Source organism: Paroedura picta, chromosome 12 (assembly GCF_049243985.1).
Source record: "Paroedura picta isolate Pp20150507F chromosome 12, Ppicta_v3.0, whole genome shotgun sequence".
In the NCBI taxonomy this organism is placed as follows: domain Eukaryota; kingdom Metazoa; phylum Chordata; class Lepidosauria; order Squamata; family Gekkonidae; genus Paroedura; species Paroedura picta.
The window spans coordinates 27576162-27693789 of NC_135380.1; the positions used below are offsets into that span (position 1 = coordinate 27576162).

The 117628-nt window shown below is 44.2% G+C and overlaps 3 protein-coding genes across 15 annotated transcripts; all 3 read left to right on the plus strand.

The window, feature by feature from the left end:
• The first annotated feature begins 778 nt into the window (after positions 1–778).
• On the plus strand, positions 779–15611 carry DGUOK (deoxyguanosine kinase). 5 transcript variants are annotated; one of them, XR_013225810.1, is made up of 8 exons: positions 840–997; positions 1506–1618; positions 2127–2311; positions 5763–5910; positions 7352–7467; positions 9154–9253; positions 9399–9565; positions 15203–15611. XR_013225810.1 is itself a non-coding variant. In XM_077305478.1 (7 exons), exons 1-7 carry the CDS (start codon positions 934–936, stop codon positions 9462–9464), a joined length of 792 nt encoding a protein of 263 aa, XP_077161593.1. In that variant the 5' UTR covers positions 779–933; the 3' UTR covers positions 9465–12177. The 5 variants fall into 5 exon arrangements, 2 of the variants coding, with proteins under 2 accessions (XP_077161593.1, XP_077161592.1); XR_013225809.1 differs by lacking the exon at positions 15203–15611 and adding an exon at positions 10103–12177; XR_013225811.1 differs by lacking the exon at positions 15203–15611 and adding an exon at positions 11767–12177.
• A 1353-nt stretch (positions 15612–16964) lies between these two features.
• TET3 (tet methylcytosine dioxygenase 3) lies at positions 16965–110443 on the plus strand. Of its 9 annotated transcripts, none has more exons than XM_077305467.1 (11): positions 16965–18122; positions 36195–36251; positions 71627–74309; positions 86794–86884; positions 91272–91365; positions 91679–91887; positions 93304–93454; positions 94958–95047; positions 95736–95873; positions 98461–98797; positions 99962–110443. In XM_077305467.1, the coding sequence occupies exons 1-11, from the start codon at positions 17817–17819 to the stop codon at positions 101815–101817; spliced, it is 6012 nt and encodes a 2003-aa protein (XP_077161582.1). In that variant the 5' UTR covers positions 16965–17816; the 3' UTR covers positions 101818–110443. The 9 variants fall into 9 exon arrangements, with proteins under 9 accessions (XP_077161582.1, XP_077161583.1, XP_077161585.1 ...); XM_077305470.1 differs by lacking the exon at positions 16965–18122 and adding an exon at positions 34198–34626; XM_077305474.1 differs by lacking the exon at positions 16965–18122 and adding an exon at positions 35743–35819.
• A 1672-nt stretch (positions 110444–112115) lies between these two features.
• On the plus strand, positions 112116–117313 carry BOLA3 (bolA family member 3). The gene is made up of 4 exons (XM_077306013.1): positions 112116–112255; positions 112613–112739; positions 115484–115572; positions 117084–117313. Exons 1-4 carry the CDS (start codon positions 112211–112213, stop codon positions 117153–117155), a joined length of 333 nt encoding a protein of 110 aa, XP_077162128.1. The 5' UTR covers positions 112116–112210; the 3' UTR covers positions 117156–117313.
• Positions 117314–117628: the final 315 nt, after the last annotated feature.

The following is a 117628-nucleotide window of genomic DNA, read 5'->3' on the forward strand; positions in this document are numbered from 1 at the left end:
ATGGAAACTGTAGAAGGTGCTAAGAAAGATACCTCAAGTCTTTCTTCAAATTTTATGTCCTATGGTTTTGGGGGTTGGGAACTGAGTAGTTTAAGCAGCCGTCAAGCTGGACAGACTTCTTGGGTGCCTAAAATTACGGGGATGTGACTCATAAACAGCATCACATATTTCATACGTTTTAGGAGACACCTGAACTTTCTGAAGTGTTCATCTAAAATACAAAAGCAGAGGTCCCAGCAGCACAATATGTATCCTGTGAGGTGACCACCGGGGCCAAGACTAGAGATTGGCTGCACCTGCAGAATCCGTGTTCCTACCTAAGTAATGTGTGAAACTTGCTCAAGCAATCGGGACACGGTGACTTTTCCTGTACCTGAACGAACTTGGGAGTCCGGCGGCACTTTTAAGATCAATGACGTTTAATTCTGGGTACAACAAACTTGTACCCAGTTCAGTGGCCCCCTTTAAGGTCACCAAAGATTTATTCGAGGCGTGAGCTTCCGTGTGCATGCACACTTCCCCAGACTTGCACACAACCTGCATGCACACGAAGGCTCACGCCATGAATAAACCTTTGGTGGTCTTAAAGGTGCCATTGGACTCATATTTTGCTGTGCTACTTCAGACCACCACGGCTACCCACTTGGAGAATTCTGGGTCCAAGCTTTCGTGTGCATGCACGCCTCCTCAGGTACCTGTACGCGTCCTGTGCCATAACGTGGTTTAAATGCCGTTGCCAGCAGCTACAGCTCAGCCTCCCGCTCCCTGAAAGGCCGCCATTTCCGCGTGGCCTGCGGCGGCCGAACTCAGAGGGCGGAGCAGGCGAACAGCAGCCTTCGTCGAAGCTGCTCCGGAAGGAGACGAGCGGGTTCGGCTACGCCTGCGCACTGGACTCCGGGCAACTGTCTCGAGTGGCGTGTTTTGCGTTCGGACATGGGTGGGGTGCGGGGCTTGTGCACGATGCTTGGCAAGAGACTGTCCATCGAAGGCAATATCGGTAAGGGCTGGGGAGAGGCTCAGCGCTTCTTGCCCCGGTTCCCTGGGAAATGCAAAATGCATGGAGAGGATTGGCTGGCTGCGCTGGGGAGAGTGGGAGCGTTGCCGGTTTGAAGGGACCTTCAGCCAGTCCCTCTCCGGGTGCCCTGCGGTTATTCCGATTAATTCCTTTAGGCAATCAAAAGCCCCTTTAAGCACGTCATATCTGGAAGATGCACAGATTGGGGTGTGGGTGTCACTGGGGGAGAGAAGAATTTCTGATGATACATCAATAATACGGTGTAGTTACTTCTTGTGTATACCAAACGACTTACATGATTTCAGTGGTTCTTGCGTCAAGTTTATATGGCTATCCCCATATGAGAAAACAGTGGCTTACTGAGGTGAGATTTGACACTGGAGCTTGCCTTGCTGCACCTCTTAACTATCCTTTTGCTTATCTTCTGTTGGCTGTTGGCATTTCTTTCTAAAGAAGAGCTACAGGATGTGCATGTTTCTTTGTTTTATAGCTGTAGGGAAGTCCACGTTTGTAAGGCTGCTTAAAAAGGCATTTCCAGAATGGCACATGACTGCGGAACCCGTCTCCAAATGGCAAAAGGTTCAAGCTGCTCAGTCCAAACAGGTGAGCATCAAGGAGCAAAACTTCCAGAACTTGTGAACATTCTGGTTCAGTATTTTTGCATTCCATTGGTTGGTGTTAGTAGCACAGATGTCTTCTTTCTTGTTGATAATCTAATCCTGAGCATCCGAAAAGCTTGCTACTGTGCCAGAACAATGGTTCCGGTAAAAGTGACCAACGCAATTCGGAATCTTAAGCTCTTTTCTATTTAATCAATAGAGCAGTTATCCTCAAAGAGCTGAGGGCCACCTGGTTCACAAGACCAGTGCTGGAGTAATATGTTCAGTGTTAACTCTTGTGACAGAACTGCCAGTAGTTGTCAAGCTAGTTGTATTTGGGCTGGCATGACTGTCAGCTGACTTGCAAGATATTGTCAGCAGACTGCCTGCCACTTGACCATGGTCAAATATTGTCATATATGGTGATATCTTGACGTACTACTATGCAGATATCATCATATTAATCTGGAGAAGCTTGTTCATAAATGTATGTATTTGTAATTCCCTATCAGGAATCTTCTCAGAGTTTTGGAAACTTGCTTCAAATGGTCTATCAGGAGCCTTTTCGATGGTCCTATACGTTCCAGACTTACTCATGTTTGAGTCGGCTGAAAGCGCAGCTGCAGCCTCTGCCAGTAAACCCCCTGAAGACCCAGGAATGTGTGCAGATTTTTGAGAGATCTGTGTACAGTGACAGGTATGGTACCAGAACTCTGTTCCTTATTCCCGTTAGCTGCAGTGCAGCACATGTTTTTAATCGAATTCACCCTTTTTCAGCCCGTTGACCATGGAAGAGCCCCTGAAATAATTATTTAGGTTTCGAGGATCCCTGGAAGTGACGTCAGCTGGCCACGCCTCCCTGCCATGCCTTCGGAAGTGACATCACCCCCTGCATTAACAGGCAGGCTCAAGAATAACTGAGTGAGGAAAGAGACAGAAGATGGTTTAAGGCAGGAGTAGGCATGCCGGCACATAAACTATGAAATAACTCACATTTGGGAGGGGGAACAATGGAAGTGGTTGATTCCTTAGCTTGTGGCTGCATCCATTAAGGTAGAAGAAAGTCACAGTTGGGAATCCCTGATCTAATTAACTATAAACTATTAGCTTTATATAAACCATGCTGTCAACCTAGAGAAAGAAAACTCTGTACAAGTGGAGAACCATCTTATTCCATTATTGGAGTGGATGGTTCTGCCTTTTGACAAATATAGTCGTTTCTGTTGGCTGGTCTTTTAGATTCAGTCATTTTCCTGAAAGAGCTGCAGCCTATATTTTCTTATATTGTCCTGACAATGGTCATACGATAACGATAACGATAACATTTATTGTATGTAGCCAAAGGCCATTACAAAACACAATTAAAACAATATGGCACAAATATAAACAAATAAAACAATATTTCTCCAATATTGTGTACCTAAAAATGTAAACATGGACTACTAAGTTACAATAAAAGAGATAAAATGGTGTATCAAGGTGGAGGCTCCTGTAAAAATGCATTAGCTCGAATCTTCCTGGCAGCCAGAGCAAAAAGTGCCACCCTATAAGAGATATAGGGGTCGACATCTGATAACAGATAGGTGACTTTGTTAAAATCAGAAATAGGGTGAGAGTTTGGTAATAGCTTGGCAAGGAATTTGCCCCTGGGTTCGGAGTACAGGGGACAAGCCAAGACATAGTGGGGCAGGTCCTCCACAGATGGATTTCCACATATGCACAGGCGTTGGGCTGTGGGTATTCGGAGATATCGCCCAGAGAGCATGGCTGATGGCATCATTTCAAACCGCAAAGATGTTAGGGCCATTCTAAGATTACGTGTCATTATATTTACTAAATATGATGCTCTGGAATGGTCTTTTTTAATTGTTTTGTACCATGGGGCTGCTTGTGATAGCTGTATTGAAGAGTGGTCGATCAGAGAGTCAGCTTTGTTATTGTCCTGACAATGGTCATACAGAAGTTAATTCCCACATTCTTGCTGCAAATATAAGCTTCATGTTATTCCTAGGAACAATGCCCTGATTCATGATCGAGTGGGATGTCATATTCCATCATGTATCTGATAATGTTCCAATTCCCGCGCCCCCCAAAGTGCCCTGTTAATCAGCAGTTTCAAAATAAATAAGATCTGTGATTAATGCTTCACAATGCCAGGAACCCACATGAGTCAGTTTATATGGGTGCTTCAAACAGAGGGAGGCAAGCATCAAATAATATACTTTTTAAAGAAAGACTCTTGTTCACATTGTTTATGAATTTCCTTGACACATTAATTCTTCCTTGTCTGACAAAACAAGGGAAACAATGCTATTCTTCCCTTGTTCTTTAATTTTGTTTTTCTACACTCATCCTTTCAAACTTTACAATACTGTAAACAGTTCCAGTTCACACTTACTGTGTATCGATATATCATTATGTAGCAATAAATGGATTGGATTTCTCAAGTGTTAAATCAAAGGGAGACATTGGCCCATTATGCACGGGGGGGAATAGCGCACATTCGGGGTGGAATGGCGGTGACTAAAATCACTGATAACGCATGGTGCCGGCTGCAGACGGCTGCAGATTCGGTGCATGCCGCCGAAAAAGCTGCGTTAGTGAAATGTGGAAGAAAGCGCAGCTTCCAGGTGACCGGGGCGCAACCCAAAGCGGTGCCGGGGTCGCCGCATGCATAATCGGTTACTCTTGGTTTTGCCGCCATTGCGTCTAGTCCCGTGAATAAGCGGTTTGCTTCGCTTCTTCCCCCTCTGCATTTTCCATGTGACCCAAAATCACCGTTTCGGCGGCCGTGCATAATGGGCCATTGGCATTACAATGTGTTAACAGTTTGTTAAATATAACTATCATAAGCAACCTAATCAGTGAGAATACAAAGATTATATGAATATTAAAGATGAACGTTTCAAGTAAAAAAATACTACATAGCTGCTTGCATTGTTCTCTTTGCATATTAATACCCCACCGTAATGTGCAGAGAGCAGTAAACAAATTTTTAATGTCATAATTCATTATTTTAATTACATGCAATTTAGCATCAAGGCAAATAAGGCTAATGAACCCGTAGCAAGCAAATGTTTGCTAAAGGGCCTTTCCCAAGATCTGCATATAAACCCAGCTAGCGGGCAGTTTCTGAATTTCCTTCCCCCATAATAACTCGTCCCACCTGTTTTATGTGAACCGCCCTGAACCTCAGGGGAGGGTGGTATGTAAATATAAATAAATAAGTAAAAAAATAAGCTGCTGTACAGTGCACTCTCAGTAATGCCAGGCAGTGGAGAGAATCAGGAGGCATGGCTTGCATCCTAGACGCTGCCACTGAATCTTCTGATACCATGGGGGTTCTTCAGTACGCATTGAAAAGCATTCCTTCAGATAAAAAGTTTCAAAATTGCCACCTTAGTTTTCACTGTGTAGGGCAGGACTTAAGAGGGGGGAAATTACCTGCACAAAGCTATACTGTACTGAAGCAGCACCTTTCCCCCTCTCCTCTCTTGTATATTTTTTTGAGGGGGAACTGTTGAAGATGGGAAGAGAAAAGGGCGGGTTTATAACAAAAGATGTGAATTACATTTTTCATCGTGTGAGTGGAGATGGCTCTTGGGTCTGAAAATATGTTTGAAAGTTCCTTCTTAAGTAACACAGGAAAGAAGGTGTGTGTGTGGGGTGGGGCTGAATTTTACATTGTACAGATTAGAGAAATTTGGTACTAAGAATGTAAATGCCGTTTGATTACTAATCTCTTTGTTCTGCCAAAGGCCCATTATGCACGGAGTGGAGGATCCACATTCGGGGTGGAATGGCGGCAGCTAAAATCACCAATTATGCACACTGCAGGTGGCAACCGGACGCACAGTCAACGTATTCCGCCAAAAAAGCCGCGTTAGCAAGATGCGGAAGAAAGTGGAGCTTCCCGGGACCAGGGCGCAACCAGAAGTGGCTCCAGAGTAGCCGCATGCATAATCGGATACTCTGGGTTTTGCTGCCATTGTGTTCCGTCCTGTGCGTAAGCGGTTTGCTTCGCTTCTTCCTCGTCCGCATTCTCCATGCCGCCGTTTCAGCGGCCATGCATAATAGGCCATAGTGGCAAGATATTATTTTGGGGACACTGAAATGGATTGTCTGTCTCTTCTCCCCACCCACCCTAGATATGTATTTGCAAAGAATTTGTATGAGATTGGCCATTTAGCAGAGATTGAGTGGATAATTTACCAAGACTGGCACACCTTCCTCCTTCAAGCCTTTGGGAATCAAGTTGCGCTTCAAGGCTTCCTTTATCTCCAGGCGCCTCCTGAGGTAACCATGAAAAAGCACCCCAAGACTTGTCCCCATGTATATTGCCTGCATTTGAGGGTAACTCTTTTTCTTGAGGGAGGTAATAAAAGTAATACAATACTCTGTGTTTGGGGAACGTCAAAAGGGAACCCCTTTCTTTTGACATTCCCCGATACCTGCGAGCCGGTGACCTATGAATATTATTAAATATACAGCATAAGTGTAGGAACTATTTTCCACATTATCAGGTGTGACTGTTAGGAATACTATTATAACAGGACACAACCACTGAGGAAAGGAACTTGAAAATGGCAAAATATCTAGAAAACATTTTGGGTTGGTCTTTTTGTATAAAAATAAATCTTAAGGCTACTTCAGACATTCTTTATCCCATTCTCTATGTATCTCCGATATCCTGGTTCACAGTTGCATAGAGGGTAAGGAAACAAGAATACACTGAAAGTCCCTATTCTGTTTCTGTGGCAAAAGGCTGGACTATTGTGCAGCACTGAGCTGCCTGGGCTGAGCTGAAAATATTAGAGGCAATCTATCCCCTCCTCTCTCTGCCACACGGCGGGCTTGCCTATTGCGCATCATTTCCCAAATGGTCTAATTTGACTGGCACTGGAGATGCTAATCTGTCTGGATCAGGCTTTGGGGCCTCTTGGCTGAGATGTTAGGCTTTGCTGAGAGGTCATGTTTTGGGACCAGCAAGGTCATGTTTCATCTGTATCACTGACAGGTTTATCTAGTTTGTGACCACTTAGTTTAGGCATGTTGAACCAGCCTTGTCCTTTCCCCTGCCACTTCAAATACAATTCCCCAACTGTGTTCTACAAGAAACATATTATATGAAGGTTCTGGTTAACTCGCTTCATCCATGTACAAAACAGCCTGCCAGCTGCATGGTTTGTTCTGGCTTTGTCTCTATCTGATCACCTCTTCCAAGGAATTGATAACATTATGATGTGTCTGCATCAACTGTAAGCTTGTCATTCAGTTACTTTCCCCCAGGGTTGAAGACCGTTTGATTTAGGAGTGCATTTGACTAATTTGGCAATCCTAATTGAGATTTTAAATTGTGGTCTCTTAAGTGTTTTGTTTTTTTTAAAAAATTGAACTGGACATTGTATCTCAGGAAGCATGTTTGCTCACAAAAGCTCATACCTTGAATAGAACTTGGTTGGTCTTGAAGGGGCCACTGGACTCTGAATTTGTTCTGCTGCTTTAGACCAACAGGGCTACCCACTTGAATCTGTTTTACAATAATTGTTGCTTTATTTACACTGTAAGCTGCCTTCAGTTCTGCAGGATATAAAGGCAGCTAATAAATGTCTTGGGTTAAATAAAATTATGTTTATTTTTAGCTTCCCAAGTGAAATGTCCCTCTGTTCTTGGTGAGGACTGCAGACTTTAAGGCACCACAGGGCTGGTCATCATGCGCTCCTTTTTCTCTTCTCAGGTATGTCTGGAGAGGCTGCGCCAAAGAGCGAGGCCTGAAGAGAAAGAGATCCAGCTGTGCTATCTAGAGCAGCTTCACTCTCAGCATGAAAACTGGCTCGAGACAAGAAGCACAGAGTGAGTAGCAGATTGAGCGCACCAACTGCTCCGCTTGTACAAAAAGGCATATATATGCCTTATCCTCATCGACTATTGCACTTTTTGTGGGCCTAAGTTGCAGCTTTGTGCTTCCACTCTGCCCGCTCTGGGTCACATATGGCCTTTCCAGTCATGAAGTTTCACAACACACACGGGCAGAGTTTTCTGCAAAGTGACAGTCACTGAAACTGCTATCATTTGTCAGCATCTGCTGGTACACCTGCTATGCAAAACTGAATCTTAGACAGGCTGCAAAAATGCGATATTTGCAGATAGCATTGGCTTTGAGAAGCTTGCTTCTGTTCCATGCAAATGCCTCTCTGCTCCCTCCTTTGCCAACATCCAGAAATCAGGAAACCACCATGATCTAGTAATTAGTGTCAGGTTATGAATGGAGTGGGGGGAGACCTGGATTCAAATATCTGGCCAGATCACTGGGTGACCTTGGGCTTCTGGCACGCTTTCTCAGCCTCTCCTGCTACACAGTGTTGCTGCAAGAGGACATACATGTAGGAACCACGAATATTGCTCAGACTAGAAGTATACAGGTGGATCTCTTTTTAAATTGTTTAACTTCATTCATAGCCCACCTTCCTTGCTGCGACTTGAGACAGAATTTAAAAGCAATTTGTCCAGACTGCCAAGATCTCCAATAAACAATGCATCAGGAGGCAAACAACATCAACAAAACCCAAACTGTCTAAGGCATGACAATGCCAAAATGTAGAAAAGTAGGTTGCAAAGTGTGCCATAAGTGTGCAATAAAAGACAGGCAATACATGCAGCAGGCTTCACAATAGGCTGCAATCCATTTCCCTAATAAAAACACCCTCATGATATGTTCCATGGTACTACGTTTCTAATCTCTTTGTAAAAATGCCCTCCTGAACCTTGTGTACATTCTGCAAAATTATGCAAGTGAGGGGGATGCTTTTTGACCTCCCCAGGCAGACTGTACCACAAGATGGGAGCTACCTCAGAGAATGTTATTCATCAGCCACTGTTGGTGCACTCTGAATGATTTCAGCATTGAGTCATCCTACCTGCACTTGTTTGTTGGAGCTGGCCATTGTCTGCTCTCATTTCCTATGCTTCAGGGTTTTTCCAACTGCTGGGGATTGTATGGGTGATAGGAAGAGACCAATGAAGGTGCTATTGGCAGGAAGGTGCTATTGGTCATGGGATGGTGACAGGAGGGCAAGGTGGAGGAAGAAGTGCTGAATTGCGGCAGCTGCACATTTTTGACCTTCAGCAGAAAAAGTCTGTGTTGCAGTGAGGATTATCATCTTTTTAAAAACTGAATGCTGAGGTTCATAGTCATCCCTGTCATATGCTGGATTCTAAGTGAATTTTAAATGCACACATAACTTTAGTGTCTGTGCTGATATGGAAACTTGGGTTGAGAATAGCAATTTGTCCGAGTCCCCCATACTAGAAGAATTAAGTCCCTCCAGGTATCTTCTGTCAGTCTTCATGGCACTTCAAAGCAAGAGAAGACTCTGGAGGATCATCAAATTCAACCCACCTTCTTGGGGTCCCATCCTGCCCCTGTGGGATAGCACTGTGGGTTTATTTCATTGTTGAGTATGTCATACATATTGCTGAAATTTCATATCCAGTTTGCTTCTATTGGATGCTCAAGATTTTAATTTGTTGTCATCTCAGGATCCATTTTGAAAATCTAAGAAACGCCCCTGTCTTAATTCTTGATGTTGGCAAGGATTTTGAGAATGACACAAATGAGCAGAGGAGACTTGTGAGACAGGTAAGTTCATTTCAATTTCTGCTACAGAAGTCTGCCTGTTCTTGAGTCCAGCAAGTTTTCAACTTGCCTGACTTTTATTCCGTGGTACAAATATGGTATGAGCTATCTGAACTCAAATCGCTGAATTCCTTTCCCTTTTTCACAGGTGGGGACTTTTGTAAAGAATCTCTCTTCTGAAGCCTTGCCTTCTGCTTCTGCCGCCATTTCCTAGCTCTGGTTTTTGTTCTATGAGCCCTGAGCTGCCACCCATCAAGAGGCCAAGAGAAAACCTTTCTGAACCCTAGAGGGTCAAAACCAGCTGGATACCAACAGGTCAGTTATACTCCCAAGATGCTTGGAATTAAGACATTACTGACAAAACCTTCGTGCACAAAAATTTGCTCAAAGGAACAGGTCATTTTTAAAAATAATATTTTTTTTAAAAAAGGAAAAACAGAAAAGCTAATAGAAATAGAATATACAGAGATAAAAGATAAGAAAAACATAAAGAAGAGGCTTCTAATTTTCTCCACAACAAATATAGGTAAAATTGCAAACTTACCATTATAATTACAAACAAAAAAGGCTCTCCTCTCTCCCCACACTTAATATACAAAACCACAAATCATAAGTTCATTTCCCCCCATTAAATCAAAAAGTCTGTTCACAGGACCAGTTCCATTGGAATGTGTGGAGATACATTTTGTGATGGTCAGAGGGAGGCAGGGTGCATTTCTGTGTGGATCCACCCAGTCCTCCATTCTGACTTGGGTTGGTGGCATATGGGTCTGTTTCATGAACTTCACTTTTCTGTAACTTCTGTTTTTACCTTCCATGGCATTCCCATCTTGCTGTGTCCTACCCCTGAAGATGCCAGCCACAGTTCCTGGCAAAACCTCAGAGATGAAAACTTCTGCTTGTTTGTTTGCCTCTTTAGTTACCCTTTATATCTTTATTTATTTTTGGATTTTTGGACCACCACTTTCGGCCCGGCTGGCTCGTGGCAGTTTACATAAAATATAATATAATATATATATATATATATATATATAAAAATATATATAACCCCCCAACATAATCAATGGTGGCAAAATCAACATTCTAGATCCCCTTGTAGATCCTCAACTCACCTGTTCACAGTCGTTATTATTCCAGCAGATGATCCTCACGATGTTTGGCCTAATCTTTGCATTTCAAAGACTTCTGTAGTAGGGCTCAGTATACTTAGCAACTCAGTAATATGATAAAGTGACTTCTATTGCTCTTCTTGCCATAAGCAAAGCATTTTGTTACTCGATTTGCACTTAAAGGGCTTGTAAGGGTCCATCTAGGAATTTACTTAGAGCTGGGGGGAAAAAGTTAAATAAAGCAAGGTTACTGGACCCTACATGTTGGAGAGGTAACAAGCAGCTGAACAGAAACTCAAGAAGAACACCTGTAGATGGTTCTTGTTCAGCCTCTCACCATGCTACCCTAAGCAGTGTTGCACCTTTCTAATCTCATTTACTTCAATAGACTTAGAAGGGTGTAATGTAAGCTATATGCTCCTCTAGGCTATTGGTGATACTAGTATCTACTGCTGCAGCAGGGGGGGTTGCCCAAAAGTACCACTGTTGACCCTCCTGGTTGAGAGGAAGACCTGCTTTTGTAGACCATTTCAAACACTGTCTTGTAATATGCAAACTGACTTTTTAAAAGGATTGGTACATTATAAATCCTTTGTAGATACTGGCTTTCTTCTAAGATATTATATGTTGTATTTAAATTAATAAAATTAATCTTTGGAAAAAAACTTGTATATGAAATATTGGTAGGGTTAAAAAGCATAATTCATTGTGGGAACCAAATTTCTGGGGGGGGGGAGGCTCTGCTGCTGCAAGAGCTCCCGCCTTTACATTTATGGCATAAGTGGTTATGTTGCAGGAACTCTAGCTAATTGACTGGTTCATTGCTTGTAATATCCAGTAAGCACAGGCTGACAAGGGCTCATGGGAATTGTAGTCCATGGACATCTGGAGAGCCACCATTTGCCCACCCATGGCTTAGGCAATGACAGCGTTGATGATATTGCTATAGTTACTATGAGCTATGTAAAAGTAATCATAACAAATACTTTAAAATATGCTGTCTTTTAGCAATGCAATCTACTTGAGAACAGATAATCAGATATTGCTTCAAATCCAGCCCCCTGCCAGTGCACACACTCATTGTCATTTGTAACATGTGAGCTATTGAGATCAACCTTTCATTTCTAACTCATTGGGAGGCTTTGTTGTCTCACATTGGTCATATCACTGAAACAATACCATACACTTCTCTTAGTATTTAAGAGGATAACTGACCTTCTTTGCTATTTTTAGTTGTATAGTTTATGTTTTGCAAGCTACCTCGAGTGGGTCTCTGGAAAGGTGGTTTGTACATTCTCTTAATAATCCTATTGTGATGTTGGCTGTCATGTTCATCTAGCACCACCTGTGATGTGCAAGTCTGCCTGACATTCTGCACATCAGGGCCTGAAACATCTTTCTTCCCAGCACTGCCCTCACTTTTTACATTTAATATCAACCCTGGTGAAGAATTCTACAAAGCTCTACATCAGTGATGTCCAATGGTGTGGGATCCGTGTGTGATTCTGAGGTCTCTTGCATCTTTTCTGAGCACCATTTCCCAAGTGGCACCTGCCCCCTATGTTCAGATAAGTGGGCAAAGCCCTTGCATGGTGGCCTTGTGATTGACTGTTGGTTCCCAATTTGAATCTGCTGGTGCTGAAGGAACAGCTAAGCTGCAAGCCTACCTGTGAAGGACGCCTTATGCCAGAGATGAAAGTAAATTTGGTTGTTTTGGATGTCAGTAATTGCAAATGTGGTCCTTTGTGACCCCAATGGCTTACACATGTTTGTGTGTGTGTTTGGTTGGCTTCAATAAAAGGCATGACGTCGCCTTTAGGTTTGGAATCTTTCTTGGAACCAACAAGACTATCTTTGGTTTATCCACTATAACCTCTATTTTCCCCTCTGAAGTGCTGATTTCAGCCTACCTCTTTCCTTCCCATTGCTTCTTTCCAATATTTGTAAAATATTTACATCCTGCCACTTCCCCTATACAAGGAGGCTCAAAACATGCTCACCTGCAACATGTTTATCCTGGCGGACTTCCATTTTGTTATCATCTTGTTAACTAAAATTGACTTTTTTGCTTATTCTCTAAACTGGGGTTCTTCAGTTGATGTGTTGGGACCCATAGATGGGATATGGAGCCCCAATTGCCGGTTTGCAAGCATTTATGCAGCCTTTGTTTTTTTTCTGGGAAGGACCTGCTTCTGTTTTACATGCACAAACAAGGTGCCTCCTGTTCTCCTTCCATGCATCTATAGAGGCACAACAAGCTCTAGGGAGATAAGGTTGCTTGCTGGTGAAGCATGTACCACTGCAGCTCTGGTCCTTGGCCTGTTCCTCACAAACTATCTGGTCTGTATCTTGCATTCCCTGCTTAAGGTTCTCTTGTTGTGCTGAATGTGGACCTGGTCTTGATTCCCATGGGCTCATACCTTTGACATCATTCTCTCTGCCATATTACTCTGACATGTGCTTGCAGCTCAGTAGATCTTGTACTCAGTGGTTCTTGGGTCTGGAAAGGAAGAAGCACACAGCACTCAATTATTTGTAATCCCTTCCAGTTTAGATTCAGGTGGGTAGCCGCGTGGGTCTGAAGCAGCAGAACTAAGTTGAATCCAGTGACACAATTAAGACTTATAAGGTTTTATTCAAGATATGAGCTTTGATGTGCAAGCACACTTCTCCCAATGTTGTCATAGATGATGGTGGTAATCCACCGGAGCCTTATAACGTTTGGAGGACAAGTCCAACATGTTATTGTCGCCTGAAAAAAATCAGTGAATGAAAAGTGACTAGTTAAAGCAAACCATAGCTAATGGCAGCTTGGCTTAAAATATTTTCTCTTTTAAAAGAAGGCCCAACGAGGTCAGTAGAAAGCATACCTTGCTGTCAAGTATATTTGGGTTTAAGGCTTTAGTTGTACGGTAGGTGGCACTTTAGTTCAGAGTCGCTTTCCTGAAATTAGATACCTTGCCCGAGGCAGAGGTTGAAAGAATGTAGTGCCTGACCCAGAGCAATATCAGGGAGGCATTCATTACTTTGACTTCTTGGGTGGAAGATCAGGCTATAGGCCATTAATATCTTTGTGATTTAGGGTGGTGAGCTGGAAAAATGTGTGGTTCAGGGAGAACTGATGTTCCAGCGAAGCAAAGCAAGCAGCCCTTTGATTCTGAGGTTTAACAAGTGTGCATGGGGTGTGTGGGCCAGTGGTAGAGAGCCCTAGTCAATCTCAGCTTTCTAGGAAAGCTCAGATCAAGACATTTTGGTGCTCAAGGCAGAAAAATCCAACAGTGCAATCCAAGACGGAGTCATCTCTAAGTCGATTTATGTCAGTGGGCTTACAGGAACATAACTGTTTAGGACTGAATTGTAAATGGACAGCTCCTAGCTTTACTAAACAGCACAGAGATCTATCAAAGGAAGAAACGATCAAACTACAATTACTTCTGGAGGGCTCGATCCAGTCCTTAATTTCTAACATGATGCATACTGAGGCTTGTCAGGCCTTCAGACTGTCAGAACCCCAAGGTGAAGTTTTTATTTCAAGTCTGTCATTCTGACACAGACCTGGGAGCTCTTTTGTCCAGATGTTGGGGGAAGGGGGGAGTGGTTCTGGGCCTTGGAAATAGCCTTCTGTGTAAGCCCAAAAGCTGTTCTGTTGACTGGGGCAAAAAGTCCTTTAAGCAGTTCTGTGGAAGTTGCAAATTCCAGGAAATGTTTTCCTTTGCCTGAAATCTTGGTGCCCTGCTAGGCAGAGGGGATCATTGTTGTTTAAGTACCCCAGGCTAGCCTGGCCTCATGTGGATCTTATAAGCTAAGTAGGGTTGGCCTTGGTTAGTATGTAGATAGGTAGCCACCAAGGAACTCCAAAGTTACTACACAGAGGCAGACAATGACAAACAATTTCTGTAAGTCTTCTGCCTTGAGAAACCCCATGAGAGCTCACCATAAGTTGGCTGCAACTAGGCAGCAAATAAATAAAATAGACTCACTATCAGGCAGCTTCATTTTGCATTGCCTGGCAAAAAGAGAAGCTGGCATGGATAAACCTGTTTATATCTAAGCCAGTCATCTGTCTGTCTTCTTCTAGTCAAGCAATGGGTTGATTTCAAAAGTGTGGTACGTTACTCTGCCTTGGAAGGTGGGGGCCAAACACTGCAAACGCATCCCGGATAAGTCTGGTTATCCTAGCAAGTACATTGTGTCACTCTAGCCTGGGCCCCACAATAGAAGCTTTAAATGCTGCCCAATGCATAGACACTTTAGATCATTATGTAGTAATAATAAAGAACAGATGGCTCCCTTGGTTAACTGTACAGGTGTTGTTACAGGGGGATGACAGCTGGCAATCAGCCATTCTGTGGGATGACTTGGAAGATGCGTTGAAAAATCAAATGCAGCATGTGTGGTGGTTGTATTGTGCTAGAATATGGCCGATCACAAGGGACTTTCCCTACTGATGGAACGATAGCCTACTTCTGCCTCCCACCACGGCAGATGTGATTGTGCTTTTTGCCTGCTGTAGACATGATTGCTTTTATGCTGGGGGTGGGTGGGTGGATATGAGTTGTGTAATTTTTTTCTGAGTATGAGCAATTTAGGAGTGGCTTTTGGCACCAAGAAAACAGCAAAGGAGGAAATGGATACCATTTCCCTCTTTTTCCCATGTCATTTACTTCCTTGATAAAGTAATCCCATGGGCTGTATATGCAAACGGAGAAAATGGTCATTGAAAATAAATATGAAAGGAGCCATGGGTAGATCTCAACAAATTGAGATCTGCAGACTTTGTTCATTGTCATCACAAGGACATTTGTACAGTATTTTTATAATTTTGAATCTGACTTGGTAACAGGGTTACAAAAGAGTCGGGAAACAACAGAACATGGCCAATTCCACAAGGAGGATCTTTGGCTGCCATGAAGATGGATTAAGTTCTTGCCTATCATTATGACTGTAATATCTGCAGTACAATAAATTGTCGCAGCATTAGATTTTGTTTATCACTGGATGTCTCCAGTCTATACTGGACAAAAGGAAATAGGGGATGTGACAAAAATTGTGAACCTGACCGCACTGAGACACTGGGAACTCTGCTGGTATCCAGCATAGAGAATGAGGTGACTTGGGTAACTTTCCTTAATTCAGCTTATGGAAATGTATTTTAATGTATGGATTCATTTACTCTTTTTCTAGATCATGTAATACAACTGAACTATCTTTTTTAAAGCTTGATCATTTTACGGATTCTACATTTGATAATAAAAACACATATTCTAAGAAATTTGATGTAGAATTGGATTCTCTGCATTTTTCTATTTTTGCTCATCTTATCCATTTGGTGCCTCTTAATAATTGTGAAACAACCTTAGGGGACAAACAGTATGGCCTCTTCAGGGCCAAACAGGGCGCAGCCAGCTGCCGTGATGCTCACAGAGAAGATCCTTTCAAAGCCTGTTCTTATGAATGGGCTTTGAAGCCAGTGTCTATTATAATTATTCCTCAGATTTTATTACACCAGCATGCAACGTTATCACCCTATACCCTGTTCAGCCTGGTATCACTGGAAGTTTGGTTGCTACCTGTGACAATGAGTTCCCTATTCATTCGAACAGTCAATTCAGTTTTTATGGCAGGTGTATGGTCTTAATGAGTGGAAGTGGGTGGTAGAAAAGGAACATCCATTCAGACTTTTTGGTTGCCAGGCTGCATTTTTCCGTATCTCTGCAACAAACAGAGCCATCAAGCTGCAGATAAGTTATAGTGACCCTGGAGAGTTAAGTCAAGGGGAGGATAGTAGTGGTTTGTCATCACCTGCCTCTGTGTAGCGGCTGTGAACCTCCCTGGTGGACCCCCATCCAAGTACTCCCTGGGCATCTTCTGAGAGCTGGCAGGATTGTGCTAGTCTGGGCCATCCAAGTTAGAAATGTGCTACAGAGTTGACTATTTTTGCTAGTTTCAGAAGGCAATTTTCTTGATCTACATAGATTCCAGTCCTGTAGTCATACATGACAAATGGAATGTTGACTCCGGAAAGTTTATACCCAGAAATGCTTGTCGGCCTCTAATGAGCTAATGAACTCAAATCTAATTATTTCTGCTAGGAATTCACAGCTGGTCGACAGTAGCATTACACCGTTATGACGTTATAGTGCTGTAAGCGTCTAGCAATTTACGGTTCCGGAAAACCAACCCCCAACAGCTAGCAAAAGGTGAGGGGGGGGGGGAGAGGACGACTGCAGCCGCATGAATACCCAGGGACGGAGACTTGACGCCGTGTTGCAAAGAGCCTTTTACCGGAACACTCAGCGTTGACTGACTCCCCGCTCGCACTCCGTCCCACCACCTCACCCTCCTGCACGTGTGAACGGAGCCCCGGAAGCGCCCCTATGTCGCGCCAGTCGCCCGCTCACAGGTCCCCACGCGCCGCAAGCCATTCTCACGGCCTCGCCACGGGAGCGGCCGCTTGGCTCGCGCCTCCCCACCCCACCCGAGCGCGTGGAGGCCCGGACCGCGCCCCAGGCCCTCGTGCGCGCTCGCCAGCCCCCGCCCCGTCGGCGAGTGGGAGGGCGCCGGAGCCGGCTGGCTGGGGCTGCAGGCGGAACCTCCAGAACAAAGAGGCGGCGGCCAGAGCAGCGCGCTCCTCAGGGCCCTGCCGCCGCCCGCTGACTCCCCAACTCGCCTCGCCTCGCCTTTCTTCTCGGCCTCTCCTCCGCCCACCCAGCCCACAGCCTCGCCGCGCGCGCTCGGGACGCCTCTCCCGCGGCCCCTGCCCGGCAGCCAGCCGTCAAGGGCTCTTTGTGTCTTGGGGCGGGGGCGCTGAGCTGGGGAAGTTCGGGGGGAGGCGCGAGCGCGTGTCTGCAAAGTGGTCCGGGGCGCTCCGAGCAGCGACGCCCGATGCTTGGGCTGGGAGCGGCGAGGGACTCGTCTCCTGCGCGAGAGTCGCGCTGCAAAGTTTGCCGCCGGGGTGGGGAGAGGCCGCCGGGCTCGTGGGCGAGTCGCGCGCTGCTCGGCGAGGTCTGACGGGCTGCGGCTGGAGGAGCCCGCGCCGGGTCCTGCTGGCCAGGCTGCCCTTCCTGGTGCGGCCCCTGGTCCGGAGAGGAGACGCGCGCTGACCCGCCTGCTCCACACTCGCCCTGCCCGGAGTTGGTTTTGTACCCGGGATGGTTGCTTCTGGAGGCGACCTCTCGGGCCTCGGTTGTCCCCTCGACCCAGCGGGCTGAGAGGGCGGCGCCCTGAGAGGAGGGCAAATACTAGCAGGGGAAGCCCGATGAAATTCAGCAAAAAGAGCGTGAGGGAGAAGTGGCGTGGCTTTGAAATCTCAGAGCAAGCTGGACGCTTGAAGTGACCAAAAGTTTTTTTAAAGCTGTTTATCATTCCCCTTTCCTTCTAAAGAGGCTGCAAAGCCTCACGTTGAATCTGACAGTGCAAGATTTAAAGACCTCTATGTGCTTTGCCAAGGCGGAGTCATGGAAAAGATCCCGTTTTTGACACCGCTGAAGGACTCCTGCCACTGCCCTGACTACAGTGAACTGTTGAGCAAGTCCAATGGTGACTTCCCCACAGGGCTGCGGATTGACGGGGGTGGCAATGAGTCCGACGCTTCCAACCAGCCCCGGAAGAAACGGAAGCCCTGCGGGCTCTGTGTCCCATGCCTGAGGAAGGACAATTGTGGGACTTGCACCCATTGTGTGAACCGAAGGACCAGCCACCAGGTCTGCAAGATGAGAAAGTGTGAGGTCTTGAAGAAGAAGAAGTCTCGGGGCCTGAGCCAGGTAAATGTTCCTCTGTTCTGAATGTAAGATGCTCCTGTGAAGAGATAAGTGTTTGTTTACACCCAACGGTTGCTATTGCAGGACTATATAGCATCTGTCGACTCGCTTAATCGGAGAGTTGCATCCAGGATCCTGTGCTGTGTCTGAGAGGATTCTTTGACACTGCTCTTAGTTTGCGCACAGCCTGAGAACTGAGTTCTCTGCTTTCTCTTTGACTGTGGTGAAAGATGTGAGGAACATAGCAGAAGAAAATGCTGACCAGCCAGAGTTCCTTAGGAATTTCCACAACACCCCCAAGTGTCAACTTCAGAGTTTAAAGAGCAAACAAAGCTGTTCACAGGAGAATGGAGCTTGAGAGATTCTCCTTTCTGCCATTGCCTGTGGCCCTGTGGGTGTGCCTCTCAGATTGTGCTCTGCCTCATCAGTCTTTATAACAAAATGTTGTTATCTAATCAGATGTGCAGGTTGCTCATGCAATAGGAGTGCCAAAAGGGCAGCTGTTGAAGAAAAGTTTGGCTGTGTGTCTTACTGCCATAGTAATCAATGCAGATATCTAGAAACCGCTTTTAGGAGGGGTGCTGAAGTACACAAGTTTATGTGCTTTGAAAGATTCCTAGGATAAGGCAGGCATTGATCTGCAATGGTATGTTCTTGCTGCAGAGTTTTTCATCCATATGAACTGGTGTGGGAGTGTGCTTGATACAACTGTACCTACATCGGGTGTGGGTTGTATCCATTGCAGCCATATGTCAGGTGCTCTGGTCATACATGCTCATACCCAGTATCTCCTTGCTTAATGACTCAGTCCTGAGCTGTGAGTCATCAAATGATTTGTTCGCTTCCAGGACGCTGCAGCTATAGACTTCAGGTGGGGGCTTGCATGAAGGGGAAATAAATCACTGTGTGGAGAGGGCTGTCTCAGCAGGGGTTAATGTAGGCATAGTCAAACTGCGGCCCTCCAGATATCCATGGACTATAATTCCCATGAGCCCCTGCCAGTGTTTGCTGGCAGGGGCTCATGGGAATTATAGTCCATGGGCATCTGGAGGGCTGCAGTTTGACTACCCCTGGGTTAACGTAAGTGGGCACAGGCCAGTACAGTGTATTGGTAAGGAAGCGGCCAAAATGGTCTCACTGATCATACTTTGAGCCCCCTAGAGAAAAATGCCATTAAAAAAAATCAGCCCTACTCCCCGCCCAATGATGTGTTTGTTAAAGTGAAGTCTTCTGATACTTTTTTTCTCCATGGGTCATGAAGGTTTGCTGTGAAGGAGAATTTAGATGCATGATCTTGTATCTTTATTCAGGACTGCATTTGAAAGGGCTGAACGGTGTGTTTTTACTGAACAGATTACCCCTGAATGTGTGGATGTGCCACTGAGAAACTTTGTTTGAGGTGATCCAAGAAGATATGCAAGTTACTTTTAGCACGGGTTGACTTATGATGGTGAATTCTCACACATCATCATTTGATGCTTCAGTCATGGCATGATGAACATGCTCTTGTGAATTAACCACCAGAGTCATGCCTGCCAAAGTTTTCTCAACAGGCAGAATGGATAATTATGAGCACAACCCCTGCCATTGGTGTTGAAAGGATTTTGTAGAGTAGTCTGTGTCCTGTGGATTGTGTGTGATTGACTTGCACATCCCCCATGATGCTTGGGGGAAAGGCTGCAATGAAAAGGGCTGGAATCCAGGCAACCAGCAAGCGTACACTGAAGGGATCACCTCTCTTTATACAGTACATTTACCAGCATAGCAGCTGATGCTGCTCAGACAACTGCCTCCTTGCCAGTAAGAAAGGTCAGAAGTATTCCGTCCACGTGGACTGATGTTTTGTTGTGGTTAACAGCCAGACAGGCAGTGTCTGGCCCTCTGGGAGGTGTGCCACGTGCATGACATAACAAGAACCAGTATGGGTAAGAAAGACTTTGAGACTTTCTTTCATTAGTACTGGAGCAACTGCAGGAAAAGCCATAACCACATGGCTGATAAACTTCATGTTTAAAGGGATCTCCAAAAAGGACAAGCTCATATCTCTGAGCTAGACCAGGTAGCCCTACTAATTGCATATGCCTTTTTCTAGTAGCCAGTTTTTTGTGCTACTGGGAAATGTACTGTCCTCCCTCAAGGGGTGGCTATTGATTGCATTTCATTAAAACAGTGGTTCTCCACCTTCTTAATGCCACAGCCCTTTAATGCAGTCCCTCATGTTGTGGTGACCCCCAACCATAAAATCATGCAAGTGTTCTTTCACAGAAATTAAACCGAAACTGACCAATGGCATGAAGATCCATTCTTCATAACTGTATATAAATTGTTTTTCCCACCCGGGGTTTCTCAGTTTAGTTCTGCCTCTTGTCCCACCATGCCGAACTCGCTGTTTTCCGCTGCTCCAGACAGACAAACACTTTATTTCCATCTACCCCACAAGGCTGTTGTTTGGATGGCACCCCCCCCCTGGCCAAGCTGGTTGCCCTGCTGCAACCCCTCTGAAAGGGTTGTTTGACCCCCAAAGGGGTCCCAACTAGGGTTGCACGTGGTGGCGTCCAAATCGGCCATTCCAGGCCAGCGCCGCACCATGGGGAGGAGTGAAAGTGCGAGTGTCAGGGGGTGTGTGTGCGCCAAGTTATGCACTGGTGCCTGCACCTCCCCTCCTCCCCCCCCCGCGGCACAGCGCTGGCAGCGTAGGCCTGGAACGTCCAATTCGGATGCTGCCGCGCACAACCCTAGTCTCGATCCCCAGGTTGCATTAAAAGGTAGTGCAAGATCTGAGGAAATGGATTGTCAATTCTTCTAGGAGCTGGCAATTAAGTAGAAGGAAGTCACTTGGTGGATGTGCCAGAGGCCGATGGACATATGTATGGGAGTGGACACATTGGACAACTTGCCTTTTAGCTCTATCTGGAAGATACATTCTTTGCTCTTTTCCAGGGAAAGAAAAATGTACTGTGGTTATAGTGCCTGGACAGAGAGGTGGCAGATGAGGGTTAGTCCAGGCGATCAGCACGCTGGCTGGATTCTTTTGCCATTGTTGCAGTCATGAATGCATTCTCAGCCTTCTTTTAAGGTGCAGAGGTTCTGTAAAGAGGCTTTGAGTGACTTCTCAGTGAAAGCTCTCCATAGCATGATCTTAAGATTTAATATACTTGAAACATATATACTGTAGGGTGGTAGATTGCGAGTGTTGCCCCTTTTGAAAAACTGAGGATGGTGTTTACATTCCTTTAGCATATGCAGGAAGCTGGTAGGCAGACGGGGAGTTATTCACATGGTGGCAGTGTGCGCCACAGTGCATTCGCTAAAGCTAAGGAAATCTTCCTTTGAAAGTGGAGTTAGTTTGATTGTGCGGAAGGTTCCTTGGCTTTGCAGCAATCATGCTTCACTTATAGTTTGTTTGGGTCCTTTGCCCTGCAAGTCACCTGTGGCGGTTTCCATTCTTCCTTTGGGGCAACATTTCACAGAATTCTGAAAGGTTCGACCACCCCTTTATTTTAAAAATCTGCATTAGAATTAGTCATGCTTCACTTTTACCACCAGAGAGATTTGCTTTAAGTATTGTCTTACAAACTACCTGTCTGCATAGGAGACCAGCTCTGGTGTTTCTGGGTCAGTCACTCTTTTGGAGCAAGCCAGAAGAGGGGTTAGTGCAGAGATGCAAACTCATTCTTCTCTGCATCTATGTCTTCACCTAAAGGGTTGAATCCCATGATCCGCCTGCAGAAAGCATTTCCCTCTCCCCTCAACAGTCCTTTTTGACTCCAGGGGAATTTGTCCCTGGGAGGGAACCTGTGATGAGGAACAAGAAGATGGGGGAATCTCCCTTTCTGCTTCTTTTGCCAGTGCAGAATCCTTGAAGGGAGTGTCCAACCCCTTCACCCAACACCTCACTGCTTGTCTCACCCTCACAGGTTTTTTCCCTTTCCTCCACCTCACTGGTTCCCTTCCCCTCACCTTCCGGCTCCCATGGTATTTCTTCCCCTCCCCTGTTCTCTTCTTGTTATATCTTCCCTCTGATAACCCAAAATACTGTCTGAAGCTGTCCTCCACTACCATCTATACTTGTGTACATGACACTTGTTACCAGGTTTTTGTAAAGCCCTGCCTCCTAAAAACAAGGTTTTTCTGCAAACCTGGACTCTCTCCTGGGTTTTCAGGAACATATATCTTAGCCTAGAGTGCCCTCTAACATAGATCTAAGGTGGGGATAGTTATGGCTATTAAATGTATATATACTGAAAATATACATGGAGATGGAGTAAACCTAATGAGTTTATTGTGTAAATGAACAGCCTGCTGGAAATAATAGATAACTGGTCTGCATAGTTGCCTCATGCAGTTATCTGGAAAGGCAGTATGTTAGTTAGCTAGTTAGTTAGTTAGCTAGTTAGTTAGTTAGCTAGTTAGTTAGCTAGTTAGTTAGCTAGTTAGTTTAGATAGTAGCCCAGTTCTGGCTATTTTGACTTGGGGTAGCTCTCCATGGTCCCAGGATAAGGCCTTTTCCAGCCTTGTTTCATTTAACTGGAAATGTCAGATGCCTTCTAGATGCCCAGCTGATAGATGTAGATGTAGATGTAGATGTAGATATAGATATAGATATAGATATATATGTTATATACCACCCTTTGAGCAATGGGCCCTTGAGTGGTTACAGTCAACACATTTATGAAAAGTATTATAATATAATAAGACACAAGATTGTAGACAGTTTTGTACCTTATGGCATATCATTGTGGAAATGTGTATACCTGCTGTGCTAAATTACTTGACCCTTTGCTTGTGCAGAGAATCTTGCATGCATAGCCATCCACATATATTATAAGGACTGTGTATTTTCATGCTTGAAGTGAAAATAAAAACAAGCGGAATAATTCAACAAAAACATAATGTTTAAAAGTTAAAAAAAAAAAACACTTGTAACTCACTAGGATTTTGTGGCCCTTTTCAAAGATAGAGACTCCTCTGTTTGTAGTTTCTGTCATGTAAGCCACAGTTGCTGGTCTTCCTGTCAGTTAGTGACTAATTTTCCAGTTTCTGCATGTTTGTGTAGCTGGGGGAAAGCAGTTGCCAGGAGGAATCTTTGACTCATGCTGTTCACCTTGGAAGGAGGGTAGGAGGAAGGAACCTCGTTTCTCAGGGTTTCTTCATGTGTCGTGGTTGCAATGGGTGCACATTGCAGACCCACATTGTGTTGGTGAGCCACTTTTGTGAACAAGTATCCTGCAAGTTGAGTCGTGTGGGGGAAATGGTGCTCTAGTGCTCACTACAGCATGTATGCTGCCTAGCATGGCTTTGCCTCTGTTTATTTATTGTGGAAATATATTGACCACCTCTACAGAGATCTTCTTGGAGTGACCAGCAAAATCTAAACAATAAAATTGGAACATAAAAACCACCAAGCAGATTTCTCCCCTGCAGATTATTCCCATTGGATGGATGCACCTGTTTGAAGCAAACTCACTTGTGTTTCCCAAATCTTTGGGTAGTTCTTTTCCTTCCTTAACTAGAACCAGAGACACGCCTTATTCCCAAGAAGGTTCATTTTAGAGCCGAAAGCATTTTCTCCTCTTAGTCCTGAGAAAGTTTGCTTTTGGACTTGGAAAACTATTCCTCCTTTTGTGTCCCATTGTAAAATGAAGCTGCTTGGACCTCCAGGAGTGTATCTTGCACTGTGTGGTTAGTTTGCCAATTGTATTTCTATCCATCCTTGGCGGGAAGGGGGTGGGTGGAGAAATGCCCTGTGATGTTTGTTTAGCAGGGTATATGTGAAATGATGCACATAATTTCAGAGCACTGCCAACATATCATCCTATACTTACTAAGCAAACCAGCTCACTCATCAAAAATATGCTTAAATCACCACCTACGTTGTCGATTTCTAAATCCACCCATGGGGCAGCGGCAGCAAGTCTGTGAGCAGGTCAGCACTTGCCTTTACAAGCTCACTCACGAGGGGACGGCACCAGAAACTTTTTTTTCCGTGTTCTTATTTTCTTTTTCTCACTTTTCACTTTCCTTTTGACTTCCGTTTTTTATCTCTCTGCAGTCAGACATTTGGAGCCTGAGACAGAGCCTCCACACCCCATCCTGTACTAAGGGGGGGAAAACATAATAATGAACTAATTTTCTTTTCTTCTCTATTGTTTCCTTGTCTGTTTGTTTTCTTTGATTTTGTGTGGCTCGTCCTGTTTTTTATTAACCCTGGCTTTTGAAATCCTTTTCTACAAATGATTGCTTTTATAAAAAACAGAATTAAAAGTTTGAGATTTTTGCTAGATGATGATGGTCAGGATGCTGATGACTGGTGCTATATGTGTCAGTGTTGGTATTGTTTTTATGCATCATTGTCCTGCTTTTATGTTGATTCTTCCATAAGACAGCTTGGAAATCAGTTTGAGTTGATGGCAGGCAAGACAGATATATTAAGCACTCTGTCTCCTGTCACTTTCCCTACCCATTAGAGCAACCAGGCTTCTGTCTCCTCCTCCTCCTCCCTTAAGCAATTCAGACCTGTCTGTGCTTCCGTATAGGTTTTCATCCCTCCCCCATAGCCTGGAGGTAAAGAAAGCTTATGTGCTTCCCAGTCAGAGTTTTTCACCAGTATCTCATGAGGTGGTAGAGGAGCTGTCTCAGTGGCTCAGAGGTGTGGAATGGCTGAGAAGTAGATAAGGCCTCCAGTTCCCCCTGAAATTTGCCTACAAACTATAGTGGGACTTTAGTTGCCAAAGCATGACCCTGTAGTGGATCTTGAGCTGGTAGTCTAAACAAGGGCAGATGGGGATTCTCCTATATATGTATAAAGGATTTGGCTCTTATAAACATATTGGCTCTTATGAACATACAAACTACAGTAAAATGAAACATGTTTTTTAGGGAATGATACACTTAGGGCCCTCAAATACATATTTCTGGTGGATGACTCTGGTCATCCTCTACTTGAAAAGCCTGCCTGCTCTGTTAACTGTTTGTCCTTCCAGAGTTAAACTTCTTTACGTGTATATTGAAAACGCCACATGAGAGTTCTAATAAGTGATGTTGCCTTTGCCAGTCTCCATTTCTGGCTGCATGCCATGATCTAAATTGGCATTTCTCCAGATGGAAGCGTCATCATAGTTGGCAGAAACCCTGTTCAGATGCTTCCTGCTATGCCTGTTTTTGTTGTTTTAAATCAACCCCTCTGGAGGTAGTGGGGCACTTTTTCTCTTTATTTGGCTAGCATGTACCTGGCAGGTTGGCTCTACTTTCCTATCATTCAATTCTGTGGTTGAATCTTTCCCCTTCCTCCCCACCCCGTGTGCAGATTGTTACAGTAAAGCAGGGGTAGTCAAACTGCGGCCCCCCAGATGTCCATGGACTACAATTCCCATGAGCCCCTGCCAAAATTCGCTGGCAGGGGCTCATGGGAATTGTAGTCCATGGACATCTGGAGGGCCGCAGTTTGACTACTCCTGCAGTAAAAGGTACCCACTATTGTCTCTTCCTGCTGCTCAGCATACAAAGGGGCTGCATGAGAAGAAACATGCCTTGGTCAAGAAGAAAAAATGAAATAGGAGGGGTAGGACCCAGTGAAGGACCAGACACAAAGCAAGTAATAGGGCACTGGGATACCAGTATGGTGTATCAAATGTTATAGTATAGAGTTACTGTCTCTTTTGAACAATGTTTCTGTTGAAATATTCTAGTTGATACGTTATATGTTATGATTGTTGTATTTGTTATGATGTTTCATGTAATTACCATATGATGTTTTATGTATATTGCGCAGAGCCGTATGGAAGAGTGGTATTAAAATATAAATACATGCATATATGCATGCATACATAGTATAATAAACAGACTTCTAAGGAGTCTTCAAACTTCAGTTGGTTCTTTAATGTCTAGTATATTAAACAGATCCCAACGCGTTTCGTAGTGTGGCTTTTTCACAGGACATCAGTTTCAATGTTTTAAACAGGAAACTCCAATTTAGAGAAACAGTCTCTTAACAGAGAGTTCAATGTTTTCAACAGGAAACTAGTTTAAGGCATTCTAGGAGTAGCAGTTGTTATAACAGTTTTTCAGTTTAATACTCTGGACATTAAAGAAACAACTGAAATTTGAAGACTCCTTAGAAGTCTGTTTATTATACTATAACATTTGATACACCATACTGGCATTCCAGTGCCCTATTACTTGCTTTGTTTTTGGTTAAGAAGAAACACACCTTGGTCAATTTTGCTAAAATACTGATTAATTTAGTGCCAGAACGGCTGTCTGTTGTGCACAGAGATATGAAAGCAGGTGGGGGGGGGGAGAGAGATAATTCAAGGAGGGGGGAATGCTTTGCTCCCCCCCCCCGTTTTTCCCCCCTGAGGTCCTTGTTTTCAGTTTTCCTGGTGGAAATTTGTGGGAGTATTGAAATAAGCGCCTATGAAATATTTTCTCTTTTCAAATGAGTAAAATGCTTTTAAAGAGAAGGTGTAGACCAGGGGTAGTCAAACTGCTGCCCTCCAGATGTCCATGGACTACAATTCCCACAAGCCCCTGCCAGCGTTCATGGACATGTAGTCCATGGACATCTGGAGGGCCACAGTTTGACTACCTCTGGTGTAGACTAATTCGCTAAGGCCTTGGCGCCGGGCCGCAGCTCCCTCTTCCCGCCCCCCCCCCCGAAGCGAGAAGCTCGCCAGGCCGTGAGCAAATTGGCCGCCGAAGCGGCCTATTAGCTCACAGCCCGGCAAGCTTCTTGTTTTGGGAGGGGGGGGGGAAGAGAAGCTTGCTGAGCAGCAAGCTAATCGGCCACTTTGGCGGCCGATTTGCTCGCGGCCCAGAGGGGCCGGGAGAGGGAGCCGCGGCCGCCTGCATGGCGGCGGCGCAAACGCGCGTGCACGGACTGCCGCGCACACGCGTTTGCGTGGCAGTCCGCACACGTGCATTTGCACTGGGGCTGCTGCGCGTGTGCGGGGCCCCGGGCTGCCCTCTCCCGCCACTCCGGAGCAGCGGTCTGCGGCAACCGGAAGGTTGCGGACCACTGGACTAATACATATGTCTGCATATACCAAAATGGATTTTTGCACCTCAGAGGGTACCATGAAGGATGCATGCAGGGCTTTCAATGCTTCTCAGCAGTTGCATGCCTTGTGTTGCCCTTTTGACCTGATATGGTTGACCTTTCACCTCTCCCTGAAACCGCAGTGACACATTTACCCACAGACTGGGGGGAAAGTAGCTCATTGGACTACCTTGAAGGAGGGGAAAAAGTGATCAGAAGGAGAAGGGGCAGAAATTGCTCCGGAGCCTTAGAGGAAAACTGAAAGTTTCATCAAGACTTTAGTTCTTTATAACCAGAAAGCAAAAATTAAGGTATGTGTGCTAAGATGGCATGGGGTGCGTCAGCTTACAGTTTTCTTTCTATTATTTACGTATGTTTGCAATTTTGCTTGTATAACACAAAGGCAGTTATAAATTTCATAAATATGTCAACTATTGCAACTTTATATGCTAACTAAATGTCAAATTATGGATTTTGTTAAAGCAGTAAAATTGGTTTATGGTTGATAGGACAGTAAGCATTGCATGTATTTCATTTCCACCCATTTTTTCATTTTTCCCTGAAAAAAATGTCCTTGTCCCCCTGCTTCAAAATTCCTGAAATTTTTGCTTTTCTAGTTGTACAAAGCACAAGTGACAGGTGCTTGTGTTCCCTAAATGTCAAATGAGATAAGTTGGATGTGTTTGTGCTTTTCAGCATCAGTGAACCTATTGATCTTGTGACTAAAACTTGTTAATTCTTGAGGAACTGATTTGCTTGTTACGTCTCTTCTTTTATTGTGGTTTGTTTGGATCCATTTCCCATGTGCCAAGGGGAAGTTGGGCCCACAGACCTACCAAAAATCTATTGTTAGCTGAAGCTGGTTATTTATTTCAGACAAACTTCCAAATCATCTGGTTAGCCTCTGAGAGCCGGCTTGGTGTAATGGTTAGGAGTGCGGACCTCTAATCTGGCAAGCCGGGTTTGATTTGTTCTCAAAGAGCATCTCTTCAGCTGGTCCAGGATCCTTGCTGTCCACGTCTCTCTCCCTGTAGTCAACAGATAAAGAACCATCACTCACTTCTCCCCACCCACTATGCCATTGACATTCATGACTGCTTGTGAGTGATGCTCAGCTCAAGAAAGTGCGAATGTAGTTTCCATGCCGACAGTGATGGTATTTTCAAATGGGCTAAAATTGCTCTCTGGTAAAATCATATTGGTACAGAGCATGGTTGTTTCATGAAATCCATCACCCCAGTTAGTTTATAGGGACTGAGTGTAAGTAAAGAAAAAACTTCTAGCACATGTTTTACTCTATGCTTAATAACACATATGACTGTTATTTTATGATTACTACTATATTGATGCATAGGGCACTTTACAGAGCAGCTTAAGCAAAAGGACAGATCCCTCCCCTAGAAAGTTTCAGTCCACCTTTTGACAGTGGGAGGGTAGGAAAGGTAGACCCAAGGATGAAAAGGAATGGATGCTAACAAATATTCATGGATATATAAATATAATAAGCCTTACTTCTGTTGTGGACTAAGTGATGTAGTCCTAAAGGTAAAGGTATCCCCTGTGCAAGCACCGAGTCATGTCTGACCCTTGGGGTGACGCCCTCTAGCGTTTTCATGGCAGACTCAATACGGGGTGGTTTGCCAGTGCCTTCCCCAGTCATTACCGTTTACCCCCCAGCAAGCTGGGTACTCATTTTACCAACCTCAGAAGGATGGAAGGCTGAGTCAACCTTGAGCCGGCTGCTGGGATTGAACTCCCAGCCTCATGGTCGGAGCTTCAGACAGCAAGTCAACTGCCTTACCACCCTGCGCCATCATTGTAGTCCGAGAGGAGTGTAATTTGGATGTGGACAGAAATGTTTCATAGATGCACAGGGAGGGAAATTTCTCAGTGAGTCCCTTAGAGCGGTGGTCCCCAAACACCGGGCTCCGGCCCGGTGCCGGGCCGCGAAGGCCCTGGCACTCGGCTATGGCTCCCTCTCCCCGCCCCCCCCCCCACAATAAGAAACTTCCCAGGCCGCAAGCTTGCGGCCCGGCAAGCTTCTTACTGTGGGAGGGGGGGGAAGCAGGGCCACGCATGTGCGCATGTGGCATGTGCAGCCAAAAACGTGCATGCGCTGCACTTTCGGCTGCGCATCCCCGCATGAGTGTTTTCGGCCACGCATGCATCCCCGCATGAGTGTTTTCGGCCACGCATGCATGGCATGCGTGGCCCCACAATCGCCCTCCTGCTGCTGCCGGTCCCCAGACCGAAAAAGGTTGGGGACCACTACCTTAAAGGGCCACTGGTGGCCAGGAGCAGTAGCCCTAGGGGCCACTTGGATTGCACCCTTCAGCAATTGCATTGCTTGATGCCAGTTCAAGCATCACTTCCGCACCACTGACACTGGGGGTGGTGTGGGGAGGGAAATGGGTAAGCCGGTGCACATCATTGGTGCCCCTGGTTAGAGCTGAGTGGACCCTGAGTTGCTGCCTTATAGATTCCTGGGCCATTTTAACTTTCCAGTTCATCACTGTTCATAAGTCCAGAGTCTTAGGGACAGTAGTGTTCCAATATGGAGGGAGATGTGAAATCCTGTATTTCTAGATTGTCTAGCAAACATCGGGATATATTTGAAGTGTGTGTGTAAGTGGGGTGTCATAAGCACAGTCCAGCAAAGGTTTCCTGTTTTATCCATAAATATATGTTCAGTTAAAGAAGTGGAATATATCCTTTTCTGATGTGCAGTTACATTTATTGCATGGCTTTCTTAGGTAGCTTCTTTTCTAGCACGGTCTCATAGCTGCTATGTGTTTATCTATGGAAAGTCAAAATTGCTTCCAGATGCAGCACACTTTAATTGTGCAATATCCATGGATCATTGGAATTGAGCTATCTTAGTGCTATAGCAACTATTTTCAACTGGATTTTCTTTGTGTGGGCAATATAATTCTATATCAAATGGCTACTGTAGCACAATAATAGACCAATATCAAGTGATGTGCAGATGGGCCCCTTAAATCCAGAAACTAATGTAAGTACTGCTTAAAAGGCCAATGCTTTTCCACCAGGAAGGTGAGACCAAGCTGCAATTGTAGTGCAGTCCATGGGCCTAGAAGAATGTAACTCAGTTCAAGATTGCACTGTTCTTTAAAAGTTTTACTACTTAATTTGTCAGACATTGTATGCCTTGAGCAAAATCAGCCATTTAACATAATTCATGTTTTTCTATCCCTTTGCTTTAGAACTCTATTAGTTTAACATCCTCTTTAAAACATATGGCTTTAAAAATATTTTCCCCCTTTGGTTGCTTGAGTCTACAAAAGAGTTTTGTATAACTCAAAAATGTGCTTCTAGCAATTTGTCTGCTAAAGGTCCACTTGCCCTGCATCTTTTGTTCAGTTGGACAACAAGGCTATAAAAGACGAGGGCTTGTGATTTGATTTTTGGATCACGTGGCTCTTTCAGCACTGTCTTGGGTGTTGTTTAAATACAAGGTGGGGGAGATTGTTAAATGCAAAATGTTTCTGTGGCTAATGGGTAAGATTTTTCAGTTGTGGGTGTGTTTGAGGCAGGCAGCGGCTGAAGACCTCTGCAATAGAAAAGAGGAATGGATTTTTGTTCTGGAGGTCACTATTGATTAGAGGGGAAAAGGTGAATGGTCACTGCTTTATTTTTTCACCAAAGGTTCACAGCAGGGGTGGGGGATCTCCAATGTGGGACACTAGTATTCCCTGACCCATGAAAAACAATGCCCCTCCCCCTTTACTCTTTTCCAGTGAGACTTTCTCATTTGCTGGCCAGTAAATAACAAATCAGTTGCTTAGCTTCAAGATGCCTTCTTTGCTTAGTGGTAGGTGGTGGTTATTGGCCAGTTGGATCTGTGCATACAGTTATTGTATTTTGCTGCTTTTATGCAGCTTTTGTGTGTGCCTGTTAAAAACCTAACCAGCTCTGCTAGAAGGTCATTCGTGAGAGAGATGGTAATAGTCAAATATTGTTGATTCGGTTATTCAAATACCAATGGGGCAAAGAGATTTGTGTGGTAATGCCAGATAGTAACTGTGTTAGTCAATAGCAGCAAAATAAAATAGGAGTCCAGTGCTGATTTGGAGACTAATAATTTATTCCTGCAAAATAAAAAGTGGTCTGGATTATGCTAGAAAAATCCTATTAGTTTCCAAGATAACACAGAAATCTTGTTTTATTAAGGTTCTGATGAGAGCTTGTCCCTAGCGAAATTGGATCTATTTTTTATGGCCAAATAAAATTTATACTAACTGGTTGTATAAATGATTTTGCTGTATTTATCCTTAGATTCCAGTCAAACAGAGGAGTTAACTACATCAGTGGCTTTTCAGCAATGACAGGAACTTCATTTTTCAGCGCAATGGTAGTAGTATAAATAAATAATTGCAACATCTCATCATTTATATAGCACTTTTGAGAATTTAGAGCAGCCTTTCTCAACCTTTTTACTGTTGAGAAACCCAAGAAACTTTCTTCAGGTTTAGAACAACTTCAAAAGTGGCACATTCATGCATAATATGGTTTGGAAACACAGCTGTGTACATGCCCACTCCGGCCCCTCCCCTTCCCACCCCCCCCCAAGCCCATCATTAGCCATTTTGGGAAATGGGAACAGGTCAACATGGCTATGTATAGTCATATCACCCAATACAGTGGTCCCCAACCTTTTTCCGGCTGGGGACCGGCGGGGCAACTGCCCCACCCGCGCAGCGCGCATGTGCGGCCACAGCCACGCATGCACGCATGTGCAACCACAGCCGCGCAGCGCGCATGCGCAGCCAGGCCGCGCATGCACACATGCGAGATGCGCGGCCGAAATCGCACATGCGCGGCACTTTCACATGATCAGACATGATCAGAAAAGCAGGACATGATCAGAAAATTACTGGACCTCTTGAAATCCTTGTGTAATATGTTGCCTGTAGCGAATGCTGGACAACTGTCCTGCTTGTGGCATTCAGGACTAGCTGAAATTCCCACCTATCTTCAAGGGAAATGCAATGAAGACAGCATTTCAGTTATCTGATCTGGAAGTGATAAAAGCATGGTTCACTGTGGCTAGGTCTTGCTTCTTGGGAAAGGTCTGCCACTGGCAATCCAGCTAAACCTCGTAAAAATCTTAGCAGTCCACCATAGATTTGGATATAATCGCATCCCTGAGCTGTAAGTCTGTTCTTGTAAGGGGAGTATAACCACATGCAGGACCAGCATGATATAGTAGTTAACAGCGGTGGACTCTAATCTGGAGAGCCGGGTTTGATTCCCCGCTCCTCCACATGGAGCCAGCTGGGTGACTTTGGGCTCTTAGGGCTGTTCTCTGAGAGCAATTCTCTTAGAGGTCTTTCGACCCCACCTACCTCACAGGGTGTCTGTTGTGAGGAGAGGAAGGGAAAAGTGTTTGCAAGCAGCTTTGGGGCTCCTGAAGGCAGCTTCCCTGGACATCCCCTGCCTCACCTGATGGAGATGGAAAGGAGAGAAAATTGAATAACTTCTACAAACTGATGGCATTTAATCCTACAAGTCAGGATGACCTGTCTGAGTGACTCTGTGTAGATGTTAAACAATATGGAGGAGCAAACTGAACTTCTTAGAACCCTACATCATAAATGCCCTGGGGCAAAACAATGCTGTCCCAACACCAGCCAGCGAGGTCATTAGAGCGTGGTGCCCCAACACCTAATGAAGGTAACCAATCCAGAAAGATATTTGTTAATTGTATGGAAGGCCATTGAAAGGCCCCCCAAAACCCAAAGGACTTCTCTTTCACTTTCCCAGCAGAGGTCCTCCATCAGGGCTAAGGAGGCATTTTCTGTCCACCCCCCCCCCATGGGTCTAAAACACAATTGAAACAGGTTTTGGAAATGTTTCATCCAAAAGTGCTTGGAGCTGGACTGCCACCACCTGTTCAGGAAGCTTCTGCAGAAGGAGTTATTGGCGAGTGATCTGCACAGATTTAAATAACAGGCCTCCCAGCAAAGCCCATATCACCCCTCTTTCAGTATTGTTGGCATAGCCCCCTTTTAAAGAGGCGTTAGCAGATTCCTGAACAAACCAAGCAGAGTGAAGTTCATATGTAGTGCTCAACTAGTTTAAGTCTAGGCGGGGTAGATAAAAGAAAGGCTGGTTGTTGAATGGGAATAAGAGAAGGAAGCAGAGAAAGCAGAGAGAGTGGGGAGCTGCCCGGAAGAAAGGCAAAATAGGTTGGGGAAGGGAATAAGAGGGAATTTAAGTGCCCACCTACAAAAAAGCCCTTTGCTTATTATCCTACAATATGAACTAGATATATGGGTATGGTTACTGTGTAGAGAGGGGAAAGCAGTCTGAACACATGCAAAGTGTTTGTAGTCTCTTGAAATAATTTATTTACATCCTCCTCAGAACCTATTTTCCTGTTAAGGGGCTTCAGACTGCAAGAATATTATGACCCTTCAGCTCTATGGCCTTCTGTAGTAAAATGCTCCTTGCTGTCAGCAGTTGTTCTGAAGTTTAAACTTGCCTGAGTGCTGTGGTAGGCAGGAAAGTGGGAATTCCAAAGTGGAGAATGACACATAAAGAAGGGAGATCAAAATTCTCCTTCAAGAAAAGTAGAGCTTTGCATCTTATCTAAATCACAAGATCTGTCCATTGATCTGCATGTTTACTGTCACCGAGCATCCCTAAAGGCAGGGGTAGTCAAACTGTGGCCCTCCAGATGTCCATGGACTACAATTCCCGTGAGCCCCTGCCAGCATTCACATGCTGGCAGGGGCTCATGGGAATTGTAGTCCATGGACATCTGGAAGGCCGCAGTTTGACTACCCCTGCCTAAAGGCAAAGACTGATTCAGGCCATTTAAGACTATTTTCAGGGACAGTGAGAAAAATCCTACTGATTTCTTCCCAGGCTTCAGAGATGTTACCAGACATTCCCCACTCGCTTATTTTTGTAGTCTGACTTATCAACCACTAGAACTAGAAATTTGGTTTTTTAAAACGGAAACCTGAGAGCTTCAGAATGCCCATTTCTGTGGTCAGCACCAGGGTGTGACATAGTAGCTTAGGAATACTGAACTATGACCCTAGCACAGCCTTTCTGTTTTTCAGACCACTATGTATGCCTTATACATTGATGGCTGCTGCTCCTGAGTTTCCTGTAAAATTTTCTCATCTGTATCCATGAGCTGAATTCAGCCTCTGGCGTGCACAAACAGGTTCCACAACCAGTTGACCTGCATCTACTGAGCCTAGCAATGTGCCACGTTATGAGACGGTGAATTCTTTTAGAGCAGGCAGCTGATTTCAATCTGGGAGGGAGTTCTACAGATGATGGGACAAGTCTGAGCAAATTTCGCAGGGTAGAATGTGCCTGGGTGCAGAGCTCTCTCTTTAAGAACACAGTGCAATGTAATTTCTCATGCCTGTCTGAATGTCCATGACAGACTGAGAGGATCCCTTGAATATGCTGAGCAAATGTATTTGGAAGGTAGGTGCCACCCTTCATTTCTGCTCTGTTCCTGTAGAGGTTTTGTGCAAAGAAAGGGCATATATTTTGGGATAAGACAGTAGCTGTCTTTCATTGCCTACAAAAATATGCTCTGTCATGCTGTATAATGAAAAGTAGAATAAGTAGCAATGAGAATATTTTGTAGCGTTCTAATTAATAGCTCTGTCTGGAAGTGATTGGATTGCATGGATTGCATCCATGGACTGCAAAAGTGTGAGAGGTCTCTAAGGAACTGCAGGCACTTGTCAGATTCCTGCCCGCTCCCTAACCCCACTCTGATTTTCATCTGTTTGCAAATTGGGGCAAGCAATGGGGTTCTGCGACCCCCTCCTCCCAGCCAGCCTTCTCAGAGCACCAATTTACATGTTTATCTGTTTGTTTTATTTAGATATTTATATGCTAAGTATTAATGTGGACCCAAAGCAGCGCACAACATCTCCCTTCCTTTAGTTTTTCTTCACAGTATCCCTGTGAGGTTGGTTAGGGTTAAGCCGAGAGACGGGAGTAACTGTCCCAAAGTCATCCAGCAAACTTCCATGGCAGTGGGGATTCAAACCTGGGTGTGCCAGATCCCTATCCTGGACATGTGCTGGAGGACCTCCATGGCCTGAGCACCCCGGCGCATGCTTCTTGCAGAGATGAGACACACATCTCTCTTTTCTCACTTGACTCATGTAACACTGACATAACCAAGACTGAACACAGTCACTGCAATAAATGAAGTCACTCCCCTGGGTCCTGAAAGATGGCTCCTTTCTTGCAATATAGCTAACATTGGCCACAGAGTGTGTACATTCAGGAGGAGAACTAAAGTCTTTTCCCCGTCCATAGTGCAAGATCCTTGGCTCCAGCTGGCGCGAGGGGTTGGTAGATCAGCCTGTCTTTGGCTGCGCTCTCCGGCAGGTGAGAGCTCCGGAGAGAGGAGGCTGCAGCAGCCAGTCTTCAGCCTTCCCTCTCTGCCCTCCTCCTCCTGTGTGCTGTTAAGCCTGCAAGGATTGGCTTAGGCTGGGCATGCATGTCACGTCCACCCTGTTTGTTTCTTGGGGAGGGGAGGCGTGGGGGGAGGGAGAAGGGCTGGGAGCTCAGCAGTATGATAATGACTCTAGCGTCTGGCAGAAGAAAAGCCCCTGAATGCACCAGGGTGTCTGTAACGCGGCTTCAAGGAGAATGAGGCAAGATGGCTGCTTGGTAGCGACGATGGATTTGTGCTGGGGCTGAGGAGGGCTGGGGCGGATCTTCTGGGGAGGGGGGCGCGAGGGCAGCAAAGGAAGCTGGCCAGTGGAGTGGGAAGGTGCGGACTAAAGGCTCAGCCAGGTAAGAAATGGATTCCTTTGATGTCCAAAGAGCTTTTAAAATGCAAGTGTTTCCCCCTCCCCTTCCGAAAGGATTATTCTAAATGGAGGACGAACATTTAAATAACCCACCGAGGGCCTTGTGAATAAAGCTTCTCTCTTCTGTACTGCTGGACAGCCGGGGTCTGCAAAGTGAGTTTTGGACTCCAGGTGCTTTTTAAAACAAAAATATGTTGATAGGTTCCTTCTTTGCAGGTGGAAATAAAGGACAATAAAGAAACCAGGGAGCAGGGACCGGTGCCAGCAGCAGAGGTACCGTTCCTTCTCATTCTTCTTCTTTTTTTTGAAAGACAAAAGTATTGAAGGGGATTTGGGGGAGGGGGGAACTGGACCACCCCGGAGCGGAGGGCATGGCAATTGAGTATTACATCTCTGAATGTCTGAGCCTTGCCCCCCTCCTCTGCACTTGTTCATGTGTTTGGGTTTTCTGCTGACTTGTGAGGGGTTTCTCGGGGTACAGTTCCTCTTGCAACAAGGAGAATGTTTCATTAAAAGATTTTTTTTTTAATTTCTGGGTTTATGACAGAAAAAACAGTGATGTGGGCTTCCTCCCCCCCCCCCATGTCCCAAAAATGGCTAGCAAAATTAGCAAAGATGAGCCTTGCATGCTTTGAAGCAGGCATGACGACATCTTGACGTAACCATGGCAATTGTCTTAACCTTTCTGTAAGGTAGCTGGAGATGATAGATGTGCGGAGGAGGTACAAAATGGCAACTTTGGCTGACTTAATTTCCTTTTTTTCCGGGGTGTGTGGGGGAGAGTACGTGCATAGAAAGGATGTCCCAAGGGAAGGTTCACTTAGTTTCATCATTATGCTTATTCAAGTCTCAACCATCCACCCACCCTTGCTACCTTGTGTATTGCTGCTCCAAGCTGAGAGTAACTTGACAACCAAAGGTCCCGCTTTCCCCATGCACCCAACAATCTGAGAGTAGCTGCCTCCGTGGGAAAATCCTCTGGAGTAGGCAATGATGATGAAATTCTGAGCACAACATTACAGCTTATATTAGTGGGAGTTCTCACTGAATAGAAAATGAAGGTGGGGGAATGAGTCCACGGCTGGCTTTTGTGAGCAGTTTGTTAAAAGGCAATGCGGAAATCATAACTTAAGGGCAAAAGGTTTGCACCCCTATAAACAGCGTGAGAAGCATCCCTATTGTCAAGCTGGACTGTGTTCTCACAGGCTTTGTCTTCGGCCAGATTGCCGCTGTAGCATGCAATAAGACCTCCATTAATGAATTAGTAAGTAAAGACCACTCCATACTTTTAGCCACTGGAAGATTCTCCTGCTCCTGGGACAGTGGGCAGGGGGAGAGACATTCCTTTGGGGATGGAAGTTGTCGCATCTCCCTTGAGATCTCAGAGTATCTGAATATTTCCTTTGTCACTGTTTGAGTTCACAGTGGTGATTGCCTCTCCATGTTTTCAAAGTACTCAGTTATATCTGTATGCCTAAACACCAGTTTCAGGGGAATTTGGAAATGATGCTTTGACATTTTGAAAAAATGGCTAATAAATCTTGTCAATGAATAAATAATAAAATATGTACCTAGCATTTCAGGAAAACTAGCTAAGAGAAGGGGGGATATGGAGATTCCTTTTAATGCCATGCAGTAGAATGGAGGACTTTTTGCTTTTGGCTCCAGCCTCAAGCAAAGTGCTTTCCCGTTCTCCTCCGCCTCATACTGGGCAATTGTTGCTGCAGCTATTTGAAGAATTTGGAAATCCATCGGGGTATAATGAGTACTCTTTTGTGAGTTCTAAATTTGTCTGTGTAAAAAAAAAAGAAAAGTCGTTGAACATGGGGAAAAGATTTTGCTTCTTTTTAAATTGTCCCATATTATTGTTCAGCAAGTTTGAAATCAAATGTATTGATAATAATAAAATGGTATTTAAATCATGGATTTAAAGTGACTAAAGTTCTTTATGAATATGTTCTTAAAGCCCAATTCGAAGCCCTTCTAAATCCATTGAAGTCAACAGGCTTAGAAGGATTCCACTGTTGGTATGATTAGCAATAACTGAGTGGGAATTATTGTCCCATGTTACATGTTTCAGGAGTGGGGAAGGCCAGGCTTGCTAGAAGACCTTCTAGTGAGTTTGTGTGTGAGTTGAGGCCAGCTCTTATGTTGTCCTGCTGGAGCAACAGTTTGCTGGGTCCGGTTCTGACACTTACATCTTGATTTTCCTACTGGAAGATAAGGCACCAAAAACTTTTAACCAATGGGAATGATATTTTCGCAGCAAAAACCTGCAGTGTTTTAGGCTGGCCAGTCCTGGACTTAAAGGTTGAGAGCTGGAGAGGTTTTGAGCTGACCCAGCGGCTGATCTGAATCCACAACTGTGGTGTTACATTTTACAATGACAAAAAGTCCGAATAAGGAGTCTCATTGTGCAAATGTTCCAGTCAGAAGGACACAACATTTCTGGAAGAACTGGGGACAGCCCAGGATGCTTTTTTGCCCAGTGGCGCTGCCCTGCTTGATGAAAGAGCACAGCCTTCTGGGAGACTGATACAGTATTCCTAGGTGTCTAATGGCTTTGAATGTGCCCTAAAAAACATTGCTGCTCCAAGAAGCTGATTAGGTTCCTTGAGTAGCTCCGGCTCCAGTAAGAATGCTTTAAACCTACGTGTACTTCTTTACTGTATTACAGCTGTCTGATGGCAGAACAACACACACACCCTGCAAGAGAAAGACAAGGAAGATGTAGGAATGTCATATTAAATTGCCTCATTCTGTAAACAGGAGTTTGTTTGTATAGCTCCTCTTCTTCACTGCTGTCATGCACCGCAGATTTGGCTATGTTGAAAAAGCCTGCACTGTTCTAGTGTCAGAGAAGGACAGGGCAGGCTGGAGGGGTTTTAGCTTCTATTGGCTAAACTCCCTTTATGTGGAGGGGGAAGAATTGATAGAAGGCTAGGCAGTGGCAGAAAGGTTAACAAGCATTCAGTTTGAAAAATTACCATTTGTATGTGTGACGGTCCATTCTAGAACACTCAGACTGCAGAATCTGTCAGTATCTGAAGGCAAGGGGTAACAAAACAAACCAAATTTCTCACAAGATGTAGCATTGTAATGATTCCGACGATGCCTTGGTGGGAGTAAAAATAGGCTGGAGACTGCATCATGTGGTCATACTGTGAATAAGGGCAACCATGAGTCACAAATCTGTGAATGGTGAAGGTCTGCCGTTCCCTTCTGCAGGTATGGGGGAGATGATTTTACATGAATTTGGTGCCCCTTGGGTTGACTGAGCCACCCAAAGATGGTGGTGAGAAGTTGGTTCAGCTTTGACTTCAAGAGTATAGTCCTCTGCACAAAAGATAGAACTCAAACCTCCAGAACCAAACTTTTAGTTACATGGAAGTTATTTTTTTTAAATAATATTTTATGAAACAAATTACTGCCAATATTTTTATTGCACATTTTCATTACACATGCTATGATTGTGATGAACAATAAACCATTTCTGTTGATCAAGTTGTGGTATCTGGTCTGATTTGTTCCTGCCCATCAATGTCTACAATAGATATATTTATTAAATTCTATAAATTGTCAAATTCTGGACAACCACTGAAAATAACAGATTCTTTTTCTAATACATTACTAAAACTGTATTCATTCGTATCAACAAATTGTCCTCGAGAGCTCTGTTCAGTTTCAATTCAAGTAGTGGAGAATATTGTACCCACTTACATGTTTCTTCTTTATCTGATACAAGCCTACCCAATGCACAAGACAGGAAAGAGCCTTCCCAAATTGCTGTGGCCCCCTCTTGCCTTTTTCTCAGCTTGGGAATCTGGGAAATAATCTACGTTTAGTAACATTGTAGTAGAAGACACTTTACAAAAGAGAAATGGACCAGTCTTTTTGACTAAACAAATAGCCATCCCTGGATCTCCCGAATGATCCCTTTTGAATACCTTTCAGGAAGACTTCTGAAAGCAGGAAGCGGAAACAAAGCAGCCAGCTTTTATCTCTGAAACATCCCTCCCCTCTACAGCCATAGCAGACCAGGCAACCAATTTGGTATTAAAATCTGCAGCTTGATCACTCTTGGTATTTTGGGTTTCAAAACCCTGTTGAGTTTTAGGAGCTTAGTTTTCCCATGATGTGGATTGCAGAACCTACATGGGAGTCTTGGGGCAGATTGCTGAGGAGACACAAGACAAGGGCAGCATCCCATGCCCCAAGGGAGGTACTTTGCTATGAATGCATGGAAGAGTGGAACTGGGGCAGCCTAAGCCCATCCAATGTCTTTCCCTCTCATTGATTTAGCTCCTGTTAATCCAATGGGTTCTGTATTCTGACAAGGCCATGGTTTATGTTGTTGGTGTAATCCTATGAAGATATGAAATTGCCTTTGATAGAGTCAGACCATTGATCTGGCAGGGGCTCTCCCATGTCCCGGGTAGTATTTCCCAATCTTTGTTTCCTTTAAATTGGATGGGATGCCAGGAATTGTACCCTGGGACCTTGTGTATGCACTAGCTACTGAGCTAAAGCTTCTGAGTACAGAGTGGCAGGAAGGAGGGAGCCAGCGAGGGATGGAGCCAAACCATTGGATGTAGACTGAAGATTCAAAATTCCTGCATGTCTAAGTGAGGGCATGTGTTGCTAAAATTGCAAGTGGTTCTTTAATTCTTCAGTTCAGTGAGCTTCCCTTTTTGCAGTCCCTCACAATGCAAGTTTACATGCATGACAAGGACACATGTAAGAAAACGCGTAAGAACCAGATATCCTATTTCTGTTTAAAGAGCAAGTAGGAACTCAGTGAGCATGCACATAAGATTCAGCTTCCTGCCTCTGGAGCCAGACTGTCCCACACCCAAGACTTCATCACTTTATTTATGCATGTACTTTGATGTAGTCAGGGCTGTGTGTGTGCTGCCATACTGTGCACATAAATTGGTTCCTTGAAGAGCTTTGGTTTCAACTTTTAAAATCTATGTTTCTAGTCCATATGGTTGAGAAGCTCTATTTAAAGCATGGGCAGTGCTTCTTGAATTCTTGAAAGCCAGAAGCATTACTGAATTGGCTTTCCAGTAGCTGGGGATGAAGCTTTGGCGCCCTTTCCTATGATTACTAGCACATTATCATGTAAATTTCTGTAATTTGCATAAGCAATGTAGGTCAAGGCACCCAATTAGACAACATTTTTTTTTAAATGCAGCCCTGTCAATGAAGGATGTCACAACATTTCTATCTTTAAAACTCCCTGTGTTTAGTAAACGAGTGCAATAGAGAACAATGGAGGCTTAGCGTCACTCCTTGTGTTTGCTGCATGCAGGAAGTTTGTAGGTTTGTTTTTAAGGCATTCAACAATACAGCAACCATCACCTGCAGTCTGAAATGGGACACTGCAAAATCCTACAAGCTCACTGTACCATTCCAGCTGTCATTGCATGTAATTGCAGCTAGTCTTAGAAAGTATGGAATGTTCCTGAGCCATAAGGATCTATTTTTAAAAAAGCAATTGGAAAGTATTTACCTTACGCTTTTAACGCAAGTAATTTTACAGTATATTTATCTTCTTCCGGAACCTGCACCTACCTTTGGAAGCTGCAGATGCATACATGTGAAGGAAGGTGGGGTAGAATCATGTTCCAGAAGAGTCTCCCAATCAGCTTCAGCAAGGTGTCCTTTAATGTTCATTTAGGAGATTCCCTTTCCAGGTGTACATCTTGATTCAGAAATGATACATGCAACGGTATAATTTCTTGTTGCAACACTGTAAAATGTTAAAAAGCTGCAACTTGTATTCAGCTCGCTGAATCACCCAGCTTCCAACCATTTTATTAAAAGGAAAAGAGTGGGAACGGTTCATTTAGGGCGTCATATCTACAGTGAATCAGCTTGGATGAATCCAGGGAATGGGTTCCTGCTGCTGCCGTCTTGCGCACGCTTCCTAAGGCCGTGCTGCTGATCAAATACACAGAAGGACATTGGAAGTGGCTGTACCTAATTTTAGACCACTGAACAGCACCTTTTCCTCCCCTACTCCCTTCCGGAGACGTGGCCTCCGTGTGCGGTTGGCAGCCCGTGCTCACAACTGGATGGCATCGCCTCCTCGCACGTGGCTTTTTAGGTTTACAAACATTGCAGGCTGTGCGTACGCATCTCCATGAGTCAGCAAACCCTGGCACAGTAGTGGGGATTGCAGATTATGGACGGGAAGCGGGAAGGTAAGGCGGAAGCAGCATTTTCTCCCCTTTCCCAGGTTCATTCCTTGGGATGATTGCAGCACTCAAATTTACCTTGATTACAGTGTTCTTATTTCAGTGGCCTGCTTTGGAAACACAGGAAGGGATTGATGGAAGCAGCGTTGCTATCCAATGGTGAATCGGACTTCTCTTCATGGGAATGGTCTGTGGAGGCCAACCGAGTTTATTTTTCTCTCTTTGCATAGGAAATGGTTTAAGCTCCTCCCTTTTCAGTGTTCATTCCGATCATTTTGGAACATAGTTCTTAAAATATGGGGAAGATATGTGTTGTATGGCGGATCCTGTACAACACCACGTGAGTCATTTTTTATGGCAAGAAAGGCAGGCTTAAAATGTTGTAATAAATGTTCTAATTGTGTGTGCATGTATGTGTATTTTAACGGGCAGATTTGGATAGGTGTTGGAGACTAGTAATTTTTTTTTAAGTGAGATTTAACAGCTTCCAACTGTTTCTTATTCCGCTGACTCCGTGCGTTTCTGGGAAAGAGAAGAAAGCAGAGAGTAAAAGGAGAGAAGGATATATGTAGGAATAAGCTTAACCAGCCAGGGAGTCATAGTGCAATATTGCAAATTGCATCTCACCCTCCCTTATAGAAAAGGGAGCGAGGAGAGACCAGAATCCATTTGGTGCTTGAAGAACGTGGCCTGCATCTTCCGAAGGCTGTGTTCTGCATCGTATTTTATTTTCAGCCCAAAGCTTTCGTACATCAAACGCAAGCAGAGGCCCTCGTCTCCCTCCCACCACTGCAGCATTGGAAGAGTGCTTCTTTCGTCTGTGCTATTTTTAGTCACCTGTCTCCAGGCATTAATGGCGAAAGGAGTGACGGCATCCGTCTCGTGCGTGAGCAAGATTTCCCTTGCAGCTCACAGTTGTTGCTGCGGCACGTGGGAGGAGGAGGGGGGAGAAGGAAAATTGGGAAAGCTAGTTCCATGGTTTAGCTGGCACCCGTCCCTTATCTCAAGGATAGACTACATGTTTTGGTGATGCTGCTTGTTCAAATTCGTGTTCTGCTTGGAGAATATTGTCACATGCTGGTTTTCTCTTAATGGAAGCAACATGGCTGTTTGGGAAGGCAAAGGAATCCTGCTTACAGCCATTTCTTCAAGGCCTGTTAATGGTTAAAATGTTCTACATGCAGGTGGCTTAGTTCTCAGCTGCATTAACATTTGCGGCTGGCCTTAGGGTTGCCAACCTCCCTGTGGTGGCTGGAGAATTCTCACAATTACAGCTGATCTCTAGGCAACAGAGATCAGTTCACCTGGGGAAAATTGGGAGGTGAACCCAATGGCATTATGAAGTCCCTCCCCTCTCCAAACCATTTAAGTCCCTCCCCTTTCAAGCGCCACTCCCCAAACCTCTCTGGCTTTCATGGAACTCATTTTCAGAGGTGACGTTAACATAATTCAAGGTGAGGTAGTGTATTTTGGGGTTTATGCAAGAGAATATCTTTTGTTCCCCATAAATTAGTAGGAGTGTAAGAGGAAGAAATGGCGCCATTAGGATTATCCAGGCTTGGGTGTTAAAATATCTTGCGTCAATTCTGCCTATTATCACATGGCAACCAAATGTGGATTTGGCAACTGCAAAAGAATTTCAGAATGTTTCTATCTTGGATAATCTTGCTTTTTGCTTAGACAGTGGTAAGCTTAGTAACATTTAGCATATATAGAATGCAAATGTGTGTTTTACATACATTATTTAGAACTGGATTCCAGCTTGGAATGGTTCATACCAGGATGTTTGTTGTTTGTGCATCTTCCTACAAGCATACTTCTAACTTCATGGCTGTGGTATGTCTTGTGAGAATGGGCCATCACAAATCTAATGCCGCTTTCATAACATGGTACGTTCTGTGCAGTTTCCCCATATTCAACTGCAGGTCAACTGCAGATGTAGCGCAAACAAACGTTCATGTGTGCTTAAAGCAGACCAGTGGAAGTCTGGCCAAGAGAGGGTTAAAGCTCCTTAGCTTCTCTATAGTCGGAGCAGATGGAATTTTGCCCGGTATTCTTCTGACTTCCGCAAAATACTTGTTGTACTTGCTGCACTTCCTTTTCTACACCACTGTTAAAGGGGCACGGGAGTTGCTACATCCTTTCTTGCATTTAACCACTCTTGGTGATCAGCTTCCCTGATACATGAAAGGAGAGTAGTAGGCCTACTGAAAGCCAGCTTGGTGTAATGTTTAAGAGCAGTAACCTCTAATCTGGAGACCTGAGTTTGATTCTCTGCTCTTCCACATGTAGCCAGCTGGGTGATCTTGGGCCGGTCACAGTTCTCTTAGGGCTGTTATCTCAGACCAGTTCTCTTAGAGCTCTCTCAGCCCCACCTACCTCACAGGGTATCTGTTGTGGGGAAAGGAAAAGTGTTTGCAAGCCACTTTGGGACTCCTTCGAGTAGTGACAAGCATGGTATTAAAAACCAGTTTTTCTGCTTCTACTACTGCTATTACGGAGTAGCAAAGCAAGTGTAGCGAGACAAGAGGCAGTTTGGAAAGGGAAGCTTTTCAATCCATCACTATTAACTAACAGCAAAGGCTACTGAAGGGTTGGGGTGTCTTATGCAATGTCTTATGGGGTGTCTTATGCAACTATAGATTATTAAATGGGGGAGGCGCTTATGAAATAGATGTTGTCGGTGAGACTGATTGATAATGGAAAAATGTGAGAACAGCAGAGAATAAAAAAACAAGAATTCCCTATGCATTTCCCCAAAAAGCTTTGCCAGGGGAATCTGTAATACAGTTATAACAATACTGAGTTTCCATAAGTACGGTTAAAATTACAAACAAATACTATATTAAAAAGTTAAAATCCATGTCTTACAATATCAATTTGTTAATTTTGAGTACTGCAAAGTCTTTTGATGGAGTGCTGGAAAGCTTTACTTTTATTTTTTACAAGGACAAAATAAGCTCTAGCACTTTCGTTTGTAATTGATATTTTGGGGAATTTTTGGAGACTTTAACTGAATAATAAAATATTTTTATCTGAATTTGCACCATTGGCCTTGTCATTGTTTTTTATATCCTGTGATTGGTGCAGCTCTTTATTTTCTTGAGAATGATGGAGAAACCATGTCAGCGTTTTACAGGTCTTGAATGTGGAATACCCAGAAGTTATCAGGAGAGGGGAAAGGGCCATAAGGACTGCGTGTGGGATCACATTGCAACTCACTCCCCTCTTTTCACCTTTCAAGGGCCTTCTCATTAGCTGCAGTGACTTCTGGAGTGAGTCCTGTTGTTGCATGCATGTTTGCACATGAAAAAATTGCTCCACCAGGGACTGGATTCCTGAAGATCAGGATTATCAAAGAACAAACTGTAACAAACCATTTAAAGTAGACACTTTCACAGGGGAGCACCCATGCAAACCACTCCAAGACAGACCTTTTGGACTCTAAACATTTCATTGGAACTGACCCCGGAGTGCTGCCTTGCTCAGGAAGATATCCAGGGAACTCTCAGCCAAGATGGATTGATTTAAAGCATGATTTTTAAATCACCAAGAAAAAAGATGGCTGGTTTAAATCAAAATTTTCAATTATAAATTAGGAATGTCTAAAATAGAAGTACATAGGAAAGTATGCAACATCAAAGGGTACACCATAAGTTTTTAAGAAGTGCCAAAATATCACTTAAACTGGATGATGTCATGCAATTTAAGACAATTAAAAAGCCAAATCCCTTCTTGGAAAACAGGGGTTGCTATGTAAAGGAAGATAATGGCAAACTACCTCTTCCATGAGTGGGCTGAGACTAACCCATGAATAGGGATGCCATGAGTACAATGAGACTTGAAGAAGAAAAAGAGTTGGTTCTTATATATGCCACTTTTCTCTACCCAAAGGAGTCTCAAAGCGGCTTACATTTGCCTTCCCTTTCCTCTCCCCACCACAGACACCCTGTGAGGAAGGTGAGGCTGAGAGAGCCCTGATATCACTGCTCAGTCAGAACAGCTTTATCAGTGCCGTGGGGAGCCCAAGGTCACCCAGCTGGTTGCATGTGGAGGAGGAGCCGGAGAATCAAATCCGGCTCGCCGGTCAGAAGTCGGCGCTCCTAACCACTACACTAAGCTGGTATTTTTCTTCTTGGATCAGTGTTGGGTTTAGCAGCCAGGATGTGGGTTGTTACAGTGGGGGGGGGGCTTGCCCCACATGCAGCAGAAAAATATTAACTGTCCCTTTTGAAGAACTACTACTCCTTTTTAAGGAGCAAAGTATGGATATAATTTTTTTCATGAAATAGATTTCTGCAAGTGCCTAGGAGTGCTTTTACCTTCTGAAGTAATTATTTATTTCAGGAGAAAAGTCATGGAACCACCACATTATCTTCCTTGATAACATGTCTTTCAAGACCAGTTGGCCAGTTCTGCTGTATTCCGAAAGTATCACCCTGTCTTTCAAGAGAATGACTCCTAATGTGGGATTCTGCTCACCCCTGGTTTTTAATGGCATAAACCAGGGGTAGTCAAACTGCGGCCCTCCAGACGTCCGTGGACTACAATTCCCACAAGCCCCTGCCAGCAAACACTGGCAGGGGCTCATGGGAATTGTAGCCCACAGACATCTGGAGGGCCACAGTTTGACTACCCCTGGCATAAACTGACCTAAGGATTCATCTAATCTTGAGGCAAAATATAATTTTCAAAATGAAAATAAATAAATAAATAAATAAGAGGGCTTAAAAACAACAACAATAATGCTTGATTCTTGCAATACAATCTATTTTAGGTGTTTTTTGTTTTTGTGAAAGTTAAGCAGATGGCTGAGATTTGGACACAAATGCTTAAAGCCACCTTGGAAATTTTAACTGCTGCAAAATATGACTACATTTGATTAAAGGACTCTGGTATGAACACATCATAGCAGTACCAAAGTAGATTGGTTAAGTATTTGTTTGTTTCTGGGCTCAGTTTAAGGTGCTGGTTTTATATCAAGCCTTTCATAATCTGATGGGCACGTATCTGAACGGCAGTCTCTTCTGGTGTGAGCCCATAGGCTAGCTTTGTTTCTTCTGGTGCTGTCACATCACTCTGTAAGATCATTCTTGGCTTGCATGTCCATCTGGAATGTCTCCCAGAGGAGGTGAGACAAGCATGGCCTATTGATGCTTAGAAGAGGCTGCAGAACATTTTTCAGAGGGCTTTTTGTTGAATTATTATTGTTGGGATGGACAGTTTATATTCTGCTTTGTCACTTGATGGCCGATAACTTTTTTGGGCAAAGTTATGGTTTATCCATGGGGGGAGGTGTTTGCTTGTTGTGCTTTGTATATGTATCTGTAAACTACCTTGTCCGGTTTATAGAGGGAAAGGTAGTGTTTAAATAAATAAGGGCTAGGCATGTCTTCAGTTGGAACTGGCAAACCTACTTCCCAGAGACCATACAGGTCTGTACGGTACAGGTTGGAATTGGCAAACCTACTTTCAAGAGACCATACAGGTCTGTACGGTCTCTTGAAAGTAGGTTTGCCAATTCCAACTGGAGACATTCCTGGAAACGTAGGAATGGAGGGGAGGGAGTTCACTGGGATGTGATGCCTTAGAGCAGCTTTCTCAATCAGGCTTTCATGAAACTCAGGGATTTCTTGACAGCCCTGGAAGGATTTCCTGAATGGGTGCAAATTAATTAATTTTAATATATCTTAAATTTTGTTAAAATGTATTGAGTGATATGACCATTTATTCAAAATGAAAATAAAAGGTGCTACTGGACTCTGATTTTATTATGACCATTTATGATCATGGTGACCTGTCCCTGCCCCCCAGTGGCCAAAGATGGGCCTGGAGGGGGTGACAAGGGGAGGGGCCCCGAGTGGGTGCCTATGCAGCTCTACTTCCCAACCATATTGTGCATGATTGCGTGACTTCTGGGGTTCTTGAAGCCTGAAGAATGTTTCAGGGGTTTCTCAATGGTAAAAAAGGTGAAAGGCTACCATAGAGTCTGGCCTCCGAAGCTGCCATTTCCTCCAGGGGGTGTGATCATTGTAGTGTGGACATCACTTGTAATTCCAGAAGAACTCCAGGCCCCAGTTGGAGGCTGATCACCTTCATGGAAGTGGAGGATGTTAACTGTGTTTCTGGTGGGGAAGGTCTGTGGTAAAAAAAAAAAAAATCTCTCTTCTTGAAGGGCTGGGAAGAGAAAATAAAAACAATTTCTTCAAGCTTTCATTCCACTGGAGACTCTGTTAAAGAGGTGAAGTATAAAAATGGATCAGTAAAAACTGCATTTTCTCCATCTCTGTTTATTCCTCTATTTCATGACTAGGATGGCCAGCATGAGGCTAGGAACTGGCAGGAGACTCATTGCTGGGAGGGAGGCCTCACTGCCAATGTAATGATGTGGCTGGCAATGCACTGATGTAATTTCCGGCACAAGAAGATATGTTAGCACGACAAGGCACCAGCTATCACTTCCCCCTATTTCCTTCTCAGTTTTCTTATAAAGAAGGTTTGTTTATATATCCCACTTTTTGCTACCTGAAGGAATCTCAAAGGCCTATTATGCACGGCTGCTGAAACAGCGGTATGGAGAACGCGGAGAAGGAAGAAGCGAAGCAAACCGCTTACGCACGGAATGCAACGGCAGCAAAACCTAGAGTATCCGATTATGCACGCGACTACTCCGGAGCTGCTTCTGGTTGCACCCTGGTCCCGGGAAGCTCCATTTTCTTTCGCATCTCGCTAACGCGGCTTTTTCAGTGGCATACATTGACTCTGCACCCAGTTGCCGCCTGCAGCGTGCATAATTGGTTATTTTACCCGCCACCATTCCACCCCGAATGCAGACCTTCCACTCCGCACATAATGGGCCAAAGTGGCGTACAGTCACCTTCCCTTCCTCTTCCCACGACAGACACCATGTGAAATAGGTGGGACTGAGAGAGCTCTGAGAGAACTGCTGTGTGAGAACAGCATTATCAGGACTGTGATGAGCCCAAGGTCACCCTGCTGGCTGCATGTGGAGGAGTGGGGAATCAAAACCAGTTCTCCAGATTAGAAGTAACCACTATTAACCAGTACATCTAGCTGCCAAGTGTGGCAGTGATTGGAACCCTTGGGGTTTTGCCACCTTGGCGACTCTGTATTGGTGTAAAGATGGCATAGAACAGTTTTAAATAAAGTAAACCCTAGCCAGGACCAACCTAGATTACTTTAGAGAAGTTATACTTTTGGTATAATGTGCTCAAAAAACCCCAGTTGTTACAATGGTTTTCACTAGAAACCATGCACAGCATTTTGTGATAGATGTGAGTTTTGTGATATTACATTCTTTTTTTGGGGGGGGGGAGTGTCTGTGGACTAGTGTGTCTACTTGCAATCTTCTTGGTCCTTCTGTTTTTCTAACTAGTTCCTTATTGAGATGCCTCCCACATTTATTAGGAGAGACCAAGATGTGTTTTTCTTTTCTAATTTACAGCAGTTTTGGTTGACCTTCAGGATGGGGGAGTTGATCCCCCTGTAAAGCCTGCCTTTCCATATACTATGGAATATAAAGCAGAGGCCGTATCACATGATATCACTTTCCCCTTCAGGTGGAAAAAGATTTCTCTTGCCAACATTGTGAAAATATTAAGAGAATTACCCTTCTGTTTAAATACTTGCCAATAAAATATTTTGTTGTACCTTGTTAAAGTAAAAAAAGTTTATTTTTGTAACCTGATAGAATGCAAAGCTCTTATATATCTGATGTTGTTAATGCATGAAAATGAACTGGGAGAAAGTACCAGAGTAGAAAACATAGATTTTTGGATCCAGCCTAAAGTCAGAGTTTTGGCTGCCACTCAGTTCTATCTATCCCACTGGATTTGTTGGCTAAGAATGGAGGAGGGTGTTGCTGCCAGGACGGTTGGAATACTGAGTTACTTTTCCATGTGGTGCAGCATGAGTGTGTGTGAGTGTGGAGGGGGGTCCATGTAGATTAGTAAGTATACTGTATATCCATAAAAGAAGAGGAAAGATTTTTAAAAACCCTTTGCTAAAGGCTGGAATAGCCTTCCTCAACTTTTTCACCATGGAGAAATCCCTAAAACATTCTTCAGGCTTTGAGAAACTCCAGAAGTGGCACAATCGTATAGAATATTGTTAAATAATCTCTGTTATTCTGTGCGTGTGCATTCATCTGCTCATTTCCTTAATCTGCCTTTTTCATTGACATGCCAAGTGAAATAAATGCAACCAACAATTTAATAAAACTAGATTGCAAAGAGAATGTACACTAAGAACAGTGTAATACATACAAGAAAGGAATAAGGTACAAAATTAGAGAAACTATGCTAAAGTATAATATATATACAAGTAAAGTTAATAAAGAATGTGTGTTTGTGTTTTAAAAGCAAGTGGCATAGAACAGAATCATAGAGTTGGAAGGGACTACCAGGGTCATCTAGTCCCTACAGCAGGGGTAGTCAACCTGTGGTCCTCCAGATGTTCATGGACTACATTTCCCATGAGGCCCTGCCAGTATTTGCTGGCAGGGGCTCATGGGAATTGTAGTCCCATGAACAGCTGGAGGACCACAGGTTGACTACCCCTGCCCTACAGAATGCAGGAAATGGCCACAAGAGCCAAGGACCTACACAGTCCCTTCTGTCCACCTACTTTGATTGTTATAAGGGAGAAAAATCAATCACTGATTCTCATAAGGGAGAGAAAAAGCGGTATAACTTAAATAAATATTTACATCCCACAGTGGCGATTAACAATTCCTTGGGTATGCAAGGAAGGACCACATGAGACAAACACTGGCACATCCCTTCCTGCCCACCCACTCACAATATGCCTAAATTAATAAAATCAGCATTTCAGTCAGATGGCTATCTAGCCTCTGCTTAAAAACTTACAAAGAAGAAGAACCCACCACCTCCCGAGGAAGCCTGTTCCACTGAGGAACCGCTCTGACAGGAACTTCTTCCGGATGTTTAGCAGAAAATTATTTTGAATTAATTTCATCCCATTGATTCTGGCATAGCCGCACAGTCTTGTGTCCATGTAGCCATAAGGCAAAGGTATCCCCTGTGCAAGCACCGGGTCATGTCTGACCCTTGGGGTGATGCCCTCCAGTGTTTTCATGGCAGACTCAATACGGGGTGGTTTGCCAGTGCCTTCCCCAGTCATTACTGTTTACCCCCCAGCAAGCTGGGTACTCATTTTACCAACCTCAGAAGGATGGAAGGCTGAGTCAACCTTGAGCCGGTTGCTGGGATCCAACTCCCAGCTTCATGGGCAGACAGCTTCAGACAGCATTTCTGCTGCCTTTACCACTCTGCGCCACAAGAGGCTCTTTTTCATGTAGCCATAGTAAGACCCTTTCTTGATCACTTGATATTACCTGTTTACACCCCTGTCCAGCCTTGGCTACAATAGGCAGTATTGAAGAGGCCATTGAGAATCATTCAATATTCCTGTTGCAGGAGACAGCTGGGTTATGTGTGGGGAAGAGGACTGATTCCAAAGTCTTTTTTAATTCCCTTGAAACTTGTTCCATCAAGTTCTGATTCCAACAGCTACTGGAAAGATTCTGGAAAGCCAGCAAGCTCATCTGCCAGTTGGCTTCCTCCACAATGCACTTGTTTTTGTGTTGCGCTTTGAGGATACTGTGATGGAGAGCCACCAAAACATGGCTTGTTGCTCCAGTGCTTCAGGTTTATATGCTTTTCATGAGGGTGAAGTTGAAACTGACAATGGTAGAATGCTTAAATCAAGTCAAAACAAGTTCCTAGGTAATTCTTCATTTTTGTTTCTTTCACAGTGACTCTATAAATCATAGGTATATGCAATGTACATTATACCAAACCAATGTATAATAATAATAATACACTGATTCATGTCTAAGCAGCATACCTTATATTAAAATAAAATGATCTTTCTGTTGTTAAAGTTGTCAGCCCTTCTTGTCTGTAACTATACAAAATATATATAGATATCAAATCTTCATCTTTCCAACACTACCAAATTTTAGTTATTATAACAACATTTTTGTTATATTTTAATTCCAACTTACCTGATAATATCAACTCAAACCATAGGTTTGAGCAGACCAATAGTATACTGTTTCATATGTTTCAAAGAAAACACGAATAATCCAAATTATTATTAAGACTTCCAGGGATCAGAGTATCCATTAAGAATATTAGTTGTGCCTCACGGCGTAATAATCCGTTTCTAATGTCCGTTTTCCAGATTGTGTAGACCAGAATCTCTGTACCAATGGCAAGGGTTGCTACAAATGTGGGGTGCTGACCTAGATATTGTCAGCACATAACAGGCCAATGGGATCCTCCTGTGACAGAGTTTCAGTAGCCTTCTGATTCCACGGGGCTTGTTGTGACACAGCATCTAGTTCTGCCACCTGCAGATGAGGTGGATTGTGAACCAAGCTGGACTTAATATGCAGCAGTGTGTCCATCTCTTCCTTGCCCCATTAAGAAAGCAAGGAAAGGATGATACATGTGGGTGACTGGTGGGGGATATCTCATATCTTAACTGTGGGTCAAAGGATGGGTGTGGGAGTAGGAATTTGGGCTGAGGAACAGCTTGCGAGAAAAGAGTTAAATAGCTTTTCTTCCTCCTGCTCCTGATAGAAGCTCCTTTTTATTTTTAAAAATCGAGAGACTAATACACATATTTTACTTGTAGCCTTTAATTTTGTCCTGCAAATAGGACTGAAGTCTGTACAGATCCTGCTACTGTGTTGTGCTGCCCTCTGCACTGGCTTCTTGCCCTCATTTGTTATAGTTACACATTTTAAAAGCAAAAGGGTTTGCTCCTTGTGTGCATACAATAGCTTTTTGTTTTGTTATGTTTTGTTTTGTTTCATCTGCCCTGTGTAAAGTACTAATCCTACTATATCGGCAGCAATGATGCCTTGACAGTGGCCCTGCTTGCAAGTTACAGCATGTACAAACTGTAAAATTGTTCTTTGTTATGTGCATTGAATATTTCTCATGAATTTTGAATCATCCAGGAAACCTGAGGTTGTATGGTGAGGAGCAGGGATTACGATGCAGCTTGACATTGTTTCACCCAGAAGGTCTGACTAGGAGAAGTCAGATGACAATCTTTTTGAACTTGGAAATAGTCTGCAGCATGTTCCATGTACAGATGAATGTGCCGTTCACAGATTCAGATCTCTTCATGCACAGTTAAGGATACCCTTGAGCAGTCTGGGAGTAGGAAACTACTCTCGTAACTATCAAAATGGATTGCCAGTAAAGGCGGGAGAAAAATCAAGGGCAGTGTGTCTTTAAATACTTTTGACTGCAAACTTGCCAATGTCACTGTTCACCAATGACTCCACATTGTTTATGAATGTTTATAGATAGGACCAACAGTAATGGGTTTCAACTACATGTAGAACGGTAGATATCAGGGAACAAACTTTCACAGTAGTTCAGCAGTGAAATCCGCTGCCTAAGGAGGCAGTGAGCTCCCTCTCACTGGCAGACTTCAAGCAGCAGCTGGACAGGTATTTTTCATGGATGCTCGAGGTGGATCCTGCATTGAGCAGGATGCTGGACTAGATGGCCTGCATGGCCCAACTCTATAATTTTGTCATTCTGACATGCAATGGCACCCACTGTGATGCAGATTTCTGGAAGACCAACAATATGGTTGCCAGTTTCTGTTTGGGAAATACCTGGAGATTTTTTGGGTGAAGCCTCAGGAGGGCGGGATTTGGGGAGCGGTGGCACTTTAATGGAATAAAGGTAAAGGTAAAGGTATCCCCTGTGCAAGCACCGAGTCATGTCTGACCCTTGGGGTGACGCCCTCCAGCGTTTTCATGGCAGACTCAATACAGGGTGGTTTGCCAGTGCCTTCCCCAGTCATTACCGTTTACCCCCCAGCAAGCTGGGTACTCATTTTACCGACCTCGGAAGGATGGAAGGCTGAGTCAACCTTGAGCCAGCTGCTGGGATTGAACTCCCAGCCTCATGGGCAAAGCTTTCAGACGGCTGCCTTACCACTCTGCGCCACAAGAGGCTCCTTAATGGAATATGATGCCATAAAGTCTATCTTCCAAAGTGGCCATTTTCTCCATGTGAACTGATCTCTGTCACTTGAGAGATCAGTTGTAAATCCAGTAGATCTCCACCCACCACCTGAAGTTTGGCAAACCTGATGGAAAAAATAATTTTAGATCTAAAGCCATCAAGAAATGTATGGTGCTGATATAGATCCTTAAAAGAAACTGCTGCCAGAATAGGAAGGGCTCTTTTAAAATAGCCCCTGGCTTAGAGGAAGGCTTGCTGTTCTCACTTTACCAATCCCACCCTCTCTGTGTATGCTTTTAAAATATTTATATTCCACCTTTCCTCCTCCTAAGGAGGGATCCAAAAACAAAACATTGCATAACTATTAGAACCAACTCAAAACAGCTATACAGCAAAACAGGAACATATTTTGATAGTCACAGCCAGTGTGTGACAAAGTTTTTGAGCTTTCTTTCTCTGAACACCAAGTGTGGGTGTATAGATTGCGCCCTTCCCAACCTTAGCCAGGAATGCTTGTGTGGGTGATTAGCAGGGAGCACAGAAGGTTGCACTGACTGCAGAAGTAAACTCTCTGAGGATCTCTGCCTTCATTTTTACTGTTGGTGCTTGGAATTGCCTGCTGAAATCCCAGAGGTCAGTGCCCTGACCCTCTCATGGTTAGCAAAAACAAGAATAACTTGTGCAGGTGAGCAGTTTTTATGCTGAATTAGGAAGTGTGAGCATTTGTTCCGTTTGCCTGATTTATATATGCCATGGCATTTTAATTTTCTTAGTGCAGAATGACCTAGTCCTGCCGTGGGGCAACTTCAGGATCAGAACAGCTTCTTCAGTGGCAGACAGCACCCTTCATCTTATGGCAAGAGCACAGAAGTTTTTATAGTAGCTTGGGACATCCAGTATTTTCTTGCTACCTCTGTAAACAGCTGCAGCCCCCTCTCTCAGGATGTTTCTAGCAAGCTTAGCATGTGAATTGGGCGTAGCAATAACTGCAGTTTGTGGGGCTTGGAATGCTTGCCAGCCCTGAGCTTTCCAAGTATTTTTTTTTTTTTTTTAGCCTTCAGAGCAAATTAATAACAGATGGCTGAAAATACCTTCCCTGCATATTGGTAGTGGCAAAGGGAATGTTCCATCCAAGCCTTGCAGTCTTTGTTTCTTGGTTCTGTACTTCCTTTGCTGGATCCAGGACTTTATCTGCTGCCTGCAAAGTCCTAGAATTGCTTTCAAGCTATAGCCTTAAAGGACGTGGTCTTGGGGAATTCTGGAGGGGCTGGGATAACAAAGAAGCTGGGCGATCTCAAGGAAGTATTTGTGGTTTAGAAACAGGAATGCAGCTCATGGGCTCCTTGCTGCTGTGCAGAAAGTTAAAAACCAGTGAGAGAAAAAAATGAAAGTGAAGGAGGAAAGAGGGTATCCTGTGTTCCTGGCTTAAGAAGTATTGATGCAGACATCACTTTTGCTTTTTGCTTAATGCAAATTGTCCAGCAGCATAAATTCACCAAATATTTCACTAGTCTGCCCGCTTTTTAGTTTGTGAATGAAAATGAACATCTTGTGTAAAGCTCACCAGAGGCCATTCTCAAGCAAGGCAGGTAGAAAGGTTTAACCAATAGGTGCTTTCTTTTCACTCTTTCCCTCCTATTATTGGTTGTTAACATTTCTTCACAGGTACAGAAACATTTTATCACTTCTGTACTTATTCCTGCCATACTCGGTTATTCCTGCCACAGTAACATTATGGTTTCCATTTTATAGTAAGCCTTGGAAAGGGACTGGGCTACTGAAGCGTGGGGCTCAGGGGGAAGTGAGCCTGACAGGAACCTGTATCTTCCAGGGGTCTTGAGATAAGATAGGCCCGTAGTTTTTGTCCTCAGTTTTTTGTGATGGGAGGATGGGGGGAGGGTCATTGTTTGCTTTAAATGATAGATTCAAGTGAGTAGCCTGGTTTAGCAAAAGAATTATCACATGGGTGTATTTGGGTGCTGTGACACAGTTTACTATTATAACAGGATTAACTTTTGCTTATATATTCCCACAGTCATGATGGTCAGTTCATAGTTTGAGGAAGATTGCTTGCACTCGAAAGCTCACGCCTTGAATAAATCTTTGTTGGTCTTAAAGGTGTCACTGGACCCTGATTTTGTTTTGTTGTGCCTTAAATGCGTTCATGACCAAAGCAACATTGAAACTGAAGACTTCCTTGTTGATAATTTGCCACTTATCCATTACTTTTTGGCATATGTTGGGGTGGACATCTTCATGTTGGGGAGAAAGGCAGGGACAAATTAAGTAAATGAATAAAATAAACATTTTTTCTCTTCTTGAAGCAAATTAGCATTTGTTCTTGCCCCAACTGCCCACTTTATATCTTGTAGTCTAGGGGAAAGGGTGGCAGATGTTCCTTGTTTTTCCTCCAAAGGGCAAAGCAATGAGATCAATATTTTGGGGTGGGACAACTAATGATAACCAGAATTTACTTCCTTTCTTATTACCTATGTATCTTCCCTACATCCATGATTTAGACACAGCTTGAGAGTGGCAGGAAGCCCATTCTCTGCCATGCTAGGGTTTTGTGCATAAGGAATTATGTGGGGTTTTTTTCTTCTTGTAGGAAAATCACACAAGGTTCAAACTTTGGCCTGCACTCCAGTCCAGAAAAAGTTTTGCTGCTTGCCCTTTTGTTTAGAAGATGAAAAAAATAAGTTGTAGTAAACTGCTTTTCTTAGCTCTACTCAAAAAAGAGTCACACAGCCAACCCTTGTGATGAAATGGTGTTATGAGTGCCAGTTTAGAGTAACCACAGACTCGGGGTCTGGTCTGGAACAGCTCCATTTCTGTGTGTGTGTGCAGAAACTTCAGGCAAGGAGCCAAAAGGTCTCATGCCGTTTGGAAGACTGGGCTGTCTAATGGTGTGTGTGTCCTTCCTTGTCCTTCACTGACCTCCTGAATATCCTCTTGTGGTTAGCCAGTTTCCTCGTGTTGCCAAAGCTGTAGCGCAGAATAGAACTTTGCTTCTGACTAGTCAATATCTTTAAACTTTGCCTCTGGAACTGGACTTCTTCTCTGTCCCCTGCCAGGTTTTTTTTTTAGTAAGGGAAAAATTATTTATATTGGCCGTACCAAGGGATGTATAAAATATCACCCCTTCAGGTTTGCAACCCAATAACAAAACTAATTAAATGGAAAACAACTATTAAATACAGTTTGTTTCCAGGAAAAAAAGGCAAACCAAAGATGAAGCCAGGGGAACTCCAGGTTAAGGCATTGATTTTGGGCTAACTCACTCACCCATATTCATCACTTGATAACTTGAATGTGTGAATGGGCCATTATTGATAAATCTTCCCTGCCACTGTGTACACAGTGCTTCTGTATGGAGCCTGTTCACATCAGCATCAGAACCTGTGAGTCGATGAGGTGTAGAATAATTGTGATGATCACAAAGAGAAAATGATGCAAATTTGCAAGGAAGGGCAGGAAATTAGGGTTGCTACACAGCTGTGCTAGGTAAAAATACCTCCTCCTTTTTTTTCAGTTTAGTGAGACAAGACTAAAAAAGCTCTCCAGAACTTCTGCTGGAGGACTCCTCCCCCATACAAATTGCAGCCGTGTATAAATCATAGTGGAGTTGCACATACACACACACACACACATTCTCAATGATCACAGCTTGCAGTGCCAGTGTCATTGGGTTCTTCTGTGCATTCTGTATGGTCAACATGTCCCCCCATATTATGAACTCGTGTGGCTCCCATTTTTCACAGTGGCTGATAACACAGCAGAGAATCCCCAAGATCTGTGCAATATTGGCAGCTGCTTGTCAGTTTCAAAAAGTCTTGTCAATTTCAACATCAGGGTTTCCCACCATCTTTGCCTGCATTGCTTTCTGTTCCCTTTCATTTAACAACCCATGAAAAACCTTAACCACGAGCATTTAAATGGAAGGTGCTTGCTTGGATACTGCTGTGCAGCTATGATAGAAGAATTGCGTAAATTAAAAAAAATAACTTTGGACACCCCCACATACACACACGTCACAAGTGATGATCCACCATGAACTACAAAAGTGCAGTTTTTAAATTGTAGTTGCAGAATAAATGCACCAGAGGAAAAAGAATGCTGCATAAGGCAGGCAACAGAACCCAAAGTTAAGATTAAAGGTTCACTGTTCTGAAAATCTGCAGTAAGAAATGTGTGCATAAATGGCCTGAGTGTAGTATCAAAACCGGCTGGTGCAGCTCCAGCCCATTCGAATGCTTCATTTCCCTTTGTTTTCTTTTGGGGAGTTGGCAGGAATGCTCTTTGGCTCTTTAAAGACTCAAAGCTTGCTGAGGCAGCTCCAAGCTCTCTCACCCTCTCTGTCTGTGCTCCATGATCTAGTGTTTGCATTTGCCTTAACAAAATAATAATAAAATTAAAATAAGTGAGCTATTAACAGACTTGGTTCAGCTTCAGAGCTGCAGTTCCAAAGTTGCTCCTGATTAGAGCCATGTGGGGAAGGAGGAGGCTGATCCAAGGCTACAGATTCCAGCCTTTAGGCTGATCTCATAAGGCCAGTCTCAAAGTTCTCGGGATGGGGCTCCTGTGAAAATGAATAGCCCGGGTCTTGCAATAACTGCTTACAGCTTCGACCTTTAGGCTGAAGACAGAGCATTCTTTTCCCGAAGACTGACAGAGGTCTGAGCGAGGGATCCATGCATCTCTGGTTACCATACCCCATTTGCCTGTAGTCAAACAGGTCTGCATGTTTTCCCTCTTGTTTCAAAAAGCAGGAAAAAAGTGTTAAACAAAAGGGATGTGTATGTATGTACACCATGGGAAGGGAAACCTCTTTCAAGCCAGTTTCCCATAGCTATTACCTAAATTTAAGTCTTACACTAATGTGCAAATGTGCTGCCAAGTTCTTAGAGAGACAGCTTGGTGTAGTGGTTAGGAGTGCAGACTTCTAATCTGGTGAGCTGGGTTTGATTCCGCACTCTCCCACATGCAGCCAGCTGGGTGATCTTGGGCTCACCACGGCACTGATCAAACTGTTCTGACCGAGCAGTAATATCAGGGCTCTCTCAGCCTCACCCACCTCACAGGGTGTCTGTTGTGGGGAGAGGAAAGGGAAGGAGATTGTAAGCTGCTTTGAGACTCCTTTGGGTAGAGAAAAGCAGCATATAAGAACCAAATTTTCTTATTATTATTTTCTTTTACTTCATGTATACCTAGCTTTCTCCCCAGTGAGAACCCAAAATGGCTTACATGGTTCTCCCCTCCTCCATTTTATCTCCACAACAACCCCTTAAGGCAGGCTAGTCTGAGAGTGCGTGACTAGCCCAAGGATACCCAAGCAAGCTTCCACAGTACAAGCGGAGATTCAAATCTTAGTCTCCCAGATTCTAGTCCGATACTGTAATCACTATGCAACACTGACTCTCTGTTGTCTGTTTACTTATTTATCAGTACTTTTATATCCTGCCTTTCTTCCTTCACGGGACTCAAGATAGCTTACACGGTGGAGTTCCCAAAAGAGGCTGACCAGACCCAGTCCTGTTTTTAGCTCCATCAAAATGCCCCCAAGCCATCTAGTGCTATCTACAGCATGAAATGTTAATGGCTGTATAATCTGCAAATGTATATGGTCTTCTGGGAGTGTCCTGAAAGTCAAGCAAACCCTGAAACATAGCCCCAAAACTGGTTAAGAAAAGAAGCAGAGCTTGATTCTTCTCCCCTTGACCATTTTCCTTTAGGTGTCTGTGGTGGCTTGCCATGAATCATTCTGTCACCTTGTCAGTTTGGGCTGGTTTTATCATCTTTCTTTCAAGGTTTCTGGGACAAAAGACTATGCTTCCCTATCACTAATGTTTTCTAAATTTCATATTTGTTTATTACTTCACACAATGCAGACTTGAATTCATTCTTACAAGATACGGTGATAGCCACTTGTTTGCTACTTGTCAAATGATTAGACAACTGTCCATTACTGATTAGTAACCATGGTCAAATAGAACTTCTTTATCTAGAGGCAGCCTGAACAAAAGAGCCAGCATGGTGTAGTTGTTAACATATCTATGACTGGAAATATGTGGATTCAAATCTTGGCTCCAAAATGTCGCTAGCAGTACTGTCCTAAGTCCATTGAAGGCCATTAGCTTAGAAGAAACTTACTTAGGACTGCACTGTAAGTGGCATTTCCTGTCTCTCAGCCTAGCCTACCTTACAGGGTGGACCTGAGAACAAGGAGAAAAGAGATAGGTATGGAGCTTCTTAGAGGAAGGGCAGGATAAAAACGAAACACATTGATTTGATGGTCTCCATTTCCCCCCCCCCCCCCTTTGTGATCTACACATCGTTTGTATGAACTTCTTGAAACACGTTTGCTGGCCACTTTTAGAAACAGAACTAAGGAGTTCATGCATTCTTATGCGTGCTTGTTGGTATTTTCATATATCAGAATGCATGTATATGTGCATACAAATAATAGTTGCGAGCAGCCATATCAGCTGTTTTCATTACTTCTGGGAAAGAAAAGGGGCATGGTTATTAGAAGGGTTTTTTTGGAAGAGCTATTACAGGCAGGGATACGTTTACCAATATCTGTAGAAACTTGAAAAAATTTTTTTTAAAATATCTGCCTCTGTGCACAGCTGTAGTGTTTACGGATTATTTAATTATTTTAGCTGTTCTTGGATACTTAATATAGAAAAGTGAGATATAAATATTTTAATAGCTACCTCTATTCATATGTTTGGACAGCACTGATGGTTGGGGGATCTTAAAAAATAGGATTTTGCCTGATCATCTGAAATGCCCAAATCTGGTAAATATGTTGTCCAAGACTTCCCAGTCTCAAGGAAAATCTAACAACAGGACATTATTGTTTCTCTCTTTCCAACCGGGGAATTAAAAGAGTCAGATCAAATGTTAAAGGCAATTGAAACTGTGCAGGGGCCCCGATAGAGAAGGGATTTAACCTTTCACCCCTGCATGGTTTTGCTAATCAAAACTGATCTCCCACACAGTTGTTACTCTTTTAAAGTGAAAAAAATATGGGCAAGGAGAGAGCCCGTCTGCTCACGCTCTTTCTAGAGTTGCTAAGTGCACTTGTGGGGAGAGGGATGCGTTAGTAAAACCTTGTGGGGATGAAGGCATTTCGCTTCTCCTTCCCACCCATGGGCGCAATTGCCCTTTGAAAAGTTGATGTGAAGATCTTGTTAAGGTACTCCCACACTAGTAGCGCAGAAGCCTAATTTTGGTCATTAGAAATCTCAAAAGTATATTTTTCACCTAAATGTCAAAATGTGGGGGGTGAACAAGCTAGCATTCTGGCAGAACAAACCCAGCAGCCTGTGGGGCAGGATGCTGGCTGGGCTGGTAGGGGGACACACGAATCTGTCACCTTTTCAAATTCAAGCTTGAATTTGGGTGTGGAGGAAGTTCCAGCAGCAGCTAGCACATCTCCGTACTTCAGTCGCTCCTGCTTGTATATCGGATAGCAGCTGGGAAGTGGAGGTTAATAGCGTGTGTCTCCTTTGGCGGGTAACAACTTGGTTGCTTGATACAGTGGCAGCTAGCTGGCCGTAGTGGGAGATGTTAAGCTCTAGCCTCCTGACAATTCATGATTCGTCCCTTGCTGTAATTTGACGTACTTTGACTTTTCCCGCCATGAGTGTCAGCAACTGCGTCTGAAGTCACATGACTTGGGACTCCATGATCATGAGATGTGATTGGAGGTGCAACCGTGTAGGCGTTTGGGGTGGAGCATTTCCACAGTCCAAAGATTTCCAAATTACAGTGGATGAGGAGGAATAGAGGGGAGGGGGGGGATTGTGGCTGCGTTTGTATTTCTGCATCGCTCCTTGACGCGGCCCTGTGCTCACCTTGGGAGAAGGTTTGCATTATGAACTGCTGCTCACCGCCTGCCTTAAAAAGAGTGAGCCGGGGAAAGGCAGAATGAAACGTAATCGGCGGGTGTTGCCTTACCACATTGCACTTGCAATGAGGGCAACCGGTGCCTTGGAGAGAATGGTCAAGTGGGTCATTTGAGGCAGCTCTGTTAAAAGTTTGTGCCAGAAAAACAGTATTTGCAAGTACACTGCTGTTTGGATGGAGTGGCTTCCTTATATATTTGCTGTTTGGCTTTTTGTTTTTCCTTTCTCATGGATTTAATATTTTTTAAATTAAAAAAAAACCCCTGGTGTTATTTTTTGCTGTCTTTTAAAAAAGCTGGAGGCCTCCATGCCCTAAGTCTCCTGGGGTGTGGCTCCCCCCTCCCCAGTTTCGAGAGGGGAGATGCCTTCCTGCTTCCTGCAGCAATCCAGTCCTCTGTGCAGTACTGCAGCCATCCTGGCGATGTACGTGCAATGTTCAAGAGGGATAATGGCCCCCACAGCTGTTCGGAGAGGGGAGGGGGAGGTCTGTGTAGGCTGAAGAAGCGGAGCAGCTTTGCCTCCTCTGAGGTTGGTCCTTGCTTGTGGTGAATCGTGTTTTCCTCTGGATTCCTCCATGCTTCTCTTTTCTTCTGCTTCTCCGGGTTTCGTCTTTTCTTGGCAGATTCTGCAAGTGTAAGTGTGACCGTGTGGTATGCTCTCCCCCCCTTCCTCTTCCTTGCCTGCAGTTTCCCAAGATGTCTGTCTGTCTCTTTCTTTGTGCTGCTAGAGAAGCTATTGACTGGGCTGTGCAGTACATGGGGCAGCTAGCCAAACGTTGCTGCCTTCTGCACACAGGATGGGTTTCTCTCCTGCAAATGGAGCCCCCCAAAACCCAGTGTGCAAGGCAATAACAGTCAGGATTTGCAGCTCTGTGGCAGAACTGTAGGAGAAAATTGAGGCACTGTCGGGGGAGGCAGAGTCCACTTTGAAAACAGTGAAATGGGAATCTTTAAATGCCTCTGTCAACATTTTTGCTTGCAATGTCTGCAGTATGGCATGGGATCACTGCAAGAAGAGTCGGGGCAAGAATGTCTGCAAATAATAATTCTAAACCCAGAGAATTAATTGTGCCAAAACAATGCAGAGTAGGAGAAAAGAAGGGCAGGCATTCTGGTGTGTGTGTGAAGGTTACCCTGTCATTTTTTTAAAAGAAACATTCTCTTGCATTTATACCATGGAGCTTTCTCATAATGACGTTAAACCACAAATGGTTGCTAACTTTTTGAAGTAGGTTTGTTGGATGTAGAATCTTTGCCAAAATCCTCTAGGGTTTGTTCTTTTTTTCTTTTTTTAAGTTGGCAGCTCTGTGTTTTTTTTTTTTTTAAGTATGTGAAGCATTAATGTTTCCTTTTGGAGTTGTGAGACAGATTTTTTACATGAACCTTTTCCTTGTATTATTTTCCTCTGTGATTAACCAAGAATTATTTTTCACAATGAACAATAGCCTAGAATTTTATTCAACCAAATGAGGATGACTTTGTCTGTGGGTTATTGATTTCTCCAGGATCTATTAGGCAAAGGAAGGGTATGCATAATTCTTTCTCTGGGATGCACAGGCTCTCCCAGTGGGTTTTTGGATGCAATGAAGAAGAGGAAACCAAAAGGGTTTGTGCTGATTGTGGATTTTTTGAGGGGGGTGGGAGTATGTCAGGGAAGAAGATGAATGCACAAAAGCCTCCAGTAGGTCTTGCTCTGCTATGCTGGGAAAGAACAAAGAATCCGAATCTGAACAAAATAGTGTATTTTATAAGCTTTATGTGCAACCCTCCCATCCCTATTGAGGTATAAAAGACCCTATGTTTATAAAAATCATTTTGAAAGCTGGCCAACCCAAGTCAAAGTATAGTTCTAAGGCTTTAGACAGTCTTCCTACTTTATTATCAGGTTTAGTTTCCAGGTTGCAATTTTAACAAACAAGCTGAATATAAATATAAATGCTAAAATGCTCTCTTTTCCCCCCTTCCTCTTCTGTTCTCTTTCAACATGGCCTTCCAAGGACAATTTTGATTTTCATGTGTTGAGATTTTTTTTCATATATAGTTGTAACATTTATAAGCATAAACCCTCTGCAAAAATCCACATATAAAGGGTCTCCTAGGCTTCTTTACATATGTAGAACTTTCTCTGCCCAGAAGTGTTGTCTTCTGTGCTTTGGGCACTAATCCTTTGTACGCTCAACAGGGAAACCCCTGCTCTGTATACAGGGGGTTCCCCAACATGGATTCCTCCATATGTGCCTAGATCAGTGTGCAGATTAATGTTCCTGTGTGCACTTTGCCCTTGATTCAGAATTTAAGGTGCCTGTTTCGGTAGCTTTTAGGGAAGTTTCTGATCTTTCTGTGTGGCATACTAAAAACATCTAATATAGATAAGATCTGGACCAAGTAATATATTTGCAGGGGTCTTTGAGGGTATGTCAGAATTTATGGTCACCAGTGACTTTCAAAGCCCCCAGATGGCTTCCAAAGCCCACCACAAGGTCAAGATAACAGGCCTTACTTTCTTTATAAGGTAAAGGTAAAAGTATCCCCTGTGCAAGCACTGAGGCATGTCTGACCCTTGGGGTGACGTCCTCCACCATTTTCATGGCAGACTCAATACGGGGTGGCCTTGCCAGTGCCTTCCCCAGTCATTACCATTTTATCCTCCAGCAAGCTAGGTACTCATTTTACCGACCTCGGAAGGATGGAAGGCTGAGTCAACCTTGAGCCGGCTGCTGGGATCAAACTCCCAGCCTCATGGACAGACAGCTTCAGACAGCATTTCTGCCGCTTACCACTCTGCGCCACAAGAGGCCTTTTTTATACCAAGTGTCAAATTCATGGGGAAGAGTGGTGTTTGTGTCTGTGCATGCATGTGCACATGTGGGTGAATATGCATTGCTTTCCTCCACAATAATTTATCAGTAGGGAGATACATCTCCTTCATGCTATCTATTGCACAATGTGCTATTTCTGTAACATTGTACAAGCGCTCTTTTGTGGTCCTTCTGACATTGTTAGAAATAAGTTGCACAATTCCCCCTCCCCAAAAAAGTATGCATCATTTTGCGATGTCCATAACCCGAAAGTTTTTAGGTAGCTAAGACTACATCAAAAAGTGATATACGACAGCAACCCTATAAGGTAAGTCAGCATCATTAGTTGGTGTGGTGAAGTGGCTAGAATGTTGGACTAGGACTGGTGAGACCCAAGTTCTCATCCCCACTCAGCCATGGACCTTACAGAGTGACCTTAGTCTAGTATTCCCTTGTTCATAGCCTCACAGGGTTGAATTAAGGATAAAGAGGAGGAATGAAGAATGGATGCCACCTTGGAGCTCCTTGAGGGAAGGATGGGATAAAGATGTCATGGGATAAAGGTGCACTATCATAGGAGCCTAGGACATTTTGCACTATATTTCAGCCCTTGTTTCCTGCTTTTATGCCAGCTCCTTGCCTTTGAAACATTTTTCGACCTTGGATAGTTTTCCTCAGACATAATTTGAACTTGGGGAGGAAAAAAAACACAATGGTTTGGCTGTTTCCTTAAAAAATGTGCTTTTGAAAACAAAGTGCTGCATCTCGTGTGTACCCTTTACAGTTGCAGTCCTGGGCAAGGACAGAGTTTCTCCTGGGCCCCACCAGAGAACCCCTTTTCTGATGAAATGGCCTTCTGATGTCTTTTGGCACTGTCTTTTGTAGAGATAATAGACTACTTGTGTAGCTTACACTAGAGTACAGTGTGCATTTAATAGAAGGAAGTTGGCATTCTCTCACCCTGCAGGAATGCTCACAAGACGGCTTTTTTGCTGGCCGTCCTAGGGAAGACCCCAAAATCAAACTCTTAACCGAGGTAGCATTTAGCATTCCAGAACAGGAATTGCACAGGGGTTTTTCTTTTGGGGAGGCCTGTTTCTTTGCAAATCTGGCCTGGCCGTACAAGTCATCTGTCTGGTCCAGGGGTAGTCAACCTGTGGTCCTCCAGATGTCCATGGACTACAATTCCCATGAGCCCCTGCCAGCATTCGCTGGCAGGGGCTCATGGGAATTGTAGTCCACGGACATCTGGAGGGCCACAGTTTGACTACCCCTGGTCTGATCACTCAGGGCAGCAGTTTTTGCAGAGGTTCTTTTGGTGAGCCTGCATCATTTAGTTGAAACATGGCTCCCCACATAATATCTCAGGGGATGCTCAAATACACCTCTCAGATCATATGCAACTATGGCTATTTCCACATGGATGTTTCGCTCCCTCTTAACTTCCTTACAACAGCGCTGTCTTTGGGAGTATCCACATCATATTTGTCCTTCTTCTGTGTTTTTCCCTGCTTCGCTGTGTTCTTTCTCAAACCTAGTTTGATCTGGTCTTTTGGGAAAGATCACAACAAAGCACCTTTGAATACCATGTGGATGGGAAGGGGGTGCATTAATGCATATTTCAACTACCGTGATCACTTCGTCTTCCCGAACACTAGTGGGCTTTTCTTGGGATTTGGGGGGAGGAAAACATGGGAACTGCTGAGTCAGTATAGTATCTCAAATTTATAGCCATCTCCTGCCATGATCTGCTAGTCTTCTTTTTTACAAAGTAAATGGTCAAAGTTCCTTTTCTTTGTAGAGTTATAATAGGAAAGGTAAAGGCTATGTATTTCCCCTATAACTTTCTAAAATGAAAATACTGTACTCTGCTCTGGTTCGGCCTCACTTGGAGTACTGTATTCAGTTTTGGGCACCCCAGTTGAAGAGGGATGTTGACAAACTGGAACGTGTGCAGAGGAAGGCAACAAAGATGGTGAGGGGTTTGGAGACCAAGATGTATGAGGAAAGGTTGGGGGAACTTGGTCTGTTTAGTCTAGAGAGGAGACGACTGAGAGGGGATCTGATAACCATCTTCAAGTATTTAAAAGGCTGCCATATGGAGGATGGAGCAGAATTGTTCTCTCTTGCCCAGAGTGACGGACCAGAACGAACGGGATGAAATTAATTCAAAAGAAATTCCATCTCAACATCCGGAAGAAGTTCCTGACAGTTAGAGCGGTTTCTCAGTGGAACAGGCTTCCTCGGGAGGTGGTGGGTTCTCCATCTTTGGAAATTTTTAAACAGAGGCTAGATAGCCATCTGACAGAGAGGCTGATTCTGTGAAGGCTCAAGGGAGTGGCAGGTTACAGTAGATGAGTAATTGGGATGTGAGTGTCCTACATAGTGAAGGGGGTTGGACTAGATGACCCAAGAGGTCCCTTCCAACTCTATGATTCTATGATTCTATACTTATCCTTTTAAAAATAATTGAAAGCTGGGAATCAGTAGATCATGGCAAAAGATCATTATATCATTTTGATCCAAGCAGTCTTACAAGTACTGATTTTTTAAAGCCCTCTGGATGATGGGGAAATGATGACTACATGAGGATTAGGCAGGAATATTGGGGATATGCCTGTTCTGGACTGTGTCATACTACCCAGTAATTTGGTTCACAGCTTGCTTGGGCATGCTTCAGGACTAGTTGTTTCTTTTGGACATTTATCTGACTTCAGTGGCCAGTTAGATTCTGTTCCACTGTTCATCTAAACCTCCTGGGTTTGGAACACCAGTGTCTCTCCTTTTGTATGCCTCTTGCCACCCCAGCTGTCTGATGAGAGACACCACTGTCTGCAGTGAGATTGTCTTTGACTGACACTTCCTTAGGATGCATCCAAATGGATTTGTTGATGGCTAAGGTGCAGCTTATTTATTTTGGCACATCCCCTTTCTGGGCTTTCTGTCCTTGCTGTGTTCTTCCTCAAACCTTGTTTGATACAATCTTTCCAGAAACAATGTAGTTTGTGTTAACAAACCATCTGGACAGGAAGCTATGAAGTTTAGAAGGTCCTGCTCACATCAATGCCATTTTGCCTGCTGCTCCACTGGAAGACTTTTTGAACATGTCTTTAAATCAGCAATGGCTATTTTTGCCTAGTGCAGTAACCTATGTAATGACCCATTGCCAAAATCTAGTTCCCTCTGAATTTTTTTTTAAAAAGGGACTTCTCTAGTTCTTTTGTTGTAAAAGTTCAACAGAGAGAAGCCTTTTGATGAAACCTGGAAATTCCGAGGAACTAGTAAATTGTGGCAATAGATCGTCTTAACATTATTGGGTGGTATCTCCATAGCAATTACTAAGTTTTAATAAGAGACCTTTAAAAAGGTCTCCAGTGGCACAGTAGGGGACAAACACAAGAAGGAAGAAGGAAGAAGGAAGAAGAAGAGAGTTGGTTCTTATATGCCGTTTTTCTCTACCCAGAGGAGTCTCAACGTGGCTTACAGTCGCCTTCCCATTCCTCTCCCCACAACAGACACCCTGTGGAGTGGGTGAGGCTGAGAGAGCCCTGATATCACTGCCCGGTCAGAACAGTTTTATCAGTGCCGTGGCGAGCCCAAGGTCACCCAGCTGGTTGCACGTGGGGGAGCGCAGATTCGAATCTGGCATGCCAGATTAGAAGTCCGCACTCCTAACCACTACACCAAACTGGCTCTCTAGCACCTTTAGAACTAGCACATTTATTTTGGTACTCTGTCCTAAGAAATCTATTAAACCTCCTTTACAGACACCTTTTAGTGGTGACCTGGCCATTCTGTCAAGCCTTTTCAACTCAGTTCCTGCTTTTAGTTTTTGTTTTTATTAGCTTTAAGAATTCAGTTACAATTGCTAATTTTAAATGTGTTAGGATACATTTTGGTTGTCTTTCAGGCTGCTTTCAGGGACTGTTTATAGTAGAAAAGCAGCATATAAATGGAAATATCAGTCAATCCAATAAAAAAGGGCTAAATTTGGCCCCTATTTTAGTCATAAATCCTCAGGGAATAGAGTTGGGAGAGGTCGTGTGAAGCTTCTTTTTGTGTACACATTATTGTGGAAAATTTGGAGGAGGGGAAATAGGCTGATCTTCAGAGCTGCACTGTTGGGCTGCATCCAGGCAGTGGTTTCCTGCACTGCTGGTTGTTGATTTGGTGCTAAATACATATGAGGCTGCACCGCAGAAAGGAAAGGACAATGTTACGCGGGGCTTCATGGGGAAATTCCTTAGGAGTGTCGAGTGAGTTGAATTTATTTTATTTTGCTCACTTAATTTATACACAGTCTTTCTCCCCAATTGTGACCGAAGCAATTTATATCATTCCCTTCTCCATTTTATCCTCACAACAACCCTGCGAGGTAGGCAAGACTGAATGTGAGACGGACACAAAGTCAACCAGCAAGCTGTTGTGACAGAGTGGGAAGCCATACCTGGGTCTCCTAGATCAGGGGGTAGTCAACCTGTGGTCCTCCAGATGTCCATGGACTACAATTCCCATGAGTCCCTGCCAGCAATTGCTGGCAGGGGCTCATGGGAATTGTAGTCCATGGACATCTGGAGGACCACAGGTTGATTACCCCTGTCCTAAATCCTAGTCTGACACTGTAAACATTACACAACTCTAGCTCAGTGTACCTGAGAGAATCTTCCATCTAGGAAAGAGGACAATTAAATCAAGCCACCACTGAATCATCCCATACTAGGACAGTCCAAGAAGTATTTCCAGCGAGAAAGTTGGGGGGGGGGGGTTGGCACTATGTGCATGCTTGCTGTGAAGTAGTGGCTTCCTCCTCTGTGCGAATAGACTTACACAAACCCGCTGTCTCTGTGCGAGCTCTTGCCAAGGTTGAGAAAGCAGATAAGATGGGTCTGGAGCTTCTTGTAGTTCGTCCAAGGCAGTCAGGGGATCCACCAGCTGTCTGGGAGTCTCCCTGGCCTTCTTCCCAAAGAGGCTTGTTGGCATTCCCAAATGCTTCTTATAGGAGTGGCAGTGCGTCTTGGTGGGCCAGGGCGGCAAGGGATGCCCCACAGCATTACAGGTGTTCCCTGACTGGATAACATTTAGAAGCTGTAAGCCTTGGCAAGGGTTGCTGTTTTGTTTCTGTTCAGCTGCTTGGAATGTGTGAGATGATGTATTTAAAATGATAGATTCAAATGAGTAGCCGTGTTGGTCTGAAGTAGCACAATAAAATCAGAGTCCAGTAGCACCTTTAAGACCAACAAAGCTTACGCCTTGAATAAATCTTTGTTGGTCTTAAAAGTGCTACTGGACTCTGATTTTATTGTGCTAAAAAGCTAGAGGCAGCCTAAGAAGCACTTATGCCTGAGGCAGAGAATCCAAACGGCTCTCCCCCTTAGCAGTGATTTGCTTTTTAATAATGCTCCATATTCTGTTGCTAGAGCTGCCTCCTTCATGGTACAGCCAGCTCTGCAAAAGTCTGAGGTTCTTGGTTCGCATCTCACTTCTGCCCTTAATGCAGTAAGATGACTTTGGATAACATATTTTCCATTAGAGTCCATCTGCTGTGTGAGGATAGCTCAGGCCAACCTTAATCAGTTGTTGTAAGGATTGTTGAGGAGACATATGCAAAGTGCTTGGAACGCTGGACTATTATGTGCCTGCAGAGCACTGGCTATTTTTAGTACATCAGAGTTCATTCATGCAGTCCTCGCATCACAGAGTTGCCTGATAACTGCAACTACGGGCTGCGTATCTGCTTGGTGGAGAGCAGGATGAAGTGAAAGAGATGGCCCAAGGAACGGAAAGAGTGTCGTCTCTAAGAGCAGGTTACAGAAATAATGCCATCTTTACGCAAGAGTCCGGTGAAGTGAATATAATGGGGCACAATCAGCGTAAATGGGTGCAGCTTCTTGTGGATGGGAATGCAACATCCATTGACTCTTCCTGAGGAGATGCTTTATTGTTTTGCTTCTCTCAGCAGAAATGTCTGGTCAGAATATTAGTATAACAAATGAACAAGATCTTGTTCTGTTCGCAAATAGACGTAACTTTTACAAAGCAATACTAGTGCCTGCACTCGAAAATTCACTCCCTGAATAAATTTTTGTTGGTCTTAAAGGTGCTATTAGACTCTATTTTGAGAGAGAGATTTCTGCTGAGGGGAGCTCAGGATAATATTGGTGGGTAGGCAACGCAAGTTCTGCATCTAAATGTCATCGGGAGAGGAGAAATCCTTTTGCCATTTTGCATATCAGGAATTTCCGTGCCCAACATTTCAGCCGCACAGATTATAATGCCGTCCAAAGCCTCAAGATCAACTCTGACACTGTAGTGGCCAAAAGTAGTCCCGTGGTGTTCATTGCCAAGAGTTTACAAACAGGAATTTGACAGGCCATTTCAGCAACATCTTCTTTCTTCGTGTTTAGAGGTCCTCAGGACTCATTACTGTGTTGCCTGCAGCAGGGTGGGAGAACTACCCTCTAGAATAGAATATCAGGACCATTTCTTCCTAAAACAAACCGCTTTGATCAATGCCACTCTTTCTAAGAGAGGTGAAGGGTACCAAGAAGTAAAGGAATCTATGCTCACTTCACAAAAGCTTGGGCCATAATGATTCTGTTCCTCTTTAAAGTGCTGTTTGTCTGTTGTAGTTATTGCAAGACGTACGTAGCCACCACCTTGGAACTCATTTCCTTCTCTTTTCCTTCTCTCTTTTCAGACTGGTTCGGAGGGCAGCTCAGTTGATGGACCCAAAACAGGCCAAATGGAAGAAGGGCCATTTAACCATGTTGAAGAAAGAAGGCTGAATGAGGGTGATGGGCCAGGCCTGGCCAACGGTGGAAGGGAGCAAGCGGCTGGAAGAAGGGCTATGATAATGGAAACAGGGACATGGCTGGGCAGCCCACACACTGAGCAGAAAGCCAACTGGGAGGGCATGCCAGCTGCCCTTAGCCAGGGCGATTCCACCAATGCCAACTTGGAGGATGCTCAGAACCTGGTGGCTTTCTCTGCGGCAGCGGAAGCAGCCATGTCTTCGCATGGGATGGTGCCTCCGGCTTCCCCTTCTTTACTGAGCATGCAGCTGTATGAGAAGTTTAATGCCGAGATGAATCGAAGCGGAGCAGGAGATGGTCTGGCTGCACCTCCTTCCAACAGCTACCCTGGCGTTGAAGACCTGAATGCTCTGAAGGCCGCCCTCGCTCTGGCAAAACACGGCATGAAGCCGCCCAATTGCAACTGCGATGGACCCGAGTGCCCGGACTACCTGGAATGGCTGGAGAAGAAGATCAAGTCAGCCACTGGAGAAGACCAGAGTTGTGCCCCCCAGCATCTCAGCCAAGCTTCTGAACCTTCCTTAGACAATGGTGCTAATCCAAAGCAGATGCGTGCTGCAGACGAGAAGCCGGCTCTGTGTCCGTCAGAGGCCCTCCTTTTTTCCCAAAGTGCACTGAATATTGCAAAGGAGAAGAACATCAGTCTCCAGACAGCCATCGCCATCGAGGCCCTTACGCAGCTATCGTCAGTTCTTCCTGAGGCAGCCCAAGAGGCGCCGCCCCCTCCCCAGAGCCCACTGCCCATCAGGGCTTTCACCTCCAAGGAACAGCTTGGGCAGCCTTCCACCTTCCCGGCACACCTCCCTAATTCGGTGCTATCTGTGTCCAATGCCGAGCTGTACCAGAGCCAGGCCTCGAAAGCGTATTCCAGCCACCGCCTGCTCCAGGCTCCCACCTCGGCTTCCTCCTCCTGGCAGCAGGGCGCAAAGGTTGCTCCGGAGACGGCTCCCTATTGCCTTGATCGCAACAATGGCCACTTGGACACTTCGGGTCTGTTTCCCAACTGCACCTCCACCCCGCAGAAAGCAGGCTTCCCTGAGCAGTGGAGTGAAGAAAGCAAGCTCAAAAGCAACCTCTGGGGCCTGAACTCCAACCCACCTCCGCCCTCCTTGGCGAGTGACCCCATGGCCGAACTGGAGCAGCTTTTAGGCACTGCCGGGAACTGCATCAAAACCGTGTTCAAGCGCCCTGACGCGATGCCTGGCAAAGCGAAAGTCGTCAAGGCAAAGCAGGAGCAGCTAGGCCAGAACGAAGAGAACCCTGGCTACCGTAAGCCGGCTGGCTCCAGCCAGCAGTTATCCCAACTTCTGCAAGAGACAAACTTCCATAAGAAGACCCAGAAGGTTCTGCAGCAGCACCTCCACCACAAGCGCAGCCTCTTCCTTGAACAGAACCTTCCTCAGGGAGGCCCCCAGGAGCAGCTGCCTAGCTGGTGGGCTCCCAAGTCACAGGCCCAGCCTCAGAAATCAGCAGAGAAGTCCCCCAAGGAGAGGAAGAAGAAGATCCCGGCAGAAAAAGGTGCTCAGGTCAAGCCAGTCCGTAAGCAGGTCCAGATAAAAAAATCCAAGCAGAAGGACTCTCTGCCCCTCTTCCTGCCGGTGAGACAGATCAGCTTGGAAGGGTTCCGCTCAGCTGCCACTCCAGAGCGCCTAAGCAAAGAGATGCAAACCGAGCAGCTGCTCTCTGCGACCCCGACCAAGCTTTTGTTCCCTGCTCCGTTTACATCCAGCCCCGGGGAGCTGTCTCCATTGCAGAAGCTACTTGAAAACAGAAGTCCAGCTCCCAACTCTCAGGAAATGTGCCATCCCAGCCAGGAGGAGAGCCACTGCTACTACTCAGAGAATGCTGCATGTAGTTCTAACTCCCTCAGCTCTCCTTTGCCAGGCGTTGCCCCGTGCTCTTCCACAGGTGCTTGCAGCAATGGGCACGAGGAAGCTTTCCACCGGCCAATAAACTCGGCAGATCATCCTCTGTTTGCCCACAATCCGGTCACGGTGGATGACAAGCTGGAGGAACTGATCAAACAGTTTGAGGCCGAATTTGGAGAAAATTTCAGCTTGCAGAATTCCGAGCTTCCAGCTCCAGTTCTGCTCCCTGATGGGTCTTTGCCAGCCCATCCCCCTTCTCCCCCACATCCCTTGTCTTCTCTGAGCCGCTCTCCAGAGCCTCCTGGGGGCTTGGATTCAGCTCTCCAACCTTCGGCTGCTAATGATTGCACACCGCCTTTGATGGGCACTCCCAATGCGGGTCACAAAATGTTCTCCCTCTTGCAGGGTGGTGAGCAGCCTTTTGAAAACCCTTTTGCTGCTCGGTCTCCCAAGCAGATAAAAATTGAATCTTCTGGTGCTATTACGGTGGTATCCACCACGTGCTTTTACTCTGATGAAAACCAAAATACAGACACTGCTTCCATGGAAGGGACCCCAACCAAGGATAAAGTGCCACTCACACCTACTCTCAGTGGATTTTTGGAATCTCCCTTGAAGTACTTGGACACACCAACCAAAAGTTTGCTGGACACACCAGCCAAGAGAGCGCAGGCCGAGTTCCCAACTTGTGACTGTGTGGGTGAGTCATGTGAGAACCTCTTGGGTGTCGGTGTGTGTGTGTCTGTGCGTGCTTTCTAGTCCATCGTTCTATACCCACCATTAGCCAGTAGCTTCTGGGAAGCTCACAGCAAAGCATGAAGACATTACTAATTGTCATTGTTGCTAACCTCTGTGCTAACCTGATGAAACCTCCCTGTTAGAATTTCTCTAATCTCTGCACACAGCTGTCTGTCATGTGGTTGTGAGTTCCGTACGTTGGAGATGTTCTTTATGAAGAAGTCCTTTTGTCTGTCTTGCAAGCAAAGTGCTTGTTCCTTTGTGCTGTGTCAGGGGTGCAGGGACAACATTCCTGGCAGGATGACCTGCCTGAGGCATTCCAGTTTCAGGTGCGGGGTTACCGTGCTGGGAGAGGAGAGTGGGTTTGCTTCTCCTGTGTAAGGAAGGAGACATGCTCAGTTTTAGAGCCTCTGCTTTGCATGCAGAAGGTCCCAAGACTGGTTTCTGACATCTCCAGTTAAACAAGGCAGCAACAGCAGCAGCAGCAGAAGAGTTGGTTGTTATATGCCGCTTTTCTCTACCCAAAGGAGTCTCAAAGTGGCTTACAATCACCTTCCTTTCCTCTCCCCACAACAGACACCCTGTGAGGTGGGTGAGGCTGAGAGAGCCCTGATATCACTGCTCAGTCAGAACAGCTTTATCAGTGCTGTGGCCAGCCCAAGGTCACCCAGCTGGCTGCATGTGGGGAAGCGGGGAATCAAACCCGGCTCGTCAGATTAGAAGTCCGCACTACTAACCACTACACCAAGCTGGCAGGGGATGTGAAAGAGGCTGTGTATTTGGGGAAGGACAGGACCAATCAGGCATGTGGAGACTCCAGTCATGTTAATGGCTGCTGCTTTCATGTCTGTTAAGCTCCACATGCTCCAAAAGAATAGGATTCTAGTTTTTAAGAAGAAGAGTTGGTTTTTACACCCTACTTTTCACAAGGAGTCTCAAAGGGGTTTACAATCGCCTTCCCTTCCTCTCCCAACAACAGACACCCTGTAGGAAGATGAGGCTGAGAGAGCTCTGACAGGATTGCTCTAAGAGAACAGCACTATCAGTGCTGTGACGAGCCCAAGGTCACCCAGCTGGCAGCATGTGGAGGAGCAGGAATCAAACCCAGCTTGCCAGATTAGAAGCTGCCACTCCTAACCGCTACACCACTTATGCAAGACCTAAGAAGTTTCATTTAACATGTGTGTGTAGGAATAAATTTGCCAGTTATCATCTGGGTCTTGAGTCTTCTTGTAAGCTGACCCTGGTATGTGGATTGTGGCTGCACTGGGACCTTGGCTATTGGGGTGCAGTAGGTTTTCCAGCCCTTGGTCCTTGCTATGTGTTCTTGGAATAGGGACTCCTGCTAGAGGGGAAGCTTGGGCTGGAATCTGAAACACTGTGGACAGGAGACATCTCTTTCTGTGTTGACTAGGTAAAGGTATAAAGGCAAGACTTCCCAAGCTCAGCCAATCCAGAGGCTTCTTACTGGTTACCGATTGTATGACTCACTTTCCCTTTCTTTGCCTAAAGAGGCCTTGGAAACTTGAGTGCACACAGCCCCAGACCACTTCTGAGCCTAAGGCCACAACCTCAAGTCATGAGGCTACGCTTCTTTTGAAAAGTGTGCCCAGTGCCTTTGAGGCTAGCATAGCTGGGAGAAGTTTTAGCAGCTGCCTCTTTGGATCCCCATGACTGTTGGGGGAGCTTGATTCTTTTCCCTGCCAAGCAACCTTCTGAAATGCACAGGCAGTCTCTTCGGGTTTGGAGTTGGCAGCTCTGACTGTCCCCCCCCTTCACCTATTGATTGGGCTTCTAGGTTTAGGGCTGCAAGGGAAGGGGCTGGGAATGCCCTTCTCTTTAGACTGTACAACGGACTCATGTCTTTGCGATGCAGGAAAAAATTGTAAAGTCTGAAGAGGGAAGGCAGCCAGAGAAGAGCTAAAACTAGGGGTTTTGGCTGGTACCGCTACCATCAGCTGCTGTAATAAAATCTGAGGATACTGCATGTCCATTATTGATCTTTGTCTGAATGGCAGCTGTCCAGCTGAGGCTTGCTTTCTCTTTCTCTTGACACCGAGCCACAGAGATGTGTCTGGAATAAAAATTAGAGTTGGGAGAGAGAAGAGGGAAATGCAGCAGCCAAAGCCCAGTCCCTTCTGTTTGGGCAGAGAACGTGCCAAGTTAATTTAGAGTCGGCTGCTTCCAACCTGGAGAACGCCGCTGCCATTGTTTCAAGTTTCTATAGCACAAGCAATGTGGCAGGTGCTGTATGGGGCAAGTTCTCAGACTCCCCCCCCCCAGATTTCTGCTCCACCAGCCACAAGTGTGGAGAGATTGATCAGATCCAATAGAAATGGCTGTTGCCTCCACCGTGTGCAGTTCATTTTGAAGGTGAAGGTTTGAAGGCTGAGCCCACCAACTGGCCCAGTGCAGACATAATGCTTATTGATAGTTTACCCTTTATTATGGGTTAGTATTTTATCTGAATGCTGGTACATCATGGTTTCAGACTGACTGCCAGTCAATAGTCTACACAGGGCTTTCTACCTTCTCTAAGCTCAAATAAATCCCTCCCATCTACATTGAATTTGATTTCCATTTTGATTTGGGGTGCTTTAAATTTTCCCTCTGCAACATGCATGATTGATCTGGAGTGATCCTACCTTTCCCCTGTGATATCCAGAAATGGATATAAGCCTTGATATTTGAAAGATCTGCATCAGTAAGTGTGTAGATTTCTGCTTTTTGTGAATTCTTCCTTCTCCATGCCTCATAGCAAAGCAGTCTTCCCTGGTTGGCCAGGTTTTCAGTTCAAAGACTTCCTGATTTCCAGTTGCAAGGCTTGTCTTTAAGTGACTGCACTCCAGAAGCCCTAACTTCTCTCAGCAGGGATTTGCCTCTTCGATTTATTCCCCCCTCCTTTGCTGTCTCCAATCCTCTCTATCACCCCCCCACCCCCACCCCCACCCCCACACCTACATACACCCATTCAAGAAAAGAAAGAGACTCCTGCTATGCTTGGCTCCCCCCCCCACTCTGAGCTTCCCCAATCAAGTGCAGAACACTTTCTATTTCAATTCAGGGGAGGGGGAAATAGAGGAAGATTTGAATTCAAATCGATCTGAATTCAGCACGATCCACAAGTGCAGAATCAGCCCAGGTATGGAATGATTGAAGTGGATTGTTAAAACAGAGTTTGTACTAATGGTGGGTAATGGCTGCATTGTGCCAACCTTGGTTAAGATAGTTCCTCAATCTCTCCAAACTCTTGGCTTTCAATATGACTAGTAAGGTCTTGCTAGTGTCATGTTATATATACCCTCAAAAGGCATGGTTTAATACATAAGTTTTTTCTTTGCCTTTTTAGGACCTTCCCCAGAGATAATTGCTAACTATGATGTGTTTCAAGATAATGGTAAAGATATTGTAATACAACAGGTAGGATGGGGTTCAGCGGTATAATTTCTCTAACAAAAGCCCTGAGTCTGAAGTGGTTAAGGGAAATTCTTCTTTTACTGGCATACTTAACTTAAATACATAAGTAAAAACAATTACGTGGAGCATCTCATTACTTTCTGCAGAATAATCTCACAGTATTAGCACAGGAAAATATTAGATTAAATTAGAATATATTTGATAAAAATTAAACACCACTACAAATGGTAAAGAGCCTCTTGTGGTGCAGAGTGGTAAGGCAGCAGACATGCAGTCTGAAAGCTCTGCCCATGAGGCTGGGAGTTCAATCCCAGCAGCCGGCTCAAGGTTGACTCAGCCTTCCATCCTTCCGAGGTCGGTAAAATGAGTATCCAGCTTGCTGGGGGGTAAACGGTAATGACTGGGGAAGGCACTGGCAAACCACCCCGTATTGAGTCTGCCAAGAAAATGCTAGAGGGCATCACCCCAAGGGTCAGACATGACCCGGTGCTTGCACAGGGGATACCTTTATCTTTACAAACATATATAATAAGTAAAAATAAAAGGAACAGCAAGTAAAGGTATTTCAAAGAGGGTATCTCTGAAGTTATTGCAATCCACAGATCCTGAGTCTTGAAGACATTGAGAGGAATTGAACATGGGGGGAGAAGAAGAGTTACTGCAGTCTAATGAAACAATATATGGTTCCCAGGTCTCCTTGTGTTATTTTCAAGAGGATTTCTTCTCTTTTCTTCATAGTTAATGCCTTTCCTAGAAGAAAACCTAATCAGTCCTCAACCGTCAGTTGCTGGCTGTCACTAAACCCAAACATTCTAAGTTCATAACACCTCCCAGTTAGAAAGAGTAATGCCTCACATGCCCCATCTGTCTTGAAATTTGCATTATCTGCACATAAACAGATTAAATGTTTGGAAAAGAAACCCTGGCTTCTTAAAGACGTTTCTTTAATTTGCTCCTGACAAAATAGCCTACTATAAGTGAGATGAACTTTTACAGCTTGAGATATGTGTGAGGACGTAATTTTGAAGAGTTGCCTTGCATGTGTCCTTGCAAAAATATTCAGGAGTTGATGATTCACTGGTCTTTTCCAAAGCTGAATCTGCAAGCACAGATATAGGAAATCATTTGCAAAGCCATATAAGATAATCTCTTGCTATGTTCTCATTTTCTGCTGGGATAGCTAACCTAGATTTGGTGCCCGGAGATCTCCTGGGATTGTAACTGATGCCCTGGAATGAAAACTGATCAGTTCTCCTGGACAAAATGGCTTCTTTGGGAGATGGAATCTATGGCATCATACCAGAGCCAGCTTGGGGTAGTGGTTAAGAGCAGCGGCTTCAGATCTGCATAGCTGGGTTGGATTTCCCACTCCTTCACATGCAGCCAGCTGGATGACCTTGGGCTAGTCACAGTTCTGTTAGAGCTATTCTCACAGAGCAGTTTCTCTCAAAGCCTTATCTACTTCACAGGGGCCCATAGCAGGGAGAGGAAGGGAAGGTGATTGAGACTCATTTGGACAGTGAAAAGCGGGGAACCAACTCTTCTTCTTCTTCTACTGAGGTCCCGCCTCAAGTCCTAGCATCCTCAGGCTCCGTCCCCAAAATCTCCAGTAATTTCCCAACCAGGAGTTGGCAGCCTTTTTGATGTGCAGGGATTGCTTTTAAAAACAAATTCTATGACTGCCAGGCATTACATCAGAAGCTTCCAATTCAAACTATGGAGTATAACACAAGTCCTGAGTTTGCATGAGAAAATCTGCTGCCCTTAATGGTCAATAGAATGTGTGCAGTTTTTAAATCCTTCAATGAAGGAACAGTATACAAAAGCAAAATGTTTTACCCATACATTAAAAAGCCTCTAGCATTAACAATATCAAGAAATCTTTAAGGATTCCTAGCGATACTTTGCTAAATTATAAACAAATAAATTAGAAAAATCTTCAGGCAGAGAGTCCATGTATTCCTCAATATAATAAAATTATAGAATCATAGAATCATAGAATCATAGGGCCATTTCGCACGGGGATCTTTGTTGCAAATTGTTTGCGGAATGAAAAATCGCCATTTAAAATAGTGGAATTCGTCGTTTTGCACACCTGGCTTTGTAGTGGAATCAGTTGCGTTTTTTAGCGTTTCCCACAGGCTTCCGGTCTCGGCAGAAATCGCTAGAAAGGAAGCGCTATTGCCAAGCTCGTCCCGCCCCTGGCTGTCAAGCAGCCAATGGGCAGCCGTTAGCATGCTCCCAAACAGCCGCTTTCCCTTTAAGAAAGGTTTTTTAAAAAAAAACAGACCCATAGCAACGAATCTGTGTAGATTCGTTGCTACGGAGAGACCCATCCAGCTGCCTAATGTGAGCTGTCGTTTGATTGTATGATCGTTTGCACGCTGCCTCGAGTGATAAAAATAAATTCCCCCCCCCCTTCTCACGGGCTTGATTTTCGGCTGAATTTATGTGTAAAAAATAAAGGGACTTTATTTCAGCAAACGGGCTTTTAAGTGGTTTGTGCTTAGTGACTAAAGGTGAAGGACTGAAGCCAGGGAAGCCTCTAAACAGAAAGAGGCTCGCTGGTGCGTTTATCCCCGCTCGCTCGGAGAAAAAAAAATGGCGATCGCTTCGCCGGAAGTTTGGAGGAGAGAGCCAGGGGGAGGGACTTTGAAGAACCAGCAACAATGGTAATGCACAGGTCTTTAGCGCTAGTGTTGCAGATTGGTTGCAGGAGTGTATCGCTATCCGGAGGGTGAATCCACTTTTCTGGATTCCCCTGAAAGCGCCACAACGAAGCGCTTTTGGCGGGTCGGTTTCAGGATTGTTGCAGATTGTCTACGACGTCGTGGGTTATGGCAAATTAGTAGCGTTTCCAATTAGCAACCATTGTGCTATTTTGAAGCCGTGCGAAATGGCCCATAGAGTTGGAAGGGCCCATATAGGCCATCTAGTCCAACCCCCTGCTCAACGCAGGATCAGCCCAAATATATAGGGAATATATAGCCCCTGTCATGTAAGAAGATCATAGTCTGACAAAGGGTGCTTGCATTCGAAAGCTCACGCCTTGAATAAATCTTTGTTGGTCTTAAAGGTGCTACTGGACTCTGATTTTATTGTGCTACTTCAGACCAACACGGCTACTCATTTGAATCTTTCCTCAATATAACAATTCATAAAAAGTTAGAATACTAAAACAGAAATCCTAACTCCTACAAATTGTTGTGTAGTTATAACTAGCTTGCTGATTGTTGATGCAGTCTTTCCTAAGAGCTGTCTGCATTCCTGCTGGAGCCTGTTTGGCCCACCACTGAATATGACTGTAATCTCTCTAGTAGCTTCTGGTCTGTGAGCAATACAGCCTTATCCTTCATCTGAAATGAGTACACAGCTGCACACATCACCCTGTGCATGACAAATCTAATGTGAAGTACAGTCTTCAGCAACATGATGTTATAGCCAGAGATATAACAAAGGACGTTTACTCAGAACTGAGATCTTAAGCCAGGCTTTCTCTGTCAGGGTTTCATGAAACCCTGGGGTTTCTTGACAGCCGCAGATGGGTTTCCCGAATGGATGAGAGTTAATTTTCTATATATTTTTAAAATTTGTTAAACATTTAATTGGGTGATATGACCATATATGGTCATGTCACACACCCACACCCACAATGCCCAATGATGAACCTGGAGGGGGTGGGAAGGGGAGGGGGCCCGAATGGGTATGTACACAGCTCTGCTTCTCAACCATATTCTGCACGATCATGCCACTTCTGGGGTTTCTTGAAGCCTGAAGAATGGCATTTCTCAATGGTCAAAAAGTTGAGAGAGGCTGATCGAATGTTAGAAAAGACTGTAAATACAGTTGTGCTATCTACTTCATAGATTTGGCAGTCCAGTCCTAAGACTCCTGGATATTGTTTATTTAGTTCATTTATTCCCTGCCTTTCTCCCCAGTGGGGACTCAGAGAAATTCACCTTCTGTGGGGTAGGTTAGGCCAAGAGTGTGTGACTGGCCCAAGGTCACCCCACAAACTTTCATGACGGAGTGGGGATTCTAATCTGAGTTTCCCAGATCCTAGACAGATGCTGTATTCACTATACTATCCTGGCTCATAGCTGATGCCCTTGCAGCTCTGGCATAATTTACCAGTATCTTGTGCCCACTCAGTAGAGAAAAAAACATCAACCATGCCAAACCCAAGAAGCCTGTGTTAGAATCTTTATCAACACAATTAACACTTGTCAATCTTAGCTGTTCCAGATATGGAAGAAGCCAACCAATGCATGGTGGTGCCAAATATTCCTTCTCAGTATCACTTTGCTCCCCCCCTCACATAAAACAGAACAAGGGAAAGAACATCGGCAGTACAGCATTCTGTGGATGATTGTGGCATGACCCATACTACCTATCGTACAGTAGCAAGGGATTCAAATTCCACCAAGGAAGAAGGCAGTAAGAAAGCAAAGCTACCTTTTGGCCAGCAGCAAACCAATCCTTAGCAAAATAGGAAGAGAAAGCAGAAAAAGACACATCACAAGACACTTGGACTCCTCCACTGGCCCTGGTGTTGAAACCATCTCTATATCCCAAGGCAGGAACGTCTGCAGCAAAAGACATGTCATGCCTGAGGGACCTCTTTCATGACTGTACTTAGCTGCCAGAGAGGACTGGAAGGAATGCTATGCACAGCAGAGTTTTTGCTCCACCAGGTCCAGACATTGTGGAAGGGCTTCTCTTGTTGATTCTCTTGTCGCAGGTTTGTCATTTTACTTGGCACCTTAGCTTGCTGCCTTCACATAACTGGGTTCATTAGGCTAATTACAGATGCCTGCTGCTGTTCACGTTGGCAGCCCCAGCTCCAATTCCCTTCCCGGCCATGTTGTCTGCCTCCAGATTGAGGGTAGGGTTTGATTGTGAACACACAGGAGTGTGTTCCTCACTTGTGCACAACTGTGCAGACACTGGCTGTCTCTCAATGAGGCAGCTTGGTGTAGTGGTTGGGAGCAGCGGCCTCTTACCTGGAGCACCAGGTCTGATTCTCCATTCCTCTACTTGCAGCCAACTGGGACAGTCACAGTTCTCTCAGAGCTTTCTCAGCCTCACCTACCTCACAGGTGACTGCTGTGGGCAGAGGAAAGGAAGGCGATTGTAAACTGCTTTGAGACTTCTTTGGGTAGTCTCTTCTTCAGTGTAAAGACAATTTAGGCTAGTAACAAGTAGGAAGTGGGCACATATTCCTGTCTTATTAAACAGTAGTAATAGAAAATTGAGAAACAATCGAGGCATTTATTGAATAGCGTCAGGAGTGTTCTGAATGAAAGTAATCTGAAAGAGGTTGCTAACACTAATTGTTATGCAATTTCACATAGGCCACTCCGTGAGGCTCTGGAGGGCAAAAGGGGAAAGTGGCGCATGAAGAGTTGGAGAGAAGCAGTTGATTCCATTGAGCTAGGTGGCTGTTTTTCCTTGAATGGGAGGTCACATGAGCATGACCTCATGCTTACATCACAATGATGTTCTGCCCGTGTGTCTTCAGGGGGAGGGTCCCTTTCTTCACTGTGCATATTTACTATGTGCCTCTTGTGTTGGGAGATATTACTACCAATTATTGATGGAAGAAGGACCATTCAGCCACTTTGCAGTAGGTGCTTTACTGCAAGGCAGGGGATTTGCAGTAAACAGAGTTGCATTCCCCCTCCTTTGCTTACTTGGGGGGGGCAGCATTGTGTTTCTGGATATAAGAGTCCTGAGCACAGCACTGTGACAATGTTTATTCTCATCCCTGGCTGGTTGTGCAAAGTACTCTTTCTTCAGAATTTTCATCATCAACATCCCTCCCCCTGCTGTGTGTATCTTCAGGATGCACATGATCATGCCATGGCTTATATGGTACTTAGGAGAGCTGTAATTGGCACATGCTTAGTTGGTATCCTAAACAGTACAATGCCTGCATAGGCATGGTGGTGGACAGGGGAGGGAGGGAATTTGTTATTTTGTTTGTGCCAGTCATCTCCCTGGCATAACATTAGGTTGGCACTGGGGGTAGGATATGGGCTAAGGTGACCAGATTGTCCCACTTTTGGAGGGGCATCTGGGGGCACCTGGCAAATTGTACTTATGCTGAAATTAAAAATATATATATTACAATACTGTTTTTGCGTTCTATGAAAATTTTTGTTGCTCCATATAGACCAAATTTTTAATCAAGAACGAAACATTGGACTCACCTGAAGGTTTCTTTTCAGTGGGGCGAAATCATCCAAGGTGGTTAGGTCACACCTCTGCTTGCTCAGGTAGGGCATTCAGATGTAGATTTTCAGAGCCGCCTTCCTGAGCGACCTGAGTCTGACCGGCCAGTCTTGTCCAAGCCCTGCTGCTCAATAGAAAGTTGTTTTAGCATAGCCTTTTTTTTTCTTTTTTTTTGAAGATGTCCGTGAATGCTGGCTAACTCTGGTTGCCATTAACCTCTTGGTGAGAGTACCCATGCATCTACTGGCTTTACACTGGTGTGCAGTCAGTACATGTCTTATTTACTCTGGGGTAAGAACCTAATTGATATGTGAAGCATTGGCAGGATGGCTTCAGGATGGTGCCCTAAATCAACTTCAACTTCGGATGCTGACGGGGGAATTTAAGTGAGGGCAAATCTCAGCTGGTGGAACTGAAACTTATATTTGGTTTTTAGAGCTATTTTTTGGTTCTGACTGCTGGCATGCTGCTTTGAAATAGGAAATATTCTAAGGTAGAGTTTCTTTCCAACAATGAGTGGTAGCTTTGTTTTAAATTGTAAGTTATGCTATAATTCCTGAAGTATCGCAAAAAGGCATGTAGGTACTGGTACTGTGCACATATATTTAAAATTTTTGATCAATTAAGTCAGAGGCAGATGATGGATTTTTAAAGCCCTTGTTAGTTCATAGTTCTAATTCTGAGGAAGACTGCCCGAGAAAGCTCCTGCCTTGAATAAATCTTTGTTGATCCTAAATGTGCTATTTCTGATTTTGTTGTGTTAATTACACATAGTCATAGTGGCAGGCCACACAAACTGTTTGCAGTGCCCTTTTGCTTCTTTTTTTTAAAGCAGAAAGTTTACATAAAGTTCCATTGCTTTTTCAGTTCCTGGAATTTGGGGGATGAGATGTGTATGAAATTCCCTTCTTGTGATATGATTTCTAGTTATTACTGCACTGGCTGGCCACAACTGTTGTTTGTAAGAGTTCTGGGACCATACAGAAGGCCCACGGGTGATGCTGAGATGACTGGTAGGCAGTCTGAATGCAAACAATAGATAGCAAAGAAGCAGTCTAAAGGAAGTTACTTTCAGACCCTAAGTGGTTGGTTGATTCAACAAAATTATCATTAGGAAGTGTCTTGTAAACAGAGAACATGCCATGTCCTTTCCTGTTCTTCACAGTCTTATGTTTGGTTTGGGGTCTTCTGAAGAGACAGTTAACAGAAGATTTTAAACCATGGCCAAAATGTTGCTTAGAACCTCCCTGGCTGTGCAAGTCTATAGAAAGAGGAACAGGCGCAGGGCTTGTTTTCAACTCCCCTTCCCCCACCTTCGCTCCCCTGGTGACAATTGGATCTGGTGCGGCTCAAAAGAGGCACCTCCTTCCTGTCTGCTTTGTGGCTTTCTTACCTCAAGCTCCTGGCATAGTTATGCAATCCAAGTATGTTTGTTTTATTCTTTTTAAAGGTTCTCTTTCTGTGTGTTCACCCTTTCCAATATGCCTGGAGAAAAGGAAGGTGGCTTGGTGATTGACACAAGGAGCAGTCACTCCAGCCTCTGGTCTAGCAGGGAAAACAGGTTCTTCTTGAAGCTGATCATGGGGAGAAGATACTACATGTGTTGCAACTGCGATGTATGTTTTGCTCCAGTGGACTCCCTCTGCTCGCACTGTGCATGCCCACATGCACTCTAGAGCAGGGGTAGTCAACCTGTGGTCCTCCAGATGTCCATGAGCCCAATTTCCATGAGCCCCTGCCAGTGTTTGCTGGCAGAGGCTCATGGGAATTGTAGTCCATGGACATCTGGAGGACCACAGGTTGATTACCCCTGCTCTAGATGCAACTGTTTTTTTTAGGAGGGTAGAAACAAAGCCAGAACAGCCATGGTGCATTTCCCACCCTAAGTGATGCTCCCCTCGTTGATCTTGCACAATGCAGCACGGGTGGACTCGAAGCAACTCTGAGATGGTGAAATAGACAGTTGTGCCATGGCATTCCTTGGGATGTTGTGGGATCCTAGGCCCGCCTCTCAGCTTGCACACGGCTTCACTGGCGCCAGTAAAATATACCAGGATGGAAAGTTTTGGGAATTGTTTTGAGGCTCAGATGCTGGGACTCCGTGGATAGAGCCTTGCATGACACATCAGGGGGTAGAACCAGATAGGTAAGGAGAGGAGCCTAGCGAAACTTAATGAGGAAGTCCAACTAATAGCAAAAACGTTTTTTCTGAGCTAGTAGTCGTAGGCTTCTACTTCTCCCCAGGTAATATCTGCACACTGAAATCAATGTATTTATTCATAGGGAGCCGGAATGAGTCCACCAGCTTTGCCGAACCCCCTACACACAATTGGCAGATCATGAGCTTTGTGTAAGATCTGCCCCCATGATTGAGCATGCTGATTTTTCAAACAATGCTGATCAGGGGGAATGGAGCCTGTGCATATACACTTTGTTCACATGTAGATGTCCTGCTCTGAATCAGAAATCATGTGTTGGCAGGTCCAGCATGCTCATTCCCACTCTCCCTCTACTAGCCTTGATTTCGACACTGATATGTTGTCTGAAGAGGGCTAAGGAGAAGGCACTGAAATTTCAGGACAGACCAAGACTTGGCAGTCACCACCAGACCTGCCTGCCAAGACTTCTGTGGGCCTGGCAAAAACTGATAACTTTCAACAACCAAAGTTTTGCTCCCTTCTTTGTGTGGCTCTGGTGGGTCCCTTAACACCCCATTCGACAGGCCCTGTTCCCTTTAAGCATCGGGAGGCTGCAATAATATAATCGACTGTTATTTTGTTCTTTATTTTAAACAGAACAAATAGTTGAGAAAGATGAGGGTCCCTATTACACTCACCTGGGTTCTGGACCTACTGTGGCATCCATCAGGGAACTCATGGAGGACCGGTAAGTCACAGAATATATGCAGTTCCTTGAATGTAAGGAGGGAGGTGAGGTTCATTACTGTCACAGTTCTGCACAAAACGCTTTGACCCTTTGGACATGGTTATCTAGTGAAGAAGAAGAAGAAGAAGAGTTGGTTCTTATATGCCGCTTTTCTCTACCCGAAGGAGGCTCAAAGCGGCTTACAGTCGCCTTCCCATTCCTCTCCCCACAACAGACACCCTGTGGGGTGGGTGAGGTTGAGAGAGCGCTGATATCACTTCCTGGTCAGAACAGTTTTATCAGTGCCGTGGCTAGCCCAAGGTCACCCAGCTGGTTGCATGTGGGGGAGTGCAGAATCGAACCTGGCAGGCCAGATTAGAAGTCCGCACTCCTAACCACTACACCAAACATGAACCAGCATATTCTTCCTATGACAGTCAGCGAGGGCCTGCCTCCAATAGCTCTGTTTCAAGCAGGGGTCTGCAACCTATAGCAATATTGGATGCAGTAGTGAAAAGTGCTGTTGTCACTGAAGACTTATGGTGATCCAGTAGAGTTTCCAAGGCAAGAGATGAACAGAGGCAGTGGGTGTGCCATTACCTGCTTCTACTTAGCAACCCCAGTGTTCCTTGGTGGTCTCCCATCCAAACACTAACCAGGGTTGACTCTGCTGAGATCTGACGAGACTGGGCTTGCCTGGGCTATCCTGGTCAGGACAGAGCCAAATGTGGTGTATACAGAACAGCACAGAAGTTTATGAAATTCTGCATGGGGAAGAGAGAGTAGACAAAGAGAATAAGTCAATCAGTGGCTACCAGCCATTGTGATTGAATGGAATCTCTACATTAGGGGTAGTCAAACTGTGGCCCTCCAGATGTCCATGGACTACAATTCCCATGATCCCCTGCCAGCATTTGCTGGCAGAGGCTCATGGGAATTGTAGTCCATGGACATCTGGAGGGCCAGGCACTCAGCCTCTGAAATCCAGAGTGAGGAAGTAACACTGTGGAAGGTCTTGGCCTCTATGTCCTTTTGTTGTCCTTCCAGAGGAAGTGGTTGGCCACTGAGACAGTATGCTGGACAAGATGGACCACTGGTCCAATCCATCTAGCCTTTTCTTATGTCTGTAATATGGCTCTTTTAAAAATGAAATATTTAATCAAGGTATATTGGAGGGATAGTTGGGATACAGGATTAATTAATATGTGAAGGCAATGGCAGGGTAAGATTTTTATGGAACGAAAACATTTACAGAAAGGAAACATCAGCCATTCTCATGAGGAGGTGTCAATTCAGTGGAATTCAAAAATTTCTAACGATAATATGGTCTCAGTCCAGCCAGTCATATACATTTGGACTCCCCAGTGATTTCACGATAGAGATTAAAGTACTAGCCTGCCTCTTCATTATTGAAATAAATGGAGCTTTAAAAGTTCATAACATTGTCTAGGCTGTGGAAAAATATGTGTTAAAATGGGTTTTTAAGGAATTTTGAACAAAATTCAGGTTTCGTTTGGCTATAGTACATTTTGAATTGTGCATACATCAGAATATTATATATTGAATATATATATATAACTCTTGAAGTTTCAAGAGTGATTGAGTTGTATATAGGAGGGAATGATGTTCCTTAACATTTTGATATTAGAAATGCCTTTACTAAAACTTGTTTGAGATTAAGCTCTACATTTCTTAGACGAAGGAGGCAGAAAAGAGTTAACCTGTGTGCAGGTGGGCACTCCTATTAAATCTGGGGTTATTAGACCCTGCCGTTGACTCATAGCCTCCTGAACATTCTGAGTCATACCTCAAGACAGTGCTGATGAGTCATGTGCACCTTGTATCGCCCGACTCAACTCTCAGGGTTGGCAAGCTGTCACTGGGAGGAAAGACGTGGGTTGGTAAAGACCCTTCAGGCAGCAGTTGCTGTTGCTCCCAAAAGCTCCCACACAAAACATATTTTGTTCACTCTACGTGCTGCAGATCGCATGCCATCACTGCCAGTGAAAGAGTGGGCAGCACAGTCCTTTTCATTTTATTTGCTTGGTGCTATCAGTGCACCTGATCCCTGTCCCAAGAAGCTTACAGTCAAATTTGACACAAGGGGTACTACAACAGGAGGGGAGGGAGAGGAGGAGCAATAGGTCAAGACAGAAGGTGTATTCCAGCTGTACATGTTTAGGCTTAGTTTCACTAGGGGAAAAGAGTTATAAAGGATATGGCTAAAGTTTCATGAAAAAGGATCAGAAAGGGCTAAGATCTTAAGCAGTGATGTATTGGCCTATTACAGCGGTTCTCAACCGCTGTAACATCGCAACCCCAACTGCAGCAGCGGCATGTATGTACAGGTGGGCGCGCAAGCGCATAATGATCTGGAGGCGGCCAGTGCTATGGCTTCACCACCACCACCAGCCGCTGCCACCACCAACCTGTCCTGGCGATCCTGCGGAAGGGGCCAGGCGACCCTACTTGGGGTCGGGACCCGATGGTTGAGAACCATTGGCGTAGGTGAATTTGAAGAGAAGCTGAGTGGGAGATGACAGGGCCATGGAGAGAGACAGAAGTAGACTAGAAGCTGCTGTAGGGATTCTAGGTGGACAGATGCATGGCATGGTCAGAACACTGGCAGAGAGCTGAACAGAAGTATGGGGAGGCTGCAGTGACAAGTGGAGGACCAGAGAGAAGGTAGATGCAGTGATCAAAATGAGAGAACAGTTTCTTTCGCTGAAGAAGTAGAAATTAATTAATTTTTGCAGGACTTTAAATGGAGAAGAAGATATTCTGTAAAACTGTGTCAGAAAGCATTTCACTCTGTCCAAATTTCATAGTAGTTTTCAATGCTTCCCAAGATTTCTTCAATGGAAAAAATATGAGGGAAAGGGCCTTACAAAAAAAAAAAAAAAGCACTGAAATCAGTTTTTTTTCTCTGTTCCTGTCTTCAACCAGAGCCTTAACATCTCAACTCCACCCCCATTTTAGTTCAAGCCTTAATGATTCTGGGCAGCCAGCCAAATGTCAGGGAGGGGAGTTAGCAGCCCCCCCCCCAACCGCAGAAGTCCACGACCCTAATTGAAAACAGTGCTTGTTGCAGGGCTCTGAAACTGTTCACCTAGTGGCCTTTGGCTTTGAAACATTAATAGAAAAAGGCTGAGTATGCAAAAAGTTATGGTGTTTCATTTTTCAGTTCCTGAAGACTGGGTAAGGGGAAGCCTGCAAGGTGAGATAATAATATTGACATAGCTCATTGGGCAGAGCTTATTCCCCTAATACTAAGTATTATTGCTCTTCTGTTAACAAGGGCTCTCCTATTGTACGATTACATTTGCTTTCTCTCTCTGTCACATTATCATCCTGCCCTTTGTGCAAGGAGCTAAGGGTGGCACGCGTGAGATTATCCCATTACATCCTCACAGAAAATTCAGAGTTTACCCAAAAAGGCCAGTTGTGTGTGATTTCTTCCCTAATGCTGCAGCTGCCAGTACAGTGCAATAGCAACTGGGTTTCCACATAGTAATGTCCCCATATTTCTCCCTGCTTCAGTCCCCTGGCAGCAGCCCACACCCCTGCACTACTCGAGCCTATTTCCAGTTTTTTAAAAGCAGCAAGTCAATGCTATGATAACAGTGTTCAGCCTATGTATCAGGCTTGCTGAATTCCCAGCTTTATTTTTTAAAGTTAGTCTCTAGCTGTGTTCATTGCAGAAATATGCCCTTCCCCTTTTGTCTCCACAATGAAGGGACTGGGAACTTATTTTGGAAAAAAAATAAAGCTAAGAATTCAGAGAACTTGATACGTAGATTGTTATGATATTCAATTTGCAATTAAGAAAACAAAAAGTCCCCCAGTAGTAGAGGAGAAAGGCCACCATGAAGGCAAGGAAATAATCGCCCTAGGGATAAGGACCAGCAAAATCCAATCCTGCCTGCTCACATGGCTTTCCTGCAATCTTTTCCAAACCGTTGCAGCAAAGTCAGCTTGGGGAAGATTGATGAAAAGCTGAGAGAAACCCGGGAGGTGCACGAATGTCCCAGAATGCTGTGAGGAATCAGCACATAACCCCCAACCCTATCAGACCCATGTGGAAAAGGCCTTTGTGAGGCAGGGTGTGCTGTACAAAGGTGCCTGGCCCAAGATCACGCTGTGAACCAGATCCTTCAGATCAAAGTTTTGCACAACTGTGTGGTTATTGTTGTTTGCAGAACATGATCCATTATAGTGCCTCGGTCCAGAGTCTGATGTTTTAGCTTGATATAGGAGTAGAGATAGGTCTGGGAGAATTAACTACAACACCCCCCACTGGAAGAGATTTCTAAATGTTTAGCTAGGCCCACTGGCGCAGAGCTTTCCATCACAGATTCCATTTTTGTTCCTGCACAAGAACTGTGATTTTTTTTTCTTCATCAACCAGATATGGTGAGAAGGGAAAAGCCATCAGAATCGAAAAGGTGATCTATACAGGGAAGGAGGGGAAAAGTTCTCGTGGCTGCCCTATCGCTAAATGGGTAAGTGCCTTTCACCACACAAACTTGGCATGTTTTTTTTTTTTTAACCACCATGCAAAAAAAAAAAAAAAAAACAACTTCTCAGATTCTCCCTGTGGTCCCCTGGACCCAAACTTCAAGAACAGTTACAAAACCAGTGTGGTGTTACAAAATAAGCATTCATCACACTGACGGGGCTCCTTTTCTTTGATCCCCATGGCCCAACATAGGACTGATTCTGCGTAAAGGCTGGTTTGTGCTGCAGAGCAGCGGCTTGGGTAGCTTCCGGGTGTGTCATTACCTTCAGCAGCCAATGTCCTCTGCCGCCCTGCAGGTCATCAGGAGACACAACGCAGACGAGAAGCTGCTGTGCCTGGTACGGCACCGTGCCGGCCACCACTGCCAGAATGCTGTCATCATCATCTTGATCCTGGCCTGGGAGGGAATCCCTCGCTCCTTGGGGGACACCCTATACCAGGAGCTCACTGACACCCTCAAAAAGTTTGGAAACCCCACCACTCGGCGCTGCGGGCTGAATGACGAGTAAGTGCCTGGAACGCATGCCCGGCAGACGGAGCCCAATTGCTGGCGGGAAGGCACTGTGACAGAGGTGTTACCTTGAATTCTGGCCTCCTCATCTGGATTCCAGAAGGAGCAATGCTGTTTGGCTTTTAGGCTCTTTTTAATTTATTGGCTTATGCCTGTATCTGCAGGGTGAGGCTGGCCTGGTTCGGCTGAGCCTTGTGCATCGCTGTAGTAAAATATTCCTTGGGTTCAGGTGTGTGTGTGTGTGTGTGAGCTTAATTTCTGCTGTATTCTGCTTGTTTCAGGCTAATGTTCATTAGTCTGTAGGGGGCCTGACTTTGGGGTGTGGCTTTGGGGTTGTGTCTGCGGAAACCTGCCATGGGACAGGCACCTGGATTGGAGCCTTTTCAGATCCGCACACAAGCAGATCCTCTGTATCTCTCTTCCTTCCTGTTGTTTCGTATTTCTATTCCACCCTTCCTCCAAGAAGTACAGGGAAGTGTGTATGATTCCCTCTTCTCCATTTGGTCTTCGCAAGAACCCTGTGGGGGTATGTCAGGTTGAGAGAGGGATTGGCCCAAAGTCACCCAGTGAGCTACATTGCTGCATGGAGGTTTAAATCCAGATCTCCCCAATCTTGGCCGTGCCCTCTAAGCAGTAAACCACACTAGCTTTCTTTAACTCAGTGATGCCCAACCTTTTTATCACCGGGGTCCGGTCAACGCTTGACAATTTGACTGAGGCCCGGGGAGGTGGGGGGAGTAGTCTTTTGCCGAGGGACCTGAGCCTCTGCTCCACTTGCTTTCTCGCCACCCGCTGGGGGGCACTGCCAGCAGCAGCTGCCCAGTGCCACGCCGAGGGAGAGCCCCAGCCATGGCGGCTGCTGGAGAGCACCAAATGTGAGCCAGCGGCAGAGTGGCAGGGCAGCCCCCGAGGCAGCAGCTGGGGAAGAGGACGAGGAGGAGCTGCGGACCAGTACCGACTAATCCACGAACCGGGACCGGGACCGGTCCCCGGCCCGGGAGTTGGGGACCACTGCTTTAACTTACAACATAGGACAGAACACCTTTATTGTATAAGACCTTCGGTTGCTTTCTTTTTCTTTATCTTGATTGATTTTCTCTTTGTCATAAAAGAAAATGGAGCAGCTACTGGAGCATCTGAGTTCAGGATGATATGATGCCCAAGGAGCTAGAGCAAAGGTGTCAAACAGAAAGGCCCCTGGGACTCACGGCATCCCCAGCTGTGCAAAGCAGTTTTTCCAACCAAGAGTCGGAGGCTGCTGGCTCAGGACTGCCTTCCCCAAGCACTGCTGAGTATTGCAGAATCTGGCCCTCTGACGTCCTTGAGTTTGATGCCTTTGGATCAAATTGGAGTTTCTTCTGCCACAGGCCTGCCAGTGACTGAAATGTGCTCTTCTGCACTTTTTTCCAGCCGGACCTGTGCATGTCAAGGCAAGGATCCCAACACCTGTGGTGCTTCTTTCTCTTTCGGTTGCTCCTGGAGCATGTATTTCAACGGATGCAAATATGCTCGAAGCAAAACCCCTAGGAAATTCAGACTAGTGGGAGACAATCACCAGGAGGTGAGTGAGACACGCACACACACTTGACTTGGTCATGGTGGATCAGAGAGCTTTATTCCAGCAGACAGGTCAAGATTTAAACAATTGAGGCCAGCATGTTTGTTAAACAAAGACTGTATTCAGACCTCACCCTTCCCCTCCTCCAGCTGAATATTAGGTCCAGAGCCTTCTGAACTGACTTTCTGACTTTGGTTAAAAATAGAAAACAAAGCCCTCCAACTCCCTGCATGTAGAACGCAAGCATACCGGGGATAAAGTTGATGCAGACTACACAGTACAATGTTTTCCTTTTCAAACCATCTCAGCAGTCATTGTCACCAGAAAGAGTGCTATTTCTGAACAGGAAGAGCTCAGGTCTGATCCCAGATTTGATTTCCTAGACATATTCCTTTCAGCATTTATAAAACAGGAATAATAGTGAGTGGCCAAAAAGGACTGGGATGAAGTTATTTGCCTCCTGTCTTTAAATTGGAGGCTGTGTCTTTAGCCACCAGGAGAATCTTGGACTGACTAACCGCACCAACTTAACAGGCCTGTACTGTCCCTAAGCTCTGTTTACATCCCATTGTATCTGGTTTCCTGTTATTCTGCTCTAGGAAGAAAGTGGTAGGGACCACACTGTGCATACATAAAATCCAGTTCCTGGCATCTGCAGTTGCACATGGGATCTCAGATATCCAAGTTGGGAATGTTCCCTGATCAGGTAGATTTGGAAAGCTGTCGCCATTCAGAGCAGATAGAGGCAGGCTAGAGTAGCCATTCTCAACCAGTTTTTGGCCACAGCCTTTTGAAGATCTCTTCTCAGGTTCCAGAGCTCCTTGCAGTAGGCTGGTCATTTGTGCAATTATCAAGGGTAAAAAATAAGAGCTGATTTTTACACCTAAAGGAGTGTTAGAGAATTGCCTTCCCTTCCTCTTCCCACGACAGACACCCTGTGAGGAGGGTGGGGATGAGAGAGCTGTGACAGGACTGTTCTAAGAGAACAACTCTGACAGGACTGTGACTAGTCCAAGGTCCCCCAGCTAGCTGCATGTGGAGGAGGAGTGGGGAATCAAACCCAGCTCTCCAGATTAGAGGCTGCTGCGCTTAACCACCACACCACGCTGGCTTTCTAAGGCCTAAGCTAAGAGTGAACTAACTATACCCAATGTATCTTGTTTTATATATATGTGAGACAGATTTCTAGAACATTCAACCAAGAGAAGCATGTAATTTCAGCACACAGAAAGGAATGGATTACATGATTTTTTTTTCTTTCCCTTGATGAAGGTTGAACTTTCTAGCAATTAATGACATCATACATGACAAAAACAGTATTTCTTAGTTACCCCCCCGGGCTCCCCTTCTCACAATTTTTCACTCTGTGCTCCCCTTCAAATGTGCCAAGGCCCCCCAGGGGTCAATATGGCCCCTGTTGTGAATGACTAGATGAGAGCACCAGAAGTTCTCTTCCTTAGAAGGTAGCATTATGTTTTAATGAGCAAACTTTGGTTCTCGTTGCAGGAAGAAGTGCTCAGAAGAAGCTTCCAGGACCTGGCCACAGAAGTTGCCCCCCTTTATAAGCGGCTGGCACCCCAAGCGTATCAAAATCAGGTGCTGGAGATTACCTTCATCTGTCGTTTGCTTTAACAAGAATCGGTATTGAGAGGCCAATTTCCCAAGGGTTTTTTTTTTTGCAGCCTAGTATGGCCAAGTAGCAGAACTCATGACGGGGGCAAAGTAAAATGAGCTGCAGTTTGTGATGCAGGTGAGAAAAGGCTTAACTAGATGTTGGGACCCATGGAGAACAAAGCTAGCCCCTGCCCCAGAGCTGTTCCTGAAGGCGCCCTTTCGTTTCCTCCCAATGCAAGTAAGTGCTCGCCATTCATTCCTGCAGCCAATTAAAGAGCTGCAGTGCTGTGGCGAGGCAAAACTTCTCACACACCCCATGTCCAGATTTGACCAGGCCAGGCCAGCTTCCCCCCTCCCTGGGAAGCATCCTTTTGGGAATTGCAGCATGTCTCTGCATGATCCTCCACCTTCCAGGGGGACTTCATAGGCAGTCGCACAGCCCTTTCAGTCCAAACAGAAGTCTTTGTCTGCCACAAGCTGCGAGCATTGTAGTTTTGTTTTTTTAATTAGACGAGACTTTGTACAAAGAAATATGCCGCAAAAGAAGGGAGAGGGATGCTGTAGTATTCGTTGGGGTCACCGCACCCCCTCTGATTGTAATCATTCTGTCCCATTACATTCTGTTGTTCTCACTGTAACTAAAGCTGCTTCTGTGTGTTCTTAAAATCAGGTTAACAATGAAGATATAGCAATAGACTGCCGGCTTGGACTGAAAGAGGGGAGGCCCTTCTCTGGAGTGACGGCTTGCATGGACTTCTGTGCTCATGCCCATAAAGATCAGCATAACCTCTATAATGGGTGCACGGTGGTAAGAAAGCATCCTTGCTCTGAAGATCCCCCCCCCCTTAATGTCTCTGTGAAAATTGCTCATGGTGGACAGAAAAGCACCAAGATGAATATTATCAATTCTTATCAATTCATCCATGGGGTGGGGAGAGTGTGTGTAAAGCTTGGGCAAACCCATTGTGCCTTAAGTTCATTACACATCATTGCAGTTCTCGCTGGATTGAAATTCTCATTGCAGTAGTGGAACCTAGATCCAGTCAAGGAGGTTCTGTGCATATATTTGTTCTTTTTATCCATGGAGCTGCAGAGTGGAACTTGCCTTGGGCCTGAACCCCTGAAACAGGAATTGGGGAAGTAAATTAGAGAAGCCCTTTGCTTTAAGAAAAGTTCATGGCTATTTATAACCGGTTGTTAAAGCTCATAGCACCAGTGGAATGAAAGCATGTGTTCCACTCTGAGGTTTCATCTTGAATTGGAATCTGCGTGGACTAGAATTCCAAAACCTGTGCAACTTGCTGCATTTATATATGTAGGTGTGTATTTATTTATTTATTATTAAATTTCTGGACCACCCCTATCGGCGCTGCCGCCTCAGAGCGGTTTGCAACATTGTTAAAATACAAAGACAATTGAAATCATCAACACAATAAAAATGAATAAATAAATACATGATGAAAATTAAATAAATTAAAATGAATAAATCCATCAAACAGACAGTTGGTGATATCTCTATATGGTTGGATTGCAGCAGGGGAAACTGAGTATTATTTGTATGTTTATTTGTCCAAACTGACCTTAACCGTATGCCTGGCGGAAGAGCTCCATCCTCCAGGCCCTATGGAACTGTGTTAGTTCCGTTAGGATCCTGATGTTCTCTGAGAGTTCATTCCACCAGGCAGAGGCCAGGACTGAAAACCTCTTTTGGGCCAGGGATCACCAGGCAAATAGTTGTTGCAGAACAAAGCACCCTCCGGGGGGCGTATCCATATAGGTGGTCCATTAAATATGCAAGGCCCAGACCATGTATGGCCTTAAAGGTAAGAACCCAAACCTTGAAGTGAACCTGGAACCCTACTGGGAGCCATGCAGCTGCCACAATACCCTCCACAGTGTCCTAGTGAGGATTGAGATGGCAGCTTTTTGGACCAGTTGTAATTTTTAGGTTAGGGTCAAGGGTAGGCCCACATAGTTACAGTAATCTAGTCTCGAGGTGACTGTCACATGGATCACCGTGGCCAGATGTTTAGGGGCCAATTAAGGCGCTAGTAGCTTGACCTGGTGAAGAGGGGGGGAAAGCCTGCCTTGCTACTGTTGTGACTTGAGCCTCCATTGACAGGAGGTAATCAAAAATAACGCCAAAATTCCTGGCCATATTTGCAATTGATAATTGCACTCCATTCACGCAGGGCAAGTGTGCGCTTCCTGATCTGGCCCCTCCTGCCCCTCATATAGCTTTTTCTGACGCACATGAGATTACACTCTGAGTACTGAATTTAATGATAGCGAAGAGTGGTGACTTTAGGAATTTGTCTCCAAAAAGGCAAAAGGATAAAATTTACACATTACAGATCCCACTCAACCATTGAGCTATACATTATAGAGAGTTCTATATTTCTATATAGAGTGTATTATTATAATCTTGACCACTGAGGAAGACCCGGAAGGGTCGAAACGCGTTTGGTCCTTGGTTCTATCTGCTGTTAGTTCGGTATAGTTTTTCAGAAGTTTTTATTCTGTTTTTAATTGTGCACCATAATAAACAACCAACAAGTTTTACATTATTTTTATTGTTCAGCTCAACTTTTTAGTTCCTTCCCTCCTGCCTAGCCACAGGACCACTGTTTTTAAGGAGTTTAACTTCAGATGACTACCCTTGAGCCCCTCCACCACCACCTCAAAAGCTCTGGAGGGGCATCTGGTCAGACATCCATCAGGAGATAGAGCTGGGTATCATTTACATATTGATGGCACCCAAGCCTATAGCTGCAGATCAGTTTGGTGAGCAGGTGTATCAAGATGTTAAATAATGTTGGGGAGAGAACTGCTCCTGGTGGAACTCCACACTGGAGTTGGCAGAGGCACGATTGATTCTCCCCGCCTGCAACCCTTTGCCCTCGACTCCGGAGAAAGGAGGTAACCCACTGACGGGCTAGCCCCCATATTCCTGTGTTGACGAGGCAGCAAGCAAGAAGCTCGTGGTTTACCACTCTAACACTGCCATAAGATCTAGTACAGGGGTAGTCAAACTGCGGCCCTCCAGATGTCCATGGACTACAATTCCCAGGAGCCCCCTGCCAGCATTCGCTGGCAGGGGGCTCCTGGGAATTGTAGTCCATGGACATCTGGAGGGCCGCAGTTTGACTACCCCTGATCTAGTAACATGAGTCCCTCGGTCTAGCTGTCTCCGAAGATCAGTCGTCACTCATGAGATCTTTGGTCTTGTGTTTCTTAAACAGGAGTTTTGAAATCAAATTGGAAAAGTAGTTTGTGTTACAGCAAAAGGAGCTGGTTGAACACAAGCTTTTGGGCATTCTGAAATTAGATCTTCGGATTGAGATTGCGGTTTTCGATGTTCCATATTGCTTTACCAATGCCTTCTTTGCCCACAGGTCTGTACCTTGACAAAAGAAGACAATCGTACCATTGGGCAGATCCCTGAGGATGAACAACTGCACGTCCTTCCACTGTATAAAATGTCCCCTACAGATGAGTTTGGCAGTGAGGAGAACCAAGCTGCAAAGGTGGGCACTGGGGCAATCCAGGTGCTCAGTTCCTTCCCAAGGGAAGTTAGGAAGCTTCCTGAGCCAGCCAAGTCTTGCAGGCAAAGGCAGCTGGAAGCCAGGAAGGCAGCTGCGGAGAAAAAGAAGATGCAGAAAGAGAAGCTGATTACACCTGAGAAAATCAAGCAGGAAGTCCTTGAGATCCCACCACTCCAGCAGAATACAGGTAAGGATGCAGCAGGGCTCGCAACCTGAAGGTTGACTTCTGTCATGCCCCAATCTCTTGCTTTTAGTCCTTTATTCTTGCTAGGTTAGCTTATAGAGGGATGCAGTTGTTTGGTTACCCAGTAGCATCACTTTTGACTTCCTGTTCTCAGGAAATGCTTTTTGTGACAACCTTTCTGTTGTGGAAATCATGCACATTGCATAGGGCTCTAGTTCATCATTTAGAACCCTGTCAGCTAACTTGGAGCCTTAGCCATGCCTGTTTGGTCTTCTCAGGGCCCTCTCTGTTCTGACAGTGCAACCTGGGATATACCCAGCATTCTCTAGAAGGAGGACATGGTATTGGTGGACCAAGATTCTCTTTCATTGTTGTTGTTCCTATTTAGGAGACTGCGAGAAGCTATTGTGAGACTCGAGGCTCAAAACTTGGTTTGAAAACCACTAGTGTGGATGATTCACTAAATGGTCCCTGTCAGTTTCACTTCCTTGCTTTTGGTAGCAGAAGTGAAATGCAGGGGGAAAAATTCCTCAGTACTGTGAGAGAGGCCCTGCGGGACAGGAAACGAAATCTGTTCTCCATTGCCAAAGAACAGGCCCTCAAAAAGTTACTTGCACAACTTCAGAATTTACTTACTTGTGCCTCATCATTACCCTGTAGGGATTAGAGAATAGCACTATTCCTGTTTTAAGGGACTGTGAAGAGCATCATACCCAGGAAGTCATGTGGCTGGTATGAGCTTTGCAAGACTGTGTGGTGTGCTTACCGGTCTGTGAGCGCATTAAAACATTGAGGATGCTGCACATAGCTGCAGCAACTCAGAGCAATCTTAGAGATGCTAAATAAGGCCCTTCTGCAAGTGAGATACTGGAAGAGAAGAGGCACATAGGGGGAAGGAGCAAGATTCCCAGATTAAAAAAAAAAAAGTTTCCTGTTAGTACAGACAATAAGCTTCCCAGCCGTTACATGCAGACAGTGGCAAGTCACCTCCTCGTAAAATGCCGGTGGGTCTGTATCTACCCCAATACTCAGGCAAGAGACATGAGTCGCAGACCTGGTGTGAATGTCACCTTCAGCTGAGGGTACAGCTTCTGTCTTCCGATATTTCTACTAAGAAAGTGATGCTCTTTCTGCATACTGACCTTGACTTTGGTGCTATGCCCACAGATGCAGCTTTGAAAGGTGGATTCCCGCAGCAGTCAGTCAAACCTTCCATCAAGGTGGAACCTCAGAATCATTACAACAGTTTCAAATACAATGGAAATGCTGTGGTGGAAAGCTATTCTGTGCTGGGGAACTGCAGGCCCTCTGACCCATACAGCATGAATAGTGTTTACTCTTACCATTCCTACTATGCACAACCTAATCTGCCTTCAATGAATGGGTTGCATTCAAAGTTCTCACTTCCATCTTTTGGGTACTATGGATTTTCCAGCAATCATATGTTCCACTCCCAGTTTTTGAATTACAGTGATACGAGGACCTCACCCTGGCTAAGCAACAGCTATGAGAAAAAACCTGATGTTCAGATGTTGCAAGATAACTTGAGCCATGCTTACAGGAATTCTGAACTGGTGGATGAAATCGTTCCCACAGTACAGAACAAAAACCACCACCAGCGCACCTATGAGAGAGCCAGTAGGCATACAGGTAAGACAGTGGCTGTGCCTCAGAGGTCTAACTCAGTCCCTGCAGAAGTCCTGCCATTTGCACAAAATGCAAACTGTTTCAACAACCGAACAATCAAGCAAGAACCAGTGGACTCCTTGTCACACATGGAGCCTGTTCAAAGGGCTGCTTCTGTTAGTGGACAAAATTCCAGCCTGAAGTCAACTGATTTGCCCCTATCATCTCAGAATGGAGGATCAGAACAACGCTGGAGCCCTTATAAGGCCAAGAAGAATGAGTCTTCATTTAGCAGGACTAGTGACTCTGAGAGCCCATGGAGCATGTTTACGCCTAGTGACAATGCTGGTGTGCTCAGTGCAAACACACAGAATAAGTCGAATTTCTTCAGCTCCCACTCAAACACTACCAGGTTACCACAATCCCATCTACTGGAGAAACAGTGGAACTTGTATCCTGGAGAAGGACAGCCACTGCCACTTGGCCCTGATATGCTTGGGAAATCATGGAGCTCCTGCAAAGCCAATGAAAATTCTTTGGCATTTTCCAGTTCAGCAACTTCAAATTTTCAGGAGAAACCTTGGAACCTTGGGCAGCTGAACTTTGGTTCCACCCAGGGAAGCTCGAGGCTTCAAGATGAGCTTTGGGGTTCTGCCAAAGTGGATGACAGAAGAACTCCAACACCTGGCACAGGGTTACACAATAGGCCATGGAGTTCCTTTGGTTCCTTGTCATCGATGGGATCGGGGGTGTGTGGAGAGAAGCCATTTGCTTCCTTGAAAACAGAGGGCAGTGTGTCATTGCCAGGGGCCGGTCACCAAGAAAGGCCCCCTTGGGACCCTTTCGGTTTGGATGACAGCATGGAAGAGTCAGCTGACAAGAACATCAAGGAGGAGGAGGAGGAGGGGGTGGAAGAGGAGGAAGTATGGTCAGATAGTGAACATAACTTCCTAGATGAAAACATTGGGGGGGTGGCCGTGGCTCCAGCCCATGGATCTATCCTCATTGAATGCGCGAGGCGAGAGCTGCATGCCACCACCCCGCTGAAGAAACCCAACCGGTGTCACCCCACACGCATCTCTCTGGTGTTCTACCAGCACAAGAACCTGAACCAGCCCAATCATGGACTTGCCCTTTGGGAAGCAAAAATGAAACAGCTGGCAGAGAGAGCCAGGGCAAGGCAAGAGGAAGCAGCTCGGCTCGGCCTTCAGCAGGACATCAAAGCCTTTGGCAAAAAGCGGAAATGGGGAGGCAACCTGGCTACAGAACCCCAACACAAGGAAAAAAAGGATTCTGTCCCCACCCGGCAGGCCCTGGCCATTCCAACAAACTCTGCTATCACTGTGTCCTCTTACGCCTATACCAAGGTAACTGGACCATACAGTCGCTGGATATGAGAAGAATACCACTCACATATGGCCATCTTACCTCAAAGTCTGTAGCACTGGAAGACAGTGCTGGTTTGTGGTGCTTTTTCCTAGCGGATGTCAGAGAGAAAACAAATGAAATCTAGCCAAGTGCGGCATTTCTGAGATCTACACTTAGAAGTCGAGTTAAAGAAACTTATTGCTATTAACATTTTTTTCAGTAATCCGATATTTATATCTCTGCATTTTTAAGGGGGGAGGGGGAATCTATCCTTGTTCATCACAAGAATAGAAATAGAAATTTATAGTGTCCTTTCACAAAGGAAAGCTTTTAAATTCCATTTCAAGTACATATTTATTGGATTTTTAACAAAATGTTATATTGCGAAGAAGCAGTTTTAAATGGCAAGAAGAAGCCCCACCCCGTATTAAACCAGCTAAAAATCAGTTCACTTCTGTGCTGGTGGAAATCTCAGCCTTGGAGACCACCTGAAAAAATGCATACTTTGGGGGGAAAATATTTTTTTGTAATGAAATTGGATGCTTAATTTGCTGCCTGAACGTTTCTTACAGATACAGTAGATCAATGCTGGGGAGTAAAAGATTTGGGGGAGATAATATAGAGATTCAAGCTGTGTGACAATGAATTATATCTAAGCAGTGACTTCCTTTTCAATGGGTCTTTGCCATCTCTGAATAGAAACTTCTGTTACTCCTCGTAAAACCAAGGAGCAGAGACATCCCCCCCCCCCCCCCCCGGTCCAACTGAAGCTGAATCCTCTCTATCTCAGACGCTGTCAGGGGCAGAATGTTAACATACTCATGCATGTTGATGCTTGAAGCATGATAGGAAACTAGTGCACAATGATTTTGAGCCAAGTTTGATCATTGAGGCTATTGCATTACAGTACCGATGGAATTAATGTGGATATGAACGTATCTCTTGGGACTAGGCTTAGGTGTTAGCCTGAAGAACAGTGAGCTGTGAAAAACACAGTGATCAGCCCCCCTCCCTTGTGAAAGGATTATGAGTGGGGGGGGGGGGGGCGGAAGGTTGTGCAATGTGCCTAAAATTAAGCTAGTTCAGTTTGTCTCCATCAGCAGCTGAATCCTGTTAATTTAAGATAAAGAAAAATCAGGGGAAATAACAGAGAAAAGGGTGTCAAAGAGAGGGAGAAAAGGTGGATGTGTGTATAAGGGGGCAAGAATGCAGGCCATGCCAACCAACATTTAAAGGAGTACACCTGGTCCAGGTAATGATTCTCTTTGTCTCGTTCTGTGGGAAGATTGCAGTAGTAGGATACAGAAGAAATAGTCTTGTTTGCCTTCCCAGAACTGCATTTAGCAATTTCTGTATTCCTGCCAAGCCTGTAAACTACTTCCCACAGAGGAGAGAAAAGCTGGTTAGGGCTATTTCAGACTGTGGTCCATATCAGTTTTGTATCCTTCTGTTCTATAGCACTAAAAGACGTAAATTAGATATCGTAAAAACAAATCTCAGGATGAACTACTGTATCTTGCAGAAACCACCCCCAAAACCCGTATTGCAAAGGTTGGTAAGATTGTCCTAGGGTGGGGAGGCCATGGCCTGTTTCTATAACCTCTGGTGCAGAGTCCAAGAGAAAGGAGGACTCTTGATTTTCTTTGCACTGCATTTTCCACTGGTGCATGCTTACCAAATGAAAATGTCCTCTCCTTGCTGGGGGACATTTTCAAATGCAAAATTGAAACCAAGCAGCTTCTTGTAAGTTAATTTTTTTTTCTTGTGCCATTTTTGGGTTTTTTTAAGGAAAAAAATCTACAATGATGTGATGTCAAATTACTGCAACACAGCTGGTGCTTTTAAAACTCTGAATCACAATTTTTAAAGCAGCCCACCTTCTCTATCAATCATGCAAGTTGTCTTAGGAATGCTGATTCACATAAGTGGCTAGGCCTGTTTGAAGCCAGATCTCCCTTGGAGAGAAGCTTTGATTAACTAAAATTATAATGATCATCCCTAAATTATAGTGGAATTTACCTCCAGTTCACATCTCATACCACCTAAACCACACCAGAAAGTTTGGGGCTCACATTTGGCTTAAATCAATTATGATCCCGATGGGAAAGATTGATAGAAATGTATGGTAATAGACTGATGTGTGTGAGAGGACTTTGGTGTATAGGTATTCTTTAAACTGTGCGGATTTCACTTGTACCAGAAATATGTTGAGCTAAAGAATGAAATTCCTGGTGGACTTAAGGTGCTCCTATCAAATCCGTTGGGGGAAAAATCCCAATAACTTTCATATGATGGAACCTTCCAATCTGGAGGTGGCCCCTTCAAAACATCTCTGCAATCTGAAATGGGGCTGTCTTCAGATTGGATGGTGGCAACTAGTGACAATAGGTAAGAGTCTATTGCCATCTTTTTCTGCAGGTCTCTCTGCAGAACAATGGAGGTCTGACTCCTTCAGCAGAGCAAATCCCACTAGCTTTGAGGAGCTTGTGTGTGTGTGGTTTCTCAGTAGTGCAGAAGGCCACAAGAGCAAAAACCTGTTAGAGATTTGAAACTGGATTATAACACTCAGTCACCTTCTGCACTTAACAGGTGCCTTTCGAGAAAAAGACAGCTTGCAAATGAAAACCTGTACATAGCATTTGTTTACTAGAAAACCTTCTCAATCTTAGCGCACCGGCACAGAAAAATGGGATCTCTCTAAACAGCATCCTGGGCGTTTTATGTGGTTCTTATTTTAAACTGTAAATAGAGAAAGATTTTTTTTAAAAAAAGCACTTTCACCAAGATTTAAAAGAAAAAATACCCAATAACTTGAAGAGCAGTATGTTTTAAAACAGATTATTGCGGGAGAAATGTAAATAGAAACAAAATATTTAACATGCTTTGTCCGTCCTTCATTTAATTTTTTCTTCTATTACTGTATTCTACAAAGTTTCTTATATTTGGCAAGGAAAATCAATGAATGATTATTGATTTTGTATAGATACCCATGAGCATATTGCAGTTGTAAGAATTAGTCTGTCAGATTATTATAGATAATATTTCTAGGTTACAGGACAGTTGTAAAGGCAACCACTCAGGGCCTAATCTTCCACTGGTGTAAATCAGCCACTAAATTCCATGGTGTTCTGCAGAAGGCCAAACTGCCATGTTTAGCAAAGTCATGTGGTACAGCCCCATCTAAATTGTACCACTTCAAACTGCAGGTGGAGGGGAATCACATTTCAAAGGCTCTTTACAGTTTAAAAATAATTTTAAAATGATGCTTTTTTGTATGTAAAAAGCAAGTGAAGACAGTTCTAGCCTAGTCTTCTGTGTGTATGTGTTTTGTTTTGTTTTTACATGCAGGGAGGTTTCTTGTGTTGAGTGACCACCTTCAGTTAAAACTGATGAAAATCTCAAAAGGCCTCTCTCTATCTGAACACATATGCAAGCTCTTGGTTAAATTTCCACAAATTCCAGCCTAGGCCACTTTAATGATCACTTGTCATTGACAGATGTGGAATGGGTCCCTTAGCCAGCTGCAATCACAAAAAAATTGGACCTAAATTTTCCCAAGAAATATTACTGGGGGGGGGGGGGTTTGAACGGGACGGGACACTGTGTGTTCTTTTTTTACTTGTCTGAATTCTTTGTTAGTGTTTCATTCAATGTCCCTATTTTGACGATATTGCAGGGGTGCCTTGGAAACTTCATTCAGATTACTTTAGAGAGCAAGGAATTGTGCTATATGTGGGAAGGGAGCAGTTTCATTTGGGGGCATGAGACAATTCATTTGACTTTTGAAAATCCTGCTGGGCTTGTAAGCATCTGTTTGACTTTTTTTTTTTTTTTTAAGTCTATCCAGTTTTGGCATATTATTTTCCTGGGGTTACAACTTTATGTTCAAGAGATGGTTGCCTTTAAAATCCTTAGGTAAGGGAGACATTTTGTAAAGACAGTTTGGCATTTCCTCTTTTGGGGCTCTTAAAGAACCAGGTGCTATCTCAGGAGGTGGCAACAGGGTAGGACCTGTGACTGCCTCCATGTTTGGCCTATTTTTTTCTTTTTACAATAGGAATAGAAGAAAGAGGAGAACATAATTAAAAGGCCAGAACTTTGACTTGCTTCACTTATACATGTATCATGAAGGACCAAATTATGATCTGCTTTTACATTTTTGTAAGGCTTAATTGAAGTCACTAATTTATGTTGGCATCATAGCCAAAATCAAAATCCTCATGTGCTTCAGCAGAGACTGAATTTAAGAGTTTTGGTCTAAGCTAACACACACATACACACCCACAAAATAATAATTAAATGGGTTGACTAAGGTGTAAGCAATCTATAGACCTTCTGATCCTGGCAATGTCAGTATTAAATCTATAGCAATTGTTGGAATTCATTGGGCTTAATTTTTGATTCAACAATATGTGAACACTGTCAGATTTTGAGACAGTTTCTACAACATACGTATTATGAAACAATTACAGGCAGACCCACTCATATACATATTTGATTTAAAACAAAGCCCTGAAAGGAAAGTCAAGATTCTCTCTTTCCCAGATAAATTGATGACATTATAAAAAAGAAGGCTGCAATCTGAGGTTGCGTTGCACTACATAGATAACCTACCTCGAATCTCGGTTGTGAAAAAAAAAATCAGCATGCTTCTGATGTATATGAGAAATACAGAACTATGCACACAATATCTACTTTGGCTTAGTTGCCATAAGTCTGTTTTTCAGTTCTACATTGGCACCATCATTTTTCTGCTTACCATCGGGATGATTGTAATTACTGTGTTGTGATTAAGGTGTTCAGAAAACTTTAATAGTATGAAGCAGACATTATTTACAACAATGTATGTATATGGTATCCTAAGGGCTCAAAGTTGTCCCAGCTATACTAAACCCCAGGGGGTGGTATTGATATGTTCTGAAACATTTACACTTTCACAATCATGGCAGCATAGATATGCTGCTTTGGTGGTCGTTGACACCTGGAGTTGGCTTGATCATGCTATTCGTTCTTTAAAATGAAGCTAGATGAGCCAATGCCAGTTTGCATATGACCAGTGGCTGTATACCTATTGATCACCCTCTTAAGAGCTGCAGGAAGCCCCAGCCAGTAAAGTGCTGTAAGCATTGTATTGACCTTTGCATGTTGACCTAGTTGCAGCTCTTGTATTCTGAGCTAATGATGTACAGAGCCAATGTTGCTCTCAGAATTACCATAGAACAGTTGCTCTTGGGGTAGTGATCTGAAGAAAGTGAATACAAACACAGCGCTTGGTGCTGCTACAACTGCATCCATAATCCCTTGAAAACATCTTGACAGAGGGCCAAATTTTTGCTCCCAATGCAAGTCATTAGCAAACAACTATTAACAAATTTACAAAATGTGAGTCTCTTGAGACCACTTCTTTGGATGGTTTTCTGTCTCCTCACTTGTAACACTTTGATTTGCTTTGGCTTATGGATCCAGAAGCGGTTAGACTCTTCTTGAACATTATTTACTACAACAATATTCAGGGACCAAAGAGTGAAGGGGACAAATAAACAAGTGACTTGTGAATTATTACAATTTAACTGCACGGGATTAAATTAACTCTGTGGCCAAAATTATCCTATGGCCTGTGAACTGGCTAATTGAAAGGTTTTCTTTGTGTAAAAGTGTTGCATTGTCTCCTTGAGAAGCAGATAGGGAACTTTAGCCCCACTTATACCTAAAATGGGATGATATGCCACAAGAAATCAGTGGAAACCCCCCCCCCTTAATTATGTCTTATTATTGTGTTCCATTCAAAAAGACAAAGTGAGGAAGGGAAAGGAATAAAACGAGGTGCCTCATTTGACAATGTTTAATTTCAGAGTGTGTTGTAGACTAGAAGATATATATTTTATCAACTGAATCTTCTGAGGAAATGGTGCTATCTTGGTGAATTGGAAAAACAAAAATAGGGAAGAAGCTGGTCAGAATTCATCCTGCTAAGGTGCTACTGAATATGTCCAACCATTAACTGAGAATTGAAAGTTTCGCCATTTTAAATATTTGTCCAGATAGTCTCTGCTCCAGGTCTACAACCAGACGATTCTGAGTTCATTTACTTGTATGCAGATCCAAAGGAGCTAACTCTGGTGTAAATGATGACTATCTTCCTTCTAGGGCTAGTTCCTCAGCTAGTAGAAATGGAGTTGCAAGGATCAGGCTCTGGCACTGAGACTGATCATTTTACTCTTCCAGTTACTCCTGCTAGTCCTTTCCTAGACTGGACTGGCTACTGGTAAAGCTCTTTGTGTGGAAAGGGCTTGCAAGATCCAGCCAAGATAAACGAAACTGTGAATGAGTAAAATGAAAAAAAAAATGCTTTCCTTTCTTTGACTTTCTTCAAGAAGGTGGGGAAGAAAATACAGTACTACAAATTGTACTCAGAATTTACACTTGTGCCAATGGAGCAAGTGTGCATGGTGCAACAACTCATAACCTTGTGTATTGGTCATTGTTATGCAAAACTGATGGGTGCTGTAACTCCGAGACAGAGCAGCTATTTATAAAAGCAATGTAGTCGCCATTTTCTTCAGCTTGCTTGCTTTAATTGTTAATGGGGGGGAGGGGGTTTATGACAGTCCTATAGGGCCCTAACTTTACTCTCCTGATCCAGGGAATAATACTTATTGGACCATATTTGCATCTCATTGTAAGCACAGGTTCTATAGATGTCAGTACTGAATATGGGCCTAGCCTGTAGGAAGGTTGGGTTGTGGGAGGGGAGGGGTGGGGAATAGGATCTGACTACACAAGGATTTGCTAAACCTTTAGTCTACAATGCCTGCTTCATTCTGCTTTTTTGCTTTATATGTCACTATTTGTGAATAGACGTGTCTGAAAGTTTTACAAAATGCTCTTTTGGTGCTATTTATTTTCACTCTCTCTTTAGTTCACAAGCATTGTTGTTATAAACATGTATAGAAGCCAGGGTTTCATCATATAATAAGCTTGCTGTTATCACAATACATACAGAAAATACCTCAAAAAACAGTATTGTGGCAGCCTGTGATTCAGTTATAGCTAATAAAATGGATACCGGTACTAGAAACAAGGGTATACATTTTATTATTTCAACACTGTACTTGATATTTTTGAAACTGTATGGCCTTTTATACTCTATTCTTGGGCAACTTCTCACTTAAAAAGTCAAACTGTGGCCCTCCAGATGTCCATGGACTACAATTCCCATGAGCCCCTGCCTGTGAATGCTGGCAGGGGCTCATGGGAATTGTAATCCATGGACATCTGGAGGGCTGCAGTTTGACTACCAGAGGCACTGGGAGTGGTGCATTTGTTTCAACAAGCAGAGGCTTCCTGAAGCACTAACTACTATAATGTGGCCTGCATGGTAAAATAATTTTAGTCTGTTCAAACTCATTTCTATCAGAAATCATTTGGGCATAGTTTATTAAAAGTCCACCCTGTGGCACATATGGCTCCAATCATTTTATGGCAACTATTGCAAAGTGTCTCAAGGGAAAAACAGCAGGATCTTGGCTTAATTTTTAAACTTTGGAGCAAAAAAGAAGAAGTGCATTTTAGAATTCAGTTAGATTATTCTGTGAAATCATTATTAGAAGTCAGAGTCAGCTCTGGGTGTAGCTCAACAGTTTTTTAGGACATGATCTGTAGCTGGGGTAAAGTTAGATTCGGTCACATTCTTCTCCGGTCACAAGCAGAAGAGCCATTTATTAACCAGGCCCTCATTTCTTAGCAGGTGACTTACATAGTTTATGATGATAGCAAAGGGGGCCATTCCTGCTTTCCTATGGAATGCCATATGGGTCTCGCCTGCCTACAGAATATTGCACAATGAAGAGCTATATTGTAAGGTTTCACTTCTCTTGTTTTGCCTAAGAATAGTTACACAAATTGGCCAAATTCTTCATCTGTTCCAATATCAGGGATGTTGTTTTTATTTTGCCTTTCTCTTTCTTTAAAGCACCCATTGCTTGGAGATTACTCATTGCTGTTCCATCTTTGGAAAATGTGTGTTGTCTAGTTGGCTTTCAGCATTTATTTTTAATGCATTTTTTGTGTATAAGGTATAGGTATAAACCTGTCTTAAAGGCATTTTTAATTTAAGAGAAATTTGGGGAAAACACGTTGGATTTGGCAGACAAATTCAGTTTAGTTACTTGGAGGCTGAAACTTCTCAATGTATTTGATTTCTTGTCTCTTTGAATTCACATTTGGAAAACGAGACCTCCAGTGGAGGCCACCTTGTGGACCACACTTGAAGATTTCTTTGTTGATTTGTGACTGTGGCTACTTGAAATGAAGTTTTATCTGGGATTGGTTGACAAATGGTAGATTTTACAATGTTTCAAGGCAATAGGACATGTGTATTAAACTGTAGATATCCTTAGTACAGTAAATTTATGCTGATAATTTTATTTTGTATAATTTCCCCTTCTTGTCTGTAATTTTTTTTCTTACACTCTTATTTTTCCTTCTGTGTCTCAGCAAATTTATTTTTAGGATGCCTAAAAATTGCAAGTATGGATCCTTTTTTTAATTTGTATTTTATTATGTTACACAACCAACTGGTATGTGAAATGTATTATTCCTGATATCTTTAAACTATTGTGGGTGTTTTAATAAATTTTATATTTATTTTTTGCACTCAAATTCAGTGTGTTTTTTCCTCAATATTTAGATTTAAGGGTTCTTCTCATATTGTTATAAGTCAAGCTGTAGGGAGCACCCTATTCCCTTCATTCCCCTAGGACTACACCTCAGAGAAGGCAGTGAGTAGCTATGGATCAGTGGCAGTACAGATGTTCTACATCTAAAGATATCAAGTAGTAGTAGGAAGGCCAACCTCCATGCGGGGCCTGTGGATCTCCTGGAATTACAGCTCATCTTAATATCAGTTCTTCTGAAGAAAATGGATGCTTGAGAGGGTGGACTCTATGGCGCTGAGGTCCCTATCCTCCCCAGGCTCCACTCCCAAATCTCCAGTTTTCCAACCTAGAGCTGGCAACCCTAGGTAGTAGATGGTGTGAAAGACTTCAATTGCAGGCTCCGGAAAGCCACATCCAGTCAGAGTACATAATGCTTGATTTCAACAGACCTATAGTATAAGACAAGACCCTCTTGTGGCGCAGAGTGATAAGGCAACAGAAATGCAGTCTGAAAGCTCTGCCCATGAGGCTGGGAGTTCAATCTCAGCAGCTGGCTCAAAGTTGACTCAGCCTTCCATCCTTCCGAGGTTGGTAAAATGAGTACCCAGCTTGCTGGAGGGTAAATGGTAATGACTGGGGAAGGCACTGGCAAACCACCCCATATTGAGTCTGCCATGAAAACGCTAGGGCGTCACCCCAAGGGTCAGACATGACTCGGTGCTCGCACAGGGGATACCTTTACCTTTATAGTATAAGACAGCTTCATGTATGAATAGCACATTTATCTGACCATTTATGTCCTGCTTCACCCCTGGCTAGAGTGTGTGGGCTGGTTGTCATTTTTTTTATGATAGTGCTCCAAGTTCAGTTAATGCTGAGATCCTCTGAACCTGCTTCACCTTTGGGGGTTGGCACTATCATAATTGCTGGAGAGTCCCCCCCCCCCCCCATCGCTCTGTAGCCAGGTTTGTGAACAATCATAACTAAAAGCCTCCAGGGAGGTTGGTATATATATATATATATATATATATATATATATATATATATATATATATATATATATATATATATATATATATATATATATATATATATATATATATATATATATATATATATATATATATATATGTGTGTATGTATGTATGTATGTATGTATGTATGTATGTATGTAAATAAATAAAACATGCAACTGGGAAGGTGTCAGGCTCAGCTGCACTAGTGCCTGCTGCGTCCTTGTCAGCTCTGAAGCCTTTGGGAGCAGCTGCCATTAATTGAAGGTGCATTTCTACCTTTTAACCTATTACATTTAGAAGTCCATTAGTTTAGCCAAAGCATGGAGTTGGTGGGGAGTCTATCTAACCCAGCATCCTATTTCCAGCAGGGACCTGCCAGGTGCCTCCAGAAACTGTCAAACAAAGCAGGTAGACGAGGGCCTTCCGTCGGCATCTAGTATTCAGACAGGCTACTTCCAACCCAGGAGGTTGAGTTAAGCTCTATTTTCCGGCGACCTTTGCAGGTTTCAGTGCTTGAAGAAACGTACTGAGAATTGCGGGTGGAATGATACAAGACTGTTCCCGGGGGCTTAAGCTGCCGGGCATCCCCCGCAAACGCTCCCAAACGTGGCTCAACCTACTTTCCTTCCAAACATTGCAATTGCAACCCTCTCCAGGAGAGTGAAGTAGGGCGGGCGAAGGAACAGGGGACCGTGACGTCATCTCTCGTCGACACACGCAAGCTCGCTCCCTTCTGACCGAGAGGCTTCATGGCGGCTGCTTTGGTTGATAGGGCGCCTGCCTGCAGGAGAGAGGTCAGTGGGGGAGCGGCAACGGTGCTGGGTGGAGGGACCCATCGCCCAGGGAGCGCTCCCAACGAGATTTTTCCCCCGGCGGGGTGCAGGAAGAATTGTGCCCCTTCTTCCCTTGGGTTTTTGCTATACTAATAGTAGCCTGTGCTGCTAAAAGGCAGTAAGTAGTCTGTGGCTAGTTCCCAATACCTGCACACTGGACCATATTTCTCGTCCTTCGCTGAAAGTGGAGTGGGGTGCATTTTTGTTCCTTTAAGAGGGACGTGGGTAGCTTTTTATTTATTATACCCTTTCTGCTCAGGGTGGTTTACACTGGAAACTTTTGTAAACTAGCATAACCTCTCTCTGTACATCCGTTAGATCTTTTTCTTCCTGCGCAACACAGTGCGGAGGTTTGCTTCACAGACTGATGGAGAAGCCAGGGTGGCACAAATACTGAAAGAGAAGTTCCCTCAAGCAGCTGCGATCAAAGTCGTGGATATATCAGGTAGCTTGGTAAATTTCAGGCATTGCACTGCTTTTGGTAGAATACTTGTGCTCCTGAGGGACTCTGAATCTTACTAGACGTGGCAGGTTGCTGAAGTCTTTATTCCCAGGTGGTGTTTGATGATACAGGTTTGAGTAACCTTTCAATTTGCAGCCTGAACTCAATTTTGGCTGTATTTATTCTTTATTTTGAAACTTTTATACCCACCTTTTTGCTATGCTTAAGGCAGCTTACAAGATATAAGCAGATATAATTAAACATATAAATTAAAATGCACCAAGTTAAAGCTGCAACATTGCCACTCCCAGCTGTCAGACATTCATTACTTCCACTAAAAAGATGTTGGAACAATTCCATTTTGCACCCTTTATGGAAGAGTATATAGGATCTTTCTGTACCATATTTAGTAGGCCATCACTAGGTTGAATACACCCACTCAAAACAAGCACCATGGACGGTAGCAGAACAGACCTCCTACACACTCCTGTGTCAGAAGTAAGAATCTTTGTGACCTTAGTTGGCAGGTGGGATCATATGGGGAAAAGTGGTCCATTTGATATGCAGATACCAGGCTGTGAATGTCTTTAAAGTAAGCACCAGGACATCGAATTGTGCTCAGAAACTGATGGGTAGCCATGAAGCTGTCAAAGCACAGTTATCTCAGTTTACGGCCTATGTTGCTTTAACTGGACTTCTAAGAAAGTCGAGGCTACTACTTTCTCTTGTAAAAATTAAATCTCTCATAGAAATGTCAAGTGGCACTTTCCATTATGTCCTTTAATGGTTCAAAGAGACAATTCTTTGTTTTGTGGCATTGTGCTAGACATACATGATATTTTTTGAGAACAGTGGAGTGACTACCACCAATAGAATCACGCTATTTATTTGAAACATTTCAACGCCATCTTTCCACCTTAATGTATTAAAGGTGGTTTACAATCAATAAAATCAATAGTGAAACCAGCAACCCTAGTCAAGTAAAAAGTCATGTATCTCTTTCTAATATCTACACTCATAACCTCAAGGTGGGGATACATTGTAAAAAGTGCTTACTCTGGCCAAAGGAAGAATCTCATGTGGAAGCCTGTTGAGAAATAAGTAACTTGAGAAATGAACTGGAAGATGGGGTCTAATGAGCGGTATGGATCCCAAACCATGCAGAGGTTTAAAGAAAATAAAGAGCACCTTAAATTGAGCTTGGGAGCAGATGAATAACCAAGTGTTACAACATGTTAATCCACACTAGTTATCTTTCTTATATTAAACATGCTACTGCATTGTATACTAACTAAAGTTTCCAGGTTGTTTTTAAGCACACTGTGTAATGTGCAGTACTGTTATCTCACTACAAGGCAAAAAAGCATGGACCAGTATGGCCATATTAGCTGAGAGCAATGGGGAAAGAGTTGATTAACTAGCTGCAATTGGTAAAAAAAAAAAGCATTTCTAGCAAAAATACTAGCCTGTATCTCAAACAGAGATAGTTCTCTTCACCTGGCCCACAAATTTAAGCTGATCCTGGATTAGTTCCTTGAAGAACATCACCAATAAGTATCACATCTACCATATCAGGATTAAGCTTAAGTTTGTTTTTGCTATTGGGGTTAAGACATTGTTTCAAGATTAAGAAATATAAAACTTGCTTTCATTGTAATGATAAGATCCAACTTGTAAACTCCAGAACATTCAGGAGCACTGGCATAATTGGAAGGATCCTTGTAGTGCCACACAGGTAAGATCCCAAGTTATTTGATGTCCTAAGTGGAAACCTGTTGTGTCTCCAAACCAAAAAAATAGGGAAACCATTGGAGGGTCTGTGTCTAACATTTTATTAGTGACTTCTTAATTTTCTAATTGTCTTTTAAGTTCAGCACTTATGTAAGAGTGTAGAACTATGAAGTCAGAGGGTACAAACTTAAAATACTATATGAAAATATTGGGGGGCATGTAATGCTGGTATCATTAATGTATAATAATTCATTGCCCTGCACAATTCATGAAATACCAAAATATTCATAACTGAGATCAGATCCTAGATGATGTACTCAAGTGGTTCATGAGCTGAAGTTGGTGGAAGTTGTTCATGGCCATCACTTCCATCTGAGAACCCAAAAACAAAGTGGGGTCTAGGAGAAACCCCAAACTATCATCTATTCATCAGGGGAAGAAGAAGAAAAAGAGTTGCTTTTCTCTGCCTGAAGGAATCTCAAAGCAGCTTACATTCCCCTTTCCTTTCCTTCCCCCCAACAAACACCCTGTGAGGTAGGTGAGGCTGAGAGAGCCCTAATATTACTTCTTATTCAGAACAGCTTTATCAGTGCTGTGGCAAGCCCAAGGTCACCCAGCTGGTTGCATGTGGGGGAGCGCCGGCTTGCCAGATTGGAAGTCTGCACTCCAAACCACTACACCAAGCTGACTCTCTCCAAGCTGGTTCCAGATTGAGGCACATGTTCCATAAGTTCTCATTTGTCTAGGTTAGGCTGCAGCTTCTTAGCCATTGTTTACTGCAGAAAATGCAGGAAGTTGTATGCTTAAACCTTGTAGATTGGCTGTGGCCTCCGGCTCCTTCTGCATGACCTTGTTTTTCAAGTTTTCTACCCTTGACTATGTTGAAGAATTCCCTACCCCTATTCCTATTTTCTTAAAAAGTGAAATTGGAAGTCAGAATGCATTAAGGGATTGTTAAAACTAAAATATATGTTACAAAACAATCCAGTGGGAAATGGAAATCAATTTTTTTCAAGGTGGCTGTGGAGCAATGTATGAAATTCATATAGAATCTGAAGAGTTTAAGGAAAAGAGAACAGTTCAACAGCACCAGATGGTGAATCAGGTGAGCTGGATCCCATGTTCTGGAGTAGAGGCTCTCTGTACTGGTTCTTAATCATTTTTCTGTGTTCATGGAGTGGGAGGCAAGATTAAATGAAGTGTTAGATCCTGTAAAAATTCTGTGTATAGAACTTCCTCACATCTGCCCTCCCCAAAGCTGCCCGTATTGTTCCCTGAAATTCTGATCCTTGGGGATAGTGGACCCCTGGTAGCAAACTGACGGGGTGGTTGAAGCTCCCTTATGGATATCCTGTTTTTGTTGAGCCAAATGCAATCAGGAGAGAAGAGACTAATTTAGGAAATTGGGTCATTTAACCCTTTCCCTCTGCATTATTTTCCTCGTCTAACAAGCTTTCTGTTTGTGTTTTAATACTCCTGCAAATTTTGACATTTCTAAATATTTATGTTCTGGCTTTCAGCATTTTCAGGACAGTCATATACTGTTGCACTGCTGTTGCCTGTGTTTAAATTCTTGTTCATATTTTAAAGGTTTTTTAGTTCAATTTTTAAAAATGTTATTAGTGTTTTTGCAAATTTTATTATATTGCAATTGTCCTGAAACTGCTAAGAACTCTATTGGTTCTAATAATTTTGTAGGTTCTAATAGTTCACAGTTCCAATGCAAGTGATACCTGTTTTACTGCTGTACTTCTAATGTAAGGTGACCAGATTGTCCCACTTTTGGAGGGACACCTGGGGGTAGCTGGCAAATTGTACTTATGTTGCAAGTAAAAATATATATATATTACAATATTACTTTTGCATTCTATGCGTTCTATGAAAATTTTTGTTGCTCCATATTGACCACATTTTTAATCAAGAACCCCCTCCCCCCCGGGGTCAATGGTGTCCCGCTTTACCAATGTTAAAATCTGGTCACCTTATTCTAATGTGATTATTTTATGCCAGCATTTTTAAATGGCCATACAAACAATGTCAGATCAGTCATAGCTTGTGGGGAATGAAAATGTCATTTAACCTTTATGGGTTTCTTGAGGGCAGGCTTTTGAGATTCAGGTATTTTCAGAGTAATCTGCTCCTTTTGTGGCCAACTTCCACTCCTGCCCTTTCTCAAATCTTCATTCCCTTTTTGTTAAAAAAATAATTGTTCTGGTTCCATGTTTTAGCTGAAAGGAACTAGAATCAACGATCCACTGAATTCTTGCATGCATAAGCTTGATAGCTGGTTACTTAGATGTTCAGGTGCCATGGTACTTCACACAGGATAACAAATTTATTGTGACACAAACTTTGAGCCCCCTTATGGCTCAATAAATATGTTAAGCACAACACTGCTGTTTTGGCTGCTTTCACAGTTGACTCTTTGAAATGCAATATAAGAAAATTCATTTTATTCATGCCTGGGTATAAATAATTCCATTTTGTGCTTATTTTGGCTTTTACTTTGGCTGTTTTTATAAGTCTTTGTGAACCAAAATAACACCTGCTCTTTTATCTTTTATATTTTTTCATGCTGTGTCTTTTAATAGTTACATGTATGACTTTGTTTTCCAGGCTTTAAATGAAGAGATTAAAGCAATGCATGGGCTACGGATATTCACTTCTGTTCCCAAGTGCAGAGACTAGAGCAGGCAAATGATGTGTGGAAAATGGTGAAGTTCTGGGATAATGCTTCTGGACACAAGATTATGCTTGAATCTGTATTAGAGACTTTGTTCTTGTTTTTGGCTCCTGGGATCACATTCCAAATAAACTCATTGTGCAAGTGTGCAGTGGAACAGAAATGCCCAGGACTGGTTTGAAAAAACACTTGTTTATTTCTCATTTAGCTTTCAGAGCTCTCAGCCATATTAGTTAAGCTGTTTTCCCAGGATGACCAAAGATGTTGAGAATGTCTCTTGCTTTATAATGTTGGGTTGATGGTCAAGCGTCTTCAGGATGTGAATGGTGCCCAGCTCTCTCTATCCTTTCCATCTCAATACAGGGAAGTGGTGGAAGTGCAGAATCATTGCTTGGAGGCTATGGTGGGCTGTCTGAAGATGAGCAAACTGAAACTTACTCCAGACAAGTATTGTTGACTGGGGTGGAATTGATGCTGA

Excerpts from the sequence above, each read along its gene's own strand:
- TET3 (XM_077305467.1), top strand. The coding sequence starts at position 17,817 with ATGGAAAAGATCCCGTTTTTGACACCGCTGAAGGACTCCTGCCACTGC. Across the intron at positions 74,310-86,793 it reads CCCAACTTGTGACTGTGTGG|AACAAATAGTTGAGAAAGAT; the intron begins GTGAGTCATGTG and ends TATTTTAAACAG. Across the intron at positions 98,798-99,961 it reads ACCACTCCAGCAGAATACAG|ATGCAGCTTTGAAAGGTGGA; the intron begins GTAAGGATGCAG and ends CTATGCCCACAG.
- BOLA3 (XM_077306013.1), top strand. The coding sequence starts at position 112,211 with ATGGCGGCTGCTTTGGTTGATAGGGCGCCTGCCTGCAGGAGAGAG. Across the intron at positions 112,256-112,612 it reads CGCCTGCCTGCAGGAGAGAG|ATCTTTTTCTTCCTGCGCAA; the intron begins GTCAGTGGGGGA and ends TACATCCGTTAG. Across the intron at positions 115,573-117,083 it reads AGCACCAGATGGTGAATCAG|GCTTTAAATGAAGAGATTAA; the intron begins GTGAGCTGGATC and ends TTTGTTTTCCAG.
- DGUOK (XM_077305478.1), top strand. The coding sequence starts at position 934 with ATGGGTGGGGTGCGGGGCTTGTGCACGATGCTTGGCAAGAGACTGTCC. Across the intron at positions 5,911-7,351 it reads ATCTCCAGGCGCCTCCTGAG|GTATGTCTGGAGAGGCTGCG; the intron begins GTAACCATGAAA and ends TTCTCTTCTCAG. Across the intron at positions 7,468-9,153 it reads CTCGAGACAAGAAGCACAGA|GATCCATTTTGAAAATCTAA; the intron begins GTGAGTAGCAGA and ends TTGTCATCTCAG.